At 50.3% G+C, this 120,434-nt stretch overlaps 3 protein-coding genes, 1 long non-coding RNA gene and 1 pseudogene across 5 annotated transcripts; 1 reads left to right on the top strand and 4 right to left on the bottom strand.

The window, feature by feature from the left end:
• Nucleotides 1-44,603: 44,603 nt before the first annotated feature.
• LOC115852534 (serine palmitoyltransferase small subunit A pseudogene) lies at nt 44,604-44,812 on the bottom strand (annotated as a pseudogene).
• A 10,355-nt stretch (nt 44,813-55,167) lies between these two features.
• TXN2 (thioredoxin 2) lies at nt 55,168-65,569 on the bottom strand. Its single transcript, XM_030856095.2, has 4 exons — nt 65,414-65,569; nt 64,672-64,934; nt 62,725-62,848; nt 55,168-55,806 (listed from the first exon to the last, which is right to left on the bottom strand). Exons 2-4 carry the CDS (start codon nt 64,932-64,934, stop codon nt 55,693-55,695), a joined length of 501 nt encoding a protein of 166 aa, XP_030711955.1. The 5' UTR covers nt 65,414-65,569; the 3' UTR covers nt 55,168-55,692.
• Nucleotides 65,570-65,714: 145 nt separating this feature from the next.
• On the top strand, nt 65,715-85,611 carry LOC132598003 (uncharacterized). Its single transcript, XR_009565603.1, has 4 exons — nt 65,715-65,750; nt 74,911-75,023; nt 81,663-82,278; nt 83,231-85,611. It is a non-coding gene; the product is annotated as an uncharacterized lncRNA (long non-coding RNA).
• Nucleotides 85,612-87,466: 1,855 nt separating this feature from the next.
• On the bottom strand, nt 87,467-101,423 carry FOXRED2 (FAD dependent oxidoreductase domain containing 2). 2 transcript variants are annotated; one of them, XM_030856092.2, is made up of 9 exons: nt 101,330-101,423; nt 100,156-100,704; nt 98,186-98,437; nt 97,789-98,052; nt 97,264-97,430; nt 95,884-96,049; nt 93,939-94,180; nt 92,571-92,741; nt 87,467-89,741 (listed from the first exon to the last, which is right to left on the bottom strand). In XM_030856092.2, the coding sequence occupies exons 2-9, from the start codon at nt 100,701-100,703 to the stop codon at nt 89,488-89,490; spliced, it is 2,064 nt and encodes a 687-aa protein (XP_030711952.1). In that variant the 5' UTR covers nt 100,704; nt 101,330-101,423; the 3' UTR covers nt 87,467-89,487. The 2 variants fall into 2 exon arrangements, with proteins under 2 accessions (XP_030711952.1, XP_030711953.1); XM_030856093.2 differs by lacking the exon at nt 101,330-101,423 and adding an exon at nt 101,191-101,285.
• Nucleotides 101,424-105,000: 3,577 nt separating this feature from the next.
• EIF3D (eukaryotic translation initiation factor 3 subunit D) lies at nt 105,001-119,669 on the bottom strand. Its single transcript, XM_030856094.2, has 15 exons — nt 119,515-119,669; nt 117,029-117,161; nt 116,700-116,745; nt 115,685-115,821; nt 114,538-114,623; nt 113,926-113,998; nt 112,852-112,964; nt 111,579-111,711; nt 110,913-111,060; nt 110,027-110,157; nt 109,208-109,293; nt 108,985-109,114; nt 106,072-106,214; nt 105,592-105,875; nt 105,001-105,153 (listed from the first exon to the last, which is right to left on the bottom strand). Exons 2-15 carry the CDS (start codon nt 117,149-117,151, stop codon nt 105,140-105,142), a joined length of 1,647 nt encoding a protein of 548 aa, XP_030711954.1. The 5' UTR covers nt 117,152-117,161; nt 119,515-119,669; the 3' UTR covers nt 105,001-105,139.
• Between the last annotated feature and the right edge of the window lie 765 nt (nt 119,670-120,434).

Below are 120,434 nucleotides of genomic sequence, written 5' to 3'. Positions count from 1 at the left end.
AAACAGCAGAGTCATAATCTGAAGCCCTTTTCTCTGTGCCATTCTGCCTCCCTCCCCAATCCAGTTTATGTCACATCTCCCTTTTCCCTTTATAAATCCACTTTTCATGGTGTCCACAGTGCCCTATGGCTACCGGGCCTTGGATACACAGAGGTTTGGATGTATGCTCAGGAAGGGTGTTGAGCCTTTATCTGATCTGGATTTATAAGCCAAAGGTCTGCCCTGTTTACAGCCTCAGTGTAGACAGGCCACTTCTGGCTCCTGGATGGGGGCAGCGGAGGGGGAGGGGTGTTAGCTGAGAGGAGACCAAGTTCTGGGAGTATATTACCCCACCATCCACCCTGTAGAAAGCGGCCTCCCCCACCGGCCCCAGCGCCACCCAGACCTTCCTGTGGCCACTCCGCCTGCCTGCCACGCCCCTTCCTCTCCAGTCACAGAGAACTTTAAACACGCCTCTTGATAGCCCTGGTCACACTGTCACACAGTTCTTTGTTTATTTGTCTGGTCCCCCAAACCTGTGAGCGCAGACCTGAAAATCACCTTAATATCACAGCAACTGACAATAGGATCTGGGTCAATGCTAGTGGAATGAATGGGTCTTCCGTGTTTTAGTAATAGTGCCTATCAGGAATTCCCTGGTGGGCAAGTGCTTAGGACTCAGAGCTTTCACCGCCATGGCCTTGATTCAGTCCCTGGTTGGGGTAAGATCCTGCAAGCCGTGTGGCGTGGCCGAAAACAATTAATTGATTAATTTAAAAATAGTGTCTGTCATCTACTGCATGCTGACCACAAGACGTTTTATCCTGACAACAACCCTGGGATGTGGTGTCTAATCTCCTTTTCACAGAAGAAGAATTGGCGAGTCAGAAAGGTAAAGTTTACAAGCCCAAGGCCTCCTAGACTGTAAGAGACAAAGTGGGGATTTAAATCTAGACCCATTTGTCTTCCAATAGGCTGCTCTTTACCACCAGTGGGTCCCTCTTAGGGCAAGGGTGACTTTAGAATCAGGCCTTTGGGAGTAGATGATTTTTTTTAAAAAAGAATAAGTTTCAACATTGTAAATCAAGTATACTTCAATTAAAAATGAAATAAAATATTCAAGTGATATTTTAAAAATATAAATATAAATAAATAAGTAAAGGACAAGGTTGCCCAAAGCTCCTCAAACTCTACTTACCTGTGATCTCTACTACTAGATCCCACTTCAGGTCTCAAGAGAGAAAATCAGCTCAGAGAGGTTAAGTGACAATCCAAAACACACAGCTCAGTGGGAGGACCAGCCCTCAAGGCCAAACCTGCTTGTTTCCAAGGGCAAACTTGCTTCAGCACAGCACAGTTGCTGGGTGTTTATTCCACATTGCATCGCCCAAATGAAAGTCTCAGTTCCCACTGAGAAGCTTTACAAGGAAATGAATAAATCCAAATACCAGAGAAATTGGAACCCTCATGCATCACTGGTATCGTAAAATGGTACAGTCACTTTGGAAAACAGTGTGGCAGTGCCTCAAAGTCCTAAAATGAAGTTACCACCTGACCTAGAAATTCCACCCCTAGGTATGCACCTAAGAAAAATGAAACATATGTTCACACAGAAACTTGTACATGAATGTGCATGCATGTTGATAGCAGCATTATTCATAATAGCCAAGGAAAGGAAGCAACTCAGATGTCCACGGACTGAGAAATGGATAAATAAAATGTGGCATTCCGTACAACGCGGTGTTATCTGACAATGAAAAAGAATGAGGTTCTGGTACGTGTTACAACATGGATGAACCTTGGGAACGTGATGCTCAGTGAAAGAATCCAGACACAAAGGGTCACATATTGTATGATTCTACTTCTCTGAAATGTCCAGAATAGGCAGATGTACGGGGTCGGAAAGTAGATTAGTGGTTGCCGGGGGCTGAGGTGGGGAGGGAAAGAGGAGTTACTGCTCACGGGGATGGGGTTTCTTCAGGGGATGACGAAAATGTTCTGGAATTAGATAGTGGTGACGGTTGCACAACTCTGTGACTACAGTAAAAACCACTGAATTGTACACTTTAAAAGGGCGGATTTTATGGTATGTGAATTATATATATAAAGTTGGTATAAAAGGAAAAAGAATAAAAATGATCTCTGCCTTTTCCAGTCCCATGGAAGCAGGTATTTGAAGGTGCCCTGGTCCCACGCCCATGCTGTGACAGAGCATGGCGTCCACTCACTGGGCCCAGCACGGCACCCACAACCAAGCGTGGCCTCTTTGATTTGGTGTGGGAGTGTCTCTTAGCCTCTCTTCCCCTTGAGGGTGCACCCTTAACATTGGGTCTTCTGTGTGGCAAAGGACTTTACGGTCATAACGTATCCATTCCCAGATGGGGAAGCCATGATAGGTAGCCGCCCAGCCCAGCTGGGTGATGACAGTCAGGTGACGTCATAGGGTGTCAGCGATCTGGAGCCAACGATTTGACCCCCCGTGTGAAGCAGCTGGGATATAAAGGCAGGCACCCTGGATCGGGAACCTGAATGCCCGGGTTTGAATCTCAGCTCCACCACCTGCTAGCTGGGTGGTCCGGAGCAGTCTCTTAACCACCTGGAGCCAACATTTGCTCACCTGAAAGAATGAGGGGGGTGATCCCTAGGTCTGAGGACACTGAGAGGACCCCAGCTATTCAAATTGGAATTCCACTTAACCCAGCAGCTTCAGTATCCCCTGGGAGCTTGTTAGAAATGCAGAATCTCAGGCCCCACCCCTGACCTGTTGGATCCGAATCTTCATCTAAACATCACGACCAGGGGATTCGGATACATGGTAAAGTTTAAGAAGCACTGGTGAGAATTAAATGAGATTATGCAGGTAAGACCCTGCCACAGTGCCTGGCACACCATAGGTGCCACACACGCTGATTATGGTGGTTTATTGTTACATAGAAAAGAGGGCTGGACTGGTCCCGACTCTGCCACCTCCTCGCTGTGTGGTCTTAAGCTAGTCACTTGACTATACTGGGCCTCAGTGTTTCCATGTCTTGTCTATCTAACAAGATTGTTTGCATGAGGCTCCTCTGATAAAATATGTGGAAAAGTGCTTTACAAACTCGAGAGGCCTAAGTGCGGACATGGTTGTCTCGGCCAAAGTGGAGACAGGGTGACTTGCTAGATTCTGGAGATAAGAGAGGGTTTGGAGCACGGCTGAGGCAGCCAGGGCCAAAGACCCTGGCAAGCAGAGAAGACCGATTGAGGAAGCACTGCTCTTGCCCAAGAGAAGCCTCTGTACCTCAAAGACATGTAACCAAAGGAAATGGAGACAAAACCACAAAGTGCTTGGGCAAGACAGGGAGATGCCATCAAAGGCACGTGAGATGGAGGCTCACAGCTGGTGCCTCCTGGTAGACAGGTGGCAAAGTTTTCACGCTGCTAGAAGCACCCGTGCGGGGGGCAGGTGCTGTGAATGGCAGTGTCTGGCTTTAAGGTGGTCTCCAGGGGGCTGGAAATTCCCTCCTTGCTTGTAGTCCCTCCATCGGTGGCTTCCCGTGGCCTTTAAGAGGACAGTAACAGGTGATGTTTATATGTGCCGGGCACTTTCTGAGAACGTTTCTTATGTTCCCTCCTGTGATCCTCGCAACAGCGCTACGAGGTAGGTCTCTTCACATTCCGCACGTTACAAATGAGGCCACTGAAGCACAGCGAGATTGAGTAACTTGCTCAGTTTCACAGAGCTAATAGTGATGGAGCCAGACTTCCAGCCCAGGATGCCTGACTCCAGGGGCCCAGTTCTTAGCAACCCTTCTCCTGCCCTTTTTTTTTTTTTTGCGGTACGCGGGCCTGTCACTGCTGCGGCCTCTCCCGTTGCGGAGCAGAGGCTCCGGACGCGCAGGCCCAGCCGCCCCGTGGCATGTGGGATCCTCCCGGACCAGGGCCCGAACCCACGTCCCCTGCATCGGCAGGCGGACTCCCAACCACTGCGCCACCAGGGAAGCCCCTCCTGACCTTTTTTAAACTGACTTTATTTAAAAAATTTAAAAATACATTTATTTATTTACTTTTGGCTGCGTTGGGTCTTCGTTGCTGTGCACGGGCTTTCTCTAGTTGCAGTGAGCAGGGGCTACTCTTCCTTGCGGTCTGTGGGCTTCTCATTGCGGGCTTCTCCTGTTGCGGAGCACGGGCTCTAGGTATGTGGGCTTCAGTAGTTGTGGCATGCCGGCTCAGTAGTTGTGGCGCACGGGCTTAGTTGCTCCAGGGCATGTGGGATCTTCCTGGACCAGGGCTCGAACCCATGTCCCCTGAATTGGCAGGTGGATTCTTAACCACTGCGCCACCAGGGAAGTCCCGACTTTACTTTTTAGAGCACAATTAAGTTCACAGAAAAATTGAGGGGAAGGTACAGAGATTTCCCGTATACCCTTTGCCTCCATATATGCATAGCCTCCCCGTTATCAATGTCCCCCACCAGAGCGGTTGAGACATTGTGGTTTACAAGAAACATGTATTTGGTCATTCAGATAACCAAAATATATTTTTCATATATATATTTGGCCTTCATCCACAGTTCTTGGCTCACAGATCTTAGAACCCTTGGAATTTCCTAAGTGAAGAGAGCAAAAAGGGTGTCTTTTGTCATGACTTTCGGACCCCACTTAAGGATGGGACTGGTTGTCAGGGGAGTCATCCTTGTGTCAGGGTTGGAACTTTCTCTCCCAGCCCCCTGACCTCCAGGGAGGGGAGAGGGGCTGGAGGTTGAATCAGGCCACCAATGGCCAGTGAGTTAATCAAGCAAGCCTTTGTAATGAAGCCTCCATAAAAACCCAAAACGGACAGGGTTCAGAGAGCTTCCAGGCTGGGAGACACGTGGACGGTGGTGCACTCAGAGAAAGCATGGGAGTTACGCCCCCTCTCCCCATATCCAGCCCTATGCAGCTCTTCCATCTGGCCGTTCCTGACTTACGTCCTTTCATAACAAATCAGTGGTCTAGTGAGTAAATGGGTTTCCTGGGTTCAAAATTAATTGAAGCCAGTGAGGAAGTCATTGGAACCTCCGAGCAGTTGGTCAGAAGCACAGGGGACAACCTGGAGTTGTGGTTGGCATCTAAAGTGGGAGAAGGGAATGGTCTTGTAAGACGGAGCCCTTAACCTGTGGGATCTGACACCATCTTCAGGTAAATAGTGCCAGAATTGAGTTGAACTGTAGGGCACCCAGCTGGTATCCAGAGCAGTGCTTCTTGGTGTGGGGACACACACACACACACACACACACACACACACAGAGGAATTGATAACTAGAACCCTTTTTGGTGGTACATTTGTTACAACTGATGAACCCACACTGATACGTCATAATCACCAAATCCACCGTTCGCATCAGGGTTTCCTCTTGGTGGTGTACTTTCTGTGGATTTAGACAAACGTAGGATGACACGTATCCTTCATTATAGTATCATATAGTTTTTTCACTGCCCTAAAAATCCCCTGTGCTCCACCAATTCATCCCTCTCCCCCACACTTTCCCCAAATCCTGGCAACCGCTGATCTTTTTACTGTCCCCATAGTTTGCTTTTCCCAGAATGTCATACAGCTGGAATCATACAGAATGTAGCCTTTTCAGATTGGCTTCTTTTGCTTAGTAATAATTCATTTAAGGTTCCTCCATGACTGTTCATGGCTTGATAGCTCTTTTTTTTTTTTTTTTAGTGCTGAATAATATTCCATTGCCTGGAGGTACCACAGTTTATTTATCTGTTCACCTACTGAAGAACATTGTGGTTGCTTCCAAGTGTTGGCAATTATGAATGAAGCTGCTATGAACATCCATGTGCAGGTTTTTCTGTGAACATAATTTTCACTTCTACTGCTTTTTAGTCTGGAGATGGAGACAGTGGGTAGAGGCTGGCCTGAGAGTCCTCAACAGAGGGATCAGGCTGGGTATGGTCTTCTAGGGCCTTCATCATCATCATCATCATGCAGGCGTAATAAGAACTATGAATCCAGCAGTCCTGCTGTTAGCATCGGTCCAGCATGGAGGTCCTAGGACCCAGGGTCACTGAGCAATTCCAGGTGTGCTGCCTAACTCATTACATTCCCATAGCAACCCTGCATGGAGCAAATCCTACATGCCAAATGCTACAGCAGGCATTTTACCCAAGGCTGTTTTAGAGTTTTTGTTTTTTACCCCCAACCCACTGGAAGAAATATATTTCATAATACAAATACTCTTACATAAATGAAACAGGTACCCCCCAGTACTCTGATATTTTCTAATCTCTTTCAGTTTTGAGAGTACCAGTCATGACATTACCTTCATGGCACGTCAACGGAATCCTGCTGCAGAATTTGGCAAGTTACTGAAATGTTGTTGTGAGTAGTAAGTGAGGTAAGGTATGGGAACAGTTTAACACAGGACCTGGTTCACGGTTAGGGATGAAGAAATGGTCCCTATGTCAGCAAGATGGGTGTTATCACCCTACAGATAGGGTAGAAAATGAGGCTTAAGGAGATTAAGTGGCTCCTAAGGTCACATAGACAAGGGCCAAAACCAGGACTGAGCTGAGAATCAGGCTCTTTCCAGCAGTTCCACGCTGCCTTCCTAGAGAAGTTTAACTTGTTTGGTGTGGCTTCCAAAGTTTGTGCTACTGGTTACAGCTTAGTCACTTGGGTCGAGACCAAGTTCGCTTCTCCTGGAGACGATAAGAAGCTGCCCCTACTCTCTCCTGGGTCTGTGACTGTCTTCTCTCCCCCTACTCCATTGTCCAGTTCAATTCAATGTCTATTTGCTGGGCACTGACTGGACACATGGCCATTCCCTCTCTCAGCCTGGAACACTACTGATGCTGCCCTCCCTACCTCATTCAGGTCGCCCCTAAAATGTCACCTCCATACAACCATCTTTACACCCCTAATCTGAATGAGAACCAGCACCCCCTGTCCAGGGCAGCCCCTTTCTCCTGCTGTAGCTTTCTTCATGAGTGTGTTTCAGCCTGACAAATGAACACTGCCTTAGTTTATCCATTAACACTTATCTTCACTAAAACATAAACTCCAGGAGAGCAGGAACTTATAGGGCTGGTTCTCTGCTCTATTCTCAGGGCTTAGAACAGTGGCTGGCACAGAGGAGGTGCTCAATAAATGTTTGTTGAATCAATCAATGACACTGGGCCCAGACTGCGGCGCTGGGCTAATGAACCAGTGGGGACCATGGCGAGCCATTCTGGTGGACATTCTAAGTACAAACCAAGTGCCCTCGGGTCACAGAGGAAGCAGAGATCAATTGTGACTGTGGGTCAAGGAGGAGGAGGCCTCTGAGTGATCCCTGAAGCTGGGTGGAACGGCAAAGATGGAGCTGTAAGTAGAGAGAGAGCATCCATGTGGAGGGAGAGGCAAGGGCAAAGATGCAGGGGCAGAAAGGTGGATCGGGCACACAGAACAATCCACGGGCTGTAGCTTTGTGTTCAGGTTTGATGGGCAGGTGGGAAGATGGCTAGGGTGGGTTGCAGAGGGCTTTGAATGCCAGGCTAAGAAGTTTGGAGTTTATAAGTCTCTGGTAGTGTCTTAAGATGATCTATTCATCTATTATCTATTATCTATATCTAAAGGCATATCGATTTCTAACGATCTGCACACACATATGTGGAATACATATACACAAATACCATGGGAGCCTAATAACATAAATTTTAAAAATGTATATATTTAAAATAAAATTAAATATAAAATTAAAATTATACATACAAAAATTACACATACACACATGTATGGTTTTGTTGGTTTGTTTTGCGGTACGCGGGCCTCTCACTGCTGTGGCCTTTCCCGTTGCGGACCACAGGCTCCGGACGCACAGCCTCAGCGGCCATGGCTCACGGGCCCAGCCGCTCCCCAGCATGTGGGATCTTCCCGGACCGGGGCACGAACCCGTGTCCCCTGCATCGGCAGGCGGACTCTCAACCACTGCGCCACCAGCGAAGCCCCTATATTTTTAATTTATATTTTATTTTTACTAAATATGTGTATATATGTTTTGATAAGCTTCCAAGGTTCACAGTTTGGGCATACAAGGTTTTACAATAAAAATCTCCCTCCCACTCCTGCCCTTCCCTAATGTTACTGTGTTTTTATTTATTTTCTAGTTATTTTATTTTTGGCTGCGTTGTATCTCCGGTGCTGCACGCGGTCTTTCTCTAGTTGCTGCGAGCGGGGGCTACTCTTCGTTGCGGTGCGTGGGCTTCTCATTGCAGTGGCTTCTCTTGTTGCGGAGCACGGGCTCTAGGCACGCGAGCTTCAGTAGTTATGGCACACGGGCTCAATAGTTGTGGCGCACGGGCTTAGTTGCTCTGCGGCATGTGGGATCTTCTGGGACCAGGGCTCCAACCCGTGTCCCTTGCATTGGCAGGAGGATTCTTAACCACTGCACCACCAGGGAAGTCCTGTTACTGTGTTTTGTGTCTTGCCCCAGCAGATTCACATTTACAGCGAGGCCGCACTTGGGCGGAAAGGCTGTAAACCGAGTGCAGGCGGTTGGCACCTCTGACCCACAAACGCAGCCGGGCCTGTTTCACCGGGTGCGGTGGTCCTTCCACCCCTCCTGCCCGGAAGTCCTGGGCGCTCCACCCTCTGCCAGGTGGATTGATTGAGCCTGCCCACTTCTGTCTCATGAACCAATGAGCACATTTATGTAAATTAGATCGATTCTCCGCCCCGCCCCCACCCCACCCCCACGACAACCAATGGTTGCTGAGGTGCAACAGGTCCGCCAGCTTCCCGTTCTGACCGAGCTCGGAGTAGTCTGTAAAATTTCTGCCAAGGGTAAAAAGAGTTTAGAAACTTCAGGAGCTGGAGAAATGAGGACTGGGGCATAAATGGAATGCCAAGGTGAGACTGACGGCATTGAATCACAGAAACTGAGGCTTGAAGGGTTGCTAGAGGTCATTTCGTCTGACCTCTGGACTGACTCCCTCCCTCCGCGTGACTCCTGACAGGTGCTCACACGGTCCGGTGAAATCACTACCCGCAGACGTGAAAAAAGGACGCGGCTTCATCAGAAGGAGCAGGTCCCAGATCTGGGAGTGGGTGTGGGGGAAAGCCCCGCAGAGGGTCAGAAGCAGGCTCAAATCCTGCCGCTGTTATTTCTTAGCTGTGTGACTGGGCACTCCGCCTCAGCTCCCTACGCCTCAGTTTCCTCACCTGGAAGTTGGGATTAATAACACTACCCTCCTGGCTTTGATGTGAGGATCAATGGGCTAGTCAAATGGAAAACGCAAGGGGTTTCCATCTCTGCAAGTCATAGTGCTTGATGATTTTAAAAGTATCACTGTGAGGGCTTCCCTGGTGGCGCAGTGGTTGAGAGTCTGCCTGCCCATGCAGGAGACACGGGTTTGTGCCCCAGTCCGGGAAGATCCCACATGCCGCGGAGCGGCTGGGCCCGTGAGCCATAGCCGCTGAGTCTGCGCGTCCGGAGCCTGTGCTCCACCACAGGAGAGGCCACAGCAGTGAGAGGCCCGCGTGTATCACAGTGAGGTTAGACCCACCAGGGTTTAAATTCTGGTTTCCCCAGTTATTTGTGATACCCGCCTTAGGAAAGTCACCTTTGCCACTCTGACTCTCGCTTTATTCAATTCTAAAGTCAAAAAGTCTAAGGGCTGTTTTCAGGATTAAATGCGTTAAGGTTTAATAAGGCCCTTGGCACAGGGCCAAGACACGTGTGGTGGCTAGAAACAAACATGGGACCTCCCGGACCCTCAGTTTCCTCATCTGTCTTCAGGATACAACCAGAATGTCTTCCCCATATGCCTCAAAGGATTGTTATGAGGCCTAAATATCTTGTGACACAGTTTAAAAACATTACACCAATGTTAATTAGTGATAATGCAAGGCAGCCAGCACATTGGGAAAAAGCATGATGTTGGCCCTGGCTCTGCCTTTTATTCTCTGTGCGACCTTGGACAAGTGATTTCCCCTGTCAAAGGGTCAGTTTCCTCTTCTGCAATATACCACCTTTATAGGGCCATTGTGGACATTGGTAAAATGGTGTATGGAAAATGCCTGCTATACACCCAGTACACAACAAATTTTAATAAACGGTCTCTAATATTACTAGCAAGTTTTTCTTTAAATTTCCCTGGATTCTGTTTCTGGAACTGAGAGACTGAGAGACAGGATTGAAAACACAACTTGCTTCTCATTGTACATCCTTCTGTATCTTTTGATTTATATTATGGGAATGTATTATTTTTTTAAAATAAATAAAATTTAAATTTAAAATGGAAATATAATGCATTGTGTCTGTAATAAATAATAACAATCAAAATGTAATAATTTAAAGCTAAATTTTAATCTCATGGGTAGAGGCCTTCTCTGCAGTAAGAAGATCCCCAAATGCAAAGTATAACCTGGTACCCACACAGGCCAGAATGTACCACGGAACAGCAGAGTCATGTTTTTTTCTAAGATCCCAGGGAAAATTGCCAAATCCAACAAAGGGTCACCTCTGAAGGGACTGACCATCCGTTGGTGTAAACATTCTCAAAGCCACTTGAAGTCATGCTCTATGGAAGGAAATGACCTCGATCTGGAAGCCCTCTGGATAGATTTTCCTTGGCATCAGGGGTATTCAGGACTCTGGGTGACTCACTCCTCCCTGCGGGGCTTTTCCTCCAACCTGGATAAGGTTGAACACCTCATCTGGGAGCAATAGCTCTCCCCAGACCCTAATGCCTTACATGAATATCAGCTAGCTCTGGGCCACCCAGCCAATCCACACCCAGACTTCTCCAATGTCCTACGAAGCCTCTGGCCTTGGACAGCCTTCCTGCTTCCTCCCCTGGGGCCACCACTGCTCTACACTGGAGGCGCCCATTCAGCTGAGAAAGGAGGGCAGTTAGAACCTCAAGGCCCAAGCCCACAGGGCAGAAACCCCTGTGTCTACTGTCACATCTTTGCTGTGTGTGGCAGTGACCTAGCAGTTCAGGTTCTGCTTCACAAATGATCAAGGCAGACAGGAGAGAGCCTGACATCTGGGGCCTCGGCTTTAACTGCCGTAACCCGAAAGTGACACATGTCACTTTCACACATCTCGTTGGCCAGAACTAGTCACAGGCCCTGCCCAAGTGAAAGGGTGCAGGCCAGTGCTGGGGAGTGAGTGGAGTATCTGGGGGACATTGCTGTGTCTGCCTGCTCAGCCTTTTAGCCAATATTAATTGACTCTAAAATCAGAGGACATAAGAATGCGAGAGATCTTGGGACTCATCTCATCCAAAAGCAAATCGGAACCCTGTGAGGTTTTTGTCCAAAATGCAGAGTCCTTGGTCCTACCCCAGGCCTGCTGAATCAGAACAGTCTAGGATGGGGCCAGGGAGCTACATTTTTAGTATTATTTTATTTTATTTTTTATTTTTTGGCCGCATGACCTGCAGGGCTTGGGGGAATCTCAGTTCCTCGACCAGGGATAGAACCCGGGCCACAGCAGTGAAAGCCTAAATCCTAACCACTAGGTCACCAGGGAACTCCCTGGAATCTACATTTTTAAAAGCTCACCAGGAGGGACTTCCCTGGTGGCGCAGCGGTTAAGAATCCGCCTGCCAATGCAGGAGACACGGGTTCGAGCCCTGATCCGGGAAGATCCCACATGCCACGGAGCAACTAAGCCCGTGCGCCACAACTACTGAGCCTGTGCTCTAGAGCCCGGGCTCCGCAATAAGAGAAGCCACCACCATGAGAAGCCCGCGCGCTGCAACGAAGAGTAGCCCCCACTCTCCGCAACTAGAGAAAAGCCTGCGCGCAGCAATGAAGACCCAACACAGCCAAAAATAAATAAATAAATTAATTAATTAAAAAAAAAAGCTCACCAGGAGATTCCAGCAGCAGTCAGGCTGGGGACCCAATGATGGAGTCAAACCCCCTTTTATAGATGAGGAAACTGAGGCTGGGAAGGACAGTGACTTTCTCCAAGCCACACAGGGATAAGTGATCAAGCTTAGACCAGAAACTAGGCTTCCTGACCATGGCTCTTAACACCTGTATTCGTCACCTGTAGTCTCTGCCCGCCCTGCTTCTGATAATAGCACTTCAGTTCTCTTTTGGGGAGACACGGGTCATGGCTCAAGTTTCCAGGGTTCAAGTGGGGCTGAACCACCCAAGTCTGGAGTGGGTACATGACATGGAACTAACCAATCAGAATCCCAGGATATGTTCTGAGATGGTCTGAGATTAAGTTCAGAAAGTGGGAGGCAGCCCCAGGATGTTTGCTGGAACTATTTAAAGAAAGAAACTCTCTTTCCACTGAGGTTGCTCACTGGTTCGCTGTGAGCCTGGAGCAGCTCACTGTCTTTGCCATCATGTAGAGACAGCCTGCCTGGAAATAAGCCCTGAATGGAGGGAAGCAGAGCTAAGAGATAGAGAAGGGTCCTGAGAGCCTCATCAGACGCTTGCATCCAGCTCTACCTGGACTTTTCCCTGTGTGAGCCAGCAGATTCCCTTTCAGTTCCCTGAGGTTGGGGCTCTGCCCGTGCAACTACAAATGGCTGGGGACAGAGCTCTGGGGTCCAGAAGCACCCCATCCAGTTAATGAGGGAGGTGTCAAGTGTGAGGCCCTGCCCCTTCCCCTCACACACTGGAACACGGGACCAACACACAGGCAACAAGGGTGCCTAAGACAGTGAGGTGACTAGATCAGCATCACAGACATCCAGGGTCTCATCTGATCTCCTCCCCAGGAGTGAAGCAGGGGAAGTATAATCATCTCTAAACGATGAGGAAACCGAAGCTCAGAGAGATGAGGTCGCTTGCCCAAGGTCACACAAGAAGTGGCAGAGCTGAGGCTTAGGTGTTCCAACTCTCAGCTGGAGGGCTTGGCGCTCCACTGGGTTCTGCTCTACCTGTAATTACAGCCAGACACTGTTGTGAGCGCTTGCCATGTTTTGCTCATGTGGTCCATACAATAAGATACTGGCGGGTATGGACTCCCCTGGTGGCGCAGTGGTTAAGAATCCGCCTGCCAATGCAGGGGACACAGGTTCGAGCCCTGGTCCGGGAAGATCCCACATACTGCAGAGCAACTAAGCCCGTGCATCACAACTGCTGAGCCCATGTGCCGCAACTACTGAAGCGCACGTGCGTAAAGCCTGTGCTCCACAACAAGAGAAGCCACTGCAGGGAGAAGTCCAGGCACTGCAACGAAGAGTAGCCCCTACTCGCCACAACAAAGGAAAGCCCATGTGCAGCAACGAAGACCCAACGCAGCCAAAAATTAATTAATTAATAAATAATAAATAAATAAATAATATCAATCTCATTATTATTAAAAAAAAAAGATACTGGTGGGTATGATGCCGGCGATGATGACACCATCACACAGTTGAACAAATAAGGGAAGTCGGGAACTTAGTCAAGGTCACAAAGCCAGGCAGCATCAAGGTTGGATTGTGGCCCAGGGAGTCCGGCTTCTGAGCTCTCTGTGGCTGGAAGTTCACGCACACTCCTTGGTCCACCACATCTAGGCAGATGGCTCCCCAGCTTCTTGTCACCTTCATGAGAATGGCTGATTAGAAACCAATCTGGGGAGGTGGGAGTGGGGGAGGATGGACAAGGGCATCTTCTCTGATCACATTGACTTCCCTGAAACGGCCCCTGGCCAGACTCACTACTGGAAGGCCACAGACAAGCCCCATGGGGATTCTGCTAAGAGGCAGGAAGTGTGGGGTTAAGAGTGGGCTCCGGACTCCTATGCATTCAAAAGAATTGAAAGCAGGGTCTCAAAGAGACATTTGTACATCGACATCTATAACAGCATTATTCACAGTAGTCAAAAGGTGGAAGCAACACAGTATCCATTAACAGATGACTGGATAAATAAAATCTGATATTTACATATCATGGAATATCATTCAGCCTTAAAAAGAAGGAAATTCTGAGACATGCTGCAACATGGATGAAGGCATTCTCCTTTGTGAAATCAGCCAGACACAAAAGGACAAATACTGTATGATTCCACTTATAAGAGGTACCTGGAGCAGTCAGTGTCATACAGACAGAAAGTAAAATGCTGCTTGCCAAAGGTTGAGGGGAAAGGCAAATAGGGAGTTATTGTTCAATGAATACAGAGTTTCAGTTTTGCAAGTGAAAGAAAGTTCTGGAGATGGATGGTGGCACAACAATGTGAATGTACTTAATGCCACAGAACTATATGCTTAAAGATGGTTAAAATGGTAAATTTTATATTAGTTTTTTACCCCAATTAATAATTAATTAAGGAGAAAAAAGAGTAGTTTCCAGAGACAGCCTGCTCTCAAATCCCAGCTCTGCCACTCATGAGCTGTGTGACCTTGGGCAAGTTGCTTTCCATCTCTGTGCCTCAGTTTCCTCACTTATCAAATGAGGATCACAATAGCACCTAGCTCAACAGAACTGTGGTGAGGTTTAAAGGACTTCATACCAATAAAGTCCTCAGAACTTAGTTCTTAGTTCCAGTGCCTGGAACTAAGTAAGCACTCAATAAGTTAGTTATTGTTATTTTCATACAGTCACTTCGGACCAAGACTAAATGAGAGAAGAAAAATGATGATTCTTTCTTCTGTATGTTCTGTGTCTCTTCCTCCAGGTTCCACCAGCCTAAAGACATTGGACTGTCCATGCTTCAAGCCACAGGGTGGGCTAGTGGAAAAGATGAGTGTCATAGCCAGTCAGCAGGGTGATTCAACCCAGCCCCTCCATGTGCTACTGTGCGACTTTGGGCTGGTTCATTGACCTCTCTGTGCCAGATTTTTCTCCTCTATGAAATGGTTAAACTACTGCCTATCTCACAGGTGAAGCAAGGGTTAAGAGAAAGAATGGACCACCCCACACATGTCCATCCCTCCCTTCTTCCTGGATCCATGGCAGGGGTGGGGCCTGGGGGGTTGGGGCAGTGTGTCCCCTCACTTCCCAGGCTGCCGCTGGTTTGTAAAGGACCAGAGAACTGTTGTCTCCAAGGACGGCCGCTTCAGGCCACGTGACTGGAATGAGAGACGTTAACAAAAGGCCACCCACCCTCCAAGGGCTGCAGAAGAGCCTTCTCCCTCCCTCCAGGGCCTCGGATGGGGGTCAGGGAGATGCCCAGGGAGATAAATAAAGAAGGAGCAAAAATAAAGCCCAAAACATGTTTATTTTGGGATGAGAGTGCATTGCTCAATACTACCCACAAGGCCTGATGTACAGAAACTCCATGCTGGGGTGCTCTGGAATGTCACAGGCTGCAGCAGTGTGAGCCTGGGTCTGAATAGCTGGGCTGGGCCTCAGAGGCAGGACCAGGACTCGGCCCGTGCAGCCCTCCCAGGCACCCTGGCACCTTCACGTCCAGGAGTTCGTGATCTCTTGCACCTGAGCCCACACAGCCTGGGCCACCCACATGGACACTCATGCTGCCCCCTCGCTGTTCCTGCCACCACCCCTCTCCTCTGTAGGACCCCTCTGCCCACTCCACCCACCTTAGTCCCACTAACTGCAGCTCATCCTTTACCACTGTGTGTAGACACCACCTCTGCTGGCAACCCTTGGTTGACCCCATCCCACCACCCAGACCCACATAACCCCTACGCTCATCTCTGTCACAGCCATTCTGCAATGCATTGCAGTTATTTGTGTACTTGCTTGTCTCCTCTACGAAGCGGCAAGCACTTAAGGGTAGTATAGGATGATGACTAAGGATGTGGACTTGGAGCCAAACTGCCATGGCTTGAATCCCAGCTTCCCAGCTGTGTGACCTTGGATATGTAATTTAACCTCCTAAGCCTCAGTATTTCCCTCTGTAAAATGGGGATGATAATGACAGTGTCTGCCTTATAGGGATTCTGCCAATTGCTGAGTAGGTCTGTTCCAGTTATGCATTCTAGAACTGGAGAAATAACCACAGGATGGGTTACGGGGACCCACTTAGCCAAGTGTGGGACAGAACTGAGTAAAAACTCCATTGATCACCCGACTTCCATAAGCCCTTACTCTGGTGGTGGACCACAACGACGTTTTGGGTCTCCTGGAATTAGGGTCAATTCAGAGCCAGAAAAGTCTGATTATCTTCTTCTCCCTAATACACTGTCACCCAGGTATATGGCTGGAAGTCCCTTTGGGGAAGGCTGGGAGAAGGATAAAGACGGTAACTTTCTGACGGTGTAGCGGGGTCCCTCCTCAAGGGGAACCAGCACCCTCCTCATTCAAGTTGTCTGGGTCTGTAAACTGGTTCAAGTCTGGGAGCTGGTCAAGGGCAGTGATTGTTTTGGTGACTCAAGTTAGGCTCTGTTCGCTTGAGCTGGAATTCTGCCACTTACACTGATCAAGTAAAGTTTAGTAGACCGCCCAACCATTGTTTTCTAGGGACATGGTGATCAACTAACCAATGCCACAAGTGTCTACAAGTTTAAATGGATTTGAGGGGGTTGATATAAATGAAGCACTAGGATAGAGCCTGCCACGCTGCACGCAAAAGAGAAGTGCTTCTCGTCATTGCCAGTCGTCTTTATGCTGCCTGTTCCTGACAGCAAGCAGGCACCCAGTAAATGATTACGGAACGGGGTGGGGGTGAATGGGTCCGTGGTTCAGGTGCAGCTGGAATCTCCACTTGAGACCTAAGTCAAGTTCACCTGTGATTCAGGTAAGACTGGAGGTTCTGGGGTATCCAACATGGTCCTATCTGCATGGGGTCCAGGAGAGTTCTGGGAAAGAAAACTCACTGGAAGGTAAAAGAGAGTCCAAACATGGAAGGCTGGTTTCAGGGCACCGGGCCAAGGCCAGAAGGGAGAATTAGGGACACAGAGTAGCCCGGGATGTGACCCTCAGATGATCTCTACTAGGCTTAGTTATTTGTTTTTATTTAGCAGCTATGGACCACCAGCTACATAGAGTTGAGTTGACGTTCTTTCAGGGTATAGCAGTTCATTTTGGTGGTTTATATAAGACCACGTTCTTATTCATTTTATGTTTTCCTGCTTCCCTGATCCCCACTCCTATTCACTTTCCCCAAATACGCATGAATCTTGTAAATTTCCTTTTAAGGACTTCTTGCATGCATTTTAATTTTCAAAAATGAAATTTTGCTCTCTTTACTATTGATACTTCGTGATCTACCTCTCCTCATTGTTGTATAGACATTGTATGTTGTTTCTTATTTTTTATTTTTTTGTGGTACGCGGGCCTCTCACTGTCGTGGCCTCTCCCATCGTGGAACACAGGCTCCGGACACGCAGGCTCAGCGGCCATGGCTCACGGGCCCAGCCGCTCCGCGGCATGTGGGATCCTCCCGGACCGGGGCACGAACCCGTGTCCCCTGCATCGGCAGGCGGACTCGCAACCACTGCGCCACCAGGGAAGCCCCTGTATGTTGTTTCTTGATGCTGCTCCAGCTTCCCTAGCACGGATCTGCTACATTCTGCCACTAGCAACGTTGCAGTGAACATCTCTGCCCAAGTTGCCTCAGGGAGTTTTAAGAGATGATTATGTTTATGGGATGATTACCCAGAAATAAGATGTCTGGGTGACAAGGTATTCCCAGATTTAACTTTGCCAAATACTGCCAGGTTTTTCCAGAATGGCTGCACCAATTCACATGTCCACAGCAGTACTTGGGGCCTCCCGTCTCCCCACATTGTCACCAACACTTGAGAGTATTGACCTTTCTGATCTGTGATGGGTGTGAAGTGATATCTCACTGTTTTAATCAGTGTTAACTTAACATCTGTCTTCCCTGCTGGATTGTAAATCAGTGAGGGTGGCAGGCCCACACAGAAGGTACATCTATATCCCTAGCATTCTGATCAGTGCCTGCCGTGTATGAGGTGCTTCCATTTATACCTTTGAACGGATGAATGGATTACTCCCACAAGCAGCCCTCCTGAGTTCAAGCTTGACTCCTGGGGAGGGGAGAGGAGTGAGTGAGCCAAACAGGAAGATCTGCTTACTAAAGTCTCAGAGGTCACTGGTCAAGAGGAAATTCCTTAGGGACTCCCATACACAGCTGGAGGAATGCAAAGGAGTGAACATTCCCACAGAGCCAAAGAAAAGCCAGGGGGTGCGGAGACTGGCGTTTGTATTCATGTAGAAAACATGAGTTCTGCTGAGATCCCAGAAGACTCTGGCAGGAGCCGCCAGGCACAATCTCCACAGACAGACTTGAATGTCGAAGGAAAACAGAAGGTTTGCTGCTGGGTGGTTGGACCACATGGACCTTTCTCGTGTGTTATTATGAGTGTTTTTTTTAATTTGGGATAAAACAGAAGTCACATGCCTCTGAACTACTTGGACCAAAAGTCTCCCAGTGGGGCCTGCACAGAACCACTGACTATCCTGTCAGAGGTCTAGGAGATGCTTTTCTGCTAGAAGCCTTAATTTCCTCATCTGTGAAGTGGGTACAATAATGGCACCTACCTTATTGCCCAGCTTGTAGTAAGCCTGGAGTGAATGCTGGCTTTGGAAAACTTCTCGAAGGCTCAGGCTTGGCACTAATGAGGGCCAGGAACACGGTAAGAGGCAAGCAGCCTGGCCTCCCTATGGCCTCACTTTTTTGGCTCCTGTAGGCCCCCTCCTGTGACTTATGTATCTGCATACCCTCACTCCTTCAGTCAGCAAAATCCCACAGGAGCACTGAGAACACAGTGACAAACCAGACACCCCCTCTCCCCCCACCCTTCAAGGGGCCTGCAGACATGGGACAGAGTGATGAGGTTATGATGAGGGAAAACACAAACGTCCAATGGAGCAGAGGAAGCCACCCACCCCATGCATCTTCCCCTCTCTGTCCCTTCCAGCTCTGTTGGAGCCTCACTTTTTCCACCTCCAAAATGGGACTCACAGGGTTGTTTTCAGGTTCAACCCTGGATCTTGAGCGAGAGAAATACGTTTTGAAAAGGAAGGTAGTAAACAGGAAAGCACAGGCACCCCAGGACCAGGGCGGTAGGAGGCGGGGCCCTGTGATGATAACTTGCTGTCCCATCCTCTGCACTGACCAAGTCACTCAGGGGCAGTTCTCGCTATATCTTCCCTTTTCACTCAAAACTATGTTCCTCTTTTGACCAAGAAAGTGACCCAAAAAGGACTGTGGTCACTTTCTTATCGGGCCTGCGGTGGAGGCAGAGGGCACACACATCAGACCCTTCCCCAGCTCCCAGGGCCCCAGGCGCCTTCTCCAAGGAGGACATCCCAGCTCCGCTGGGGGTCACCACAGGGCACCCACAAAAAACACTGAGCCGGAGAAGGAGCCCCAGGTGGTGCCCTGAGGTTGGGGTCCAACGTGTGCCGGGCCAGGCAGTCCTGGGAGAGAGCACGGGGAAGAGAGTTCCGCTGCTGACTTGTAGAGTGGCCCCACCCAAGAGTCTATGCTTCCGAACCTCCGTCTCTCCAACAGCACCCACACTTCAGGGTCACACAGCGCGTACACGAGAGGGCTTCAGAGACCAGAAACTGTCATACGCTTCAGCTGCAAGTTACCATCCCAGGGAGCACAAAGCCCTGGCCTTACTCCACCCGGTGTCCCGGCACCTGGCACAGGGCCTGACGCCCCGGAGGGGCTCAGTGAATGCTTGCTGAATGAATGAGAGCTTGAATGTGTCACCTAGGTTTTTTCTGGTTGTTTTTTTAAAATAAATTTATTTATTTTATTTATTTAATTTTGGCTGTGTTGGGTCTTCATTGCGGTGAGTGGGCTTCTCATTGTGGTGGCTTCTCTTGTTGCAGAGCACAGGCTCTAGGCATGTGGGCTTCAGTAGTTGTGTCATGCGGGCTCAGTAGTTGTGGCTCGCTGGCTCTAGAGCACAGGCTCAGTAATTGTGGTGCACAGGCTTAGTTTGCTCCGCAGCATGTGGGATCTTCCTGGACCAGGGCTCAAACCCGTGTCCCCTGCATTGGCAGGCAGATTCTCAACCACTGCGCCACCAGGGAAGCCCTGTCACCTAGTTTAACAATTCAATCCAACACGGTATTGCTAAGGGCCGACTATGTGCCAGGAGCCGGGCTGGGGACTGAAGAAAATCACAAATAACGAATGAGATTTCTTTTTTTTGTTTGTTTTATTTTTTATTTTATTTTTGGCTGTGTTGGGTCTTTGTTGCTGCCCACGGGCTTTCTCTAGTTGTAGCGAGCAGGGGCTGCTCTTCATTGCAGTGCACGGGCTTCTCATTGTGGTGGCTTCTCTTGTTGCGGAGCATGGGCTCTAGGCGCGCGGGCTCAGTAGTTGTGGTTCTCGGGCTCTACAGCACAGGCTCAGTAGTCGTGGCGCACGGGCTTACTTGCTCCACGGCATGTGGGATCTTCCCGGACCAGGGTTCAAACCCGTGTCCTCTGTATTGGCGGGCGGATTCTTAACCACTGCACAACCAGGGAAGCCCAAGATGAGATTTCTTACTCTCAAGAGATCATGGCATAAGATGGGAACAGGGGATTCCCTGGCAGTCCAGTGGTTAGGACTCTGTGCTTGAGGGCCCAGGTTCGATCCCCGGTCGGGGAACTAACATCCCACAAGACTCACAGCGCAAAAAAAAAAAAAAGAAAAGAAAAGATGGGAACAACTTTCCTGTATGGGTCTCATGTCCTCTTCTCATTTAACTTGAATTTCGACTCTAGGAGCTGCTCAGGCTGCTTGTGGTGGCTGAGCCCTAGAGCAGACCCATGAGCCCACCTCCAGGTGGTCGCATCCTTGTGGAATCCCCTCCCCTTGAGTGTCGGTGGGACCATGATTTGCTTCTAACCAACTGAATGTGGCAAAGGTGACAGGATGTACATGATGATGTGACTATGAGGCAGACTGGGCACTAAAGTATGTCCAGAACTTTTGAATAGGCTGCACTAGTAACTCTCCAGAGATTTAGAGACATCAGTTCCGTCAGGGCACGCAGCGGCAAACAGTGGAATCCATGCTGCCTTGAAACGAGAACGGGAATTAACTAGAACAGTGATTCCCAAACTTGAGCCAGCAGCAGAATCCCCCGGAGGGCTTGTTGAATACAGACTGCGGGGCCCCACCCTCACAGTTTCTGGTTCAGGAGGTCTGAAGTGGACCAAAGAATTTGTGTTTCTAACAAGCTCCCAGTACTGCTAACAAGTTTCTAACTGCAGGTCTTGGGACTGCACTTTGAGAACCACTGGACTAAATGCTATTAAGAAGGTTACATTATGGTAAGTGAAATAAGTCAGAGAAAGACAAATACTGTACCATACCACTTATATGTGGAATCTAAAAAAAATACAACAAGTACTTCCCTGGTGGCGCAGTGCTTAAGAATCCGCCTGCCAATGCAGGGGACACTGGTTCGAGCCCTGGTCCAGGAAGATCCCACATGCCATGGAGAAACTAAGCCCATGGGCCACAACTGAGCCTGTGCTCGCGAGCCCGCGAGCCACAACTACTGAGCTTGCGTGCTGCAACTACTGAAGCCCACCCACTTACAACCCATGGTCCGCAACAAGAGAAGCCACTGCGGTAAGAAGCCTGCGCACCACCACAAAGAGTAGCCCCCGCTCGCCACGACTAGAGAAAGCCCGCATGCAGCAACGAAGACCCAACACAGCCAAAAATAAATAAGTTAATTAATTAATTTAAAAATTACAACAAACTAGTGAATATAACAAAAAAGAAGCAGACTCACAGATATGGAGAACAAACTAGTGGTTATCAGTGGGGAGAGGGAAGGGGGAGGGGCAATATGGGGGTGGAGGATTAAGAGGTGCAAACTGTTAGGTATAAAATAAGCTACATATGAAATGATATGTTTTATAACATGTGGAAATATTTTGTTAAAAAAGTCAATATTTTATAAAAACTATAAATGGAGTATAACCTTTAAAAATTGTGAATCACTATACTGTACACCTGTAAATTACATAATATTGTACAACAAATATACTTCAATAAAAAAAAAAAAGAACGTTATAGAAGCAGTAAGGGAAACCGAGAGTCAGGCATAGAGGCTACACAGCAAGAAGCAAACCAAACCACACGATGGGACAGCTCCAGGGAAGGCCCACCTGAAGGTTGCCCACTGACCTGAGGTGCTGGGCACCTACCACCCCACCATTCATCGCTCTTGCTAGAAAATGGACTTGGCATGTCACCAACCCCAACCCATCATCCCCAGCCTGGTGCCTGCAACCCAAGTCTCCTGCATGTGTCACTTCTAACTGGCAGAGCCTGAGTCTCGTGCCTGCTTCCCAGCTGCAAAAGAGGCAGGAAAAGGAGGTACGAATCATAATGTGAAAATGTTCCCAAACATAGGAAGGGTTTTCAAAAATGTCAGGCAGCCACAGAGCCCGATGAACATGGATTTAGTGTGCCTACTTTATGTATATCAGGAAAAATTGTGATGGGGAAAATTGTTATTTACAGTCCCTCCCTGCCATTGAAAGAGGGTAGATCTTAAGCAGGGTCCTTTGTCTACTTAGGAGGTAATAATAATCATCACTAACATTTATCTGGTGTTTATTCTGTGCCAGGCTTTGTTGTTAAATGCTTTATAGATATTAACGTATTTAATCCTCAAGACAGCTCTTTCTGGTAGACATTGTTATTAGTCACCCATTTAACAGATGAAGAAATTGAGGCATGTAGAGGCGAGGCCGCTTATCCGAGGCCACACTTGTAATAGGAATTAGAACTGAGAGGTGAACCCAGCTTGTCTGACTCTGGAGATTTGCTCTTAGCAGCGATGCTCAACTCCTTCCTGGGGTAAAAAGGCTAAAAGACTCCAAGAACTCGTGCTACATAGAGAAAGAAAAGTAGTGAAAAGGCTAAATGTCAGAGCCAGGGAGACTAGAGTGGCTGCCTAAGGAAAGGGGGAGAGAGAGAGAGCTATTACTGCCCAGAGCGGACTGTACACGGAGAATCAAGGGGACTAATGGGCACTTTTGTTCAATTTCCTGCCTCCTGTGCACTGTAACCCTCCTTCACAGCCCCACATGACTCACTAAAGTCTCATGGAGTTGTTTTGCCTGTGGAAGGAGGCCTGGAACCCCTGAAAGCTCCTGCCAGGTGAGCACAGGGATGAGAGCAATAGCTCCTCAGCGGGCTCAGTCACATTCGGGAGATGGAATCTTCCGAGAGGGGCAGTCATTTGCCTGAGGTCACCCAGCAAGTAGATATTAGAGTCTGGATTTGAATTCAGCTTGGCCTGCCCTCAAAGCCCAGACTCTTTCCACTAGGAAGCCTGAATGGTGGGTTTCCGTATACATTCTTTTTTAAAGTTCTTTTCCAGTACGGTTTATCACAGGGTATGGAATATAGTTCCCTGTGCTATACAGTAGGACCTTGTTGTGTATCCATTCTATATATAATGGTTTGCATCTGCTAACCCCAAATTCCCAATCTAACCCTCTCCCACCCCCCTCTCCCTTGGCAACCACAAGTCTGTTCTCTATGTCTGTGAGTCTGTTTCTGTTTTGTAAATAAGTTCATTTGTGTCATATTTTAGATTCCACATATAAGTGATATCATATATTTGTCCTTCTCTGTCTGACTTACTTCACTTAGTATGATAATCTCTAGGTCCATATGTTGCTGCCAATGGCATTATTTCATTTTTTTAGTGGCTGAGTAGTATTCCATTGTATCTATGTACCACATCTTCTTTATCCACTGAATGGTTGGTTTAAAGTGTTCCATGCCCCCTTGAGAAATGTCCTTGTCCCAGAGGCATAAATTGAGACCCTAAAGAGTCTAAAAAATGATACAAATGAACTTACTTACAAAACAGAAACAGACTCAGGACATAGAAAACAAATTTACAATTACCAAAGGGGAAAAGGGCGGGGAGGGATAAATTAGGAGTTTGGGATTAGCAGATACACACTACTATACATAAATGACATAAACCACAAGGTCTTACTGTATAGCACAGGGAACTATATTCAATATCTTATAATAAACTATAATAGAAAAGAAAAAAAAAGAATTTCTGGATGTGCTTGGGGGAGAGTGGGCAGGGGCTTTTCCCAAGAGTCTGTTACAAGTCAGGGCCCCAGGGAGACTCTTCCCCATGGCTTGTAGGGAGCTGACCACTTCCCACCCCCCGCCCCGGGCCCAGCCAGCTCCCTCCAAATTCTACGGCTGGGCCGTTACCCATCAGGCCATCAGTGGCCATGACGGTGATGTTTATTGGTCAATTCGATGTGGTGCTGGCCCCAGGCCTGAAGCCTCACAGCACAGACACAAAGAAAACCCCAAAGAAAATCTGCGACGTGTGGGAAATTCAAGTGTTTCCTCGGGGCCTCGTCTGCCTGGTCTCAGGAGGTTTCTGCCTGTCTGTTGGCCTTTGTCTAAGCCTCTCTGTCTTTTTCTCACACCTCTTTCTACTTCGTCTCTAACGTGCTCTCCCTCTCCTGTTTCTCTGACGCTTTTCTCCTGCCTCTTCCTCTCTGCATCTCATGCTCTCCAATCTTCTGTCACCCTCTGTCTCTGGTTCTCGCCTCTGCCTCTTTTTCTCTTTCTCTCGCAACCCCCTCTGCCTCCCTTCCCCTTTGCCTCCCTTCCCCTTTGCCCTGTCCTTCCTCTTCTCCATGCCTGCCTTCCTCTCTCTCCCCTTCTCCTCTTTCTCCCTACTTCCTCCCCCATCCCTGCCCCCTCTCCCCAGGAGCTCCTGTGCAGAGACCCAGCCGGCCTCTCCGAGAGACAAGGCTCCCCAGGGGCCCAGCAGGAAATGCAGTTTCCCCTCTGACCCTGTCAGCTGGCCTGGGGGGCTGCAGCATGCCTCCCTCCCGCTCCACTCAGGCAGCCTGTGCAGGCTCCCGGGGCTCAGGAGGGAGGATCTCACTTTTGAGGGGCTCTGAGGACCGCCTTTCCCAGGAGCGTGGAGAGCAGGGAGCTGGGCTGGGGCCGGGGGAGGGGGGGAGGAGAAGCCCAAGTTCACTGAGCACCTCCTGGGTGTTGGCACTGCATCAGGGCCTGGGGGCGGGGGGAGCATCGATGGCTACAGTCCCTTTCCAGGAAGACAGAAGGACCCATAAGGGCAAGGAACTGGGGGGCGGGGTGGCACGAACCAAAGCCTGGGGGCAAAGAGCGGTCTCTGCAGAGCTGGGGCTTCCGGGCCATCCAGGGGGGGAAGAACCACCCGCACGGGTTTGCGCTGCTCTTAATATATTTTTACATCCGCTGGATGACCCTTAGGAGAGACGGTGTGGTGGTTAGAAAACGTCTAGGGGTCAGAGTCAGAGGTCTGGCTTCCGATTCAATTTCCACCTTGCTGCCTGCATGACCTTGGACATGTCCCATGACCTCTCCCAGCCTCTTTCTTCATGTATGAAGTAGGTGCAAAAGACCTGCTCACTGCAGTGTTACAGAGTAGATGGGGGGATTAAAGGAGGGGTTATTGGAGAGAGCTCAGAGCCCTGACCCTTGAACCTCGGCCCCGTAGCCACCTCTTCTTTGCCTCCTGGGTACCCTCTGTCCAACTGTGGTGACGGGGCGTGAAATCCCTGCAAAATGTCAAGTGTGTATTTAGCGTCTTTTATAGGCTCTGCTCTGCACCTGCCCCCCTTCCTGATCTCCTAGTTTCATAGAGATCTTTTTTAAAAATTTATGTTATTGAAGTACAGTGATTTACAATGTTGTGTTAATTTCTGCTGTACAGCAAAGTGACTGTTTTATATATGTAGATATTCATACATAGATTCTTTTTCGTACTCTTTTCCATTACGGTTTATCACAGGATAGTGAACACAGTTCTCTGTGCTGTACAGTAGGACCTTGTTCTTTATCCATTCTCTGTATCACAGTTTGCATCTGCTAATCCCAACCTCCCCCTCCATCCCTCCCCCACCCCACCTCCCTCTCCCCTTGACAACCACAAGTCTGTTCTCATAGAGATCTTTTGTAGAGGAGTGGTCCCAGCACAAGCAGCACCAGAACCACCTGGGAACTTGTTAGGGCACTTGTTAGTTAGTTAGTTAGTTAGGCCCCTCCCCAGACTAACTAAAGCAGAAACTCTGGGGTGGGGACCCTAGGTTCTAAGGAGCCCTGCAGGGGCTTCCAATGTTCAGTCAATTTGAGAACCCTGGGATGGACCCCCACCTGCAAGGTAGATATGCTAATAGTATCCCCGTGGCACAGGTGAGGTTGTAAGGCTCAGGGAGGTGACTGGCTCACCCAAGGCCACGCAGGTAAGAGGTGCTAGAGCTCAGGCTGGAACCGAGAAAAGTCAGTGCTCTTTCCACGTCGCCCTGCACCTCCAGCCCTGGACACTTCACAGGACCCAGGGCACAGGTGCTTCCAGGGAAGTTCCACCCAGCCACTCCCAGGGCACTGCCCTGCCCAGGGACCTCTCCCTCTTCACCTGCCATGTGTCACTTGGTGCAGGGCCCTGCATTCGGCTCCAGTCTCAGGGTCTGATAACTAATTTACACTCAAGTAGAAATGGCTGATAATTCCTTCAGGGGTGCCTGCTGCTTTTTAGGGGCTGTTCATGGTAACCAGGAAGAAAGAGAGCTCATGGCAGGGTTCCAGGCTCCTTGTCAGGAACGCGTGTGTGTTTTTGTGGGAGGGCTGTGGACCTCCAAGCACAGGCAGAATGGTGTCAATGGTGTCGTGGAAACAGTACAGGCCCTGCCACAGCAGGGTCATCTCTGCCTAGAAGCCTGGGGCAAGCCACTTCATTTCCCTAAACCTTCATTTGCTTACCTGTAAACAGGCAGTATTCCTATCTGGTTGCCTTAGGAGGGTCCATGAGATAGGCTTTATCAGGTGGCCCTGCCCTCCCCGGATTGCCCTGGCAGGCTGCTGTGAGCAGAGCCCAATCAGGGCAGAGTCACCCCATGTTATAAAGTAGGCAGGTCCCTTTCTGGGACAGCACTTAGTGCCACCCATCTGTACCACCTGCCAAAGGACTGCCCAGGGTCTGAGTGCCTGGCAGTCCCTGCTTCTGGAAGCCTTTTGTGTTGCTGGTCTGAGCTCCAGGCGAGCCCTGGGCTGGGAGTCAGGGCCCTTAATGTCTGCAGGGAGGAGTCATCAGGGAAGGCTTCCTGGAGGAGGTGGTACCACAAAAGAAAAGTACTCAGAAGTACCTCCCTGCAGACATACATATAGAATGACCTCCCCCACCCCACCCCCACACTTCTTTCCTTGCTCTAGTAATCCCCCCCTTTCAGATCTGTCGGGAGGTTTTCATTGCTCTTAGCACAGTGCCTGGCACACCCAATAAATGGGGGTTGAATTCATTTGAATTCCAGTCAATCAGGAGAGATAAGAGAAAGAGAGATGAAAGGGGTACCAGCGGCTTTCCAGAGATGGGGGCCACAGCTGGAAGGGGCTCTTTTCCAGGAAGGCCTGCAGATGGCAAACAGCTGGCCGAGGGTGTCTGTGACTCACCCCACTCCCACAGGCTGGTGGATGCTGCAGTCAGGCTGAGACAGGAGTCAAAGGCCTAAAGGAATTTTGATAAGGACAACACAAGCCCTGGAGTATTTCCAGAATGCAGGCGGTTAGGCGTGCGGGGAGCTGGGTCAGGACAAAGCTGGGTCAGGGCAAAACTGCCTGATTATGTTACTTATTTAATTTGTTTGCCTGGATAAAATATTCACGTGGTACAAAATTCAAAAGGTACAAAGAAGGCACCATGAAAAGTCTCCCACTCTCCCATTCCTGCCACCCAGGCCCGCTCCCCAGAGGCAGCCTGTGTTTCCAGTTGCTTCTACAGACATCCTTCCTCTCCTTTTCTCCACCTTTTTTTTTTTTTTTTTTTTTTTTGCTGTACGCGGGCCTCTCACTGTTGTGGCCTCTGCTGTTGCGGAGCACAGGCTCCAGACGCGCAGGCTCAGCGGCCAGGGCTCACGGGCCCAGCCGCTCCACGGCATGTGGGATCTTCCCGGACCGGGGCACGAACCCGTGTCCCCTGCATCGGCAGGCGGACTCCTAACCACTGCGCCACCAGGGAAGCCCCCATCTCCCCTCTTTAATACAGGATGCATGTTACCCCATGCTGTCCTTTACTTTCCTTTTTCCCTTAACATGTCTTTGCAAGCATTTCATATTGGTCCATAAAGAGCTATTTTAACCTGCTGAATCTAGCCCCCCTCGCTCTATTACGGGAACTCCTTATAATCAAGTCCTTGGGGGCTTCACGAATTGGGCACCTGAACTTGGTGGGCATCCATTCCCAGGCCTGATTCTGAACTGGACTCTGCACATAGCAGGGTTGGGGCACAGCAAAGGGTTTCTATCTCCAGGCCGCAGTTACCAAGGTAAGAAATGAAAGGTTCTCAGAGTCGTCCAGTCTACCTCCCTTGTATGAGGCCCAGAGAGGGAAATGACTCACGCAAGATCACACAGCAAGTCAGGGCAGAGCTGGGGCTAGGCCCTGGGTCTCCCGTCTCCCTGCCAGTCTTTTTCTCACTCTTCTCAGTAGGATAATCATGGGGATAAACAGCAGCTATTCTAAGTCTGAGCTTCTGTGCACAGGAACAGACAGGAAGCCAAAAACAAAGGGCTTCAAGTTCTGTGAGGGGAGGAGGACCCACAGAACACCTGGGAGCTCCCTGGCTGGCGAATTTGGTGCTAGGTATGACCCACCCAGAAGACCTGACTAATGGTAATAACAATAATAGTGGCAGCTACCACTGTCAGATGCTTACACTGTTGGGTGCTTACATGACTTGTCCCTTTTGAGCCTCACAAGGGCCCTGCAAGAAGAGTGTCATCAGGCCCATTTCCCCCTGCTGGACAGTGAGGCGCAGGAAAGGTAAATAATTTCATCATTTGTGAACATCCTCCAACCATGAAGGGGCAGCGCTGGGATTTTAACCCAGGTGTGTTTCGCTCAAACTTTCCACTGGGATTATCAACACTTATCCATATATTCGTGCCATTTTTCAGATGAGAAAACTGAATGCTTGGGACAAACCCTCTGCCTGAGACTACTTTCGGTGTACAAGGGCCCAAAGCAGGAAAAAACTTCCGGTCCCTGTGGCCCACAAGATGAAGGCCAAACCCTCACGGGTTCCTCCCTTGACCTTTGATGCTCATCGTGACCCTGCCTCAGCCCACCTGTCCCAGCTCATCTCCTGATGTTCTGGCTGCCACCCTAACAGGCCACCCACTTCCTTGCCTCCACACTTCCCTGCTGGGACACTTTGGGTCACGTGGAAAAAGTCAGGTAGAAGAACTAGGTCCAAATATCCGTTGTGTTACCTGCTGTGTGACCTTGGGCAAGTCACTTCACCCCTCTGAGTCTCCCTTTCCTCAGCTGTAAAGTGAAGAAAGGTCTAAAGCCTACGTCTCAGCCTAGCGCCTGCCACACTATAGACTAATTAATGTGCGATATTTGAAGGAAGGAGGGAAGGAAGAGGAGTATTTATTGTGCCCCCAGCGTGACACTGAGGGAGACACAGTGGATAGTGTGGTGAACACGCTGCTTCGCTGGAGATTTTTCTCGAATGGGCTGCGGATGTGGTTAATGGCAGCAGGCGGTGAAGTAACTGGGGCTTTGCAACCGTGGGCAGGATTCGCCCCCACCCCCACCCCCACCCCCCACCCCCGCAGCGGAGCCGATGACCTTGGGCCAGGAATGAGGGTGGGGAATTACCCCAATGTGACAGCAGAGGAAAGGAGACCTTCCCAATCCGCCCTCCCCCACCTCCCACCCCATTCACTCAGCTGCAAGTGGTGGGAGCCTGAATTCCCCTTTTACAGGCCACCCTGGCTCTCCCTTGCGTCCCTAGCACTTAGCAGTTGGAGGAGGCGAGGCCGGGGGCCCTCAGAGAAGGCGGTGAAAGGAGAGGCCGTCACAGGCCTCACCCCGCAGCGAGGCCCAGCCCAGCGGCCCTTGGCAGTGCCCCAGCCTCAGGTGTGCCCCTCGGCAGGGAAGGCCTGGCTGGGCCTCTCTCCTGCCACTCTCTGTGGGATGAAGGGCAGAGCAAACGCCCCCAGTCTCGCTGGTCCCGCCTGGACTCTCCACCTGCCAGCGCTTCTCAAACCAGCAGCACCTGATGTAAAAGGAGCGGGAGGGCGCGGGGAGGGGAGGAAGGAGGGGGCCGCGGCTCAAGGACTAACCAGAGGTCCCCTCGACAGTCCCTTCGGGTCTCCATTGTTTTCTTCAGAAACCTTGGGAATTTTGCTTTCCACTCCCTAGTACCTCAGTGTTGGTTTTCCTAGAACCCGATTCCTTCCCCTCCTGCCACGAAGGGTGGGAATAAACCTGACTGCAGAGAGGGTACCATTCCTTTCTAGCCGTGGCATCCCTCACGCCCTGGCACAGCCCCTGTCCCACAGACACTCTCCTCCCTCCATACAAGCCAGCCTTTCCTTCCTCTCTTCCCAGATCTTACCCCGCACCACGTCACCAAAGTCCTCTGAACCCCGACCTCCACTGTGCATCACGGTCATTTGTTTCTCTGGCTGCCTCGGCCTCCACAGTGGCCTCCCTCGAGGGCGGGGCTGCAGACTGCCTCCCATTGTGCCCCGGCCCTCAGCACAGGCCTAGCGCTTAGGTGGACCATGCGGGGGAGAGATGAGAGAATGAATGAATGAATGAACGGGAAGGGTGGCGGCCTCTCGGGGGCTGTGGTCAGCCTCCCAGAGGTGTTCCCATCCTAATCCGGGAAACCTGCAAATATGCTGCCTTATAAGGCAAAAGGAACCTTGCGGGTGTGTTTAAGTTAAAGATGCAGTGATGGGAAGAAATTCCGCTGCGGACCACAGCTTCAGCCTGGGCCTGAACGTTCTGCAGGCCCTTCCTGATGGCCTGCCTTGCCGATTTCAGACCCGTCTGGACAGCTCCCACAGCTGCAGGACCCAGGTCCTTACCATCGGTCCATCCATCACTCAGTACTGTCCACTGAAAAAGAGCACACCCTGAAAGGTGAGAATTATGTTATATTCTGTGACCTTACTTAGACCACAGCCCGGGAGGCAGCCTCTCGGGTAGCTCTGAGGGACTATTGCAAAGAAGTAAAGGAGGAGCCAGGATATAGGAGTTTTTGCTGAAAACAAACGAACAACAAACGAACAACAAAAAACACATGTAGTCGAACATCAAAAGATTACTGCTAACCACAAAAAACCCAGACATCTCAAGTTAATGATAGTTCTTTTCTGTGTATGGGAAGATGCAAGCATCTGGAATAACTGGAATTATTCCTTTGATGTACATCTTCACTATCTAGGGCCAGTGGCCTGTTTTCCTCCATCCTGAATCCCCTCAGCGTGCACCTTTGGAAGTAGCTGCAGGGGCTGATGGCCTGATGGCAGGCAATCTTCATTGTTCGCTGAAGTGGTAGGTGACCTTTTTTTTTGTCCACAGCATGTATGTAGCCTACTGGTTCTGTTTCTTTTGTTGAATCCTGAACGATGCATGGGGCAAGGGAAATTGGCCTCTGAGGTCTCCATCTGGGAGACCACTCAGAATGGGGTCCTGGTGGGCAGAGGGGAGCCAGCCTAGGAACAGTCTAGGACATCATGTGCCCCTCGGCTGGGGTCTACGTGGGGCCCGGGTCTCCATGGAGGCTGGTCCGCTGACCTTGGCCGTGGGAGAGGTGGAGGTGGAGTACAGATCCCACAGGCAGCTGAGCAAACCCAGGAGTGGGGGATGGCAGGCAGCAGAGCTGGGGAATGGGGGAGGGGAGGGGGTAAGGCCTGGAGCCCCTGGATGCTGGGAGAGGTCTCTGGGGAAGAGAGAGTGCCTAGAGGTACTGGTAAAGCTGGACCAAATCCTGCCCATCTGACCAGCTGTGTGGCCGAGCTGGGCCCTGGGGACCCAGCAGAAGATAGGGGGCAGCCGCTGCCCTCATGGGTCATACTGTCCCCTCCCCGGGTTGCCCAGTAAGTGCGGTGCCTGGCACACAATAAATAGTTACTGAACACATTGCCTGAGACGAGGCTGTGTCCATAGAGACCCTAAAATGAGGCATTTGACATGAAGTCCTGGGAATAGAGAAAAGGATGGAACAGGGAGCTGGGATGAGAAGGGCCCTGGACTGGGAGGTGGGGTGCCTAGAGGCCGAAGGACCAGCCCTCCCCACGCCCCGGTAGCCGGGAGCCAGAGCTGGAGCCACTGTGGGAGGGACAGTTCCCTTCCTGCCTGCTCTCCATCCATCCACACTGTGGATCAATTTCCTTTTTAGGGACAGACCTCTCCTCCCCCACAGGGTAATCAGAGCCAGGATCTCTGCCGCCCACACCCCAGACCTCGTTTTCCCCCGACCTCTCCTAGGCTGTGGTTTTAGCAAACAACTGGATCCTTCTAGAGCTGGGAGGCCTGGCCCCTTCCTTCTTAGTGGTGGTAAGAAATTCTCTGCATTCCCGAGTCAAGGGGCCAGAGGCCATTCTTGCTCAGCCCAGGGACAGAGCCTGAGATGCAAAATTAAGTCTGAACCCTGACACCCCTCCCAGGCTCTCCAGATCCTTTGGCTGCCAGCGCACAGCCCTAGAATGTTAGAGAGACAGCTCCTGTCTTCAGAGCTGCCCAGAGGAGGGCCCTGCCTGATTCCTGCGGGTCTCCCAGTGAGACCCCGCCCAGCCTGGCACTGAGGAGATGCCCCAGATGAATTTATTGATGGGTAAACAAGAGCAGGGCAGGTGAGACCTGGGGTGTCTGTGAGGCGCTGCACCTGTGTCAATAGTGAGCTTGGGGAGTGTGCCCCGGGAGTCAGGAGCGGCTGCAGGCCAGCTGTGTGGACTTGCATTTCCTCCTCGTAAAACCCTACCACTGGACTATCGTCACATACCCATAACTCAGATGAGAGGGATGAAGCCCAGAGAGGGTAAGTAACTTGTCCAAAGGCACACAGCAGGTAAGTGCAGGGGCCAGTCCTGGGACTTCAGAGTCCCCACTTTTAAGCACTAGGCACATTGCCTCAGGGGAGAGAGGAGAAGGAAAGGTCTGGAAGGGGAGCAAGATTGAACAAGCTCTACCTCCCAAGGCTGTGAGGCCTCTGGTTGGTGAGTCTGGGGTGGGGGCCCAAGGAGACAGGAGGCTGGAGAGGTCAGCAGGGGACTCAGAGTTTCCACACTCACATGTCCCATCTATTGGGTTTCCAGGTAGGGTGTCCTTTGGAGAAACAGTTTGCTGCTGATACATACGTTGAAAAAACGCAGAAAAAAGAAAAAGAAAAACCACAGGCTCAGCCGACCTCTAAAGCCCTCCTAGCAGTAAGGTTTGACGATGACCCGCATCAGGCCTGGGGGCAGATGGAGGGCGACTTGCTCAGGTTACTCCCGAAGTGGTGGGGGCAGGTGTGTGGGACGCGCCGGGCCGGGGGTCAATACGTCCCTGTCCTGATGCAGACCCTGAGGCTCACCTGCAGCCTCAGATAACGCGACCCCTGCGCACCTGGAGTGTTGCTGGGTCTATAGGACAGTGACCGTCTATGGAGCGCTTGCTAGTACATCACCTCAGTGACTCACCTCTGAGATTCACAAGGAGCCCTTTGCAGATGGCTCCTGGGAAAATGATGAGGACGAGCTCTTACATCTGGACCACTCTTTACAACTTGCAAAATGCTCTCGCATACCTAATCCCCGCCCGCCCCCCCCCCCCCCCGAGCCTCACACAAGCCCAGAAGACGAAGGCTTTATTATCCCGTTTAAAGACGAAGAAACTTGGGCTTCCCTGGTGGCGCAGTGGTTGAGAGTCCGTCTGCCGATGCAGGGGACACGGGTTCGTGCCCCGGTCCGGGAGGGTCCCACGTGCCGCGGAGTGGCTGGGCCAGTGAGCCATGGCCACTGAGCCTGCGCGTCCGGAGCCTGTGCTCCGCAACGGGAGAGGCCACAACAGTGAGAGGCCCATGTACCGCAAAAAAAAAAAAAAAGGAAGCAGAGGTTGGAGCCATGTGATTTGAAGATGGCGGGTGGGGCTATCAGCCAAGGAGTCTGTACAGCTTCTGGAAGCCAGAAAAGGCAAGGAAACAGATTCTTACCTGGAGAGAAAGAATACAACCCTGCTGACACCTTGATATTAGCCCCATAAGAGTCATTTTGGACTTCTGACCTCCAGAATTAATTGTCAGTTAATACATCTGTCTTATTTTAAGCCACTAAGCGTGTGGTACTTTCTTACAGGAGTCGTAGACGATTCATCCAAAACCCAGGGATGCTCAGAAGGCTGCCGTGGTAGGTATGGGACTCAGATGTAGTCCTTCTGTCCGCAGGAACTGCGCTCAGGCTCCCAACCGCGACGTTGACTCAACAGCCGACCAGAGTCAGAAGTTGAAGGCACCAATGCCATTGTCCTTAAGGAGAAGAAATGACCCTGGTGGTGAGCCTAGGGGAATTCTGCTGTTTTGTTGTTGTTGTTGTTGTTTGTTTGTTTTTTTGCTGTACGCAGGCCTCTCACTGTTGTGGCCTCTCCCGTTGTGGAGCACAGGCTCTGGACGCGCAGGCTCAGCGGCCATGGCTCACGGGCCCAGCCGCTCCGCGGCACGTGGGATCTTCCCACACCGGGGCACGAACCCGTGTCCCCTGAATCGGCAGGCGGACTCTCAACCACTGCGCCACCAGGGAAGCCCCAATTCTGCTGTTTTTAAATGTCAGAAATGTTATGGGAAAGAGGAATGTTTTTGGCTGGGCACAGCAAAGAGTTTCCATATTTTGAATCAACGCTAATTGATGAGCACTGGCTGCCTGGAGCTCTGTGCTGAGCAGGATCTTGAGGCCAAGCCCAGGCTCCCAGGGAAATTGCTCTGTGGTCGACTGGCAATGTCTTGCCAAGGCTGAGCAGCAGCGTATGCTGATCTGGATTGGATGAGTTCCCTGGAGCTGGCCCTGAGTTTGATTCATCTTTTTATGCCCAGGGCCCAGCAGTGTGCCTGAAACAGAGCAAGCACTCAATAAATATTTGAGGGAAGGAGGGAAAGAGGTCAGAAAGGAGAGAGAAAGTAGGGAAAGAAATTTATGTTCAGGGAGGCCAGGTCTAGGGCCAATAGGTAGAATTCCTGGCTGGAAAGCTGCTGATTTGCCTCCCCAGCATCTCTTACGTTCTTGTTCTGATCACAGCAATCCTTTCCTTTGGAGATCCACCCCTCCCCCTCATTCCATTTGGTTATGGCAGGACTGCCAATCACAAGGTCCTGGGGCAGGCCTGTGACTAAACCCGGCAACTCAACTTTAGTTCCCAGAAGCTGAACCTTGATGAGAGGCACTCGGGAGAGAGACTGGAGAGGTGGTCCCCAAACTCAGCCATGGAAGAGGAAGTGGTAGAGTCCACTTCTGTGGGACTCCTGAGATGGAGCTCAGACACTCCTAACGTTAAAGTCATCTCTTTCAGAACCAACAGCCAAAAGTACAGAAACCACCGGGAAAAGAAGCGTCCTGGGGAGGTTCAGGCATCTGACCCTCCCTGCATTCCAGCAGCCAGGCTGGTTGTGTTCCAGTAAACACTGCCACCCCCATTGTTTTCTGCTCAGTTATTCAGAGTTCTTTTCTGTGGCTTGAAACCGAAGAACCCCAATCAATATTATACAGTCTCTCTAGAAGGAGGAGCCGGCCAGTAATCAGAACTGTTCAACTTTGGAGAAGCTCTGTAGTTGGGTGGGACTTGAGAAAAGAGGGTATAGCGGACTGAATGTTTGTGACTCCTCAAATTCCTATGTTGAAGCCCTAACGGGATTGGAGGTGGGGACTTTGGTAGGGACACCCCCATGATGAGATTAGTGCCCTTCAAAGAAGAGGGAGAGAGCTAACCTTCTCTCTCTCCATTTTGCGAGGATACAACGAGAAGACAGCTGTCTGTGAACCAGGAAGAGGGCCTTCACCGAGAACCTGCCCATGCTGCCACCCTGATCTTGGATGTCCAGTCTCCAGATCTGCGAGGAATAAATGTCTGCTGTTTAAGCCCCCCAGCCTGTGGTGTACTGGTATCACGGGTGGCGCTGACTACGACACAGGGACTGCGGGTCCATTTGGTGGGAATGTCATTGCATCAGTTGGGAAATGGGAGGGAGGGTCGAGAGCCCCTTAGGCAGTGAGCCATGGGTTAGATTCCCTCCCTTCTGGCTGTGGCCTTTAGGCAAGTCCCTTCCCTCTCTGAGCCTCCGTGTCTGTGAAATGAGGCGATGAACACGTTTATCTCACAGGATCTCTGTGAGGATAACTGGGAGATGCACTCAGCACAGTTGAGGCTTCTCCCTTCTCCAGGGTGTACACCACGTGTAGTCACACCAGATGAATATCCCTTCTTCCGTGCAGCACAATTAGCGCCTGCCTGCCGTATGCCGGCACCGCACTGAGAGTGTGACCTGTATCCCTTCATTTACTCTTCACAGTGGTAACGACTAGCCTCAGTCCACAGATGAGGGCTCTGAGCCCAGGGAGGTTAAATCTGCTTTCCTCAAGGCCACCCAGCAGGCCAGCAGGGGGCTGGGCTCGAACCCAGGTACTCTTCATTGAAAGCCCCAGATCTTATCCAGGACTCGCCCTGCCTCTCCTGGGGAGAGGCTCCAATCCCTCCCCGCTGTAAGATCCCCCGATTGCAGACACAGGGTCTCAAACCCACAGAAGGGTCTCAAAGCCCCAAGAAGCTGTGAGTCCCATTGGAGACAAGACACCTACATGGAAAAGGTAAGTGAACTGAGAAGGCAAAGCCTGTGACGAGGGCCAGGAAGACTCAGGGAGAGCCCCTCTGCCTGGATTTCAGGCCATATCCAGTGTCTCCAGAAAAAAAGGACTAGAAGCCACCACCCTAATCCTGAGGCCCACAGGGAAGCAGCAAGTTCCTGGGTAAAACAGGTTCCCACAGGCTTTATCCTCCCCTGTGACTCCTCCAGGTGGCTCAGGCTTGAGTGTGGCGGGGGAGAGGAGGGAGAGGGGTCTCCTCTTATCTTGGGGTGAGGGAGGGCTCACACACACACACACACACACACACACACACACACACACACACGAGGAAAGGGCAGGGCAGCTCAGGTTCAGAGCTGATGGGTTACAGGACTCACCTGGTCCCGCCCCCTCGTTCCGCAGCCCAGAGGGTGCAGTGTCTCCAGCAGGGTCCACAGAAAGAAGGTGGCCGAGTGCAGCCAGGACACAGGTCGCCCGGGTTGGGGTTCTGGCGAGCACACAACCCAACTTCTCCCAGACAGGACATTTCTCCAAGCCCTTTCCCCCGTTCCACCAAGATGTAACAATGAAAAGAAAGAGCACTGGATTAAGAGCCAGGGACCTGAGTCTCCAGACTCACTCTGAGACTAACTCCCACGTAATCTTGGGTGAGTTCTCTCCCCTCTCTGGGCCTCCATTTCCACATCGATCAGACCAGGGAGTTGGGCTCCATTTCCAAGGTCCCCTCTAGCTCCAATGTTCTGAGAGCCAAGGATGATGAGTTGCAGTCACCTCTAGCCCAGCTTTCCCCCATCTCTCCAGAGGCCTCAGATCCTCTGAGATGGAAGAGGAACTTTTTTTTAAATTGAAGTATAGTTGATGTACGATCTTATATGTTATAGGTATACAGTATAGTGATTCACAATTTTTAAAGGTTGTACTCCATTTATAATTATTTTAAAATATTAGCTATATTCCCTGTGTTGTACAATATATCCTTTGTAGCTTATTTTATACCTAACAGTTTGTATCTCTGAATCCCCCACCCCATCTCGCCCCTCCCCGCTTCCCTCTCCCCACTGGTAACCACCAGTTTGTTCTCTGTATCTGTGAGTCTGCTTCTTTTCTGTTATATTCACTAGTTTGTTGTATTTTTTTAGATTTCACATATGAGTGATATCATACAGTATTGGTCTTTCCCTGTCTGACTTATTTCACTTAGCATAAGGCTCTCCAAGTCCATCCATGTTGCTGCAAATGGAAAGATGTTATTTCTTTTTACAGCTGAGTAGTATTCCATTGCATGTGTGTACCACACCTTCTTTATCCATTCGTCTGTTGATGGACACTTAGGTTGCTTCCATGTTTTGGCAATTGTAAATACAGCTGCTATGAACATATTGGGGTGCAGGTATCTTTTTGAATTCATGTTTTTGGTTCTTTTGGATATATACCCAGGAATAGACTTGCTTGGTCATACGGTAGTTCCATTTCTGGTTTTCTAAGAAACCTCCACACGGTTTTCCACAGTGGCTCACCAATTTACATTCCCACCGACAGTGTACGAGGGCACATGGAAGAGCAATTTGGACAGAGGCTTGGACGGGTGGAGGGACTGTGGCCCCTACAGTCACCTTCTACTAAGCCAAAGTGCTAGCCTGTGGGTGGTTGGCACAGGCAAGAGCACAGGGGAGAGCTGGCCCCTGGGGATGGCACAGAGGTCAAAGCCCAGATGTGGCCTCAACGACCCACTTCTCCTTATCCTACCCCAGCAATCCAGGACCCACGGCATTCAAAGCCTGGCAAGGGAATTGGGTGCCAAGTAGAGACTTCTCAGAGCAAAGGTGGGGGGGCTGGGGGGCTGGGGAGGGGTAAGGCAGGGGGAAATGTCCCGAGGCTGCTCTGCTCTTGTTTGGATCTCAGACCCACCTGGGAGCTCCGTCTGGGAGCACCCTGCCTCCATGGGGTCCTGGTGATGGGGGATGGGCACACGGATCCGGAGGAGGCTGGTGGAACTGCCCCACCCTCTTAGGCTGCTTTACTAGTTAAAGTATCTGTGAAGCGAAGGGCCACCTCTCAGGATCCTACAAGTTAAAATTCTTTATGACTCAGGAGCCTCACAGCATAGACCCTTAGGTTTGAGGCTGGAGAGGAACTCTTGGGTCAATGTTTTTCAAACTGCAGGTTGTGACGCACTGGTGGATCTTGAAATTAATTTAGTGAGTCACACTTAGATTTTTTTAATTTATTTGGCTGTGTTGGGTCCTAGTTGCGGCCCAACTTCGTTACAGCATGATCTTCGTTACAGCATGAGGGATCCTTCGCTGCCATACGCGGGCTTCTCTAGTTGCAGTGCATGGGCTTCTCGGCATGCGGGCTTCTCTCTAGTTGTGGTGTGCAGGCTCCAGAGCACGTGGGCTCGGTAGTTGGGGTGCGTGGGCTTAGTTGCTCCGCGGCATGTGGGATCTTCCCCGACCAGAGATCGAACCCGTGTCCCCTGCATTGGAAGGCAGATTCTTAACCAATGGACCACCAGGGAAGTCCCTGCACTCGGAATTTAATAATAATAATGATCACACCGATAACAAAATAGAAGAGAAAATATCAGAGTAAGAGTAAATTGTCTCATGAGATTCTTGTTTCAATTTTGGGTGTCGTGCCAGGTTGTGATGTAATGTACATCTTACTCCTGGTCACAGTCAAGAAACCTTGAAAAGCCACTGCCTTAGGTTCCATGTCTAACCCTTTGCTCACCAGCAGGAGAAAGTGAGCTGGCATGCAGGGCCCTTCCCATCTGGCCCCAACCTACCTGCCTCAGCTCCTGGCTCACCCAGGAGAGCTCATGTTCTGGACACACCCCACTGGGGACCCCACCCCAGCAGCTGCATTCATTCACACGTCTTTGCCTCCTTCAAATTCCCCTTTCTCTCAGCCTGACGCCCAATCCTGGCTTCACCCAAGGAGGCCCTGTTCACAGTTCACATGACACTCCACTGGGCAGGATAACCCCTTCATTGTTGGCAGCCCCATGATTTGCCCCAGCACAGCACTCACCCTCTGTAAATCAACTGGTCCATATTGGGGAGGGGGAGCGGAGCCAGGCGGGGTGGGGGGTGAGAGAGCTTAGCACACTCTGATTTAATGAATGAATGAAATGTTTCCTTTAAAATAAGTAAGGGTATATTGACTGAAGGTTGAATTGCTCTGGGTCTGGGGGTCCTGGTGCAAAGGTTTACTGCTTTTAATAGTCATCCAACAATTGCTGTGCACCTACTAAGCGCCATGCACCGTACAAGCTACTGGGGACACTAGACCAACCGGAGTAAGGCGACTTTCCTTGAGGAATTCATGGTCCAATGTGAGAGACAGGCATGTCAATCACCATCCCAGTGTGATAACAGCCCCAGTAAAGACACATGCAAAGGGACCCCATGGAGCTGATGACTATGTACCAGCATCTAACAGGATGACAAGAGCCACCAGGGAAAGGACTAAAGCAGTCAGGGTGGGATGGGGGTCTTCCAGGCAAAAGGCAAAAACTCTCCTGCTACTTTGTAGATTCTTTATAGCACCTGACATTTTAAAATAATTTTTTAAACACTGATTTATTGAACTCCTCCACTATACATTACGCTCCAGGAGAGGGGGCTTGGCCGCTGCCTTGCTGTGCCGCTCACCACTGCTGAGCACCATTTCTGGTGCTGCATCCTAGTGAATTAAATAGTTGCTGAATGAACATTCAGGAAACTGCAAATGGCTCAGGTTGACCTGAGAGGAAGTGGTAGGAAAAGGGGCTGAGGGGTCTGTGGGCCCCCAGACCACGGGAAGGCTGCCCTGCTAAGGGCTGGGTCTTTTTCCTGCAGGCACAAGGGAGCCCCGTGGAGGGGTTTATAACGGAGACAGGTAGTAAGATTCAGGGTTTAGAAAATTCCTCTAGGGACTTCCATGGTGGTCCAGTGGTTAAGACTCCGTGCTCCCAATGCAGGGGCCCCTGGCCGGGACCTAGATCCCGCAGGCATGCCGCAACTAAGAGCCCTCATGCCACAACTAAAAAAGAGCCCGCAGGCTGCAACTAAGACCCGGCACTGCCAAATAAATAAATAAATACTAAAAAAAAAAAAAAAAAAGAAAGGAAGAAAAAAGAAAATTCCTCTGGCCCCAGTGTGTGGAATGCGTTCCTGGGACCCAGGTGGGCAGGCAAAAAGACGAATGGAGAAATAACCCAGGCGGGGTGGCTTGAGTCTAGAGGCAGCCGAGTGGGGCGCTCTGGCGCGGAGGAATTTGCATGCTGCAGGCGGTGCGCAGCCAAGGCCAAGGCCAATCTGGGCTCCCTAGGGGGGATCAGCGGCTCACGCCTCCCCTCTACCCGCTGCACATGGGCAGGAGAAGGCCTCCTCCACTCCGCCAGGCTCAGCGCAGCGGCAGGCGGTCCAGGTCCAACCTCAGGCAGTTAGCACGCTCAGTTTTGCCTCTGCACTCTTTATACTTTCATCTTATTTTTCTCTTTTAAAAAGTCAGTTCACGTTTTAACACATGCATGTATTTTTTTAATTAATTAATTCTTTTTTTTTTTTTTTGGCCTGCGTTGGGTCTTCGTTGCTGCACGCGGGCTTTCTCTAGCTGCGGCGAGCGGAGCGGGAGCTACTCTTCCTTGTGGTGCGCGGGCTTCTCATTGCGGTGGCTTCTCTTACTGCGGAGCACCGGCTCTAGGCCCGCGGGCTTCAGTAGTTGTGGCCCGCGGGCTCTAGAGCGTAGGCTCAGTAGTTGTGGCGCATGGGCTTAGTTGCTCCGCGGCATGTGGGATCTTCCCGGACCAGGGCTCGAACCCGTGTCCCCTACAATGGCAGGCGAATTCTTAACCACTGAGCCACCAGGGAAGACCACATGCATGGATTTTTAAAGTGAACATTAGATGAATGTATGAAGGATTGTTGTACTATTATTCTCTATGCCCCTGTATGTGTGAACATTTTCATACTAAAAACATTAAGCAAATATGTCACCACCATGTACATATGGAAAGCCAAGTGTCATTCTAAACTCTCAATGGAAACTCTTAAATCATCATCACACACACACATACATACACAAGTCATGTGTTTAAATTTACCTATCTCTTGCCCAAGGCTCCCAGTCTGAGACCTGTCTTTCCTTTGCTAAAAAGAGATTGCTAAAGTGTTAGAGAAATCTGGCAAAACCCTCCTTGACGCTAACCAGGATTTACTGCAACGTGAAAAATAAGCACCGCGTTGTTTTTAAAAACTGCACCCACACTCCCTAACTCTGGCAAACAAGTCCAAGGGCTAAGGCTGAACTCAGAATCGCAGACACTGGGGTTCGGGTTACCTGCGACCCTCGGGGACGCGAAGCCAGTAAGCAATGTAGCTATATTCGAACCCAAGTCGTGTGGTTCTTGAGTGTTGGCTCTTACTGAGCCATTCCATGCAAATTGGCGGAGGCCACTGACTTTTTAAAAGTTGAGTTCCATGCCAGGCACTCAACAGGCGCCCGGTGTGCTGGGCCGTCCTTGAAAGGGGGCTGATTCCCTCCCACCCCACGCGGGCTTTCAGGTAGCCCAGCACTACCCTCTTCCCCAACTGTCTGCCTCAACCACTCCTGCCCGCTCGCTCCGCGGGTCCAAGACTCCGGCGAGCGGGACGGAGCCGGTGCAGGTGCTCGGGACCCGGGCCTGGGCCGGGTGTGGCCGGGGTTTGTGCGCGCCCCAAAGGGAGCCGGCGCCCCAGGGCAGCCGCCCCCGGCGGCAAGGCGAGGCGAGGAGGGACGACGCTTCCCGGGAGGAAGGCGCTGAGGGGCGCGGCCTTGGAAGGTTGCCCCCGGCGGTCGGGCTGCAACGAGAGGCCAGCAGACGAACGCAGGTGACGACAGCTCCTGCCACTGGGCGCTCGACCCGTGCTCACCTTATATGGGCAGGCGCGGCGCGGCGCGGGCGGGGCCGGGACGGCGCGGGCGGGGCGGGGCGTCCTACCCTGCGGGCCCCGCCCCTAAGTCAAAAGAACCTCTGCGGGAAACTTTCCTGCAAGGGTGGGCCCATGCGGTGATGCCCCCTGGTGCCCAGAGTCCCTTTCAGGACTGCCCCCGCGCCCGTCTCCAGGCTGAGACCCGCGCCGGCCCCGTCTCACACGGGCTGAACTTGACTGACTCCCTTTGTGATTGTGGGCGGGCTTCTTCACCTCAACGCGGTCGCAGGTCCTTACTGGGGTACCTGGGGGGCGACGGGGGTAGCTTTAGTGACCGCATCTTGGAGCGCTCACTCACCGGGTCTTAGAGTCAGACGGTGCGCCTTCCCGGCCGGGTCTGTCCCAAGTGGATGCCTTTCCTAACTCGCACTAAGGAAGTCTCTGTAACCCCGGGCTCAGCCTAGGGCCTGGCTAAACATTAGCCATTGATTCATCGGAAGTGTTTGGTTGATTGAGCCCTTCCTGGTGGGACAAGACTCCAAACCTAAGAGGAAGTGTCCAGCATCAGTCAGCCCACTGGTTCCCTGACCTCCTGTCTTCTCCCTCCACCTGCTCCTCACTGCCCAGATCATTTTACCACCCTAATCTGTCCAATTGCTCTTTACAGCCCTTCACAGACGCCCAGGCGCCCACAGGCTGTGTTGAAAGGGGAGCAAAATATACCACCCCAAAATACGGTATATGAAACATGAGAGAAGCTCTGAAAACTGAGTGTAAGTTACCTTTTTGGAAGAAAAATTTACATTTATAAGGGAAATCTCTATTTGTAAGGGTGTCTCCCTCTCTGTACCAGGGAGAGTAGGATGGCTCTTAATCTCTAGAAACTCTTATCCAAGGAGAAGGTAAGGACTTAAATCTGCATAACAACCTTACCCGCCTTTACTGTGCTTTTCCTGGTCACCTCCCATAACTGACTCTCAGCCCCAACATTTTTTTTTTTAATTTAATGAGTTTACATCAAAAAATTAGGGGGTCATTTTACATTTAAGGAATAAAAATTAAAAAAAAAAAACCAATACAGAGAGTAAGGGGATTTTAACCAAGTTTACGTTTCTTTTTGCTATGGTTTTTAACAATTCATCTCATCATATTGCAATGTGCAAATGCATTTGCAGCACCCATTACAATCATGAAACTAAATTTAAGGAAGTACATTGTTACTAATGGCCCTCAGAGGAAACTGATTTACCTTCTATTAAAAACTCTACAGTGTATAAGCATTACACGGTAATGCTACTTAACCACTATTTTTCACAAGAACCATCACCAAAGTTTTCTGGAAATGAGCCCACAAAAAATTAAATATTTAAAAGGTGAAATGTTCCTTATTCTAACTTTAGCAAGATCTTTCTTTTTCATTGTTAAGAAACACTTGAAGAGTTTTAAAGCAAAAGCTGTTAAGAGTAGAGTCCAGATAGCTAAAACTGTAATCCTGAGTTCAAACTTACACATACGTCTTTTGTAAATAGTTCTCAATGAAATATTCTCTCTCCCCAGCCCCTTGCCTCTAATCTTGAATCTTTTCTTACAAAACTTTGGTCAAGAGTAGAAATATAACCAGGCAGATGTATATGCCATACAAGAATGGTAAAGCCCAACAAATGAGTTTGAGTTTTAGAAATAGAAAGCAATTAAAATGTACTCAAAGTTACATTAAGAAAAGCTTTCACTGGGTAATATAGAAACAGTCACAGAGGTTACGAAAATACTGATATCAAAGTGCAAATGATTACAATGTTAAAATAGACAAAAACTACTATACCAGAGGCTCTTTTAAAATGAAAAATAAAGAACACAACACACACACGAGTAAGGACTCTTTTCCTGTTCTACTCAAGAATCTGAGTCTTGGGCCTCCCTGGTGGCGCAGTAGTTGAGAGTCCGCCTGCCGATGCAGGGGACGCGGGTTCGTGTCCCGGTCTGGGAGGATACCACATGCCGCGGAGCGGCTGGGCCCGTGAGCCGTGGCCACTGAGCCTGCGCGTCCGGAGCCTGTGCTCCGCAACGGGAGAGGCCACAACAGTGAGAGGGCCGCGTACCGCAAAAAAAAAAAAAAAAAAAGAATCTGAGTCTTTATATTCATAGGGTTGATTATGTTGACATCTAGTAGAGTTTCTTATGACATCTGACACAGTCTCATTCCAATTTCAGATGGCGGCTCTTCTCTAAGGAACCTCTTGGTTTCGGTCACATCTTGGTCACCGTACAATTTCAAAGTAGTGCAGTATCGCCATGATGTGCTGAGGCGTGAAGACATATCCCATGTATAGTGCCATCCCCACATGGAATCCAGCATGGAATTGAACACAGTCCGCTCCCAGGGCTCCAGCATGTACAGTGCCATGACCGGCAGCTACTGGTAGTAGAACCAGGGCATCTGCTTCCAGGCCCGCACCAGCGCCATCCCTGCCACGCACCTCCCGTGTTGCAGCCAGTCGTCAGTCTGTCCGGCCAGAAGAGTTACTCAGTTTCCTGGGAATCTCCCATGTATACAGAAGGTATACATGTTACTAAGCTTTTGTTCGTTTTTCTCCTGTTAATCTGTCTTATGTCAATGCATTTCCCTGGAGGCATCATTGCTGTTCCGTGCTTCCCTCCAAGAAAACCCTTCCTTTGCACACACTCAGACATATGCTTATCCTTCAAAAAGGTACCTCTTAATGTCCTCCCCCAACTTCTCTACTGATTACTTAATCTTTCTGAGCTTCAACTTCTTCATCTGCAAAATGAGGATTAATTAATTAATTAAAAAATTAATGCTCACCTCACTATGTTATTGTGAGGGTCCAATGAGTTAATGTCCGTACCACGCTCAAGACAGTGTGTTGAACAAATTCATCTGACTATGTTCACCCATGCTCATGCTCCGAGTTCCATGAGAGCTGGGCTCTTCTCTCTCCACCGTGCATATCCTTCGCCTGGCACAGGTGCCGATGTTTTGTTCTCGGGGGTGAATGAGTGAATTTCAGGTGGTGGGGGGAGGGGTGGATGTGGTCCCTCACCGGAATGGCCACCACTCACGTTGAAAAAGTAGACCACGCATCTGCTGGGATGTAGCATCTTCTGACTTGCCCTCCACAGCCTCCCCAGGGAGCGTCAGGGCACCCCGGGAGGGATGTAGGATGGCTCTTGATCCCCTTGTGTCCAGGTGAACCTCTGAGGCATGCGGAGGTGAAATTACACAGTGAGAGGCAGAGTCAAGACTCGTCCCCTTTTAGCACTCAAAGTCCTGTGTCCCGGGGACCCCCTTAAGTCTCAGGCAAACCAGGATGGCTGGTCATTCCAGATCAAGTTCCAAACCCTAGTCTGTGAGGAACCCCACCTCCGCCCTCCTCTGGGCCTGTGTCATTGTCTCCAAGATTTTTAGTGAGTTTCCTGAAGAGGAGACAACGCCTTCCAGCCCAGAGGGCCTGGGCCGCTAAAAAAATCAGTCTCCCTCTTACTCTTTCTTACTCTCTCCAAAATTCAAACTCACAGCACAACTGGGGTGGGGGGGAAGAGAAGGGCGCAGACTTGGGGCTAGGAGTTCAGCTCACTTTGACAGCCTCATGGCCACTCCCGTGACTGGAGAAGGAGGTTCCTCAGGGCTCTCAGGCTGGTGGGGGAGAGGGACGTGTGGACCTGTGGCATCAGTCTGGTGGCTGGCCAGCTGGAGAAGGGTCTCTGAAGGGCAACCTCCTGACCTGGCCCCTCCCCAACTGGCCTCTGGCTCCCACGCCATCTTCCTCCCCTCCCCTCGCTGGGCCCGGTTTCCTCTATTAAGCAGGGGAAGGGAGCTGGTCTCTGAGGGCCTTCCCGCCCTGAAGTTAGACTTGGGGCCAGCAGAGTGCTGGGAAATGCAGCCCCCAGAGAGGAGCCAGAAGAGGTCAAGCCCTCTTGAGCAAGTGGCGGCACGGCCAGGGCCTCACATGTGCAAAGAAACTCATCTTCCCAGGCTGCCCCAGCCCGAGCAGACCCAGCTCCCGCCCCGCTGGCCTCATCCTCCTGGGCCACTGTCCAGGGCAGCTGCTTCTCCGCTGGTTCCCCAGAGGCCCCGGGGCCAGCGCCGGGACACAGAGGGCCAGGGCTGGCTCAACACAGCCTGCCCTCCTTCCCCTTGCTGAGGAGGAGACGCCCACTCTTGTGGCTTGAGACGCGCATCCCTGACGTTGGCCTGGCTATGGCTGGGTGGTCAGGGCCAAAGGCTGAGCGAACACCAGGCCCTCTGGGCAGCTGGTCCCCCGCCTGTAGCCACCGTGAAGCCCCCCTACCCCCCGGGCCACGTGGTACTCAGCAGGGCCAGCAAATGCGGACATGGAAGGCAAGGCCTTTTGGGGGGGACTTGGCAGGGAGAAGGCACCCCCAGGGGGACTCTTTCCCGCTCCCTTCCTGTAGAAATACTCTCCCCATCAACCTCCCTGCCAACCTCAGTCAAGAACAACCTCAAAACTGGCAGTGGGGGGCTTCCCTGGTGGCACAGTGGTTGAGGGTCCGCCTGCCAATGCAGGGGACACGGCTTCGAGCCCTGGTCCGGGAAGATCCCACATGCTGTGGAGCAACTCAGCCCGTGTGCCACAACTACGGAGCCTGCGCTCTAGAGCCCGCGAGCCACAACTACTGAGCCCGTGAGCCACAACTACTGAGCCCACGTGCCACAGCTACTGAAGCCTGTGTGCCTAGAGCCCGTGCTCCCAACAAGAGAAGCCACCGCAATGAGAAATCCGCGCACCGCAACGAAGACCCAACGCAGCCAAAAATAAATAAATAAATTAATTAATTAAAAAAAAAAGCTGGCAGTGGGAACCCAGAGCCAGCTCTGGATTCTCTCCTCTTGCTGGTTGACCCCAGGCAAGGCCCCCATCCTCTCTGGCTCCCTCTCCCTCTCCTGGTCCAGCCTCAGTAGATTCCTTCCCTTATTTCAACATCACAGGGTCCCTGTGAGATGGGAACGATTAATCCAGGAAATAACATGAGAGGAACAAATACATCTGTTTCATGGGGAGGGAGTACTCGGTGGCCCAAGGACACAGAGGTGCCCAAAGTCACATGGGAAGTGGCAGAGGTGCTGGAGCCCAGCCAGGCCTCCTAGGTGAGGAGAGAGGGTCCTTTGTAATAGAGTCTGGGTGGTGGGATGACGATGAGGGCCAGACCAGCCACAGGGCCTGGCATGGAGCAGCTCCCTAGTAGGTGACACGCTTCATCCGTTGCTTCATTCATTCATCTTGGGAGAGTCCTCTTCTGTGCCTGGCCCCATGGGAAGGGTGTGGGCAGGGAAGGCAGCCCAAAGAGCTGAACCAGGAGGGACTTAGGGCTGTGATCTTTGCAGCTGCGTTTTCTCAAAGCCTAGTCCACAATCCTCTGCATCTAAATCACTAGGGCTTTAAAAATGCACATTCCTAGGTCCTACCCCAGACCCATGACCATCACCAGATCCTTATAAAAATGGTTGCTTTGGGGACTTCCCTGGCAGTCCAATGGTTAAGACTCCACACTCCCATTGCAGGGGGCACGGGTTCGATCCCTGGCCAAGGAACTAAGATCCCACACACTGCACAGCATGACCAAAAAAAGAAAAAGGTTGCTCTGGACTTGGGGCATCTCAGAAATGTCAGAATTTGGGACATGGAAATTTTTCTTTTTAATAAACTTATTTATTTATTATTTTTGGCTGTGTTTGTTGCTGCGTGTGGGCTTCCTCTAGTTGCGGCGAGCAGGGGCTACTCTGTTGTGGTTCGAGGGCTTCTCACTGCAGTGGCTTCTCTTGTTGTGGAGCACGGGCTCTAGGTGCACGGGCTTCAGTAGTTGTGGCTCGCAGGCTCAGTAGTTGTGGCTCGCGGGCTCTAGAGAGCAGGCTCAGTAGTTGTGGGCATAGGCTTAGTTGCTCCATGGCCTGAGGCATCTTCCCAAACCAGGGATTGAACCCGTGTCCCCTACAATGGCAGGCGGATTCCTAACCAATGCGCCACCAGGGAAGTTCCAGGGCTTGGAACTTTCTAAGACAAAGGTGGCAGAGACTAAAAGGTGGCTGGAGGTGGGTCAGGTCTGATGACATTCTTGCTGCTCGGCCTCCCCTCCCCCAAAGTAAACCAGCAGGTGGGAGGTGCCGGTGGAGGGCTCCAGCTCAGGTTACAGGCCTGGGGACACTCCTTCCCAGCTCCCAGCCACCATAAAATGCTCCCTTTGACCTGGGAGTCCCACATCTATAAAATTTAAAGGAAGAAATGAGCTCTGTGTCCAAACATGTTCATTCTGGCCTTATTTATAATGGATAAAAAAATTAACTGAAAACTCCCTAAATATTGGACCATGGGGGAAAGGTTAAGGGTGTGACCCTCGCTGAGTGACGTCCCCTGGCTGGGGATACACTAAAGGGTGGTCATGGGAATGCAGAGAGCCGCAGCTGTGGGGTGGTGGGAAGGCTGTACAGGAGGAGAGCAAGGGACACGGGAGTCAGATTGTCTGGTTTACATCCTGGTTCTGCCCCTTCCCAGCTGTGTGACCTGAGGCTGTAACTGAAGCCCTCTGTGCTTCAGTTTCCTCGTCCATAAACTAGAGCTCATAATAGGACCTACCTCCTAGGATTATGCGAGCACTGAAGGAGTTAATACACAGAGTGTTTGCAACAGTGTCTAGAACCCCTCGTTGTTAGTCACTACTGTTAAACTACGTAAAACAGGCTGTTATGGGCTGAGTTGTGTCTCCCCAAATTCATCTGTTGAGGCCCTAACTCCCAGGACCTTAGGATGTGACTTTCTCTAGCACAGGAAAAAAAAAAAAGAATGTGACTGTAGTTGGAGATGCAGCCTTTATAGAGGTAATTACGTTAAAATGATCTGATCCAATATGACTGGTAGCCTTATAAGAAAAGAAAATTGGGATAGACAAACAGACATGAGGGATGCACACACAGAAGAAAGACCTTGGGAGGACAGAGTGAGAAGGCAGCCGTCTGCAAGCCAAGGAGAGAGGCCCCAGGAAACAACCCTGCTGACACCTTGATCTTGGACTTCTCACCTCCAGAACTGTGAGAAATAAGTTTATGTTGTTTAATCTACCCAGTCTGTGGTACTTTGTTAGGCAGCCCTAGCACACTAATGCACATGCCTAGAAAATTTTAACATGATACTTACCACGTAACAGCTCTATGTTCTAACATTACATTTATTATCGCATGTCAGTCTCTCAACCATGAGGAGGTTATGTACTATCCTCCCATTTCAGAGATGAAGAAAACTGAGGCTTGGCTAGTGAGGGGGAGGGCTAGGATTGGAACCAGGTCTATGTGACTCCAAGACCCCATTCAAAGCCTGGCTCCATCCCCCTTGGTGGGGCCCCACTCAGCCCCTTCCATCCCCAGCTTTCCTCCTTGGACAGATAGATCATGTACTTTCCCACCTCTGTGCCTTTGCACATGCTGTTCCCTCTGCCTGGAATGCTCTTCCTACTGCTTGCCTCTCGGGCTAACTCCTATTCAATTCTCCTAAACAAAACCATTTATTTATTTATTCATTTACTTAGGCTGCTCCAGGTCTTAGTTGCTGCATGTGGGATCTTCATTGCAGCATGCGGGATCTGTAGTTGTGGCATGTGGGACCTTTAGTTGTGGCATGCAGACTCTTAGTTGTTGCATGTGGAATCTTAGTTGTGGCATGCATGCGGGCTCTAGTTCCCTGACCAGGGATCGAACCCAGGCCCCCTGCATTGGAAACACAGAGTCTGACCCACTGGACCACCAGGGAAGTCCCAACAAAACCTTTCTTGAACCTCACTTCCTCTCAATGCTTTACCTGACAGCCCTGCAGATTTGCTCCTTTTCAGGGCTTCCAATCATTCTGTGCTTTATCTTGGAGACGGTATATGTTACTTGTTTCTACTGTGGCGTTTCTACTTTACATTGTATCCATGTGCTTGCTGTAAGCTTCTTGAGGGCGGGGGCTACATTGTATCCATATGCTTGCTGTAAGCTTCTTGGGGGGGGGGTTGGCTACATTGTATCCCTGTGCTTGCTGTAAGCTTCTTGAGGGCAGGGGCTACATTGTAACCATGTGCTTGCTGTTAGCTTCTTGAGGGCGGGGGCTGTGTCCTCCTCTGCTTTGACTTCTAACTCCTAGCACCAGGCAGCCCAGAGAGGCATCCACACACACTGGCTGGCTGAGGTTAGGGGGTGGAGCTGCCATGCTGGGACTGGAGAGAATATTCCAGCCTTAGCAGTAGATCCTAAGCAAAGCAATCTTCCGCCTCCTGCCCGGGGACTGGGTGGGGGAGGTAGATGAAAGAGACGCCCAAAGTCCCCACTCTTGGCATGAGAACAGGGGTCCTATGACCCCCCCTGGGGGTAGCACAGTGGCAAAGGGAGAGGTAGAGGGGTTGGGTCGGGCCACCGCACCCTCCTTTCCCAGGGTGTGTCCTGGGCACATCACACCACCTCTCTGGGCCTCAGTTTCCTCATATGTGAAATGGTAACAAGAGTTGCTACCTCAGGTGGGCGCTGGGGGCTTAGATGTGGGTGGCACAGCTGGCAGGGTGGGACACAAAGGAACCGATGCCGGATTGCCTGCTTGCCGGATGCTGAGACACGCAGCGGACCACAGACGGACAGCTACTTGCCTGTGGGCAGCCGGGATGCCGGCTAAAGGTGGGGAACCAGCTCAGTCAGAAATCAGCAACTGTGTAACAGTGGCACCCTTGCTCACAAAAGGTGCTCCCATCCGTGGCTGTGTGGGGACAGCTGGCTCAGAGGCTGAGCGAGAGGCCAGTCAGACGTGGCCGGGAGGCATGGAGAACAGGGGACCAGACTCAGGGTGAATTCCAGTGGGCATTCTCCAAGGGTGAGGTCACCACCTAGCTCCCCAGGCTGCCGGAGCCACAGGCACCACTGAGCCGAGCTCTAGAGCAGGAGGGGGTGGAGGTGGGGGTCAGAGCCAGGACACAGAGCCAAATAAATACAAGACCCACAGCCTGGCACCGCGACCGGCCCCTCCCATTGTGAGGTGCTGGCGTTCTTATCTCGGGAAATCTGGTGTTTCCTGTTTAAGATGTAGCTTAGAGTTGGCGGAAGCTGGGGGGAGGGGAAAAGCAAAGCAAAGGACATTTCTCAAGAGCCTGCTGGGTATAGCAGCAGGTCTAATCCTCAGGATGACCTCATTCCGTGGTGACTGTTATTAGTCCCACTTTGCAGATCGTGCAATCGGGGCTCAAAATGGTGGAAAACTTTGCCCCAAAGACAAAATGGTACAGCTAATGGGTAAGAACACAGAGACTTTGGAATCAAACACATCTGAGTTCAGGTCTGAGCTCTGACACCTGTTCATGCCGAGTTACTTAAGCTCTCTTGGCCTCAGTTTCCTCATCTGTAAAATGGTGATAATGATAGCCCCTACCTCCTTGGGTGGCTGTGAGGGCTCGGTGAGATGGCACAGGTGAAACACACTCAGCGAGCGCCAGCCACCATCATCCCCATTTTGCTGATGTGACAACTGAGCCTCAGAATGGTGATGCCCACCACTGGTGGGTGGCAAGTTCAGGGTCTGAACCCAGATATGATTCTTCTGGCCCTACTTACACCACTGTGGACTGACTGATGGTGGCCCCCAGCTTCCAAAAGGCTGTCAGGAGGTGGCTGAAGAGGGGAGGCTCCCAGATTTCCGGCAGAGACATGGAAGCCAGCCTGGGGACTGGGGTTCAGGGTCACGCCTGCAGCCGGTGTTCCAGGCAGCGGAGAGGAACTGCGGCAGCATGCCTGGAAGCCTGGCTTGTCCGCAGCATCCTGCCTTCCGCCGACATTGTTCTCTGGACCCTCTCAGCCCAGGGGCTGAACATTAGGGGTTTCCGGCAGCCTGGCCAAACTACCTTCACTTTCCAGAGAAGCCTTCGCCAGACAGCTGGGGTAGGGGCTGAGCTGGCCCCGAGCCCCGAGCCCCAGGCAGGGCGTGCTGGGAAGGGCACTGGCACGGCCCCAATAACATGCCCTTGACCTCAGGTCCTGACCCCGGAGACTGCCCTTCTCAGAGACACGGCTGCCCTCCTCGCTCCCGCTCCTGGAGCCCAGGGAAGAAAAGGCCGTGACTCGTCTTCATTTCAGGGTTGGCTGAAGTCAGGGCACTCGGCTTTAGGTCCTCGTCACAAACATTCTGCAACCTGGGCAAGCCTCCGCCTCCCTGTGCCCTTCTGAGAGCCTAGAAGTTACCCCAGGCCCCCTCGCACTCTGACATTCGTTTAGGGTGACCTGCTGCCCTTTGCTCTGTTGTCTTAGAGCGTGAGCTTCTTGGGGCTGTGGTCAGTTTCCCTCCCATGTTCATCGGCGTAGAGGGAACCCACAGTAGTGACCACCGTTCTTCCATCCAATTGTTTCTAAGAACTGCTAAGGCTCTTTGGTAGTGAGCATTCCCATCCGGAACAGGGTCTCGGCCATTCCGCTGATGTCACTCAGCGCTGTTTCCTCATCTGTGTAATGGGGAGAACTGCCTGGCAGGGGAGCTGTAGGGGTCACAGGAGAGAACATAAACTCTACAAACTGAAGCTTCCACCTCTGCTCCCCACCCCCCACCCCCCCGCCTCCGGATCAACTGGATAGACTTGGTATTACGAGAATAAGCATACAGAAGCCACACCCCAGGACGTCTCGGGGCTGAGGGGGAGCCCGTGGCTGTGCCCCCTTTCCTGGGCTTTGCACATATCTGTGCTTCAGAGGGGAGGGGGGTGTCCCCTTGACCCCAGCAGAGCTGCCAGGCCCCACAGCTGCACTGCCAACCCCTCTTCCACAGGCCCAGGAGCCCAAGGCACCCAGAGGGCAACGGTGGGGCCGACGATGCAGAGGCAGCGGTGTCCTGGTGAGATCAGCGCCGTGGAATTAGTCAGCCGGGATCACCCTGAGGATCCTGCACTCACAGCCAGTGACTCATGCCGCGTCCAGCCTCACAGGCGGAGAAGCCAGCTGAGGCGGCACCATCGCACCTCGCCCCGCAGCACACCTTTTAAGGAGAGGGCGCTCCGGGCAGCTCAGAGGCCTTTGCCAGCCCTTCTCCACACCTGCCCGGGGCGGGTACAGGGGCCAGACCCCCACCCGGGTTCAAATCCGGCATTGGCACGTTTCAGACGTGACCTTGGGCAAGTCAAGTTCCTGGAACCGGTGCCTTCACTTGTAACGTGGAAATAATTCTTGCCTCGCAAGAGAAGAGAGGAACTAAAGGGGCAGCGTGTATGCAAAGCGCTTGGCAGTGGGCAGCTGTGAAGGAGCGGCAGAGGACAGCGGGAACGGCAGGGCTCGGGAGTCAGGCGGCCCGGCTCTGAATTCTCGTCCCAACCCTTACCCGCTGGGCGTCTCTGAGTTACCCAACTCTGCATCAGTGCCTTTTCTATAGCATGAGCTGAAGCTGCCTGCCTTGTCAGCCCGCGGTGAGATTAGGATCACACGCTACCTTCCGTAGGGCGGCGGGGGAGGTGCAGGCGCAGGGCCAGCCCAGGTGCCTGTGGACTTCCTGTCTTGGACAACGTCCCCACCCTCCCTGAGTGGGTGTCGTGCGTGAACGGGAGCGATGATCAGTGCTTGCCTTGTGGGGCTGCCGGCGGGGGGTGGTGCTTAGAACAGAGCCTGGCACCCAGGAAGTACCCTCTACGTACTGGCTGTTCTTATTTATCTTACACACGGCTCTTGGCCTTTCTCCACGAATGCCAGCTGCTGGTTTACTCCCCTTCCACATGCCTGTGACAGAGCCCAGGCCTGCGGCCTTCCAGAGGCCACAGGCCCTGCTTCTGAGCCAACTCCGCCCTCTGGCGCCAGTCACAGCAGCCTTCCCAAGGCAGTCCTGGGGCCGCCCCCTCAAAGACCCTGCGGTAACACAGGCAGTTCCAATAGGGACACCAAGGACACTGAGAAGAGTGCACACAGCACCCCAGGGCCAAAGGGAAGGGTGCCGGGATACCCCTGCCGCCTGGCACCCAGTGAGCGGGCATCTGAGCTGGGCAAGTGAGCCAAAGGGCAGCTTGGCCACATGAGGAAGAAGGGTGGGCTTTCCCAGCTGGTAAGCCTGGTGTGCCTGACACCCTCCTTCACGGGCCAAGGCGGGGCTGGGAACAAGAAGGGGCAGAGAGCCTGGCCCTGAGGCCTCGGAGTTCCTGTGCGCACACACACAGGAAGGACAGCCCACCTCCCAATGGGCTGGGGTGGGGAGAGGGGCAGGCTAGGCTTCTGCAGGAGTGTGGGCCTGTCAGCAGAAGAGGCCCCCCTGAGGATCAGTTATAAGAGCTCAGGCTGCAGAGGCAACCAGCTCTGGGTAGAAACCTGGGCTCTGTACCCTGACAGCCTCTGTGTCCTCATCTGCATAATGGGGACAACAGACACCCCTCTGCCTTACTTGTATGTAAAGGCATCTTCAGAACAGTGGCCACCACTGAAACCAGTATTAGTCACAGGAGGGGCTGGTCGAGGGCAAGAGGGTTGTGGGAGTCAGAGGAGAAAACAGGGGCAGAGCCTGGGAAGGGGCCACGGTGCTCCCAGGGCCCAGACAGAATGGAAGCCGTCGACAGTGCAAACCCTAGTTTTATTGGTCCAGTTCTTTCCGTGAAGTCTCCTGCTCGGAGAACTGAAGGGCCAGATGATGGTAAAGGAGGGTAGTGTCTCGAGCCTTTCAGAGGCAAGGGTTTGCAGGATGCCCCCAGCCCAACACACGTCCGCTGCCCCAGCGCCTGGGAGGAAAGAGGGAGGTGGCTCTTTGGGGGGTGGGGGTGGGGGGTGGACATGGTAAGCTAGTGCAGGGCCCAGGGTCTGTTCTTCACAGCGGGAGGTAGACGGGACCACATAAAGTTCTTTATTACAGACCTACAAAAAAATGAGGGAATTATGTATATTACTCTCACTTGTTTGGGTTTCTTTTTTCCTTCTTCTTCTTTTTACAAAACAGCAGCAGGAAAGAAAAATGCAGGAGGCAGATGAGCCAGGCACCGGGGTTCAGATCAGAAGGGAGCAGGGAGACCAAGCCGTTACTGCAGGCTGGCCCCGGGACTCTGTCCCTGCAACCTGGAAGCATGGCGACCAGCCCTAGAGGGAGCAGACAGAGAATGGGTGGGGAGACGTCTGTCCCAGCTCGGCGGCGGCACTGCTCCTTGGGCAGCCACCCTGGCGGTCAGCCGGGTTGGGAGCACTTGAGGCTCCTGTGTTTGGAGGCCTGGTCTCCAAAGCACGGGCCCACGGGGTCCAGACAGAGGGAGGAGGCGGGAAGGGCCAGCACAGAAGGGCTGTGAGTGCTATCGGGGTCCCCCGGGAACACGGGGCCCAGGCGGGCAGGGGCAGTCAGGACGCTTCCCTGCTTGTCAGCCAATCAGCTTCTTCAGGAACGCCTCCAGCTGGTCCTCATCCTTGATGCCCACAAACTTGTCCACCACGTCTCCATTCTTGATGGCCAGCACGGTGGGCACAGCTGACACCTAGGTGGAGGGGACAAAGGAGGCCGAGTCACTCAGAGGTGAGCTCCTCTTGACCGTTATTCCCAAGCTGTGGGGAGAGGGCTGGTGGTTCATGCAGGGCAGTGGCTGCCCAAAGCCACGGGTGGGCCCCCTTCCCTTTGCGCAGGGTACGGCAGGGCCTGCAGGTCCGCTCCCGGAGAAACTTTTCCACTGTGGGCTCCCAGCAGTACCCTTCCTCCCCCAAATGTGTGCCTGACTCACTGTCCCAGTGGTTTGGCTGGAATGACAGGAGAGATTAAAATAAACCGTGCAGCTGCAGGCCAGAGCTGTGGGCAGGGAGGAGCTGAGGGGCTAAGAGAACCGCCCCGAGGGGCGACCTGGCACACGGGGACCAGGAGAATTGGAATCCTGGCCTTGCCACTCATCAGCTGGGCGCCTTGGCCGGGTCACGCCAACTTCAGAGCCTCGGCGCCCTCTTCTGTGAAATGGGGATGAGTTTCTATGGTGCAGGTCTAGGACAGGGATTAAAGATTTGGATATAAAGCTGCGTAGTCAGGAACTCACGCTCTGGGGCCGGCTGAGCCAATCTCAGGCCGTTCTGGGCGAGCCATTTCATCACTCGAAGTGTCCGTGTTCTCATCAGCAAATGGAGATACTACTGGGGCTTATATTAGCGGGCATAGGGGCTGAGCCGGCTAATCTCTGCAAAGTCTCAGCACAGCGCCCTGCACTCGGCACGGTGCCCGGCACACAGTGGGCACTCAACAAATGAAGGCCACAGAGGGCACGTCACAAAAGGAAAACCCAGGGTCCCGCGCAACCTCTTTCAGCTCCACGCCACGATGGTTAACAGGCTCCAGAAATTCAATGACTCACACTGGGCAGTGTGGGAGGAGGGGCTCAGCCTTGTGAACCTAAATTTATTTATTAGGGGGGTTGGACATTCTTGGCCTGTGAAGCATTTTCTCAAGCTCCCCCAGGTGACCTGTACAGATCACGTGGTATGTAAATGAGGCCCAAGACCTGCTCTGGCATCGCGCATTCTGCTGCCTGGGCTCCCCACCTGGCATTGATGGCATTTGAAAAAACTATATAAACAGAACAAAATAAACACAAACTTTTCTAACACACAAGTTAACTACAAAGTAACTTGTAGTTACTTTGTAACTACAAAGTAGTTACATTTACAGTTACATTTGTAGCGATTTCTACAAACGTACCAGTTCTTCACGTGTCCTGAGTGCTGTCCTGCCCATGAGTCACCCTGGGAAGCCAGGCCTAAGATTTGGAACGTTCTGACTGTGCATATGTCAGTTACAAAACAGAAGCGCGGGCCTGACCGGCCCAGTCTCAGTATGTGGCAGGCTGTGCCTCTCTTCTAACGGGCTTTGGGGACAAACACAACAGGTAAGATGACAAGAGTCCCTGTCCCTGTTAGTGCCTTCAGGTGCCCTCAAGGCTGTCCTGGGGCTGCTGTTGGTGGCAGCTGACACGCTTCCCAGAGGCAATGTGCAGGCAGACCCACCTGGTGGTGGGCTGACCACCACACGTGCCCCTGCTCATGGCGCCACCACTGGCTCCGTCCTTCGCGCCCCTGGCACGTGTGATAGCACGAAGTGCAAGGCTGAGCACATGGCTGCCCCGTCTGCAGGCCCAGAAGGGGTCCTTCCAGGATGCAGTCCCTGGAGGCGCCCCGGGCCCGCACATGCAGTCTCCTGCGCCCTCTACTGGTCTGTGGAGGCAGCGGCCTCACATCCGGCAGCTCTGAACTGAGGCCCAAGGCTCAGGCACGAACTGCTCCACTTCGCCCATGCTGGATCCCATGCTGTCCTGTGCTTCTTTAACTGAGGTAAAACTGTATCTCAGTGTCTGAGCAGTGGTCTAATTGTTTTTACCGTCCTCCCTCTGAGCAGGACGCTGTGCTCACTGAGGTGGCTTGGAGTAGACTCAGTTCTTCTCCAGAATTCTAGATGATTCCCTTTACAATCGCATTTGTGTAAACTCACACGTGTGCTTACACACGCACAGACCATGCTGTAGTTGGGTGTACAGCAGACACACTGCAACTGTATTTTCATGACAACCAAAATCTAGTCATTACTGATCAAGGGAGTTCTTTGAGGTTTGAGCCTACACACACACACACACACACACACACACACACACACACACACACACACACACACACACACACACACACACACACACACACACACACACACACACACACACACACACACACACACACACACACACACACACACACACACACACACAGTCATGGGCCTGCGAGAAGCTGGATTTTCTAGGACACTTCAGGGATACCTGGGCTGTGACTGGACTTCCCTCACCCCCAAGGAGTAGGATGTGGCTTTGCTGACCCTGAGTCTGGTTCACAAATCTGGAAGGGCTGGTGCCTGTAAAGACTGCCTTAAATGGAAGTGCACAGGTCCCTGGCACATTCTTCTGGAAAGGCAATGTAAGTGTAAGGGGATCGCGGTGGAGCGAGAATTCAGCTCCCCTCTCAATTCTCGTGCCACTGAGGGAACCAAGAGGCCGGAGAAGAGATGAAAAGATGCGCTAAGATGCGCTGAGCTCCTGCTCGTGAAGCCACCTGGAGGCTTCCATGCTTGGCTGAAGGCCCCGGGAACTCAGGAGGCGTAGGGGTGTGCGTGTGTGTCTTCCCACCAACCTGCAGCCCCCCAGCCCACATTGCCACTGAGCTTGGTGTCCCTGCCTGGTCTTCTCCCGTCTCACCCCAATTTCCTCCATTTGTGAAATGCAAAGGACCTCCCGAGGGACAGGTGGACGGGCACAGTGCTAGTTGTCACAGGAGACTGGTGACCTCCTCCTCGGCCAATTGCAGAACACAAAGGAAAAGGTCACTGTCACCCCGGCAGCCACATACTGGTGCTTTTTACGTGTCAGGGACAACCCGGACCATTTGTGTGTGCTGGCTCATCAACTCCTGCCTCAACGTGGGCTCATTTTACAGATGAGAAGACTGAGGCTCAAAGGCTGAGTGACTAAGCGATAGGGCTGGAATTTGAAACAAGATCTGTGTGACGTTGCTGTCGTGACATCAAACTACGTTGTACCTCGGCCCAAGAGCAAGGGATTAGAGATAAAAACATTGAGTCCCAGCAGGGCAGGGAGGGATGTGTGGGGAAACATTAAAAGGATCTCATGCTTCAAAAGAGAAAGGCCAAATGCTTTTGGATACAGGAGGGTTCTTGGAAAAACTATTACTGAAAGAATCGAATCCAACTATATAACATCCTGGAGAAGGCAAAACTACGGAGATAGTAAGAAGATCAGTGGCTGCCAGGAGTTCAGGCGGAAAGGGGAGGAAAAGGTCAATCAGAGAGGATTTTAGGATGGTGAAACTCTTCTGTGTGAGACGGTAATGGTGGATACGTGTCATTATCCACTTGTCCAAACCCACTCGCTGACGGCACCTCCCCTAGAAGGCCGGCCCAGAGCTTCAGGGTTTTTGCTCCTCGATGTTGGGTCCTGGACTCCCGGCAGTGGCATCACCTGGAAGCTTGTTAGAAATGCAGAATCTTGGACCCTTCTCGGACCCACTGTATCATAATCTGCTTTTTAACAATATCCCAGGTCATACTCATGTTTGAAAGTGCTGATTTAGAAAACTTTCAAAATAAGGGAATATGGTAATGACGGAAGTACTGTGCATTCCAGCTATGCGTTATTTCACTAATACTGAAATACTATTCAATGAACTGTCTATGAGGATATGTGGACCATTAAAAATTCAAATAAAAAATTCAAACGAGGTACCCCAAATATTGACAGTAGTTTGTTTCTATGCTAAGATTATTGCTACTTGGTTGTTTTTATAATGTTTTTAAAGGGCATTCTCTGTAAGATGAGAAATAAAAGGATGAAACTCCAAGTGTGAGGCGAGCAGCAGAAGCCCCAGAAGAAAGCATGTAGGTCTGCAGCCCGATCCGCTCTCTCCCCAGGGTCTGAACGACTGGGGGGCACCCAGCAGAGGACCTGAGGCGACGGGGAGCAGAGAGCTCTTCACTCCGCCAAGCCAAGCGGTGCAGGGGGGGGGCACCCCAAGGCCCCGGGCCACTTTCCCTTCCCTCTCCTTTGGGAGATGGTGAAATTCTAGGGTGGACAGTTGACTGAAGCATAGAGTGTGGAGGGAGGGGAAGAGGGTGTGTGCTGGGCTTGGGGGTGGCAGGAGAGCTTGGGAAGAATTATATTCCCTGAATAACTGAAAGCAGTCTCTCCAAGTCCACCCACCATTCGGAAAAGGCCTTCAGGCTTCGGAGGAAGCTGTCCCAGGAGGCACTATGGACCTCTTAGCTGAAACTTCTTCCTCAGACTCTCTTCAAAACAACAGGTGTGAAGGAAGGAAGGAAGGAAGGAAAGGGGTCGGGGAGGGGTCAGGAAGAATCCCCACTGGAGCTTCCTAAACCCTGCAATGACATCAGCCCAGGACCTGGCAAAACCAGGAGGCCGGGTCCAGGGGACGTGGGCCCAGCAGCCTTGAGGAATTTCTATATGACGCCGTACTATGCGGACAGTGGACGGAGGGAGAAGACCCTACAAGAGGACCTCTCCCCCACCACACACTTCCCAGGCTTAACCACAGGGCTTCAGGGCCCGGCCGTACATCACCTGGAATGCAGGCTCCCTGGAATGCAGGTGGGGTGGTCTTGGGGATTCTCGCCACCCGTGTGGCCACAGCTGGAGGAACTGGGTGATTCTTTTCTGTATCCTTACAGCTACTACAGTTGCTGAGACACGGTCGGGGCTCAGGATGTTGGCCTAAGTTCCACTGCCTGAAGCTGAAGCTCAGGAGGGAGGGAGCCTGGAGCCTGCCCATCACCCTGGGGTGCCCAGAAGCTCCAGCCCTAAGCTCACACCAGAAGACCACACCCTCACTCCCACAGCTGCCGTGGGTCTCTGGGGGAGGGAGGGGCAAGCAGTGAAAGCTAGGGGCCCCTAAATGGTCAGACAAGTACCCTCTTGACTGGGCAATCAGTGGGAGAGCTTTTGAAAACAAAAACAAAAAAAGTACAATTCATTGCTTCCCTGGAGCCCTTGTAAGCGGCCCCCGGTCACCCAGTGCCATGGATAGTCTTACTTTGGTAATATCCCCCCAACCATCTGCAGCCGTCATCTGTGGCTCTGCCTGCCCAGCATCTTTTTCCTTTGCCTCTGGTCAGCGAAGCTGGCTTTTCCTTTGAGTGACCACCCCAGCCCCAGCTCCACGGGCAGCCAGCCTATTCTCACCCCCACCCCCATCCCTTTCCTGCCACAGGGACTGGCTGGAGGGTGGGCATCTCTACTTCGCCTGGTCTGGAGAGCCGAACCTGGACTTCCAAACTCTGAGAAAGAGAGATGCCACCTCTTTCCGTCACTTATTACCAGGGAGGGACGTAGTTCACTCTGGCCAGATCTAGATGTTTCAAGAGAACCAGAAATCTGGATGTTCCTGTAAAATCTTCTGAGTTTTAAATAACAGCATCTGATTCAGCATTTAAAAAAAAAAAACAAAAACACTTTGAGGGCCAGACCAATCAAGCTAGTGAGCCAGATGTGGCCCACAGGCCACCAGGGGCGACCCTGGCTCCGGAATAATGCCATCCAGGCCCCTTCCAATTGGGCGGCAGTCGGCCTTCCCAGCTGGCTGTCCTCTCACCGCTTGCTCGGCCCTTCACCGTGGCCATCCAGCCACAAGGGACCGCTCCCCTTTCTCCAACTACAAAGTGGCCTCCGAGGCCCAGAGGACGCTCCGCATCCCATGCATCTCCTGCCCCTCTTCCTCTGGCAAGCCCTGCTCCAGGCACACAGGCCCTGATGTTCTGTGCGCACACGCGTGCGGCCCTGACCTCAGGGCCTTTGCAAAGGATGTCTGCTCCACTGGATCGTGCTTCCGAAGAGCGGCCTGGTTCGGTCCTTACTCCCTCCAGGTCTTCGCTCAGCTGTTCTCAGCGAGGCCTTCCCGAGCCCACCCTTTAAAAAAGGAAACCCTCCCCAGCCCTGTGCCCGGCACTCCCACCCCCGCTCCTGATTTCTTTTTCTCCACGGCACTTATTATCTAAAGCAGGGATCAGCGAACGGTGGCCCACGAGCCAAACCTGCTGCCCGCTGCCTGTTTTCGTAAATGAAGTTTTACCCGCACGCGGCCACGCCCATTTGTTTAGATACTTTCTGTGGCTGCTCTCGTGCTACACGACAGGTGAGTATTGCAACAGAGACCAATGCCCTGCAAAGCCTCAAACGTGTACCACCTCGTCCTTTAGAGAACAAGTTTGTGGATGCCCAATCTAAAATACTAGCATGCAGGCTCCACAAAGGCAGGGATTCCGTCAGCTCTGTTCACTGCCACATCCTCACCACCAAGTAACAGCCCTGGCTTCAAAGGGACTCTGAACACGTGTCTGCTGAAGGAACGCACAAACCAGTCAGGCACAGAACAGCTCATGTCTGTGTTTGCTGTGCTCTCGGCCCTGCCTTCTTCTCCCATCCTTCACGGCTCTGCTCAGAGGGTCCCTCTACCGTGACACATTCCCCATCCCCTTTACTCCCCCACCCCAACCCCGGGGACAAGGAGCTCATCTTAGTTGCGCCAGAATCATGTACCCCTGGCACGCCGTAGGGCTCACAGATGGATGGATGAATCCATGAATGAGGGAGGGCATCAACTTCCCAAGATTCCGAGAAAAATCTGGTGTTTGGGGTCACACATCCCACTGCCTAAAGGTGGTGAAGAGAGACAGGAGGCTCAGAGGACCAAGGGAGTCACATCTGAAGTGCTCTGAACCCCTGAGATCTCTAGAAAGAATCAAGACACCCCCTTACTGGCTTCCTGGCGGCCCCCAAGACGTCTCCAGCTACCCTGTGGCCCCAAGCATCCCCACACCAGTTGCCCCGTGGCCATCCCCTGCCGAAACATACCTCATACTCTATGGCGAGGTCTGTGTGGTCGTCAATATCCACCTTGGCCATCACCACCTTTCCATGCTGCTTGGCCACCACCTTCTCTAACCTTGGCCCCAGGATCTTGCAGGGACCACACCACCTCGGAAGGGGAAGGAGAAGCATCCCGTCACAAAAGCGCTCGCCAGTCAGTCTACGGTTTCCCAGGACCTTCCCTTGACCCACATCTTTCCGAGGGACTGTCTGGCCTCATCACCTCTGCTTACAGTGTTTGGATATTAACCTGTAATGCTGACATGCCAGGTAACTCCAGGAGACTCTGCAATTGGGAACTTTTTACAGGTCCTGGATTTCTAAAACACGGGCCTCATCCTAAGACTCTTAGAAAGGTCATTTCACGTATTTCACTATATCTAAAAGAAATACACTGTCATATAGATGAAAGCGGGATTTGAAGTTAAAAGGTTTAGGTTCAAAGACAGGCTCCTGCCAACCAGCTGATTGTTCTGAAGCTTCAGTTTCCTCATTTGAAAGCGAGACTCTGGATCTAGAAGCTATGATGAGAAATCAATTAAGACAACGTGGATAAACATGCTTTGTAAGCTGCAGAGTTACTTCAAACACCTCACGGACTCGGAACTAAGGGAACTGAAACCAGTAGCTAGGGAGTATCTACGACTGCCAGCCACTGTGCCAGGACCTTCTCAGCTTTTACTACACAGAACCCTCAACCCTGCAAAGGAAAAGAAAACGTCTTCCTAAGAAACTGAGGCCCAAACAAGTTACGAGACTTGTGCAAGGTCTGGGACTGCATCCAAGGTTGTGTTCCAAGTGTCTTCTTTTAGCCCCAGGTTACCCTGTGATCCCCCAGGCCCTCTGTCAACTGCCGTCACTGCACTAACACAGGTGTTCCCCTCTAGATGGTAAGCCTAGACTGTCATCTCTAAGTACGTGCCACTAAGGGCAGTGCCTGGCACTGAATGAACAAACTCACCCCCTGCCTCCTTTATGGGGAAGAAGATAAGGCATCACCCCACTTTTCATCCATTTTAGAAGCCTTCTCCGGTATGCTCATCAGACCAGGAGGGCAGGACAGCTCTGCCTTTCATGAACCCCCGACTGGTGACTCCTATTTTATTCTCAGCCTTTAAACCCTTTGCATTCAGAGATTTTAATGAACTCACAACACCTAAAAACCCAGTCTGCAAGACCTTATCTCCTATCAAAGTGAAGAGAGGGAGGCAGAAGGACACCACATGGCCCGCCCAAGGCAACACAGTGAGTCAGAGAAAGAATGGGAAAGAAAGCAAAAGAATCTGTCAGTGGTTTGGTTTGCGCAAAAGGCCTTCCAACTTCTAACTCTGGCTTCTTTCAGGATGCCCCATTCTGAGGGGTTTGTCCAGTAGTTTTGGAGTCAGGCGTCTAGCCAGGCCTCAAAGGTCCGGAAATGAAGAAGGCCAGGCCAACAATCAGAAGGCCACAGACATTTAAATATCCCTAAAACAAACTCACACAGCACTGGAAAGAAACTCCTGCCCATCCCCTGCATGCCTGGGCACCACTGCGGTGGCACTGATAACTTTTTGCCAGCCCTTCCCAGGTTAGGTGGCAAGATGTTAAAATAAAATCAACTCTCTAATGGGCCAGGAACTGGGATACACCACAAGTCAGATGATGCTGGAGTCATATTTTTCCTGCTTTGGTCCAAGCTGAAGATGACCGGGGCCATTCGGGCAGTGAGATACACAACATAAGTGTTTCGCAGCACCGATCACAGTGAGTTCTGAAGATTGTTTACTAGTTTGTCTCCTGCCAAACTATACTTAATCTTTGAGAGAAGGGATTGGGTCTCATCAATCTTTGGAATGAGAAGAATCCAATGTAGCACTGAGACACAGCAGGCTCTCAATAAACAAATACCTGAACGAGTGATACCCCAGTCTTCTGCCAACTCCCAGGACTCACTGTGCATGGAAATCCACAACCACTGGTGTCTCACTGTTGACAACTCGGTCTTGAAAGTCTGGTCCATCCTGGATGTTAAAGGTCGTTGTACAGACTCTGGTGGTGTGTATTGACCGGGCTTGGCTGGGTGTTACTGTCAGGTTACTGGGACTGCGCTGTGGGGTCTGCAGGGCCCTGGACGCACGGGGTGCCCACCGACTCTGAGAGGGCTCCCTGCAGATGACGGAGGCCAGGAACCTCCTCAGGAGAAGCCGCTGAGCCATCTGTGAGGGGAAGAGGCAGGAAGAGTAGGGGCAGTCAATACACCATTAAAAGAGAGGTATACGGGAAACTCCGAGGCTCAGGTAAATCGTGACATGTCCAAAATAACCCAATTATTAAATGAGAATCAACGTTGGAACCCACGGCGGTCTGAGAAGTCCTTACTCTATCGATTACTTTTTTTCAAAGTGTTTTAATGGGAAATTTAGGACAAAGGGGGTGGCTGTCAAAGGATCAGGAAAGAGGAACCGCAACAATTCAAGGAGGAACGAAGAGGCACGGGGTAGGAGGGGGGAACTAAAAAAGGAGGAACGTGTGTGTGGAAGGAACTGGACGCCACCAGGGACCCCGGCTCCCCGGATAGCAAGTTCCCCCAGCCCAAGGTCTCTGTCCGCTCGGCCGCCGGCCCGCACAGGAGCGCGCCAGCAGAGTGCCTCAGCCGCCTTGACACCACCTCGCGCCACCCCCACGGGCCTCCTACCTCCCTGCAGCGAGAGCAGAGGCATGCACAGCGCGGCCCTCCCCACCGGTCAAGGGCACTCCTGTTGTCACTTCCTCAGGGGAGGGCCTTAAGCGTCACTTCCGGGCACAGGCTACCTAGAGCAAGCCTTTCTGCAACGTGACGGGAGGCGGGGGCGAAGCCTCAGTTAGGAATCGGAAGAGAAGGGCTGTTGGAGGGAGAGACCGGAAGAGGGGCGGGCCCTTAGGGAAGGGACCGGCGAGAGGGGCGGGTCCTCAGGGAGAGGGACCGGAAGAGGCAGGCGGGCCCCAGAGGAGGGTCCGGAAGAGGAGGTGAAGGAGGAGGGAGCGACAGGGAGGTACTAGTTGGAGAAGAAGGGCGGGAGGGATGGCTGGTTCTGGAGTTTGCAAACTCTTGTTGCGGTATATGTCAGCCAGCATCGCACCCCTTTGTCTCATTGTCTCAGTGCGGCTTCGGAGCAACAAGAGGACGCTTTGTGGCCATTGTCTATCACTTGCGACTGTATAACCTCGCGGTTTCGGGCAAGTCACCATGCCCTTGGGGGCTTCTCTTTCCCAATACGTGACATAAATGGCTGGGCTTGTCCTCCACCCAGGCTCCTCAAGCTTGTCTCTTTGGAGTGCTGGGGAGCTGGGCCCGGACAAGTTGCCAGATGGTGGTAGTACTTGGAGGGCCTGCCTTTGAGGCCCCACAGAAAGTGTGGTGACCTGTGAACCTGCTTGGGCCTGGGCCTTGCTTTCACACCCATTGTCACTGCCATAGACAACAGGGGTCCAGACACCTGTGTGTCCCAGGCTGGTGTCACAGTCACCCCTTGTCTTCCCTGCACCCTGTACCTTACCTTACAACCATTCCTGACCTGTTCTATGAATACATCAATGCCTTTTCCTTCCTCCTTGCCTTTGCTTAATTTGAAATGCTTTTTTCTCTGTCCACTTGGTAGAGCACTTACTCATCACCTCTTCTTTGAGCAGCGTTAATTGCCTCCTTCTCTCCGGTGCTTTGTTCATGGTTCTTAGTAACACAGTGCAGTGTCTGTCTCTTCCACGAGACCATGTGCTTCCTGTGAGTAAGGATTTGTAGCTTTGACACATCTCCATATGCCCAGCACCAACCTGATACAGTGCCTGGCTCACAGAGGATGTTCCATAGATGCTTATTAAACCAAGTATCTTTTGATATCCCAGGGAGCAGTTTATAGTCTGAGAGGTTACAGGACTTGTCCAGGGTCATGAGGCAGGTAAATTGGCAGAGCCCTATCTCACACCTCCCCTCCAGCCAGTGGGAATCACAGAACCATAGTTCACCTAAATGTCTCTCCCATCCCTGTGCTTTGCACTTGCTACTCCCTACAACTGGAAGGCTTTTCCCTCTACTGTCCATCTGAGAAAATGCTACCAGTTACCAGATGAGGCATCGTCTCTGGAGACACAAACCTGATCCTCCTCGAGCAGGGGTAGATTCCGTCCACTGAGCTTCCACAGCCGCTGTGTGTCTATCAATCACCAGACTCAGTACCCTGGATTGTTACAGTTTCTTTATTCCTCACTCACTATAAGCACCTGGGGGTCTGTGTCTCTCCATTGCTTACTTGGGAGGCAGCTATGCTCACCACTCTATCACCAGAGCGTCAATGCTTACTTTGGGGCTTGGAGCATCGTAATAGGTGCTCAGTGATTATTTGTTCCGTGAACAAAGAGCAGGGACCCAAATCACATCTTTGACTCCAAATCCTACTTCCCCCACCACAGTGCATGGGCCCATTGTGCCCTTCCAAAATCATTGCCATGTTTTTCTCCAGCTCATCTTGGCCACATCGTGCTGTTATTTGTCCTCTGTCCAACTGGCAGGTTCACTGCCTCACTCCCCAGGCAGGCAGGGCCACAGCCACAGCTGTGCAGGGACCTTCCTCTGGAATGGGGTGATGGACTCCTTGGAACAGGTTCACATCCCGTGCTCAGCCTTCCGCTAAATAGAGTTCCTCATCCATCACAGACAGGAGACCAGGGGAGGGCGTGGGCAGGCATGGTCTCCTCCACCTTGTCTGACCTCTTCCTTTTGCCAATGCCCCGGCCTAGGACTGGAGCCAACAGTGGTGATCCACAGTGGGACACCGGTGCCCCTGCCTCTCCTGAGGTCGGTGTCCTTTGGTGCAGCTGTTCCTGCTAATGCCAGATGCCATGTGGCAGGGGCACTCCCACCCTGCCTCTTTCCATTTCGGTTTTCCTGTGTCTCCAGTGCTTTCTCTTTCAGAGCCTCCGATTAACCCTGTTTAGCATTTTCACAGCATTTTTTGGAAGGCCGATTTCCCTGATTAATTCACATTCCAAATTCCAGAGGAGGACCAGTCCTGTTTATCCATAGTCCATAGTCACTTCACCTCTGCTGACCTCAGGCTTCTCAGCTGAGAAATGGGAAGAATGACGCCTTCCTCATAGAGGGCTGTGAGGTTGCAGGAAGGATGGAGCACAGGGCCTGCCATGTTGTTAGTGCCTGATGAGAGTGAAGGCATATCCTTCCCACCTGCAGGGCGAGAACCTGCGAGAAGGCTGCACAGTAGGCCGCAGAGGGTCTCCTCAGCTCTATGGTGGCTCATCTGCCCAGCCAGAGCTGACCTGGCCTGGCTCCGGCTCAGTTACAAGGCAGGCTCAGGGCACAGGTGCGAGGGGAGGGAAGGAAGCCAGGACTGGCAGCCTGAGCTAGGGTAAAGCTTCTGCTACCTCTTACTTACTTATTTATTGCAGTGTTTTTCAGCCTGCGTGACGTGAGCCACCAGTGGGTTTGAGAAATCAATTTACTGAGTTATGATCAGCTTTTAAAGAAATAATCAGAATTGTCAGAGTATGTTGCATGTTATAAGTATTATTTTGTGAAATATTTGTTAGTGTTATGTATATATATAGCTGTGTGTCCTAGGTTGTGATAAAGAATGTATTTCTTACTGTGGATCATGGTCAAAGGGTTTGAAAGCTACTGATCTACTGAAGAGTTACCAGACATCTGACACTGTTCCGAACACCCGATGTATTAACTCATTTAATCCTACAACGCTGTGAGGTTGTTACTGTTACAGCCCCCATCTTATGGATAGAGAAACTGAGACACATAGAGGATAAGTAGCTTGTCCAGGGTCACCCAGATAGTAGGAGGTGGAAGCTTAAAGTTGTACTTTAGATCCCCGAGCAAGGATCTGATTTGACCCTAGGCTGCTGCCGTTTTCCCACCAACCTCTAGGGCCAGCCAGCCGATCTAGGCCACCAGAGGGCAATGTGGGGCTCATACCCTTGCAGCTGGTGGCGGGGCAGGCAGCAGCGATTTTCAGCTGTGGCTGTAAGCGGAGGTGCCCACATGGTGGCAGTGTGGTCTCACAGCCTCCTCCAGGGCAAGCCAGGCCACTAGCTGGGCACAGTCCTGGGATCCCAGCTCCCTCAAGTCTGCAGGGGACAGGGCTGTGGGATGGGTACATTTCAGTGACCATGTGTCTGAGGATTTCACGGCTGGAGGAAGGCACCTTCAAAAAACCCAGAGGGGGGCTTCCCTGGTGGCGCAGTGGTTAAGAATCCACCTGCCAATGCAGGGGACATGGCTTCGAGCCCTGGTCTGGGAAGAACCCACATGCTGCGGAGCAACTAAGCCCGTGTGCCACAACTACTGAGCCTGCGCTGTAGAGCCCGTGAGCCACAACTACTGAGCCCACGTGCCACAACTACTGAGCCCGTGCGCCTAGAGCCCGTGCTCTGCAACAAGAGAAGCCACTGCAGTGAGAAGCCCGCACGCCACAACGAGAGTAGCCCCCGAGCCCCCGCTCTCCGCAACTAGAGAAAGCCCGTGTGCAGCAACGAAGACCCAACGCAGCCAAAAGTAGGTAAATTCATTTAAAATTTTATTTTAAAAAATGTAATTGAGAGTAAATATAAACATGAAAAGTTAAAAAACAACAACAACACAGAATTCCCTGGCGGTCCAGTGGTTAAGACTCTGTGCTTTCACTGCTGAGGGCCCGGGTTTGATCCCTGGTCAGGAAACTAAGATCCCACTAAGCCATGTGGGGGCGGCCATTAAAAAACAAAAACAAGGGCTTCCCTGGTGGCGCAGTGGTTGAGAGTCCGCCTGCCGATGCAGGGGACACGGGTTCGTGTCCTGGTCCGGGAAGATTCCCACATGCCGCGGAGCGGCTGGGCCCGTGAGACATGGCCGCTGAGCCTGCGCGTCCGGAGCCTGTGCTCTGCAACGGGAGAGGCCACAACAGTGAGCGGCCCGTGTACCGCAAAAAAAAAAAAAAAAAAAAAAAAAAACGAGAGAGAGAGATGGTGGGCCACGTGTAAGCTGACAGTGAGTTTCTCTTCAAGAGGTAATGCTCCTAGAGCAGGGGGCCTGTTAGGGACGGGGCCGCATAGCAGGAGGTGAGCGGCGGGCAAGGAGCGAAGCTTCACCTGCCGCTCCCCATCTCCCCCTTCTCCCCACCCCCACCCCCACCCCCGTCCGTGGAAAAACTGTCCTCCACGAAACCGGTCCCTGGTGCCAAAAAGGTTGGAGAGCGCTGTCCCGGAGTATCTTTGTTTTCAGTTCCCATCTTGATAGCAATTGCTGCTTTTTGTGGTTTGTTTTGAAACACTGTTGCAGGACAATTGGAACCATGATTTACCTTGTGCAATTCAAGAAGCTGTTTTCCTGTGTTTCATGTTCCGCCGTGTTTCCAGCAATTGCACAATGTGTTCGCCGTGTTTCCAGCAATTACACAATGTCCCCTCACCCCTTTCTGAACATAAAGACTTGGCACTGGAACAGTGACGTGACCCTCGACTCCTAGATTGGCAGCTGCTCCCTCCTGGGACGGTAGATCCGAGTGTCATGGCTGTGACGTAGGGGGGCATATGCTGTCACCTCCCTGGCCCCCGCCAGTGCCCTCAGTAGACACATGCGGGCCGGGGCACCAGGGCACCGGGGCTCATTCCGGGTCCCGCCCCCTGTTGGGGTGAGGCTCCTCACGTGTCCCCACCTGGTTGGGTCCTGGTGGCTCAGATTCTGCTGGGCAAAGCCTCGCAGCTGCGAGAGGCTGGCGGAGGTATCCACAGAAGGGCCTTTCCTCTTGGCCAAATGCCTTTACCTCCCTCACCCTTCGGAGCTCTCCTGCTCCCATCCTTGAATAGGGGCAGATATGGGGTAGAAAAATGAGCCCTGGTCCAGAACTGGAACTATATACTTCCTCACTAGCTCTGCCCCTAACCCACTGAGTGCCCTTGAGCACATCTGTCCACCCTTCTTGCATTGTTCCTTAGCTGTATGAGGCTCCAACAGTGCTTACTCTGCAGAAGGATTAAGAACTTTCGTAATAATGAAATCACGGCCAGCACATCTGTGGTCCTGAACACATGCCTCCCGAATGTTCTAGCACTTTTCCCATTTCAACTCATCGTATCCTCACAGTAAGCAAAATACTGTCATTAGTCACATTTTACAGCAAAATACTGTTGCACTTGCATTTTACATTTTACCTGAGAGAAGCTGAGGTCATGAAAGGATAAATAACTTACCCTAGATCATGAATCAAGCAGGTGGCAGGGCCGAGACTCACCCAGGCAGACTGGCCCCAGGAGGTGTATGTATGCTTAACAACTTAGCTCTACTATGTCTTTCATATTATCTTTAAATAAAAATTAATGTGTAAATACTCTTTGAAAAGGTTACCCTTTAATGTAAATATTTGGTCTTTTTTTTTTTTTTTTTTTTGGCCACACCACGTGGCCTGCGGGATCTTAGTTCTCCGACCAGGGATCAAACCTGGACCCCAGGCAGTCCAGGCAGAGAATGCCGAGTCCTAACCACTGGACCGCCAGGGAATTCCCTGTAAATATTTGGTCTTATTATAGGCTTCACCTGGTGGTGCAAATCTCAGACTTGTGCTGGGAAGACATGTCTCAGGTGTGTTGGCATTAGATTGGTGGAGCCCAGATTGGTGAACACATGGGCTTTGGAGTCAGATGGACCTGGATCGGCATCTTGGCTCTGCCACTCACATGCAGTATGATGTAACCCATCTAAGGCTTGGTCTTCTCATCTGTAAAATGGGGCTTGCAGTATGTACCTCAGATGTCGTTTATAAATGTGCAAATCAAGTTTGAGAAAAGCGACTTACCAAGGGCACATGGCTAGTTAGAGGCAAGGGCAGGCCCATCTCAGATCATCTGACCACAGGTCCTAAGTTTTTCCCACTGACCTACAAGGATGTGGTGGGGCTAGGTCTGATGTTAAGTGTATTTGTCTTTAGTTTGTGAAAGTGTCACTGCCAAAAGTTACAGTGAAGTCCAGTGAATAAAAGTGACTTAGTTTCCTGAGCCTTTGCTTCTTTATGTATCATTGGACTTATAATAATACTTACCAATATCCTAGGGTTATTGTGAAGAATTAAATGGGGTAGTGCAAGTAAAGAGCTCATAGTAAGCGCTCTTAGATTTCAGTCTTGAAATTTATTGAGGCTTGCTTTATGGCCCACCCTGCAGTGTGTCTGTGAATGTACCATGGGCACTTGAAAAGAATAGCTATTCTATAGTTGCTCTGTGGCATGTTCTCTAAATGTCAGTGAGGTCAAGGTGGTTGACAGATGTTGTTTAGATTCTCTGTGTCTTTATTGATTTTTCAGTCTAGCTATCCTATCAGTTGTTGAGAGAGGGCTGTTAAAATCCAGTATGACTGTGAATTTATTTCTCCCTTTAAGTCTGTCTGCTTTTAACTTTCCTTTTAAGTCTGTCCATTTTTGCTTCATCTATTTTGAAGCTTTGTTATTAGGCTCCTACACCTTCATGATTGTTTATCTTCCTAATGTATTGACCATGTTTTCATCTTGAAATGTCTCTCTTTAACTCTGGCAATACTCTTTTGTCTTGAAGTTTACTTTATCTGCTATTTATAGAACCATTCCAACTTTCTTGTGATTGCTGTTTGTCTGATATATCTTTTTCAATCTTTTTACTGTCAGCCTACCTGTGATTATATATATAAGTGCATCTCTTATAGACAGCATATAGTTGGGTCTGGCGTTTTTACACATCTTGACAATCTCCACCTTTTAAATGGAATGTTTAGTTTGCTTACAATTAACATAATTATTGATATGTTTTGATTTAGGTCAACTATTAGTTTTCAAGTATTTGCGTTTTCTGTTTGTTCTGTGTGTCTTTTGTTCTTCTGGTCTTCCTTTCCACAGTTTGTTTGCGTTAATTGAATATGTATTTTTAGAATTCCATTTTAATTTATCCATTGGTTTTTTTAGCTATACCTCTTTGCATGATATTTAGCAGCTACTCTAGGGATTATAGTGTACATCCTCAATTTTCCATAGTTAATATTGTACACATAAAATAATGTAAGAACCTTGCAACTAGATTGGCCCATTTACCATCCTTTCCTGTCTTTTATGCTGTTTTCTCATATGTGCTACATCTACAGGCTAAGAACCCTATAATATAATATTGATGTTTTTGCTTTAAACTGTCATATATATATTTTAAAGAAATTATGATGAAAATACAATCTTTAATATTTACCCATATATTTGCCCTTTCCGGTGCTCTTCAGTTCTTGAAGAGACCCAGGTTTTCATCTGATATCATTTCCTTTCAGCCTGAATAACTTATTTTAGCCTTTGTTATAGTTTATATATGCTGGAAATCAGTTCTCTGCATTTTAGTTGATCTAAAAATGTCTTTATTTGCTTTAATTCTTGAAGAATAATTAATTAGATATGGCACTATGAGTGATAGGGTTTTTTTTTTCCATTTGTGTTAGCAATTTAAAGGCATCCTTTCACTGTCTTCTGGTTTCCATTGTTTCCAATGAGATGTATGCAGTTATCTGTTTTGTCGTTACATGTGTGCAAAGTGTTGTTTTTCTCTAAGTTACTTTCAAGATTTTTTTTTCCCCTATCTTTGGTTTTCAGATTTTATATGATGTGCTAGGGTGTGATTCTCTTTGTATTTATCTTGCTTGGGGATCACTGAGACTCTGGACTCTAAATTTATGTCTTTGGCCACATTTGGGAAAATTCAAAAATTTTTTTCCTGTTCCATTACTCTTATCTCTTCTTTTGAAACTCCAATTACACATATATTAGAGCTCTTCATATTGTCTCATAGATCACTTAGGCTCTTTGATTTTCCAATTCTTTTATTCTGTGTTCTTCAGATTGAATGCTTTCTACTGAGCTCTCTTGAAATTCATTGATACCTTCCTGTGTCATCTCCAATATGCTGTTAAACCCATCTAGTGAACTTTTTTTCCCATTTAGTGAACTTTTAATTTCAGATATTGCACTTTTTCAGTTCTAGAATTTCCATTTGGTTCTTTTTTATAGTTTCTATTTCTCTATTGAGATTTTCGATTCATTTATTCATTATGTGCATATCCTCCTTTATGCCTTTTTGGATATTTATAATAGCTGCTTTAAAATTTGGTCCCTGGGTGGTAGTGTGCCTGCCTCTGCCTTAAAAGGTTGGAGAATACCATCCCTTTCCCTCTAGCTGGAATGTGATGTGTTGGCTGGAACTGGAGTAACTATTTTGGATCACAGAGTTGAAAATGGCAGAGGAATAAGGTAGAAGTTTGAGTCCCTGACCCTGTGGAGCCGCATACCCGCCTCAGACCGCTTGTGCCCAGACTGGTCCATGGGAGAGGACTAAACATATCTCGTATAAGTCACTAGTATTTTGGGCATTGTCACAGCAGCCATATTTCACAGAACCTACAAGACCATCAAATACAAGTTGCACTGTTATTTTCCGTGTCACTAAGAAATAAAAACACTGCTGTGCTAGTTATTGAGCTCTTGTTTCTCAGCCCCAGGTCCACTCTTCTATATTCCGCTTTACGATAACAGGGCTAGAAATCTGTGAACTGCACTTGGCCTCTGCCTGCTGGCTAGGTTCTGCCAATAAGGGTCATTCGAAGGAGACCAGTAGGCAGGAGGAAGGAGAAGGGCCTTGCTCCTTCCTGTTTGCTTCCTATTTGTTCTTACGACTGTCCAGAAGCAAGGGCTCCTCAACCGGGCAGCAGCTGTTGATTCCACCCTCCAGAACCAGATTCATCATACCCCTCAAGAGGTACCAGCACCAGCAAAGCAATGCCTCCTCTGCAAAGTCTGGGTCCCAGCCACTCTCAACATTCCGCACCATCCTAGGGGTGCTGCTGGATTTTGCATTTATTATCTCTGAGTTATCTCAGCATCCCCTGTGCCTTTTAAGTCCTCCAATACCTGTATAACAAATTCTTTACGTTAAATTTCCTCGTTTGAAATATGTCGTGTGGCTTCTGTTTTTCTGATGGAACTTAGGATAACAAAAACTGTCAATGATTACACTATGACACAATTTTTTTATCACAATTTTTATTTTATGCTTATTGAAAGAGCTTTTTAAATTTATTTAGTAAAATTTAATAGCTATGCCTTGTGCATATATAAACAAGACAATACAAGTGAATTCATCTATGTGTTCATCTTCCAGGTTGGTGAATGCGTGGAAATGCTGGGAGATTGGGGTGCTCAGAGAGAGCATGGAAGCTCCACATCCTCCCCACATACCTTGTCCTTTGTTTCTCTCCATCTGGCTGTTCATCTGTATCCTTTATCACATCCTTTAAAAACCGGTAAATGGGGCTTCCCTGGTGGCGCAGTGGTTGGGAGAGTCTGCCTGCTAATACAGGGGACACAGGTTTGAGCGCTGGTCTGGGAGGATCCCACATGCCGTGGAGCAACTGGGACCGTGAGCCACAGGTACTGAGCCTGCGCGTCTGGAGCCTGTGCTCCACAGCAAGAGAGGCCGCGATAGTGGGAGGCCCACGCACCGCGATGAAGAGTGGCCCCCGGTTGCCACAACTAGAGGGGGCCCTCGCGCAGAAACGAAGACCCAACACACAGCAAAAATAAATTAAAAAACAAACGAACAAAAAAAACCCTGGTAAGTGTAAGTCACAGTTTTCCTGAGATCTGTGAGCCACTCTAGCAAATTAATCAAATCTGAGGAGAAGTCCTGGGGACTCTGATTGACAGCCAATTGGTCAGAAGCACAGGTGATAGCCTGGCCTTGTGCTTGGCCTCTAAAGTGGGGCGGGAGCAGTCTTGCGGGACTGAGCCTTCAACCCGTGAGATCTGACGCCGTCTCCAGGCAGATAGTGTCAGAATTGGGTTAAATTGTAGGACACCACCTGGGGTCGTGGAGGATTGCTTGGTGGGGTGAAGGGTTCGGTGTGAGTAGTAAAGAAGACACGCAGGAGGAAAAGAAGTTGGCTTGTTTGGTTCTTAATACAGACACCTTTTCACTCTTCTCTCTTAGGAAATTCCCAGGGTTTTGGGCACTCTGTGCTAGAAACAGGGATGAAGACCAATATCTATATATTTTTATTATAAATCACAACCTCACAGGTGGGAATAGAGGGGAGTGGACCAGGACATGATCCCTCAACACTTCTCCTCTCTATGTCCTGAGGACTTATTGCTTGTCTAATGTCTATCTTCTCTACTGGACTGGAAGCTCCAGGAGGAAAGAGATTCTGATTCTCTTATTCTCCATTTTAGCCTCCAGATGCCCAGCACAGACGCTTTACTGTTACTGTTCTGTACACAGAAACTGGTGTGACATCACTTCCACCATGTTCTTTTGCTCAAAGCAGTCCCAGAGGCCACGCTAATTCAAGGGGAGGTGACACAGACCTCACTTTTTTCTTTTTTTTTTTGGCCGCATCGCATGTCTTGTGGGGTCTTACTTCCCTGACCAGGGATTGAACTGGGGTGCAGCAGTGAAAGCGCCAAGCTCTAACCAATGGACCGCCAGTCCCCCGGACCTCATATCTTGATAGGAGTTTTGTAGAATTTTTGGTCATCTTTATTCTACCACGGTGTCTCACAGCGGAGGCTGCTGGGCACCTCTTCTCCTGACAGACTGACTTATTTAAAACTTAAACATGGCTGGTGTTAAGGGGCTCATCTCATGCGTTTTTGTAGTTGCTTTACTTCTAAACTGCAGTGGTGGATTATGGCACACTGAATATTTTGATACTGCCTGGCCATTTTTTTTTTTTTTCTGTTGGTGGGACTCTTTGCATCCAATTAATTTACATGATTTGGAATGCCTTGAGAGACTGGTCTGAGATGGAATATCTCAAAAAGAATGAAAAAGCAGGTGACAGACTTTTGAAAGATTTTGTAGTTGGCCTCTAAGCTTGAGGCTTTCTCCAGAAGGGTGGGCAAATCCGTCTTATTCATGCAGAATTGAGAGAGGAGTGAGACAGTCTGTGGTCCTTTCTTCCCTGCTTAAATACATCTGTTGCATGCTAGTTTTTATTTCAGGGTTGATGGATCGGTTTTATGATGTCCTTGGATTAAATACTTGGGCGAAAGCACCTCATATATTTGTCCATCAACTTCACTTTGTAGCAGATTTACATTCCGTCTGGGATGCCGGATTGACTTCAATGCTTTTTTAAAGCCTACAGCCTAACAAAAATCTTTCCCCAGTCAGCATTTTTACCCTATTTAAAAATATAAGTGTTTGCAGTGAAATGATGCAGGCTCTGGTTGCTTTTCTAGGGAAGAATCTAACTTGGCTTTTGGGGATGATGTTGTAATTGGTCAGAGAACTGAGGATCCTGATTGAGGCTGAAGCCTCATCAGGGCTGGTACTCTAGACTCCAGAGCTTTCCTCTTCTCATCTTGAGTCATCCCACCCTACCTGTATCACAAGACATCTGGTCTGGTGGAGTGGATTAATACTCTTTTTGAGGGTACCTTTTGTGGAATCAGCATCTCAACGCTTCTCTGCCTTCCTGTGGGAACCACACACTTTCTTAGGTTTGGCAATTGCTTGGTCTCTTAATTTCTTGTAACCCAGTGTTCACATGAAGGAAATTCATAGGGATGGTGGTGAGGAGATGGTTGCTTTAATGGTTTAATATTTAGAGGATGGCTCAGAGGAGGTGGATTTTCAAAACACCACACCACTGACTTGCTGTGTCATCGTTTTCAGCCTCAGGTTCCTCATCTGTAAAATGGGGAGAGTAATATCTAGTACCTCTTAGGGTTGTGGTGATAATTCATGTAGGCAAGATATTTCATGCATGTATTAGTTATCTATTGCTGTGTAACAAATAACCCCCCAAATTCAGCAGCTCGAAACAACAAATTTATCTCGAAGTTTCTGTGGATCATGAATCAGGGAGCTGCTTTGCTGGGTGGCTCTGGCTCAGGGTTTCTCATGAGGCTGTGTGTGAGGTGGTGACCAGAGCTGCAGTTATTCAAAGGCTGGACTGGAATACAATCTCCTTCCAGGCTCACTCCCGTGGCTGGTGGCAGGGCTTAGTTCCTTGCCATGTGGGCCTCTCCATACTGGATGTCTTTTCAAATTCAACATGACAGGTGGCCTCCCCCAGAGTGAGGGACTCCAGAGAGAGAGAGAGGGAAAGCACAGCCTCTTGATAGAGGAATGCCACAGTCTTTTTTATACCCTAATCTTGAAAATGACATCCTGTCACTTCTGCCGTATTTTATTTGCTAGAAGTGAATCACTAAGTCCAACCCACACCTAACAGGAGGGGGATTAAGCTCCACCTCTTTGTGGGAGAGGTATCCAAGAATTTGTGGACATATCTTTAAAACCACCACAGCACAGTTCTGGGCACGTAGTAGATACTCAATCAATGATTAGATGTTACGATGAGCTTAGCAGACAAATTCACATCTTGGTGAGTTGATTTCCAGGCAGACTTTAGGGACACCCCACTTTTATCAAGCAAGAGGAATTTGGGGCTCATATTAACCCTGAGATGACATTCATTTTCTTGTCACTTGGGAGGGAAAACTCTTCCGGAGATCTCTGTTGTACTGGGTCTGTCAGTCCAAAGAGTCTAGGAGAGGAACACACACTACTTAAAAAATTCACTTCTCAGAATCAAGCACATTTTCTCCCCTGACACTCAGTGCAGTGTCTCCCCAACTGGGGCCAACGGACGATGCCACGGGGACCACCTGAACCAAGGGGGCAGAGCGTACCCTCTGGGAAGGGCTCCCAGGCCCTCTTGCCCCCAGTGACTTTACATTCCAAAAACAGATGATTTTTAAAAATAAAGGAATTTATTTCACCATAGAGCATAAACCCAAATTCAGGCAAAAGAGGAAAAAGGAAAAAAAAAAAGACCCCTACAAACCTAATACTACCACATTTTATGATATTCTCTTTTCAGTTTCCCTTGTATATGATTTTCCATTTTTATATAGTTATAAGCAGTTGCAACTACAATTTTATATCCTGACTGTTTTCACTTAACTGTCACACATGTATTTGTATTATACAGTCCTTTACCACTTTTTAGAGTTCTTGAGGGCTGTATAATATTCACTGGCTGAATGTACCATAGTTTACTTAACTATTCTCCATTTTTCTCATTTATTTCAATCAGTTCTTAATATAATAGATATTTGCTTATTTATTATTTTTATGTGTGTTGTATTCTGCCATAATTATTTTACCTTTTAATTTTTACCATTTTTAAAAAAATAGACACATTAGTCATTAATTTGGTACAGGCTAGATGGTGTACCTAGAAATATTAAAACTTTTCTCCTGGGGAATTACTCTGTTGCTTCTAAACTTGGAAAGCCCTTTCTTTTTTTTTTTTTCTAACACCCCCTCTTCACCTCCAGTTTCTATATAGCTTTGAAAAATTCACCTGGAATTAATGTTGACGTATAGTATGAAATAGGGGTCTAAAATGAGATTATTTTCTTTCCCACAATTACTAACCCATTGGTCCAACATCACTTATTGCACGGTCCTGTACAATCTTTCCTACTGGTTTGTGATTCCCTTTTTTAAACTTTAAAATTTTTTTACATCACTCTTTTTTTAAAAAATTAATTTATTTATGTATTTATTTTTGGCTGTGTTGGATCTTCGTTGCTGCGTGCGGGCTTTCTCTAGTTGCGGTGAGTGGGGGCTACTCTTTGTTGCAGTGCACGGGCTTCTCATTGCGGTGGCTTCTCTTGTTGTGGAGCAAGAGCTCTAGGCACGCAGGCTTCAGTAGCTGTGGGACGTGGGCTCAGTAGTCGTGGCTCCCAGGCTGTAGAGCACAGGCTCAGTTGTTGTGGTGCACAGGCTTAGTTGCTCCACGGCATGTGGGATCTTCCCGGACCAGGGCTCAAACCCGCGTCTCCTGCACTGGCAGGCAATTCTTAACCACTGCGCCACCAGGGCAGTCCTGTGATTCCCTTTTAAAATCACCTCCATCTTACTTAGAATAGGTTCTACTTCTGGCCTATTGTTTCACTGATTTGTCTGTTTTGCATGAGTAGCTTTATAATATTGAAAAAAGAAGGAATGAATGAAGTCAAGCCTTGGCTAGAAGAAGAACTTGTTCTGGCTGGAAACAGCTAGATCTGCTAGAAGGCTGTCCTGACTTGACAAGAAAAGGAACTGAGGCAATGAAGTAGGAAATGTGAGTTCATACAACACAGTGGGGAGACAGCAGACACCAAAGATGGCATGTGTAAGGCCACCGCAGGGGGCCAGGATTTACGAAAGAGGCCGGGGGTGGGGCAGTTGCTAGAAGGGAAGCTCTAGACAGGACAGGACTCCAGCAAATGCAGCAGCGGTCTTCACAGGAAAAGTAGTTCTTTGTTTGACGCCAACTATTCATTTGCAGGAAGAATACCAGGGAATGTGTATCTCTCATCAGCTGGGCAAGAGCTGAGTCATGTCTTATTAAGCACAATAAGGCTGGTGATATGTTAATGGAAGTAACAATCTGGCACATGACGGGGAAAGCAGCAGATGTCACGTGGTTAGGCGTCAGTAAACTATTTGTTACAGCACCTCGAAAGTTTATTGGAACCAGGGGGTCAGCCAGCCTTCAGTAACTGGGTAGGTGAGATGTGTGTAACAGGGTTTGATATTATGGGTATGGTCCTAATTAAGAGATTTATTTATTTTTAAAATTTTATTTATTTTAATTTTGGCTGTGTTGGGTGTTCGTTGCTGCACGCGGGCTTTCTCTGAGCCGAAGAGCCACAAGTACTGAAGCCCGTGCGCCTGGAGCCCGTGCTCCGCAACAAGAGAAGCCACTGCAATGAGAAGCCCGCACACCGCAACAAAAAGTAGCCCGCACTCGCTGCAACGAGAGAAATGCCCGCAGCAAGGAAGAGCCAACACACAGCTCAAAAAAAAAAGGACCAGTGAGAAAGCAATCACCTGTGATCCTGGGCTTTGAAAAACCACCATGATTATTTTATGTACAACTGCTTTCCCATGGCTTACTCATCAGTGGGACTAAAAAGTCAGATGGGAGAGTAAGAAGGGACAGATTGCTGGTGAGGAAGGACAATAAAAGAGCCAGAACAACTCAGGGAACCAGAAACTAAATTCATCACTGTTATCTTACAACTGCATTTATAAATGGTTCCTTATACATGCTGAGCCGGGCTCCGTACGGAACAGTGGCGTGAATCACCTCCGAAAGAATCCCCCACTGAAAGACAGCACAGTGACAATTTTACAAAACTTGATTGGGCAGGGCAGAGGCGAGGCGCTGTGCAGGATGCCAGAGGAAAGGGGAGTAGGATGAAAGAGAAGAGAACACAGGTGGAAGGCAAGTGAGGGAGGGCAGTCCTGGGGAGACAGCAGCTTGCGAGAGACCTGATTAGATAAGACAGCCCTGCAGGGAGCTGTCCTATCTCGGCCTGACAACAGCCCGAGGGCCTAGGACAACCCGGCTGCCTCACTGGGATTCTGAAAGCAGAGATGGGGGCGGGGAGAGGCAGTGTGGTGAAGCCGGACAGGCTTTAGGGCTACCCGGATGGGGACTCCTGGCTGGGACCCTTGTAGCAGCAAAAATAGAAATGAGAGTTTTCTTTTCTGATAAACAGAGAAAACAAGGGAACAATGAACAGGCTAGGGAAGCAACTTAAACAGGCCTGAAAGAGTTAAGCAATCTTGGTTATTTTTTAGCTGTTAGACTAAGAAACACTTGTAGCTAGACTTGTCCTTCGCAAAGCTAATTACTCCGTATGAATTACACTCCACGCCTGGCATTCTTGTCCCTCTACTCTTCCTTGTAACATTCTTCATTTCAGAAAGGTCACGGGCAGATAACCTCAGGGACACCAGACCCGGTTGCTGAGCCGCCTGACGCCAGCTTTGGCTGTAAATTTGCAGAAAAAAAGAAAGAAATGCAAAACCTTAATTACTTTGAGCCTTATCACCTGCCTCAGACCACGAGTCCCAGCGCTACAGCCTTGCCCTATTCCCCAGAGAAGGGGGGCACAGTTCTGGAGGCACTAGCCTGCTGTGTTTTCCCCTTTGCCTGGCAAAGAATTAAAGCGATCTTTCTTTTTCTTCCATAAACTCTGTCTCTGTATTTCTGTTCGGCACTGGTGCAGAGAGCCAAGGTGGTTTTTTTGGCAACAAAATTTGGGGGCTCATCCAGGATATGCTCGCGGGCAGGCAGCCCCGCAGGGCCCCTTGGCCTGATTGGATGCTCGGGGATCTCTCTCCATGCCAGCCTGCCAGCCTCCTTCAGGAGAGCAGACGGCCGGGGGTTTCTCTGAGGCCAGATCGCCAGGGACTCCCTGCTGCAGGGCCGTGTCCCACCTCACCCGATCCGCCGGCAAGGCTGCAGATCTCCAAAGCTGTGGCGGAGAACAGGGGACGTTGCCCTAGCAGCTGCAGAGGCTTTTTTTTTTTTTTTTTTGGCCTTAAGGACACCTTCTCTTCCCTTCCCCGCTACCGCCAGCCCGGACTTCTACTCCGAGAAGACTTTGATCCTCTCGGAGGATCAGGAAGATTCTCGCAATTTTGTTATGTCGCGACACACCCGCCAGCACTTTGGTAAGTGCCCCAGGGCGCACAACTGAGGCCTTTTGACTCTGTGCATGTGGGGAACTTTGGTTCCAATTTGGGGAATTCTCGCTGTGAAGGGAAATTCTGTTTGTAAGGCACCGTTTTGGACAAACGTCACGTGGAAGTCACGTTTGGGGCATTTTGCCGTTTGGCTTTTGATTTCTGGGCATCTCTTTGCCATCCTTTTGGGGTGTCCCTTTGCTCTTTGTTTCACTTTGTGACTTCCCGCTGGCGAGGTTTTGGTTTGGTTTGTTTACTTTGGTTTGAGCGCACAGACATCTGTTACTAACTTTTTGAGCTAAAATGGGAAGCGCTTCCTCTAAGGTTCCACACCCACCTGGGAACACTTGGAGAAAAGTTTAAATGACTGGTCGACCTATAGCTATGATCCAATGGGGGAAAAAAAATGGGTCTCTTATAATTAGATCTTTATTGCCACAGGGTGGGGAAAATGGACTGAGGTTCCCTTATGTTCAGGACTTTTTCCCTTTATTATAATCCTGCTCTAGGAGGCTCCACAATCAAAAGCCTGAGGGATCAAAAAAAATCTCTCCTAACGTTCTAAATGATCCCCTTCCAACTCAACCAGCTCTCAGGAGGGAACGAAGCTTCCCCAGCTCCTCCAAGTTCCCTCACTCCTCCAGAATCTTCTCATCAAACTAAGACCCCACCTCCCCAGAGAGACAAGCCCTGCTAGGACATTTAATCAGCCAGTCTGCCCCTGTTATTAGGGTCAATTTGAGCACTATTTGGTCTATATTTTAGCTATGAAACTATGACTACAGAAAGAGAAAGATGATTTCTGACAGTTTGGCCACAATATTCTTTAGACTCCAGAGAAAATTGGTTAAAATAAACTTTTTTTGAAATTGCAAAACCAGTTCTTTTTGCATGTGCAATGAGAAAAAGCTAGCTTGTTGAAATTTTTTTTTTTTTTCAGAATCCTGACCCTGAGAGAACACAAATATGCCTAGGAGAAAGCTTGAAGTGAATTCTTATCATGTCCTTGAGATACAAACACAGCCCAGTTTGCCTGAGACTTCAGCTTTGGGTTAATTAGTAGAACTTCAAGCGAGGGGAAAGAAAGGGGCAGAGACATTTTAAGCCCCAAGTGGAAAACTAAGAGATCTGTGTTTGTCTTGATACATGTGTATATCTCAGTATGTGTCTTTGTCTTTGGATAATACTGCTGACGTTAATTTGTAAATGAGCTCGATTTCATTGACTTAAAAGAAAAGTAAGTGCTTACAAATCAAACAGTTCTAAATACAAGAGAAATTAAGCTAACCGAATTCTAGATTCTCGTGAACTGGGAAATATTCAGTATTTAATTAATACCTGGTGTTAATGTTTCTTGATCCAATTAATATAGACATGTCTTTAGAGTCATCAAGTATAATAGTTTTATAGTGCCTAGGTTTAATATGAACTAAATAAGATCCTATTATATCTGTTGCAAATTTGTCAGCAATGAAAGTAACTTGATGTGAAGAAATTTTTAAGACAAGAAAACACAAATGAGGTAAGAGCTCTGGGTAAACTTTTTAGGAATAAGTATGTTTTAGGAATGTCAACTTAAGAATAATCCTTCCAGATGCTCGACAACTTGAAAATTTAGAATTGTGCTAAATTAAGTTAAATGATGGAAGTTTATTGAATAACTAGGCCATTTCCAAATAAAATAAGATACTAAAACATCCCAAGGAGAGATATTAAACTAATTAGGTTCATTGGGTATGTTAAATTACACGGGAAGTATTGTCAAATGAGTAATAAATCTTCTTAGGTTATATTGTACGGTAAATGTTACTAATATAGATACTCTAGAAATTATATGGGATTCCTAAAGTTCTGATATGTCCTGGTAAAATGTTATCAGTCATAAATCCAGTTATTATCTTAAGGTGTTGTATGTCACAGCAGTAGCCAAGTTACTTTGTCAAATTACATTACATTGTAATCAGATTTTCAATGTGTCTTCTTAAGTCTTTTATCATTATAGACAGTTATGGTTTTATTCTGATGCCTTTGCAAAAACACTTCCTCTTCAAGAAGATTTATAGAAAGGACTTTTGATAAATACAAGTTTCTGACTTGTACTGAACTGGGTAAGAAATTGGAGAATTCTAGAAAAAACCTGATGGCTTCATAAAAAGTTAACAAAAGAACAAAATGAACCGGTGAATATGGTTATAATTTTATGGTTTCTATCTGAAAAATTACTGGTTTGAATCTATGTTTTCCAGGTGTGAGGAAAACCTTCCCATCAAGCAAATTATGGCTTACAGTAATTTGGTAAATTATACTTTTATAAGCAGAATTGAAACATTTATCTTTTCTCTCTGCCTGCTCCCTCCAGAGATTGGAAACTCTTAGGTTCCCAACAGCTTTATCAGATAAATTAGGAAGGCTACATCACTAACAGGTACAGAAATCTCAAGTTATTTTGGGGACCTTGAAAAGGAAGGAATTCACCTAGATCTGGTAAGCGAAATCTGTGACAGGCCCTTGGTGTGACTTTCCTGGTCCTGAGAGGTCTTTTAAAAGTTCAGTCTGAGACTCCTTATAAAAATTTCAGTGAGCAAAAAGACTGTATGATCGATTACAATTATATAAACCATCAGGCCATGTTAATTGAGAGTAGACTGAAATTTGATTCTCTCTCTCTGTTAAGAGAAAAAAATGTTCTTGGAATGCTGCTTTTAATAACAGACTATGTAAATTTCTTTGCCTTTAAGTGATTTGTATTTGCTTTTAAAATCTTTCGTTACTTTGGTAAAGTAAATAAGTATTATTTCACAATGATCTATGAAGATTTTGGCACATGTAGATAAAGTTCATCCTGCTTCTACAAAAATTAACCCCCCATTGTCAGACTTTTGCTATCCTGATGTCTTTGTAACATGGCGATGGTCTACTCCTAAGTCAGAGAATTTAAAATGAGTTAAAAATTGCTGTAAATCAGAGTCAGGGCTATGGAAAATCCAAGACGGCTGCTTGGCTTTTTCCAGCTCCATGACAAACCTCATTTTTATGTGATGGGTTAAAGCCTTCCCTGGCTGCAGGGTTAATGCCCTCACAATGGAAACAAAAAAATTATGCTTCAATGAAGATTAAATTCTAGTTTTGTTAATTAAGGTCTGTGTTTACCAAGACTCACTTTCTGATAGTTCCTTGCTGTTATGTTATACTGCTAAGAAGTGTGATAGAATTGTTAAAGGACACTCTAAGTTTGTTTCTAAAGCTTATCTCAGTAATCTATCTTTGGATGAAGATCAGATGCCCCAGACCTATAACCAGGGGATTATGCATATTGGAAAAGACATAATTTTTTTTTTTTTTTTTTGCGGTATGTGGGCCTGTCACTGCTGTGGCCTCTCCCGTTGCGGAGCACAGGCTCCAGACGCGCAGGCCCAGTGGCCATGGCTCACGGGCTCAGACGCTCCGCGGCATGCGGGATCCTCCCAGACGAGGGCACGAACCCATGTCCCCTGCATCGGCAGGTGGACTCTCAACCACTACGCCACCAGGGAAGCCCTGGAAAAGACATAATTTAAAGGACTATCTCCAACCTGGATGGAAGGACCCTTATCAGGTAGTCTTAACTAGCTCATTCACAGTGTAACTAAAGGGAATTAACTCTTGGATTAATTTTCACTCACAAAGTACCCCTGTACTGGACTGACCTTTAGAGAGGATGCCTGATCTCAAAATCACCTTAAAACAATGCTCAAACGAGGAAACTGTACTCACACCAGGATGAAAAGATGACAATCGGAGTAGACAGACCAGGGCTTCCCTGGTGGCCCAGTGGTTGAGAGTCCGCCTGCCGATGCAGGGGACGTGGGTTCCTGCCCCGGTCCGGGAGGATCCCACATGCGTGCGGAGAGGCTGGGCCTGTGCGTCCAGAGCCTGTGCTCCACAACGGGAGAGGCCGCAACAGTGAGAGGCCCGCATACCGCAAAAAACAAAACAAAACAAAAAAACGATGATATATAGTTCCATATGAGATTAATGATTGAAATAGTGTGACTCTAGATATGGGAAGAAGCTACAAGAGGGAATATTGTCCTGGACCATAAGAGACTATGAAGACAGGTGGTCCAGAGACTTTGGGATGCTAGTAAAGGCCTAGTCCCGTGATAGCACATCGAGTGGCCTATCAGAAAAATCTTCGCCAGACCTGGGAATGAGCATTCCTAGCACCGTGGGATGAAATGGTCATGAAATGCTGCCCCAAAACCATGGTCAAGTTTATTACCATGAAGGGGCCCTGCTGACTAGAAACTAGCACTTGCCACCTACCTCTACAAAGATTAAATCATGGCCACTGCAGCTGGTGACCTTCAACACCCCCTGAAAGCAGTTCAGGGTGGAGATCAGGAATGAAGCCCTCTGTGCTCTGGGAAAAACTGGCAGAGCGGGCCTTCAGATAGATATTTTCAGAAAAATTTTCATGAGCCCAAATTCTTGCATCTTCTCATACCTAGAAAAACACTAAAATTGTTAACGGTGACAACTGCTTTGGTTTATGTGTTAATACCACATCAAAGGTTAAAACCTAGTTGGATAAACCTAGACAACTGGCTACCTGGCTTAAGTGATCTGTATTTGTTTTTAATCTTTTTGTGACTTTGGTTAAATAAGTAAGTACTGATTCACAGTGACCTGTGATCCTGTTATGTTTTAAAACAGTTTTGATATTTTTAACAAACTTCCCCAATATTAAAATCCAACCAAAGCTCTTTTAGCCTACAGCTGACTCTGGGATGCTTTGAAGGAACATCCTGAGACATCTCAGAGATGAATGTTAAACTAATTAAGTTTATCGGGTATGTTTAATTACTTCAGAGACATTGTCAAGTGATTGGAGATGAACCTTAGCTTACAGTGTATGGATAAATGTCATTAATATAGATATTCCAAAATTTATATGGAATCCCTAACATCTGATATGCCCTGATATAATGTTATCAGTCATAATTCTAGTTATTATCCTAAAATGTTATGTCACAGAAATATCCAAGTTTCCTGCCCATTGCATTGTACTCAGATCTTTAACCATGCTATTTTAAGTTTTGTCCTGATGCTTTTACAAAATGAAGATTTTTAAGAAGACTCATAAAAAACAAATACAAGTTTCTTTTTTTTAAAAATTAATTTATTTTTGGTTGCATTGGGTCTTCGTTGCTGCACGTGGGTTTCTCTAGTTATGGCGAGCAGGGGCTACTCTTCGTTGCGGTACGCAGGCTTCTCATTGCAGTGGCTTCTCTTGTTGCAGAGCATGGGCTCTAGGTGCACAGGCTTCAGTAGTTGGTGGCACGTAGGCTCAGTAGTTGTGGCTCGCGGGCTCTAGAGCACAGGCTCAGTAGTTGTGGTGCATGGGCTTAGCTGCTCTGCAGCATGTGGGATCTTCCTGGACCAGGCTTCGAACCCATGTCCCCGGCATTGGCAGGCGTATTCTTAACCACTGCGCCACCAGGGAGGGAAGTCCCCAAATATGTTTCTGATTGCCTTTAGATAATACCACTGAACTCTGTAACAAATGACAAAACTCAAAACCTGATTACTTCATCCAGATCAACAGGAATCAATTACATGGGACTGAAGGAACTGATGAATATTATTTATAACTTTATGACTTTGGGAAATATACTAGCTTTAATCTTTGTTTTTCAAAAAAAAACCTTTTCTCTTATGCTATGATGTACAACAAGTTGATAAGGTATACCTTTGTAAACAAAGATGAAACAGTTATCTTTTTCTCTCTACCTGTTCCTGCCAAAATTTGGCGTCTCCAGCTGGCCCTCCTGTGGACTTGATGGTTTATTGCAACTGGATTACAACTAGTTATACTAATAATTGTTTTAATTTGTTCTTTGTTTCCAAATTGTTTGTACTTCGTGTCTCCCTGCTGCACTAAGACTTTGTCAATATTACTAGCTGCATTACTTATATCCTGTCTATTTTATAAGATTGTTGTCTCTTACAGTACCCAGTGTGTAACCAGGCCTCCAACAAAATTGATGATGGCTAAACATCTTGAGGAAACAGATCACATTTATGACTCTTACAGAATAACTGTAATACTGTGATTCTAGGTATGGGAAGGAGCAAAAAGGGAAAACATTTCCTGGATCATAGTAGACTAGTAAGACAGAAGATCCAGAGAATCTTTAGTTATCAACAGGGCCTAATCTGGAAACTAGCACCTGGAGTGACACATCAACAAAAATGTTCACCCGATCTGGGATGCGCCTCCCAGTGCCGTGGGACAAAATTTGGTCATGAAATGTCTCCCAAATATTGGTCAAATTTCCAACCAAGAGGAGGATCTGAGAAATGCAGTATTTCTCGCTACATCAGTAAACAAAGGATGCCACACTCATCAGTGATTGCAGCCACCACTGATGTGAGCTGGTGAGCCCTGAGGGAGCTCAGGAAGGAAAGAATACCTGCCTTTGAGCAGCCATCAGACTGCAGCCACTCCCCACGGTGAGCCCTGAGGAAACTCAGGATGTGAAAACATAGGATATTGGCCCCAGACAGCTGAGGTGCATATCAAAGGAAAGATTTCAGTGAGCCCAGACTCTTGCATCTTCCCATACACAGAAAGGCACTAAGTTCCTAAACTTGGGATATCTGGTTTTCTTTAATTAACAATAATCTTTTGATGTTCAGACCACCTGCTCTTGGTTGCAAAACTTCTGTATAACCTGGCTCCCCGCTCACCTCGTCGGAGCAGTTCTTTCAGGGTTATTTGAGATGCTGCCTGCTGGGTTTGAAGTCTTAAGAATTCCCGCTGAATAAAACATAACTCTCAACTTTTAGGTTGTGAATATTTTTTAAGTCGACAACTGGAAGGAAAAGGAACCACTGGGCACTTAATGGGGACAGAAGTGAGGCCAGCCTGGTGCTCCGTGACAGCTCATTTGCAGACAAGTCCGGTGTGGGAGCCAGCTCCCTTCCATCTGGCAGAAGATGCTTTCTCTGGTCCCCACTTCCCAGGCACCTCTGAACCGAACAGGAGGGGAGACCACCGAGTGGCCGCCCTTCAGCCCTTCCGTGCCCTCTGTGTGGCTTTGGTGCGGTCACTGCGATGATCTGAGGTGTCTCTGGCAATCACGTCGGTGGGAGCACTGAACCCTGGGGAAAGGGCAGGGCCGACTGTGGGCCTGGGCGGGAGAAGCCTGGCCATCAGAGCTCCTCTTTGTTGCTGTCGAAGGGCGAGACCGGAGGCCCTGGAGCCAGAGGGTGCTGTCCTGGCCCGTGGTCGCCAGGTTGCTGGCCGCTGTGCCCCCGGCCCACAGTGGCATAGTCCCACAGGAGCCCGCTCTCCACGCCGTGCTGGCGGAGGCTCTCAGTTCCCACGAGCCCCTGTGTTCTCAGGTACCCCTGCTGGCAAAAGGGTGGCAGCTTCTGGCGTGTTAGGGCAAATAGGAAACAGGACTCTGCACAAAAGCAAGAGGAGACCGGGCTGAGAGGTGTGGGGAGAGGTGCAAGGGGAGGGGGTGCCAATGCCCCAGGGGCCTCACCCGGTTCCCTCCATCCCCTGAGCCTGGGAGCTGACTTTTCTGGGTATCTCACATCTGACCTGGGTAGCCGTGGATCTCATCCCTCCCTGAGGCTCCAAGACTGGGAGGCTGCCTCAACATTTTGGAAAAACAAGGCTCCAAAGGAAAGCAAACCAAAGAGACGGCTCAGCTCCCAGAGGTGGGAGGCCCGCATGCTGCTGTGCATGGCGCTAGCGGGGTGGGAGCTTGGCCACCCAGGAGCAGCCCCTCAGCTTTCTCTTCCAGGAGCCACCCCCGGGGGCTGGGAACTTGGTGGTCAGTTCCATTTTGAGCTCAGAGTTCCCTGCAAAGATTTATCCCCTCAACAATGTCTGAGCTGCAGATACTGTACGTAAAGCGCGATTCTAAGCGCGGTGGGGGACGTAAAGATAAAACTGCTAGACCCTCGTCTGCGCCACAGCAGAAGGCTGGTGTGTAGGTCAAATCTGATCAATGAAGAAAGAGCTGTGGATGCGTGTTATTTAGAAATATTAAGAGACAACCAGAAGAGCTACAAGTCATTCCTTCTGGGGAATGGGAACGGAAGTGGGTGAAAAAGCCTGTTAGCCAAGTACTTATATAACTTCGACTCAAAGAATAGAAAGGATGAAACAGAGGTGGGCTCAATCTTCTAAGGGATTTAGAGACAGGATGGGAAGATGGAGTGAGTGTCAGAAAACCAACCTGAGTCTCTTGCCTCAGTGAATGGGCACATTACCAAAGGACGCTGTAAGGCTCACACGAGTGATCAGGCTGTGAGGTGCTACAGGAAAACTATTTCCTACCTTACCTCTGACTTGTAGTACAGAGGGCCCCTGCCAGAATGGTCCATGACCATCCTCTCTGAGCAGGGACGGCAGCAGATGTGGGAGAGGATGGAGAGGGGCAGTGAGGTGGCCTTTCGGCAAGCACCTCCTCCTATGACATACGTCACCCCTTCTGCAGGGGCCAGGGGTGGAGAAGCCCAGCAGATCTGGGTCCAGAACTAGCGGCTGCACACCCACTAACCGGGTGGAGGGAAAGCCCACCCTCTGCCAGCTGGCCCTTTGTGGGGAGGATTCCTTCAAGTTCAAGGCAGTGACACTCAGTGGCCTGTACTGTTGAGTCTATCTAGGGAGTAGGAGCCAGGAGGCTGCAGGGCCTGTGACGATGGGTCGGCAGGAGCCGTAACTCAGGGTAGGAATACACTCCCTAACAGGCACTGGCATCTCCGTGTACTCCTGAAACCTCGAGAAACAGACAGAGGTTTTGCAGCTGAGGTCTCCAGATCTATAGTGGGTAATTTCATGTGTAAGTGTATGGTCAGAGTTTATGTCTGCAGAATGCTAGTACTTCAAAGCTGCTTAGCTCTGCTCTATGAACTACCCCTGTTTGAGCATCTACACGCATTTAGATTATTAACTTGAAGTATTGTTTTAAGCCATCCCCCTTAATATATACATTTTTATTTCAAGGTAGACTGAGGGATGAAAGAAGGACACTTGCTCTCTGACCCGTAGGCCGAGGACTGACCGTCTCTAACCTGGTTTGATACGAATAGTGTGTGAAATACAATCACTGTTCAACAGATGTTTGCTGGACAGAAAAAAGGAGTGGGTATCCTGGTAATTCAGGGGGTTAAAAAAAAAGACAAAAACTTGGCTTGTTTTGCTCAGTTCTTCCTGGGGATCGTGAGACTTCTCTCTCCCCAAGTCCCTCTCTGGGTTTGACTGTCAGAGCCATCTTCCATCCAGTTCACCAATTTTCCCTTCATCTCTGTCTAATGTGCTACTAACCCTGACATTGAGTTTCCAATTACAAATTTATATTTTCATTTCCAGAAGTTCTATTTGGACCTTTCTCAAATCTGCCCAGTCAATTCTGGTAGTCCTGCCCTTTCATTCTATTTTCAGTAATCTCTCTTTTATTTACTTACAGATCTTGGACATACTTTACATCCTCTCTCTGACCATTCCATTTCCCACAGTCTTTGTAGGTTTCATCCTACAGTGTGTTGCTTCTGCTGACACTCCCTCATGGTAGTTTGTATCCTTATGTGTGAAGTGATTTCTGCTTGGGAGTTCATGTTCCCGGGAACTTTATCTGGGGGAATTCTTTGAGGCCTAGTTTTAAGGTATGTGTCCTCACAGAAGACTCACATTGACTTCTGTGATTTCTGCACCACAACGGTAGTGTGAACTTTGGCCCCAAACTCACATGAGTGAGGCCTAGTGGATGGAAATTCTCAGGGGAGATATCCCCCCCACTCTACCCAGAGCCAGAAAGCGTGAGTCTCCTCTCTCTCTCTCTCGGGAGTGCTTTCTGCCTTCTCCTTTACCTACTGAGATCCCAGCTCTATTTAAAGGACGTCTCTGTACAGACGTCCTACCCTGCTCCAGCCTCGTCTTCCCAGCTCCAGGTGCTGGTCAGTTACCCGGGCTCTAGGCCACTGACAACCAGCAGGTATCTCTCATCCAGGGGTGGGTTTGTGCTTTTCTTGGTGTTTAGCCTCTGGGGAGTTCCCTTATTTTCCTGCCGGTTTTTTAAAAAAGACATTTTATTCAGTGTTTGCAGGTGTGCTGTACTGGGAGGGGGTTTCTGTGAACACCGAGTCCTCCCGTCGTAGGAGAGGGAAGTCTTGGGTCTGGGTTTCTAGACGCACATCCTAAAGTTCCGCAGGGCACAGATCTACCTGGTCTTCTTCACCCTCCAGCTCAGCCCCTTTGTCCTTCGGGAAACTTAAGTTACCTGCATAGAAGCTCCGGAGATCGGTGTCTAAGCAGTTCTCCAGGAAGCGCCTCAGGGGCAGAATGTGCCCCACCGGGGCCGTCCAGTCCGTCAGGAAATCTTCCACAATGTGGTGGATGGCCGTGGGCCGCGGCAGAGGCCAGCCTGCAGGGCGGAACCTCACCTCCTGCTCTGTGGGGAGGAGAAAGGGCGCCATGTCAGAGCCGAGCGCGGGGCTTCCATTCCCAGGGCCACATCCCAGGTGCCTGCCCCCCAGCCCCTCGCGCTCGGCCTTCCTGATGCACCTCTGCATGGGCCATGGTCAGCCTGTTCAGCTGTCCTTCCAAATGTCTGGAGGGTGGACGTGAGGGAGAGGGACTAGACTAGACTCATCCCCTGCACTGTCAGCGGGCAGAACTAGGACCAGTCACTCGAACTTGGTTTGCTTCTAAGACTTACGTGAGCTGAGGTCTATTGTGGCTGCTTTGAAACTGGCCTTTCTGTGAGGAGACTCGGCGTCCTGCATCCAAGGGGTCTTCGGGCCCCTCTAGCCCAGTTTCCTACCTGGTGGGTGCCCTGCTGTGTGTCCCTGCCACAGGGCACCAAGCCACGGCCATCCCTGCATCGGGAGACTCTGGGAGGTGGCCCATCCCCCCCCCGGCAGCCTTCACGATGCGCTGCTCCTTTAGGGTGAACGTCAACCTGCGCTCCTGTCATTTCCACCTGTTGACGCTACCTCCGCCCTTTGGAACGACCTCTAGTTTTAGATCATCCTCTTCCAGGGGACATCCCTTCAAGTTTGGAAGCAGGAGTCGTGTTCCTCAGGTTGGTCATCATTCGGTAGCTACTCCGTGCTGGGCGCCGTGCTGGCGTTGTGCTGTATCATCTCATTAACCCTCATCCTACAAGGAGGGTACCACGGCCACCCCCATTTCACATCCAAGCAAGCGGAGGCTCCGCGGGGTTAAGTAATGGTCCAAGGTCCCACAGCGAGGAAAGGACAGCCCTGGGAACACTGCCCAGCTCTCCCACTCCCCTCCTGTGCTAACCAGTTCCCCTTCCCTTTCCTGTTCCTTCTAAGAGTCAGTCCCCAGATCCCCGCTCCCCACTCCACGGTCAGCCTCCTTTGGAGACGGCAACAACAGTGTCCTTCTGACGATGTGGTGCCTGGAGGTGATCAGGCCGCTCCACACGTGGCCTACCCAGGTCGATGTGTGGGCCAGGATCTGGGAATAGCATTTATCGTTCTTGGACCATCTGCGCCATTTAGGCTCTAGGCAGAGCCCCTAGAGGCCCCCCTTCTGTCAGCTGAGGGTGCTGCGTGACAGCTTAATGGCGCTGGGGTCCGAGGATTGCCCTCGCTCGGGGGAGAGCGGAGACCCAGCTCACCGGTGGGGAGGTGCCTGTAGTAGTAGATGACAGGATGGAGGAAGTTCGACAGCCAGGCGTCTTCCGTGTGCCCCACAGAGCGGTCATAAAAGAAGACGTCCTTGTCGGGCCCAGAGAAATTCCGGCCGTACTCCATATTGATGACGAAGAGCCCGTGCCTTGCCCTTCTTCCCGTGATTGCCTCCAGCTGGGCCAGCGCCTGCATGGGGAACTCCTCCAGGTACTCAAAAGCAGTGGCATTCCTGGGGACAGGGGCAACACGGCGTGGGTAAGCCCCTCAGTGCTGCGGCAGAGGTGCCAGGCGTGGGCGTGCGTGCGTGTGGTGTGTGCGTGCGCCTGCCTTTCCTGCCTAGAAGCGCCCGTCAAACAGCGTACAGACACGGATCAGGCCTGCGCGTCTCCCTTGAATATTACTGTTACAGCGGAGCCCTGACTTACACTGGGGAGAGAAGACAGAAGACGCTGAGTAACCTGAGTGGGTATCTAGGGAGAGGGTGAGCCAGGCTGAGAGACCAGTGATGGAGAAGCCCTAGGAGTGAGTGAACACCTTGGCATGTTCAAGGGACAGGAAGAAGGCTAGTGTGGCTGGAGTGGAGCGAGGGGGAGGGGAGGGGAAGTCGGTGGGGGCAGGTCAAGGAGGGCCATGTGTGCCACGAGGGGAATGTCGGGTGTCATCCGGGCTGGGAAGGGAAGCTGCGGGCCTTGGGAAGATAGTGAACAGAACTGAATTCTAGTGATTCAAGTTTTAAAAGAATCACTCTGGATCTTCCCTGGTGGCGCAGTGGTTAAGAATCCACCTGCCAGTGCAGAGGACACGGGTTCGAGCCCTGGTCCAGGAAGACTCCACATGCCACGGAGCAACTAAGCCCATGAGCCACAACTACCGAGCCTGTGCTCTAGAGCCCATGAGCCACAACTACTGAGCCTGCATGCCACAAGTACTGAAGCCTGCAAGCCGAGAGCCTGTGCTCTGCAACAAAGAGTAGCCCCAACTCGCCGCAACTAGAAAAAGCCCGCACGCACCAGCAGCCAAAAAAAAAAAAAAACAATCACTCCGGCCACCATGTTGAGAGCAGACCATGAGGTCAAAGGTGAGAGGCTGCTGTATTAGTGCAGGTGAGAGATGCTCATGGACCAGACCAAGGTGGCAGTGGGGGGCTAGTGAGAGGCAGATTCTAGACACAGTTTGAAGGTAGAGCTGATGGGACCTGCGGATGCTGTGAATGGGTATGAAAGAGAGAGGAGTCAAGGGTGATGGGGGTTTTGCTCTGAGCACCGCTGAGTTTCCTGCAGGTCCCTGAACTCGATGTGCTGCTGCACTCACTGGCTTTGGAGCAGACTGTTCCCTCTGAGGCGTCTCACCTGCCCCGTGTCCTTTCAGAACCAGCCCCACTGCTCACCGCCCCCAGCTCTTCTCCCTTCCCTGCTCTGCGTGGTTCCTTCCTCAGGGAGCGTCCTCTGTGATCTGCTGCTCATCACTTGATTGACAAGGAGCCGACATGGTCTGGCCCAAGGAGCTCTTAAATCCACGCAGGTGGTGATCCCTCATCACTGTCAGTTCACTGCTCATCTGTTTGGTACCAGATGCTTTTCTACCAGTTACCTTTACTCCTTCCTACAGTCCTGCGAGGTAGGTATCATTAGCTCTATATTGCAGATGAGAGAAAGGCTCAGAGAGGCTAAGTAACTTGCCCCAGATCACACTGGTGGAAAGTGGCAAAGCTGCAGTCACACTCACGTCTTGTCTGTCTGTCAACAGAGCTTGTGGTGTTGATGTCACTGGTTTCCCCAGAACAGACTGATCCCCAGCCGCCCTGCCCACCCCACCAGCCATCTTCATCTCAGGAAAGAACCACTGGGCTCTTCCACACATGCAACAGGAAGAGAAGAGCACGACGGCGTGGGAGGGGGAGGGGCAGTGGGAAGGCGAGGCCTGACTACTCACTCCTCCAACAGGACCACATCGGCCAGCACACTGAACATCTGGTAGAGCCCAGAAGCCTCGTTGACGCGCCGGATGATGGCACTGGCCAGCTGTGTGATGGGGTGCTTGGTGGAGGGCCAGGTGACGCCGTGATGACGCTGCTCCAGCAGCCGGTGGATGGCACGCACTGAAATGGCCAGAGGGAGGAATGGCACGCTGCCCTTAAGATGTTACCTTTCACCTCCGGGGCGGGGGTGGGGGGGAGGGACGCAGAGCCCCAGCAGCTCTGCACTCTGGACACGCTTGTATTGCACGGCTCCAAGAAGGTGCCTTTAGAGCAGGGTCCTCACGTGTGTTCTGAAAGGGGCTGGATGGGAAGTGTTTCTGGCTTTGCAGCCCAGACGGTCTCTCTCACTTGACTCAATTCTGCCTCTGGTGGGAAAGCAGTCATAGAGGACCGCGAAATGAACGGGCACGGCTGGATTTGGTCCCCCAGGCCCGAGACTGCCCACTTCTGCTTTAGGCCATCTGCATATGGAAGTCCTGCCACTGTCACCTCACATGTGACTATAAGGATGAAGGATCCTTATAGTGTTTTTTTTTTTTTTTTTTTTTTTTTGCGGTACGCGGGCCTCTCACTGTTGTGGCCTCTCCCGTTGCGGAGCACAAGCTCCGGACGCGCAGGCTCAGCGGCCATGGCTCACGGGCCCAGCCGCTCCGTGGCATGTGGGATCTTCCCGGACTGGGGCACGAACCCGCGTCCCCTGCATCGGCAGGCGGACTCTGAACCACTGTGCCACCAGGGAAGCCCCCTTATGGTGTTTTTATGGTCAAATTAACTGGCCCATGTAACACTCGTCATGCAATAAAGCACCCATCCAATGGGCTACCCAGAGCGCAGAAAATTGGTGCCCTTAGTACTGAGAGTTTTGAAAAAGAGCTGATATAATCTAGTTGCAACTTTTATTGAAATTTGTTGGTACCCAAAGAGTCTATGTGTACGTAATACTTCACAGCTCCACGGTCTCCAGATATTACCTTATTTAGTCCTTACAACAGCTCTATGGGATGAAGAATTCACCTCATTTACAACTCTGACATCTGGGAGAGCCAACAGAGGCTTGGGGAGGTTATGAAGCCTCACCCCTGAGACCACGCAGCTGCTTCCCCAGGTTAGCAGTCCTTGCCAATCACGGTGATGCGGGTAACACGCCACCCCAAGATGTACTTACTTTTACACCTTAACTGGTACTTCTCTAGATGTGTCCTCAGACCACGAAAACCCACTGCTGCCTGCCCCACAGGGAATTTATGACAATCAACTGCTGTTAAGGCTGCTTTAAGGGAATCAGGCGTCTCTTTACAGACCCTGGGGACAGCGGCCCTCTCTCCCGGGCTCACCTGTGTATCGGAATCCATGGATGAAGCCCCCAGCAGATTTCCGGTAATCCACGGAGTGGCTGGCAGTGCCCAGGACAAAGAGGCCCCGGCTCCCTTTGGACTCATAGCTGGCTTTCACCAGGGGGTACTTCTTGCTGAGCTCACCCCCTGCAGAGAGTCGGAGGGACCTGTGAGTGGAAAGGGCTGTGAATAAAAATCGCTGCTATGTATGAAACACTTTTTACAGGCTTGGCACTGAGCTAAGTGCTTACATTCCTGTTCAAATTTAAATCACACCGTGACCCTAGGAGGCAGGTATGATGATGTCCATTTAACAGACAGAGTAACTGAGGTTCGCGTTAAAGACGTGGTGGGTCAGGGACAGAGCCAGGATTCAAGCCGCACTGGAGGCCAGGCTCTGGGTCCCTGTGTGACCTGATGGCACAGGAGGATCTGTTCAAGCCCTCTGGCGTCTCCTTGTCCACCTGGGCCTTGACCAGAGGGCTTTGCTGAGAGATCCAGCTCCTCCCCTCTGTTCGGACTCACTTGCTGAAAATGGAGAAGTCGAAGTTCCAGCCCAGGCAGCGGATGACCCGGTCGTAGCCCACGCGCAAGGCGAAGTTGTCGTTATCATCCTGGGGGAGGGGGATGGCGTCGGCACTCTGGTTGCCTTCCTCCAGGAAGAACTTCAGGGTGACGTGGAATTTGCCCTCGAGGTCCTTCACAATGGCCAGATCCGTCAGGTCAGACTCGAGCAGCCCGTCCAGGGACTTCAGCTGGTAGGTGTCCAGCAGGCCATTGTTGATGGCCCTGGGGCCCAAGGGGAATGTCAGGAGAGAGAAAGAAGTCTGTGCCGGGTAAGGAAGCCTCAGGGGCCAGGGTGGTTAGTCGGGCGGGGGTCAGGGGCTGGCAGCACAGCACACACAGTACCTGCCCAGCATACCTGAGGTCGCCGACGTAGTGGGTGGCCCAGGAGAGCCGGACCCGGGAGCGGCTCAGCATGTGGATGAAGTTGGTGACACCCAAGATGTTCTCCGCCGTCTCAAAGGCCGAGTTCCCCCGGCCCAGGATCAGCACATTCTGACCCACGAAGTCCTCGGGATCCACGGACACGGACTCATAGCCATCCAGGTATTCGGAGCCAGGGAAGTCCACCTGGTTGGGCACTGACAAGCCAGTGGCCACGAGAAGGACGCTGCAGGTGGGGGACAGAGGGAGGATGGCTTAGCCTCTTAGCTATGAGACCACGAAGTGAAAAATCCCGCTTTGGACCTGCCGCCTGGCTCGCCCGCCTCACCCAGACTGCTGGCTCCTAAAAGAAAGCAGGTTGTTCATTTATTCACCCACCTCCTGACCTGTCCTAGTGCATCTGAGACCTTACCCTGGCCTCTCACTGAGTGATCCAGTGGGTGCAGTTTCCTTTACACCTTCCTGGGATTATACCAAACGTGAGAATTAGTTCTACTTTCTGACTTTGGAGAGGGTGACGCCATGAGAAATGGATTAATTCACTTAGTTTTGAACATGGCAGCCTCACCAAGTACCACCCTAGTCATGAAAAAGAAACTAGACGTTCTGCTTCCCCCTTTCTTACTTGCGTGGCAGATGCAGAATCTGCTGAGTGGTGATTCTGTGTGAGGCCCTGTACTAAGTGCTTTCTGCCTCATCTTACGGCTCAAAGCAGCTTTGCATTGGTGTTACTCCGCCTGCTCTACAGGTGAGGAGATGCAGGCTCCACGTGGGCCCACGAACTCCATAGCTCCTTAGACAGCAGACCCAGAATCCGACCACAGGTCAACCTAATTCCAGAGTCCTGCTCGTTCCACTGGTGGGGATTACAATCCCGTGGTGGACAGGCTGGGAGCCGGACCCTGCCGGCCTGCAGAGGAATGGTTTGATCACAAGGTAGTTTAGAAAACAGGACCGGGTGGCCTGGAGAAGGGGCCTGGGCAGCCTCTGTGGCCCCTTGCTTTTTGGCCTGTCCATTTGCTCACATCTGAATCCCCTACACTGTAGCACTGCTGCCTAAGATGCGAGGGTCCAAATTGGCCCAACCCTTCTCTCCTTGGGCTCTAACAAGCAAGGAGCAAGGCTGAGCCTCTGGCAAAAGGCATGAGAAAATGAACCGTGATCGAGCACCTGCCTGGAGCCAGGTGCTAGGCTGACGGCCGGGAACGGAGAGGCAGTCGGGCACAGCGTTAAGAACACAGGCTTCGGAGTCAGGAAGATGTGAGCTCAAGTGGCAGCTGCACCCCTTATTAGCCGTGTGACACGGCACCGGTTACTTAACTTCTCTGAGCCTCAGTTTTTCATCCGTAAAATGGGCATCAGTGAACCTCCCTCAAAGGATCCTTGTGAGGATTAGACAAGCACGGTATAACATATAACTCTGAATTTGGGTTCTCTAGACTATGCTAAGCTTTCTCCCAAGTCAAAGCGAGCTAAAACTGAGTCCTGGCAGCACTGCCTATTGGCCCTCCCTCTCATTCAGTTCAGAAATCCTACTGAGCCTGTCTAACACTTGCTGGACACTTGCCAGTATTTCTCAGAATGTATTTTGGGGAACACAAGTTCTAGGAGATGCTCTACAAAAAGGGTTTTGTGGGTGCATAAGCTCAGACAATGCTCAACACCCAATGCTGGAGTCCTTCAGTGAATGTGAAGACACTGAAGTCTGAAAAATCCTGGAGGAAAGAAATGGTCAGAATTTTCAAGAATCTTTGAGTACATACATTTCTAGGAAACACTTCGGAAATGATGGCTGAACTGAACCTCTTAGCACTGGATTTCAGTGGGAGCAAGGATGGGCAGAGATGCCTCTTTTCTCCCACATCTACGGGCCAACCAATGGGTTTCCTTCTTCCAGGGAAGGCACTGGCTTCAGCAGGTGAGCCCTGGAGCCCGGTTCCTTACCTACACTGGTATGCCTGGCCCTTCTGGTCGGTCAGGATGAAGTAATGGCCATTCCAGGCCCGCTGATCCTTGTTCAGAGTGACGTGGGCAATGGTTGTGTTGTACAGCACGTGAAGCCCCAGCCGGTCTGCGAAGTCGCCCAGGTAGCGCACCATGTCGCCGGCATCGGGGAAGTAGGCGTTGGAGTAGTGTCTGAAGAGCAGCCGGGGGTCGTGGCTGAGCAGAGAGTTCCAGTCATGGCGGAGGTTGAACTCGGCGTTGGCCTTGCCTGTGTACCGCTTGTTGATGCTGATGAGCTTGCGGTGCCGCGGGTAGCGCGTGAAGAAGCTGCCCGGTCTCGGGGCGCGTTCGAACACGGCGTAGTCCCTGCCGGCCCGCTGCAGGAAGTAGGCCATCTGCAGCCCCGCGGGCCCGGCACCCAGGACACAGTAGTCCCGGTGCGCGGGCACGGAGGCCTGGGCGGGGCACGGGGAGAGAGCCGGGTGCAGGGCGATGGTCAGGAGAAGCCCTGGGAGGCCCCACAGCAGGGCCGCGACGGAGAGACCCATCCTACGGCAGACCAGAGAGGTGAGGCCTCGGACCACGAAGGCCCCTTGACGCCCGCGGAGGTGAGCCAGGAACTGGGGGCCCAGAAAGGAAGGGGCTTGCCGGAGCGCTCACTGCGACTAGGGGTGCAGCCAGGACCAGAACCCAAGGACCTCTGAACTCATTTGCCCCGACTCCATCGTTTCAAGCTCGGATCTGGGCTCCTCCTAGGAGTCCCGAGCCCCTCCATCTCCCTCAGGACCTTAGTTCCCAAGGGCGCCAGACTCCTTATTGCCATGGTAATAAGAGGCTGGGTGTTTTCTCCACTTTCCCCTAATTCCAGGGATGCCCAACACCCCCCTAGGGCCTTCCAAGGCCAGACCCTCGAGGGTCACGTCTTTTTGGCCACGCCCCCGCGCTCCAGCCTCCAGCCTGAAGGAGGTGTGGTCTGCAGGCCCCCGTCCCACACCCGGGTCTCTTCGGCCACGTGACAGGGAAGCCCCAGCACACCTGCCCGCGGAGCAGCGCGAGGCCGCCCTCCTTCGGGCGCGCTGAATACGGGAGCCGCTCCCCACGCGTGCTTGGTGCCCACGCCCGCAGCTCCCGCCTCCCCGGCCCGCCAGTCCACCCCCCCGCACAGAGCTCGAACCTCCCAGCCGCTCCGTAGACAGCCCGCAGCCAAGTCAGCCCGCGCTCGGCCTGCCCGCGCCACCGCGGCGGCCCCGCCCATGGCAGGGGGCGGGGTCACGTGGCGGCGCGCGTCATGAGGGGCTGGGCTGTCGGGTTCTGGGCTCCGGGTCGCTCGCGAGAGCCGCGCACGTGCTGCTCCGCCGGCCGGCGCGTGCCGGCGCGTGGTGGCCCGACTGAAGATCAAATCTGGCACGTGGCTTGGGGCTCTTTAAAGCTGTGTCTTTCCACGTGTAAGGGAGGCACGGGAGCAGACGACTTTTGGAGATAATCGCAGCTGTTCCACTCCATTACTGTAGCCAAAGACTAGTTGGGTACTCAGTACTCTGGGACCGGAAACCAGGTTGATGAAGTCAGGACGGAAAAACAAATTAACTGGTGTGTTCGCTACAAATTCAGTCTGTTGTTTACTAAGAAACAGGACTGACTGGACCTTCCACCAGAAGAGGAAGGCCAGGGATTGTTTCCAATATAATGTAAATAGCTGACTGGCCAAATGGAATTTAGGGGTGATTTGCTTAAGGTCACACAGTTAAGAAGTGGAGTGTGACATGAAAACCCCCCATTATACTCCAAATTATGAGCTCTTCCAGAAGGCTCGAGGACTGTAACGAAGCGGTAGGGGAGGCCAGCATAGCTGTGATTTTGATGAAGGGGATGTGCAGTCAAGCACACATCTTGGTAGAAGGTTGCTGTTCACAAGGAATTAACAGCTTAGTTGATGGTTTTAGTTCTTCTCTAAGTATGGGAAAACGCAAGAAACTGGGTTCAGAAGACTTTCTCTTGAAAATACGTCTGAAGGCTGGTTCTGCCACTTTTAGAGCAAAAAGCACCTCCTCATCCTCAGTTCCTTCAGGGTATATTGTAGGTCAGCAACTGCAGTGGCTAATGACTTGATTCTTGTAGGACTGGGCGGTAGGTTACATTCTTTATTTGACAATTGCTTCCCTTTCAGTCTTAATTTCGACCAAGGTTTGGGAGGCATTCTGTGACTGATTTGTCACCTGGTGCTAGGAATGCTCATTCCCAGGCCAGGCAAAATTTACTGATAGGTCACTCCACGTGCTGCTGCTGGACCAGGCCCTGTTAACAGTAGCCAAAAGCCTCCGGACCACCTGTCTTACTAGTCTGTTATGGTTCAGGAAATGGTTCCCACCTGTTGTTTCTTCCCATATCTAGAGTTAGACTATTACAATCATTGATCTTATAGAACTGTATGTTTGTAATTGTTTCAAGTCGCCTAGTCATCATTATTTTTATTGGAGGCTCTGTCACACATTTGGTAGTGCAAGAAACAATACTCTTACAAAATAGGCAGAATATGTGTAATATAGCTAGCAACATGAATATGGTCATAAGTAAGTATTTAAGCTAAGAACTTTCATTAGGTGCAGGCCGTTATCTCCCCAGGTCACCTGACCAGTCTGTTCTGCCCCCATCACTGCCTTTAAGGGAAACTGCATATTGGCATTGTACATAAAGTTCACCAAAGATGTCTGCGAGTACAGGGCGAGTGGAGGGTCACTGTGACCCCTTACAGGATTGAGAAATGAATGTTTTCTTCCAAGGAGTTGCTGGCACCAGAAGAAAACTTGATCTTACGGTTGAGCAGGCATTTCTGCCGCAGGGGAGATGTGGTCAATGCATAATGTGGGTGCACAATCACACTAGAGGGGAGCAGGAGGTTGAAAGAGAAAAGGTTTTATGTTGAAATTTTTCTTGTCTTGCCTTAAAATGTGAATTTTTATTTCATCATTGGTAATGTAAACAAAGTGGCCTACGACAGTTCAGTGTAAAGACACTGAAACACAAATCCACTGCTCATGCCCAGCAATGGTGGCCAAAGTGGAGGCAACATGGAGGATGACAGGATGACCCTGAACTGCCATTCAAGTGAACTGGATGACCAGGGCTGGCTTTCCAGAGGTGGGATGTGGATCCTGCATGAGATTTACATGGGTGGAACACAGCGCAAGTACAGGAAACCTCAAGCGGGTGTTAAAGTAGTCCTGTGAGATGGGGCTGAGGGTTCTGGTGGGAAGGCAGCCGTGCCTAGTGTGGAAAAACCCTGTGATCTTCCAGCTTTGCATGGCTGGAGCTTCTTCTCATTCAAAGTCATCACTGGGACTTCTCTAGAAAAGTCTTCCTTGAGCTCTCACACCTAAGTACCCCCTAAGGAATGCCATTTATCTATTTTTTTCCTAGCCTATATCAGCATCAGAGAAAAGCTCCATTAGAGCAGAAATGATCTTATTCACTATAGTGACCTCACAGCTTCCATCAGCATCTGACATACAGGAGGCCCTTAATAATCTGTTGAATAAACATTGAAACCAGACAGACCAAAAATGAAAGTTAGGGAGGTCTACTTAATAGTTGTGAAGATTATGAGAATGGGTGTGGGCAATTAATTAAGTACTTAAAACAGCTGCTGGTTGGATTTTGTATTGGGAAATTAGGACTGATAAAATACGGCAGGGCCTTCAGATTAGGCTGAGCCTGGATTGTAGGCCGCAGGATGCGATTGAAAGTTTAGAGTCAGGACTATTTACAGCAGTCAACTTGGTGGCCCCAAGCAAGACCAGATGGAAGTAGGGGATAGATGAAAGACATGAGGCATGTGGAGGCTGATATAAGATGTTTTTAGAGAATGAGACTGAAATTAACTTCCACCTGCCCACTTGCTCCAGCCAATCCTGCTGGGTTGCATCATGGGTCTGCAGGAGGCAGCTCGGGAAGTACCAGCCCGAACTTGAAACCCCGTGACACTTGTCACACTACTTTAAAGTGAATTTTATAACGCTCCACCTACAATGAAAGGTCCCCAAGAAGCACATCTTATGCTCTATTTTCCTAGTAACTCTGACAACACAGTCCAGCAAGTTTTTGCTTTCTGAGGCTCAATTATTTTGATTGAAATTGTTAACTTTAGGACCGTTACCCAAAAGCTGAGCCAGTTTTCTCTTTCTCATCTGTATAATGGTATGACTTCCACCAGCATTACAGTTCTGTGTCAGGGTCTGATGAGATATTTATAGAACATGCAGTATAACACGTGGCACGGTGTATTACTTCATAGTGTTCTGTACACTGGACAGAACACCGTCCGCTTATAAAAAGTTTACAAGTACTAAACATCTGTAGCTCTGCTCTGATTTGTTCACGACACAGTTCTTTGAGGGTCCCAGCTTGAGATCCCGTCACCAGCCCACGGCAAGCTTGAAAACAATTTACGAACCGTTACGATCACCACAGCCTCCCGCACCTGCAGCCATCCCACCTCAACCTTCAAAGGCTGCCCTGCTTCATGTTTCACCAGTGATGTGTCTCTCTGAAGGCAGCAGCTGGGTCTGGCACGCAGCCAGCAGGCACTCGTGCTTGTGGAAATGGACTTCCTACGGGGACCTCACAATGGACAACACTCCCCAGGAAAGGATAATTTCAAGGGGTTTCAAGAACAAAAAAATTCAGGGCATTCACCTCCTAACAGGAATGTAAAACTACTAATGCTCAAGAACAAAGGATGGAACCCAGATTATGAACTCCGGAGAGACTCTGCTGTACCTCACCCTCCCTCTCCCAAGGGCTACTTGGAGAAGGGCTGTCAATCATAACATAGGCACGCGATGAAGGTAAGAGACTAGACAGACGTATACTTTACTCCAGCTGTCAAGCTGCAGAGAGCAACAATCAGACAAACATTCCACCAGGTATCCAAGGCCCTCCTAGGCTCGGCAGAATCACAGAGTCCAGCCCCACATCACTGTCTGGTTTAGGTTTCTTCCTCTGAAAGATACAAAAGCCACATCAAACTGGTGAACTGCTTATGATTTTCATCCCCTTCACTCAGAAGCGAAACCTTTCAGATCCTCACATTTCCTTCAGTCACCTACTGGTGAAGCAGGTGAGAGAGCTTAAAGCCCATGTAACTCACCTGGGGCATCTTTCCTCCCTCAGACCACTGGCTAACATCAGGGGCTTCCGGTGCCTTCCTCTAGATGCTTCTTCCTTGCCCTAGCCTCTAAAAGACCACTCTCCTCCCTGACCCCGTCTCGTGATCTAAAGGCTCTGGAAGCAGCTTCTGGAGCCAGACTGACTGCTACTCCAAGTGACATCTCAGGGAATTCCCAGAGGTTTCCATCGAGGTTAAGACTGTGCGTACAGAGCTTGGGCCCCAGCCGGCACATGCTCACGCCAGACTTCGGAGGGAGGCTTGCTACAAACCTTCTTCTTCCTCCTCTTCCTCCTCCTCCTCCTCGTCGTCCTCATCCGAGCTGAAGGTGCCGTCGGGCAGGCTATAGACGCGGATGACCTGCTTGTTGGGGTCCTTGAGGATGAGGTACTTGCCCTCCTCCAGCTTCATGCAGATGTCGATGACGCAGCGCAGGATGCCCCAGGCGTTCTCCACGCTCAGGTTGATCTGGCTGGCAAACTCATTGGGCTTGAACTGCTGGGTGCCCAGGATGACGTGGCGTGAGGAGTCTTTCACGTGGTACCGGGACACGTAACTATTGAGGGGAAGAGGAGTATTATGGGGGGGGGGCAGGCGGGCACAGAGACACAGCGACGCCTGGGGTCGAGTATCAGTTAAATGGTGACACCTGGCCTGATGCTTTTCCCAAGAAAAAGGAGAAAAGGCCAGCCCTCGTCTCCCAACCTGCAGACCCCCCCTCCCAAAGATGAGCTCCCGGACAGGAATCTCACCCAAGCTTGAGGTACTCGGATCCGGCCAGCAAAGCACAGCAGGTCCAGCGGGCCAACTTGTAGCTGTTGTTCTTCAGCTCGGTGGCAATGACGGCCCCTCGCTGAGAATCCAGCTTCTGACGCCAGTCAACGCCATTACAGTGCTGCAGGAGGGGAGCCCCGGTTACAGGGGCCAAGGCGGGCTCCCACTGCCCATGGCCTGCTGCCACTTCTGGCAGAGAAGCAACTCCTTAGTGGGCCTGACTGGGGAGGGGCGAGCCCACAGGTAAAGCAGAGGTCAGGCTTATCTTTTAAGAGACAGGGCCTCGGTCCCTCCCTTGCGCAGCAGGTGCTCAACAGAGCGCAACTCCTCCCTTCACAAGAGCTCATCCAGACCAGGACACGCACGCACACAAGTTAAAACAACAAGCGCCACACAAGTGGTGAGGGCACGTGTTTATCACATGCTGGGCGGAGAGGAAGGGTTTTGCATGGGAGCCTCGCAGCTCCCCCATGGAGGATATTGGTAGAAGCTGGAGGTGGAGTGATCTGAGAGGGATGCGGGGAGAGACAGGCCGGTTTAGCCCCGGTGGGCGTGGAGGCCCGCAGAGAGCGACGTCAGGGTCTGGTGCTGTGCACACACACAGAGACAGACAAAAAGCAGAGAGACCCCGGAGACCACCTTCTCCAACCACCTCTTCTGCAGATGTGGGAACCTGGCCTCAGAGTGAAGTGACGGCTGAAGGGCACACGGCAGAGACTCCTAAACTTTCTTGGTTCCTGGCAACCCTAGGCCAGAAGAAATACTAAAGAGTTCCTTTTATTAAGTAGTTAGGTGCAAACCACTTAGGGGCAGTATTCTGACAGATGTCTCTGGGCTTTCTTCAAAAATTAAAACTATCCTGCAGCAGCCTTGTGAGTTTGCTGTGGCATTTTAAGGGCCTTTCCTCAAATCTGTGCTTCCTGAAGGAAGCAGTGTTTCGGACAATTAACTGGCAGAGATACTGAAGGGAGGGAGGAGTGAGTCAGGGAGGTCAGCTAACAATAGGCATCACGGAGAGGAGGGCCCTAAACTAGGGGGATGATGTCAGTGAGACCAGAGCTGAGCAAGAAGACAGACTGCACCTGACAGCAGAATTCAGGAGTGCAAAGGAGGAGACGTTTGAGGCTCTGAGCCGAAGAGAGCAGGAGAGACAAAGCTGACGGACGGCCAAGCCAGAGGGTGCGACAAACAAGGACGTTGCAAGGACAAGGTATTTTAGAAAAAAGAAAAAAACCAACAATGGAATGGGAGTCAGAATAGATTTCGGGAATCATTTTTAGAGTTCAAGGATGAGGCTCGGGGTAGGCAGAATTCTAAGATGACCCCCGGTGACCCTGCTCTTGCAGAATCTGCTACCATGGAGTCTGGATGGAATGTGTGAGTATGATGAAATACCCGCGACCACGCTATCTCATGTCAAAAGGGATTCTGCAGATGGAGTTAAGGTCCCTTAAGACAGGAAGACCATCTGGGTGGGCCTCACCTAACCATGCGAGTCTCTTAAATCTGGGTGTAGAGGTCGGACACAGAGGAAGCCAGAGATTTCAAGCACGAAAAGAATCTTATGTTGCTGGTTTGAAGGTGGAGGGGACCACATGGAAAGAAATGTGGGTGGCCTCTAGGAGCTGAGCGGCCCCAGCTGACATCTGGCAAGAGAATGGGGGACCTCAATCTGACAACTGCAAGGAACTGAATTCTGCCAACTAAAATGAGCTTGGAAGTGGATTTTCTTCCAGAAACTCTAGCTGAGAACTCAGTTCTGCTGAAACCTTAACTTTAGTTCTTGGATATTCTGAGCAGAGAACCAAGCCACACGATGCTAGACTTCTGACCTACCAAACTATGAGCTAATGGATGTCATTTTAAGCCTCCAAGTTTCTGTTACTTTGCTATGGAGCCAAAGAAGATGAATACATGCTATATAAAGAAGTGATTATGGCAAAATGACTTGCAAAGGGGACTGACCCTAAGAGAAGGCTCCACTGGGGGTCAAAAAGGAGGGGAACCAGCAAAGGAAACACGTGAAGTTGAAAAACGTGTAAGACTAGATTAAGGTACTAACACAGAGGGAACAGCCATACAAATACAACGACACCATATGCTACAGGGAGGGCATGGTGGAAAGTCTAAGAAAAGGTCACTGGCCCAGAGCTAAGTTCGCAGCAAACCTTCCGGTGTGCTCTCAGCAGGTGCTGGAGGCTGAGGAGCATCTGGGGGTGAGACTCAGCAGCCCGGAATGCTAATCCCTTGGCTCTAATGAAAGCAGAGCACAACGGCCCCCAAACTCCATCTCACTGGACCCTCGTTGAACACAGGCCCGGCCTTCCTGTCCTTGCACCAAGAATCCTTTATTCTACACAGCAGCACCGAGGAGCTCTGCCACCCATTTCAAATTCAGGCACGTAGCCCAGGTACTTTCAGAAAGGATGACAACCCAATAATCATAGCGCACCAGCCTGAGAGAGAACAGAAAGAGGAGGAAAAGCGAAGTACATGTGATTCTTTCAAGATGCCCCCTGAAGAGCGAAATCTGGGCTTATCTGAGAATCTCTGACTTCAGGAAGTGAAGGAGTTGGAAAAAGGGCGTCCGAAGGTTGAAGACCAGGTAGGGGCTGCAGTAAGCAAAAGAACAGGTCAAAAAGAAGAGCTGCGCGGCGTACAGGAAACCTGCCAGCCCGGCTCATAAGGAAAGATCAAAATCACGCTTGCAAAGAGCAGAAATCAACAGGAAGTGGGAATGGAACAGAGGGACAGAAAGCACTGGAAGAAGGTAATTACCTCAAACACATGATCTCTTTCTCAGTAAGTAGGGGAAAAACTCAGAAGACAAAAAAAATCTCGGGAGCTCTCTAAGTGAGGCGAGGGGCAGACAGACACAGGATGGTACTCACCCTGGAGTCCCACTCGTTGAGGGTCTTGATGTTGATGAACGACACCTCCCCGTTGGCGCCAGTCATGACGCCGTCGTGCTCACAGCGGACGATGAGGTCAATGTCGTCTCCGAGCTTCCACCTGCGGTAACTGCAAGGAAGGAGGAGCTCCTTCGGTCAGCTGAGACCCTGGATTTCAGACGCACCACCCACACAGGGCACGGGCACCAGGGAGGTGACATACCGGTAGGCCACAGAGGCAATCTCATTCTTATCCATGTCATCCTCCACAAACGGGTTTGGGTTGGGGAAGTTGTATCTTTCCTTCCCCTGCAAGGATGACAGAGGTGTCACGAGACGGCAGCAACCTGTCACCAAGGCAATCAGCCAGACCCTGCACCTCTGCTTTGTCACAGCCCTGACTAGGTCCCTAGCTCCCGAGGGGGCTCTGGGATCACTACGTGCTGTGCATCCCTTTACCCCTTCCGAGCGCAAGCAAGCAGCCCGCGGACCACAACAGATGTAACAGCTCGCGTTCACCCCGCGCTTATGTCTGTCGCCCATGCGCTTTAGGTGTCTCATTTAAATAGCAATCTCGTCCCTCCTGTTTTGTTTTTCTCCATGGCACACACAGCCACTTGTCACAACACATGTGTACCCAGGGTTTACTGTCTTTCCTCCTCTGTTGTAACAAAGCTTCTGAAGGGTTGCAGCTTTGGCTGGTTGCTGCATCCCCAGCTGGGAAACAGTGAGTGCACTTGTACACAGATATTTGAAGAAAAGGTCACAATGTAGCTACGTGAAACAAGTGCTATTGGTATTCTAATTTTACAGAGAAGAGACATGCCCAGCACCACAAAGCTAGAAACAGGTGGATCTAGGGTTCAAAGTCAGGCTGTCTGATCTTAAAGCCCAAGCTCGGCTCTCCTCTGTGACAGGCAGGGACCCCGTCTATCCTCACCAATCCCACCACCCCGGGGCTGACGACCCGGCAGATGCTCAATCGACAGCAGCTGGAGTCGACAAGCTAGAAATGGGCGCCCAGGTGCTCCCAGGGCCTCACCATCCTCAAGCACTGCTGGGAGAAGTTGTGGTTGATGTAGGTCGCTTCCATGGCCAGGTTGCGGGGTGAGTTGAAGGAGTTGCCTTCATCTTGTGGGGGCTCGTTGGCTGTCTCACTCACCGTCAGGAGGTCTGCAAGAGCGTGACACAGCCAACCACTCACGAAACAGAGTCACCGAAGAGGTGCATGGCCCTCTGGGGAGCAGTGGCGATCCAGACACACACCCTTCCTCCAAAGAACCGCCACCTGCTAACGTGGGTCCCCTGAGTGTGGGACACACTGGGGAGGAGCAGGGTGCGCTTCTGGATAACTTGAGACACTAACGTTAAATTCAGTCACGATCACGTGGAAGAAAGCCATACCTTTTCCTTCTTTTTGGATTCCTCAAGAGAATGTTTGATTTTATTAGTTTTTCAACAAGGAGAAGCAACATAATCACGTTTGGCTTCACTCTGCTATTTCTGAGTGGTTTTCATTCATTGTGTGTGTGCACATACACACACGTATGGTGTAAGATACATGCGTACGTATTTTTTCCTTCATAAATATGCTGAAGTAAAAAAGGCATCAATCTAAAGAAAAACATTAAGTATGTACTAAAGGTGGTATAGAGAGATGACAGAAGTCAGGAAAGTGCTATTCAAAGGAGTAAAAACTAGAAGCACGGTATTTGGGCACCAAGAGGCCTCCGAAGGCTGACGCCCCAAGAGGGACTGCGGTGACAGTCCCTTCCCCTGTCGCTGAGGAGGCTGAGTGGGATTCTGACATGGCTGTTGACGCCTGTGAGGAGACAGACCCTCTTCTATCCATTCGCTAGACCACGGAATGGCTCTGAACCAACAAGGACACTCAGCACGTGTGTGTTGTTCCCAAACAGGCTTCTTACCAAAGTCAGAGTTGTCCCTCTTGTCAAAGAAGAGCTTGGACCCGACTCTCTGGACGACGATGTCCCAGGAATACACGGAGCGGGTGCAGCTCATCAGTGTGGCCAGAATGGCATCGGTGGCAAACACGTTCCCCTGAGTTTTTGCCAGCTGCAGAGGACAGAAGAGAGATGAGGCTACTTCAGGGTTGAACTGGCCATTCACAGCAGGGGAAGGACTCCTCTGTAAGGCGCGTTCACACCCACACCCTTGTCTGAGCAAGGCCGCAGCAAGCCAGCCAGCAAACTTGTGTCCTGGGGTCCAAGGAACTGCAGCTCCCTGAGCACCGGCTGTATCCCAGGAGAGCACTGCCCGATGCTGCCCTCCTCACCCCAGCGGCCCGTGGTAAGTACATTTACCCCGATTTACAGGTAAGAAAGCTAAGGCCTCAGAGAGGTGAAGCCAGGAAGCGCGGCAGAGCTGGGACCCGGGCCCAGCTTCACCTAACATCAACACTTATGGTCTGGCCAGCAAAGTGCTCTTATTTTCATCTAATCCTAAGTCGATTCAGAAGAGTCTTATCTACAGGGGCTTCCGAGGCCCAACCGATTCACACGCATCCCCGCATCTCTGTCCTGAGGCCTCCACACTCCCCGTGGGCGGGCAGGTGCGGGGCAGGGGGCGCCCACCTTCCGGATGACGGGGTCGTCCGTGGTGGTGACAGTGTGGAAGATGCGCTTGATGCTCCGCAGCGGCTTCTCGCTCCTCGTGGTGATGCGGTCGAAGGCTTTGTCGTAGTATTCCAGGGCCCCGCAGCACTCGCTGAGGGGAGAGCAGGCAACACGCGCTAAGTGAAGGGGAAGAAGACCACCTACTTCTTTTCTGTTAAGCCACGGATCCAAAGTCTAGAGTATGAGAGATGAAAACATTCTCTGACTCGGCTCAGGGCCCTGCCCCCTCAGCTCCTCATGTGGCTCCACAGAACAGTGAGGACACAACTGATTCTGCTCTGCCTCCCCATTTTAAAGACAGGGAGGCCGAGGCCAAGACAGGGAGAGCGGCAGTTACAGAGCCCGCGGCAGGCACGCTGACTCGGTCTGGTGCCCCAGGTCCCCGCTAAGTTATTTCCATCTACTGGCCCTTTGAGGTAAGGAGCTCTTTGAAATGTAAGCAAAAGCTTCATGACTCTTGAAGAACTGCTATCTTTCTCTTTCTGCCCTCAAAGCTATAGAACTTACTTTTGCCTTTTGCTCAGGATTTCAGGAAGTGGAAAGAAATCTGGAGTTTAACAGCAAATTTCTTTCTGCCAACAAGAGTTCTGTAACTTAATTCTTCTTTTTATACATTTATTTATTTATGGCCGTGTTGGGTCTTCGTTTCTGTGCGAGGGCTTTCTCTAGTTGCGGTGAGCGGGGGCCACTCTTCATCGCGGTGCGCGGGCCTCTCACTATCGCGGCCTCTCCTGCTGCGGAGCACAGGCTCCAGATGCGCAGGCTCAGTAGTTGTGGCTCACGGGCCCAGTTGCTCCGCGGCAAGTGGGACCTTCCCAGACCAGGGCTGGAACCCGTGCCCCCTGCCTTGGCAGGCAGATTCTCAACCACTGCGCCACCAGGGAAGCCCACTTAATTCTTCTTTTGCTCACAATGCCAGGAAGTTCAAAGAGAGCTGAAGTTTTTTTCTTTTTGGCCGTGCCGTACAGCCTGTGGGATTCTAGTCCCCCGACTAGGGATTGAACCCGTGCCCTTGGCAGTCAAAGTGCGGAGTCCTAGCCACTGGGCCGCCGGGAGTCCCCGAGGTGAAGGTCTAGTGTCAGTCAGCTCCCTTCTGCCCCCCCGGCATTGCTTTTGAAAACCTGTCTGTCAGTCTTACGCAACACCTTTGGACATACTAGGGCTTAGGCCGACGGTCGCCACCAGCTGGCGCACACGAGTGTGGTGGACAGTAGTAAAAGACATCACCTACATGTCCTGGGGCTCTGACACTTCCAAGTAGCGCATCTTCATTAACTGAGGAAAGTCCATCTCCTCCTTCACCTCCCAGTCACTGCGGACTTCCACCGAGGAGTCTCGGGGCTTCTGTTGGGGGAAACCATTGGAGGGGAAAAATGACAGCCAGTGCAAAACGTAAGCAAAAGGCAGGTTAACAGTACGAAGGCTTTTACTCAATAAATATATCCAGAACATTTACTACGTGCTGGCTGTCTTCCAGCAGCGTCCCTGACTCCTAGGAGCTTACAATCTAGAAGAGGACCGAAGGGACAAGAGCTCAGAAACAAATGGGAATTCTACCCCTCGGTAGCGATGCCGCCCTGGGGACACCGGCTCTTCTATTCCCTACATTTACACAGGGGCTGTAACAGCTCCTTATATTTCTCTCAGGGCGTCAGCTATTTATTCTTGCTGTTACAGCAAGCACCATGTCCAGCAACATGTAACTTCCACAGTTGGACCTTCACGCTTGCTTACATGTCTTCTACTCTCACCACGCCCACACAAACACTTGTACAGGAATGCCCACAGGGGCATCATTCCTAATATGCCCCGGAGTAAAACCGCCCCAGTGCCCATCAGTGGTGAACGGATAAACAAAATGTGGTCTATCCATCTGACGGAACGTGGCGATAAAAAGGAATGAAGTGCTGACATGTGCTACATCATGGATTAGCCTTGAGAACATGATGCTTGGTGAAAGGAGCCCGTCACAAAAGGTCATTCCGCTGTGATTCATTCATATGAAATGTCTGGGGCAGGCAAATCTGGAGACAGAAAATAGATAAGGGGCAGCCTAGGGCTGGGGAGGAGAGAGGCTGACTGGCACAGGGTACCGGGCTTCTTTTCAGAGTGATGAAAACCTTCTGACGTGGACTGTAATAACGGTTGCAGCACTCTGTCAATACACTACAAATCACCGAAATGCACACTTTAAATGGGTGACGTGCATAGTGTGTGCACTATACCTCACTAAAGCTGTTATAAAACCAAACAAACAATAAACAAAATCAAATTCCTGGACAGAATTCTGATATGGATACACTACCTGTGATTTCTGGTCCCATTTCTGCCTCACTCCAAATTGTTTCTGGAATTTTTTCTGCAGTCGTATGCGTTCTCTGGAAAGACAGGAAAACTGTGCTTTCAGTGCAGATTTTTAAGGCAAACAGGGGCTTAAAAAAAAGAACAGACCAACAGGGCGCACGCTAGACATGCTAGAGAGGCATACTGCCCCCACTACTGACCAGTATTATGCATATATTTTACTCCATCTATCCACCTGTCCACTGGCAGCCCCAGCTTGGGCAGGGCTACTATCCTACACAGCTCCAGGGACTCACAGGCCCCAGCGTGAATGGGGCTCCCCGGAGCTGTGCCACAGCAGACCCAAGCCTAGGTAAGCTCCAAAGTTGCCTCCTATCTGCCTTTGCTTCCCTTCAGTAGTCACATCCTCTGCAAGTTTCCTGCCCATGCTCTCTGCTGTTAACAGCTCTTCGAGAACGACCCCAGGGCTGAGACAGTGGCTTAACTGGCCCTGGGAAGACTTTCTGGTTTTCCTGCAACGGTGGGGAAGACGACTATTCTGCTCTGGCCTCCCGCCGTCAGAGTGCAGTCGGTCCTGGAAGAATATCTTGTTCTGGCAGGATGGGCACCTCACCTCTCTTTCTGCTTGGCGCTCTTAGGCAAGGTCTGCAGGTTGAACTGCAACATGTTCCGTCGATCCTTGTCTCTGCGGAGGTTCCGCTGGGAAGCAGGAAAAAACATCCATGTTAAAATCTTGGAGATCTGGCTTACAACTGCCAGTGCCTAATGGGAGGCCATTAGAGTTAGTTTAGGATGCAAACCCAAATCGCACATTTTACTCTGCTTTTATAGAATCAACATCCGGGGGGTTACAAGTATGCACAGGCATACCTCAGAGATATTCTGGGTTTGGTTCCAGACCTCCACAATAAAGTATCACAATAAAGCGGGTCACACAAAGCTTTTGCTTTACCAGTGCATGTAAAAGTTATGCTATACGTATAGTTTACACTACACTGCAGACTATTAGTGTGCGATACCACTATTTCTAAAAAAAAACAATGTATACACCTTAATTAAAAAAACACTTTATTGCTAACAAACGTTAACCACCATCTGAGCCTTCAGTGAGTAGTAACATTAGCCATCACGGATCATAGATCACCATAACAAATGTAATAGTAACGAAAAAGTTTGAAATATCGTGAGAATTACTAAATGTGACACAGAGACATGAAGTGAGCCAAATGCTGTTGGAAAAAAAGGCGCCAAAAGACTTGCTCGATTCAGGGTTGCCACAAACCTTCCATTTGTTAAAAAAAAAAAAAAAATCTGCGAAGCACAATAAAATGACGTATGTTTGTACTTGGAATTAGATTTATATCCACATGCAGTTTTTACTGAAGTAGGTTTACTGGCTCTTATTAGAGTTGTTGAGTTTGTCTCTTTATGTAAGAAGATGCAGCCCAACTGGACGATCTACTTAATAAATCCTGGACATAGTAATGAAGTGAGGCAACAGACAGATCACCTTGTTAATCCAGCGCTAACATCCATCCTTAGCACAGATGTCCTTGCTACTGGTCAACAGAAAGCTAAACTATTTAAATGCATCCCTGGACTTAGTACCCATTTATTTTAGCACAACTGTCACTGAATAGCTACTTGGAATTCACTAAAGACCCACAATAACATGCTCTCCTCTCAGCAGCACTGCACGGTAGCATTTTTAGCAGCACGTGACAGCCCCAAGACGGTCAGATTGCTGGCTCTTGGCCTACCTGTGCAAACCGCATCCGATTCCGCTGGTAGGCGGTCTTCTGTGTGCGTGCGGTATCCACCAGCTGGAAACTAGTTTCATCCTCCTCATGGAAGTAAGCGTACTGACTCCCACCTCCAAACTGAGAGGAGTACTTATCTGGAGGCAAAGGTGACGGCGTGTAACAACACTGCCTACAGATTTTACAAATACATGGTGGTCTAAAGGCCTGCTATTTACAGTGTGGTCCCAGGACCTGCCCCATCGGCTGGGATCATCTCAGATGTACAGACTCACAGCCTCACCCCAGACCCACGGAATCAGAATCAGCATTTTAATAAGATCCCCAGCTGATTCATACGCACATTCAAGTTCGAAAAGCTCTGGTCCAAAGAACTTTCTAAGTCAAGACAGAGTCTGAGGAACTTAAGTCAAGCGCATTTCACTCTCTGCCTTAGTCTGTAAGAATATGAGTTAAAATCTACTCTCAGGAGAGGCAAGTATGCGGTCTAAGTATCGTCACTGTCATCATCAGGTGCCCAAGGCAGACGTGGCTAATGGGCTACGACTGACTTTCTTGCTGACCTCAGACGCAGATAATCTTAACTCGGTATTCCAGGGAGCCACTTCCAGCTCTCTCAACTGGCACAGAGGGAAGAAACCAATTTACTGTACCAGGATCTTAAAACCCGGAGTTTTAAAACTGGGATCCATTGACTGGCCTCGTAGGTTCAATAAATTGCAGTGAAATGAAAAATGGGAACATGTTCACCAGATTTGTAAAAGGGGCCGTGGCTCCCCAAAAGTGTGGGGGGGGAACCCACTATAATAGGCCGAACCTCTTTAATGAACAGTCTAAGTTGAGGATATTTCCAAAAAAATGTGGATTGTTTCCACAGTCCAGAATATGCCCTGAAATACTATGAATTATTATCAGCCTTTTGTTCCCATCCTAGAATGCTTTCAGGTGGAGGTTACTAGAAAAACTAACAATCCCCCAAGGCCCTGATCCGGGCAGTCAGGCGGAGAACACTTACTTGTGTACCTCTTATCTTGGTACGTGGCCCCCGTCCAGTCTGCAACCTAGTGAGAGCAACAAGGGAAGACATGGAGCACGGGTCAGCCAGGTGGGTTTCTGTTCACTCAGAAACCCCCCAAAGTGAGGACACAGTGTGTCAGGACTGGCTCAGGATGGCTTTTTAAGAGCCCATCTCTCCTATGACCACTGGAAGTATCCAGATGGATACTATATATACTATATAACGGATACTTATAACCCCGATGCTTTTGAGAGAATAAAATTGAAACGAACTTGGAGGAGCAGCCACAGGATAAAAGATTCAGACCCCTGCTGACAGGAAAGTACCTTTCCTAGCCGATCTCCTTTGCTGAATGGCTGGTAGGGCATATCCCGAAACTGCTCGGGAACCGCACAGGGACCCCAGCCTGAGGGGTTGTCCTGGATCACGGGTGTCATGAACTTTGCCATCTTCTAAAACCTTAAAAATACAAATAATATAAGCAGCTCCATGAAGAAAAGCCTCAAACTAAAAAAAAAGCCTTGCATTTGAGTTAAGCTAAGACATGAATGACAAAATTAAAAATGCAAAACAGAACCCTCAACTGGTGAGCTACTCCCCATTCAATGTCTTCTTGTAAATAATGTTGTGAATACTTAAAACTCAGAAGACTGCTAACAAAATTGAGGTATCATATTTCATTGATTTTTTTCTTCACTGTACCACCTCTGAAATGAGTCTGCACCTTCTGCTTGATGGGGTGTCATATCGTAATTGGCAGTTTTTCTTTCTTGGTGTTACATGAAATAATTGTGCTTCTTAAAATGAGTGGTACCTCACATATTTGACGAAACGTAGTAACTTTTTTTCAAGTGTAATAAGTATGTTGTAGTTCTCATTCTCACCTTCACCAGGCATACGATATTTAATCCCTAAGCCTCAGTCTCTTCATCTGTCAAATACATAAGATCCTTGTTTTATTTCTATCAGAGAATCATTGTGAAAGCCGTATGTATTAATTAACGTATTTGGAAATGATTCCATTGTAAAACGCTGCACAATTACTCCTGAGTCTTGCAAAAATACATTTACACACAGTGCTGAGAAGAAAACAAGGGTCCGTGAATATATCCTGAAATGTAACTTTCCTTTGTTGTTCTTCTGATTTTCTGTCAATGAAAATCCTTATGCAGAGCAAGTAGACACAGGGTCAGGTAAAAGGCCCGCCAGAAGGCTGAGGAAGCCACCAGAAACCTTAGTTCATAAAAGTGGCCATACAGCCAATGTTCATAAACATTATGAGTACCAGGCATGTTCTTAGTGCTTACCACACATAAATTCATTAACTCCTCCCAACAATCCCAAGGTAGGACCAGTATTAGCCCCACTTTCCAGATAAAAAAACTGAGGCACAGAGAAATCAAGAAATTGCCCGAAGTCACAACACTAATGGACGAAAAATTTGAACCCAGGCAAACTGGCTCCAGACAGATGTTCACCTGACAGGTCCTATCAAAAACGTACGCATTTATCATCCACTGTAATCCCCTGCAAATGCTCAGAAGCTGAGTTCCCAGGGGAAAATTCATTACACAAACACTTCTGGAGTCCAGACAGCAATCAGAGTGCAGGGTACTAAATTTAGAAAACTCTCTTAATCGTTCAACAATAGGGAGATTAAGGCTTCCTACAGAGGGGACACTTGGGTGACAGCAACAGGGAATGACCTGGGAGCTCCATCCTGCAGCTTGAACTTAAGTTACACTACAGGAAGCGGACTGAGGGAAGCGGTGGTGGTCTCGAAACAATTCACATTAAATATTTATCAGGCTCCTACACGTGTCAGATGCAACACCACTAACCCTCCCACTCCGCCCCCATTTTAGAGATAAAAATGTGCAGTTCAGCCAGATCAAGCAGTTGACTTGCCCATCATTTCAAAACAGGTTTGGTTTCCAGGGTCGTCTGCCCTAAGTCCAACACTCTTCCTATTATTTTATAAGCTGGGCAGCGGCCTGAAAAGATCTGGGGTTTCAGCCCCTACTGACAACACAGTAAGATATCTCCAAACACACTTAAAAAAATCGACTTGTTTTATCAGAGCTGGAGGCAAACGGGCTCAAGGCTTGACATGCATTTCTCTGGGCGGGGGGGGGGGGCGGGAGGAAGTCACCTGGTTTCAACGCAGGTGAAATAAGAGTGAGCACAATGGAACCAACAGGAGAAACTAAACCTTTCAGTTAAAACGTAGTGACAGCTGTACTGGCTACAGGGGCAGGATGAGGAGGCACCAACAGGGCAGTCAGAAGGGGCCTTCCGGCTGGCAGGCCACGGTACTGGCTATGTTACGGCAGCCACTGCAGGCCGTTCCCCATCAATTCCTGGGGAGTAGAGTTTCAGATCAGAGATCAATCAACTCCATTCTGGCCTCCCATTTCACAGAAAAGGGAAGGAAACACTTGGACCGTGAACTCCTCAGAGAGGACCGAACACCGCTCAGCTTGGAACCCCCAATACCTCTCTCATAGCAGCTCAGGGAGCCGTGGGCCGCTTTAAAAAGACCCTGAGACCCAGCTGGGTTAAGTGACATGATCACATTCGCCCAGCCCGTGGCCGCTAAACGGAGTCTAGGGCCAGAGACCTCAGCCACAAGGCTCTGCCCCGCACTGGGTCGGACCTGGGACCCCGAAGGCAGAGTCCTGCCCCGCCCAGCAGAGGGACAGCGGCGGCAGGTGGGGGTGTACGGAGGTTTCTTCCGGTAGGCCCCCAAAGGCCAGGAGCCGCCCAACTCGGCTCCGGAGGTCCGCGAAACGCTACGAAACACACTGCTCACCTGCAACGGCCTTAGACGGGCCGGATGGCGACAGATTGTCCAGGCCGGAGACCGCACCACCGCCTGTGGACCGAAGACCTGGGAAAACAGGAAAAACGCGCGCGCAGCGGCCGGCGCCGTAAACACAACCGGCGCTGTCGTAAACTGCTCCCCAGCTTCCTTCCGGTTCGGCGGCAGAACGCACGAGTCGTAAAGCAAAGGCAACCCGGAAGTTCGTCACTGTTCTTTTCGAGCTGTTCCGATTAGCCTGCAAGACACCGGAGGATGTTTACAGTTACGTCATGGGACACCCGGCGACGCTCCGAGAGGGTTTTCAAGTTTCTTGAAACGAGGCGGCTCTGCAGTCGAAGCTGGAGGCCGAGAGTGGCTAACAGCCCCCCGTGTCCCACAATGCCTTGCGGGCCGCTTCGGCACCTCTGTATCCCACAGTGCCCCGCGGCTCCTGCCTTCTTTAAGCGATCGTGTTGTTCGATTCTCACTGCTAGGGGAAGGTTTGAGTGTTTCAGGCGTATGTCGTCGCGACGCGCTGTTTTTCGGAAACTGAGGCCAGGAGGTGCAAAGTGACCTGCGTAGATCAGACTACTAGTGTAGTGGGTGGTTGCCAGGGTTCAAACCATACCTCCACAGTTCTCAAACTTTATTATTTGACAGATTTTTGGAGCGCTAATTTGAAAAATGCAGATTCCGCGTCTCCTTTCCATAGATTGTTATACCAGCATGTCTTAGCTGGAGCCCAGAATCTGCATTTTAATGAGCAGCTGTGATTCTGAAGTGGCGACCAGGAAGCACTTTCCTACGATGGCAATTGTGCTGTCCTTTTCGAAACCCAGCCTACGGAGTTTGTCCTCGAGTCTTACTGGGGAATTTCAAAACATCGAAAGAGAATCTGAGCGCGCGATTTTTGTTCAAACCTCAGATTC

Source organism: Globicephala melas, chromosome 10 (genome assembly GCF_963455315.2).
Source record: "Globicephala melas chromosome 10, mGloMel1.2, whole genome shotgun sequence".
NCBI lineage: Eukaryota > Metazoa > Chordata > Mammalia > Artiodactyla > Delphinidae > Globicephala > Globicephala melas.
The sequence above is the reverse complement of the archived record's forward strand: the minus strand, read 5'-3'. Positions and strand labels throughout refer to the sequence as shown.

Coding starts and splice junctions, on each gene's coding strand:
- TXN2 (XM_030856095.2), bottom strand. CDS start 64,934: ATGGCTCAGCGGCTTCTCCTGAGGAGGTTCCTGGCCTCCGTCATCTGC. Junction 62,849..64,671: donor GTTGTGGATTTCCATGCACA/GTGAGTCCTGGG, acceptor TCCCCTTCCGAG/GTGGTGTGGTCCCTGCAAGA. Junction 55,807..62,724: donor ACCTCGCCATAGAGTATGAG/GTATGTTTCGGC, acceptor CCCTCCACCTAG/GTGTCAGCTGTGCCCACCGT.
- FOXRED2 (XM_030856092.2), bottom strand. CDS start 100,703: ATGGGTCTCTCCGTCGCGGCCCTGCTGTGGGGCCTCCCAGGGCTTCTC. Junction 98,053..98,185: donor CACTACGTCGGCGACCTCAG/GTATGCTGGGCA, acceptor CTTGGGCCCCAG/GGCCATCAACAATGGCCTGC. Junction 96,050..97,263: donor CCATGGATTCCGATACACAG/GTGAGCCCGGGA, acceptor TGGCCATTTCAG/TGCGTGCCATCCACCGGCTG.
- EIF3D (XM_030856094.2), bottom strand. CDS start 117,151: ATGGCAAAGTTCATGACACCCGTGATCCAGGACAACCCCTCAGGCTGG. Junction 113,999..114,537: donor AGCGCCAAGCAGAAAGAGAG/GTGAGGTGCCCA, acceptor CTGTCTTTCCAG/AGAACGCATACGACTGCAGA. Junction 111,712..112,851: donor GTGTCAGAGCCCCAGGACAT/GTAGGTGATGTC, acceptor CTCTCCCCTCAG/CGAGTGCTGCGGGGCCCTGG.